General features: G+C 44.4%; 1 protein-coding gene, 1 long non-coding RNA gene and 1 other non-coding gene across 6 annotated transcripts; 2 read left to right on the forward strand and 1 right to left on the reverse strand.

Moving 5' to 3' along the window:
• Positions 1-1034: 1034 nt before the first annotated feature.
• On the reverse strand, positions 1035-32311 carry LOC141423421 (uncharacterized). The gene is made up of 3 exons (XR_012448290.1): positions 32096-32311; positions 3111-3400; positions 1035-1338 (listed from the first exon to the last, which is right to left on the reverse strand). It is a non-coding gene; the product is annotated as an uncharacterized lncRNA (long non-coding RNA).
• Arfgef2 (ARF guanine nucleotide exchange factor 2) lies at positions 31488-114970 on the forward strand. 4 transcript variants are annotated; one of them, XM_020169944.2, is made up of 39 exons: positions 31488-31776; positions 47059-47089; positions 47687-47810; positions 54420-54566; positions 55867-56046; positions 56358-56592; positions 60839-60907; positions 62484-62635; positions 65091-65221; positions 67100-67334; positions 67929-68028; positions 68639-68778; positions 70178-70286; positions 70917-71100; positions 72725-72836; positions 73299-73504; positions 75829-75913; positions 76018-76189; positions 76779-76930; positions 77975-78103; positions 79117-79275; positions 80169-80316; positions 81457-81556; positions 85589-85629; positions 85729-85898; positions 89279-89430; positions 92088-92260; positions 93232-93392; positions 94976-95106; positions 95243-95372; positions 98251-98386; positions 99248-99386; positions 99485-99539; positions 100500-100614; positions 103003-103133; positions 107374-107542; positions 108870-109008; positions 110559-110676; positions 111467-114970. In XM_020169944.2, the coding sequence occupies exons 1-39, from the start codon at positions 31656-31658 to the stop codon at positions 111641-111643; spliced, it is 5358 nt and encodes a 1785-aa protein (XP_020025533.1). In that variant the 5' UTR covers positions 31488-31655; the 3' UTR covers positions 111644-114970. The 4 variants fall into 4 exon arrangements, 3 of the variants coding, with proteins under 3 accessions (XP_020025533.1, XP_073931053.1, XP_073931054.1); XM_074074952.1 differs by having other exon boundaries at positions 62487-62635; XM_074074953.1 differs by having other exon boundaries at positions 62565-62635.
• On the forward strand, positions 86444-86575 carry LOC141423768 (small nucleolar RNA SNORA48). Its single transcript, XR_012448579.1, has one exon. It is a non-coding gene; the product is annotated as a small nucleolar RNA SNORA48 (small nucleolar RNA).
• Positions 114971-115346: the final 376 nt, after the last annotated feature.

Below are 115346 nucleotides of genomic sequence, written 5' to 3' on the forward strand. Positions count from 1 at the left end.
GGGATTTGAGGAAGCACCCGGAAGCTAGCCACTAACAAAAACCGAGTCTCAAAGGACAAAGGGACTTTGGTCCAGGATTGTGTAACAGGCACAGGCACTGGACAAGGCTGTGGCTCAAGTGGCCTCACCCCAGGCTGAGCTCAGTCACACAATTATTAGTGAGGACCCAGATAATTAAGGGACAGAGATCAGAGCAAACATTGACACAGCTCTAACCACGTGACTGCCCTCTCCTGAGCTTTTACAAATAAACTCAGCAAACTGTCCCCACAGCCCCATGAAGTAGCTACTATTGTTATCCTCCCCACTTTACAGATGAGGAAACTGAGGCACAGAGAGACCCAGTCGGCAGCCAAAACATTATTTGGCTAACATGTCAAAGCTGGGCTGTGAACCCAGGCAGGCTGGCTCCAAGACCCATGCTTGTGCCTTCCAAGCGTACAGCACCGTGCAGTTTGCAAAACTCCTTAAGACATCTGTAGCTCATTTAAGCCACACGCAGCCAGCATTTGAGGAACTTAATTCCTACAAGGAATGGCAACGAGGGAATAGCAAGTAAGAAAAATGAAGCCCAGAGAAGGTTTCTGATTTACCCAAAGCAACATGACAAATAGCAAAGAATCTGGAGGCAGATGGTCTGGGTTCAAACTCCAGTTGGGTTATTGATTGACTACATGATCTTGAACGAGTTGACACCTGTGTCTCACTTTTTCCATCTTTCTTAGAGTTCTTATAGAATTAAGAGAGATAATACTTGGGAAGTACCTATTGTTATTGCTATGTCTTATTAGATGCTAACTATGTGCCAGGAATTGTTGTCAAGAGCTTTGTAAACAGGGCTAGAGGTGTGGCTCAGAGATAGAGCACTTGCCTAACATATGTGAGGCCCTGGGTTCCATCCCTAGCACCACCCCCTCTCAAAAAAAGGGCATTTTATATATATATATGTATATATATATATATATATATATATATATATATATATATATATACATATATATATATATGTTGCTAGAACAACAAGAAAAACCACATTCACTACATTGAGAAGCAAAGGACAGGAGGGGAGAAAATATTTGTAAGCTTATACAGGCAAAAGACTAGCACCCCAAATATAGAAAGAACTCCTACAGGCTTGTTCACAAAAAGAGAAACTGCCCAACACAGTAGCCTGTGAAGGAGACAGGCAGCTCGCCGCAGAGGGACACCAGACGGTCGGTGAAGGTCTGTGCAAACTTCAGCCTTGACTCATGAAATCCACACTTTGAAGTTTGATTTTATCACGACTGCAAGGGTGTGAGGAAGCAGGTTTCTAACCCCACTGGAAGCTGATTCCTCCTGTGTGGATGGAAATGTGGCATACCTGTTAAATTCAAAGGCATAGCAGGGCTAGAGGTGTAGGTCAAACAGTAGACCGCCTGCCTAGCCAGCACAAGGCCCTGGGTTCAAATCCCAGTACCATGAGAAGAAAAAACATTGCACAGTGCTGGGGATGCAGCTCAGTGGTAGAGCGTCAGACCTGTACCCACAAGGCCCCGGGGTCCACCCCAGCTCTGGGGACGGGGAGGGGAGGGGAGGGGAGGGGAGGGGAGAGCTATGTCATTTTTCGTCTACCCCAGGGAAACATGTGCACAATTTATAAGATGTTTAGATCAACATTTCTGGTGATGCAGGAAGTTGGAGATACCCTGAACACCACTCAAGAAGGGAACTGATACAGCTATGCTATGAAAGCTCAAGCAGGGTTTTCTGTATTTTCTTTCTTTCTTTTTTTCTTGGTGGTGTGGGGTTTGAACTCAGAGCCTCCCACTTGCTAGGCAGACACTCAACCTCTTGAGCCATGTCTCCAGCTCTTTTGGCCCAGGTTACTTTGGAGATAGGGTCTTGCTTGTTTCCTTGGGCCTGGACCTTGCTTCTCCTATTTATGCTGCCCTGACCCTGACAGGCACTAGGATGACAGGTGTGTGCCACTGTGGCCAGCCACTGGTTGAGATGAGGTCTTGTAAAAGATTTGCCCTGACTGGCCTGGCACTGCAACCCTCCGTCTCCACCTCCCATGTAGCTAGGATTACAGATGTAGACAGCTTGCTTTATTTTTTTTGGACTGCGCTTACATTTTCTTTTTCTTTCTTTTCTTTTCTTTTTTTTTTTTTTTTTTTGGTACTGGGGTTTAAACACAAGACCTCATGCTTGCTAGGCAGGCACTCTACCACTTGAGCCACTCTACTAGCTAGGAGCTGGCTTCGAACCACTATCTTTCTGATCTCTGCTTCCTGAGTAGCTGGGATTACAGGTGTGAGCCGCTGGCTCCCAGTACATTTATTTGGAGGGGGAAGATAAGTTACAGGACAACATGTTCAGTGTATTGCTTCTGGTGCTGGCAAAACAACAAGGAAAAAGAGATAGAATTGGCTGGGCAAGGAGATGCCTGCCTGTAATCCCAGCTACTTGAGAGACTGAAGCAGGAGGATCGGGAGTACCAGATCAGCCTGGGCTACATAGCAGAACCTGTCTCAAAAACAGAATGCAAGCAATAGGACTGGGTGCGTGGTTCAAGTGACAGAGCTGATCAGCACAAGAAGCCCTGGGTCCCATCTTCAGTACGACAAAAGAAAGGGAAAGAAGAAGCACAAGGAAGCCCTACTTCCGAGGCTCGCTGTGACAGCACTGTGCCCAACGCAGGGAAAGGGATGGGTGGGAACCACTTTGAGCCTCAGCCACCATGGCTGGCCCATTTCCACCGCTCTGGACAGCATCTCCCGTTAGCCGTGCCTTACAGAGGCCAGCACCCAGACCTGGAACCACACCCTTGTGTCTTTTATGGGCCTGGGGACTACAGGAGCCTCTGTGACCTTTGGCTGAAACAGACTTTCGGGGGGTGGGGGGGTGGGATTCACTTCCTTCCACCACTGGCCTTCCCCCAGCAGCCCTCCCAGGACACTGTGCCCCTCACTCCCAGGGCCTAGCCAGGTGTGAGATCCTGTGTGTGGGGGTGAGGGGACTCCCTAATAGTAAACTCATGCTCCCCTGCACCCTACCCTCCATCCAGACCAGTTCTCCTGATGCTCTCATACAAAACCCATTCTGCAGTCCCTTCCCCGGGATCCTACCCCTTCAGCATTCTGGGATTTGAGTCTTCTTGTCATTCTGTGGCCAGCTACAGAGCGGGGCTGGTCCCTGTTGGTTGCTTCTGTTAACTTCTGGAAGCTTCCAGCGGTTGGAAGGTTGGGCTTGACTCCAGCCTCCTGGGATCATGTAGCCCTGGGTTCAAGTCCCAGCTCATGTGCTTTTTTTCTCAGCAGGAGATCACTCAGCCTCTCTGAGCCTCATCTATGTCCTTGCAAGGTGGTTGCCAGGATGAAATTAGTGTGCCACAAGGAGGGGCTCCAAACCTGAGAGTCTAAAAATAGAAAGAGACGCTTACCAGAAACCAGTGGGGGATTGAAAGCAGTGTAGGATTGGCGGGGGAGGCAGGGGAAAAGGAACCACGGCCTGCAGCCTGTGTTCAGCTGCAGCTGGGCCGGGGAAGGGTCTGTTTAGGGAGAAGCTGCCCACCTGCTGGGGACCAGGTGCTTCCGGAAAGACCATGGTCTGAACCAGGACAGGCAGAGCTTGGTTGGCCCCTGTTTCTCATGATCCTTGGGGTTGGGGAAAGTGTCCTAAGCAGGGCTTCTCAACCGTGTTATTGTTGCCATTCAGAGCCCATCCTGGGATCTAAGGAGGTGTAGCAGTGTCCCTTCCCGGTCTCCACTCACTGGATGCCAGCAGTATTGCCACTCCCATGTTGTGACAACCAGGAACGTCTGCAGACGTTGTCAAGGGTTGTGGGGGGGAGCACATAAGCACCCCCAGTTGGGAGCCGCAGCTCTAAATCTAATTAAGCCTCCACAGAAACACTGGGATGGATGATGACAGTGACACTACCTTGTTTGGCGGCATGTCCTTCCTTACAGCACTCACTCTGCGCTGATGGCCAGTGCTGTGCTGGTGCCTGTCCACATCAGCGCCTCCTGTCCCCCATCCTAACCTGCCACCTCTGCATCCCTACCCTCGCTGCACAGAGGAGAACCTGGAAAGCCTCTCTCCTCCAAGTTCAAATTCAGCCTGCCCCTTCCAAGGGCCTGCTGTGTGCAGACTTGGAAAGCACTGGTGGCTGTATAGTCTCTCTGGTCTCTTAGTGGACTTGGCCAATGAGGGCTACTGGCAGGAGGCAGGGAGGGAGAAAGGCAGCACTTATTTGGAGCTCCTGAGGCTCCAAATCCCATGTGCAGCCCCTCCCCAGTGGTCCTGGCTTTCTTTGGGGATACTGGCAAGGTCTAGGTTTCCACCAAGTGGTACAGGCTTTGGTAGCTTGGTTAACACCAACTTCTCTCCCTGTTCCTCCTCTACAAGGTGGCAGCATCTTCTTGCTGCGGGTGATTTAATCAGGTTGTCTAATGTGCTCTTTGGCCAGGCACCTGTGGCTCACACCTGTAATCCCAGCTACTCAGGAGACAGAGATCAGAAGGATCGAGGCTCGAAGGCAGCCCAGGTAAACAGTTCATGAGACTCTGTCTTGAAAAAAACCATCACGAAAAAGGGCTGGCAGAGTGGCTCAAGGTGTAGGCGCTGAGTCCAAATCCCAATACTGCAGGAAAAAAAAAAGTGCTCTTTGGCTCCTCACTTCTATCATGCATTCAACAATCCCCTGTATTCCATCCCCACAGTTGTAATATCTGGAGGAGTTTCTGTTTCTCTGCGTGAACTCAACTGGGATTTAGCTTCCTAAAATGTGCTTAGATGTCAGAACAATGACCTCTCTCCAATACATGGGACATAGCTCCTGAATATGAAAATATGTATGGTTGATAGATGTATTAGTCAGGACTCTTTTGATTGCAAGTGACTAAAAACCCACCCCCAAGTTTTTTGAACAACAAAAAGGGATTTGCTGATGCACTGGCTTCAGGTACAGTTTGATCCAGGAACTGCAGTGCTGTTTTTGGGATGGTGGTATCCTTGCTTCTTCTTTGTCTTGTATGATCTTCATTCTTAGGCAAGCTATCCCAGAGTGGTGGCAAAGTGTGATTCCTGCAGCAACAGGCCTCTACCCCTGCAGGTCGCCACACTCAGCATGAAGAGCTCTCTCCCAATATTTCCAGCTGAAGCAGAATTCTTTTTTTTCTAGCTTGGATCACATGCTCATTCCTGAGCCCATGGCTGCTCTCAGCAAGATGGTCTCATTCTCTCCTTTTTTAGAAAACTGCGGGTTTATATATACACATATTTATTTATTTATTATACATAAAATGTATAAATAAAATTATAGCAATATATTTGATGTATAAATATAATTATATTGATCATATTAGTATATTTATTTTGTATATAATAAAATTACCATTTTAACATTTTTAAATGTAGAGTTCAATGACATTAAGCCTGTGCACATGATCTTGTGACCGTCACCACCGTCGGTCTCCGGGACTTTTTCATTTTCCCACAATAAAATTTGCCTCTGTTAGGCAATAATTTCTTCTGCCCTCTCCCAGGCCCCAGTAACCTCTAATCAACTGTAAGCATCAATGAATTTACATATCATAGATAATTCCTTAAGGCAGAATTCCGGTGGCATTTGGCTCCTTTTACTTTTTTTTTTTTTTGGCTCCTTTTACTTAGCAGAATGTTTTCAAGGTTCACCTGTGGTGTAGTGTGGATCAGAACTCATTCCTTTTCATGGCTGAGCAGTATTCCACTGCACAGATGAGTCACATTTGTCTATGTATTCATCCAGTGATGAACATTGACTTCTTTCTACTTTCTGGCTGCTGTGACCATGTGTGCACACACTCTTTACCTGGGCACAAGTTTTCTCTGCTCTGAGTGGAAGTGGTGAGTAGGTGATAAGTTTAGCTCCCTCTTTTCTGAAACAATTTTCTTTCTTAGCATCCAGAATGCACCCCAGGCTGTTGGTTTCCTCCTGTGCCACCTGCCATGTCTCTGCCTCCTTTCCTGACCCTTCCACCTCCTCACCCAGTGACCAGATGTGAAACCCCCTGTGGGTTCCAATCTGTGGCCCCTTCTTCACTCTCCCCACTGGTTCCCTGATGACTTCCTCCAGGCTCTGACTTTGAAAACCTCTACCCTGGTGATCCAAATTCCTGCCTCAGACTCGGCTGAGCTTCAGGCTGGCATCCTCAAGTGACCACCTGACCTTGCCACGTGGCTGTCCAAAGGGCCTTTTGCACACATACCCTGCATGGCACCTGCCAGCTGGCTCAGGAAAGGGCTCTTCCCTCTTCCTTTTGTGTTGGGCACTATGCTGTAGTCATTCTGGATCCTCACTTTTCCTCACTCTCCATCCATCCAGCCCATGTGCAAATCCTACTGGCTCTGCCTTGACAATGTGCCCAGACCTTACTCCACCTCTCTGCCTCTACTGCTACCTGCCACCAGGCCAGGCTGCAGCCGCATGTCACCTGGATGGCTACAGTCCCTGCTTCCCTGGTCCCTCTGCCCTGCAGGCTCTCCTCCATGTGCCACCAGAAAGATCCTGCTAGAATCCGAGGCTAGGTCAGGGCTTCCTCTGCTCAGAACCTCCCATGGCTCCCAACTCACCCAGAGAACAGCCAAGGTCTCCACCAAGCCCTATGGGGCTGCCCCCATTGCCTCTCTGACTCCACCTCCTCTCACTGTCTCCCTTGCTTACTCAGTCCCAGCAAAATGGAGCTCCTGGCTGTTTCTCCAATCTCCAACCATGCTTTCACCCACGGCCTTTAGAGCTTCTGTCTATCTGCCGTAGTGCACATTGCCTTCCCCACACCGGCTTCCTCAGCTTCCTTCAGTGTTCTCAAGGTGAATGGGTGAGACTTTCCTTGCCATCCCCCTAGATTACCATATCCTCCCTGCTTTATTTTCTCCACAGCACCTGTCACCACAGAGCACTCTGGTTTTGTTCGCTGTCTGTCTGTCTGAGCCACAGTGTAAGGAAGAGGTGAGGATTTGTCCCTGAGAGCAGTTCTAGCACCTGAAAGGGTAACTGACACATCTTTTAACTGGATTAGGGATTGAACTCTTAGTCCAAAATGATTAAAAACAAAAAAAGAGCTGAAAATTCTGTAGCTGGAATGGCTTCAGGCATGACTGGATCCAGGAGCCAAATATCCGTAAGACTCATTCTTTTCACTTCTTGGTTCTGCCTTCCTCTGGCTTAACCACACTGACTCCAGGCTAATTCTCCAAGGAGAGCAACAGTAGCTTCTCCTCTTTCCCACTAGAAGCCAGGAGCAGCCCCCACGCCAGGCACAACAACCAGAACCATCTCCAGACACCATCCAATGTTTCCCGTAGGCACAATGGCCCCATTTGAGACCCACAGCAGCACTGGGGTATGATCTCTGCTGTCCTCACACCCAGCATGACTCCTGACACGTGGTTGGTGCTCAGAAAATATGCCCTGCATTGAACGAATGAACACCAGCTTGTGCGCGGGAATGGGAACAGCGCAGAGATGCAATGGTGCACTTCACCACAGAGGCCCAGGGTCCAGCAGAAGCCCTGGGCATTTCCAAGAAGAGAAACATGCTGCTCCCTTGCTCTGAGTCCCAGGAACTCACAAATTAGTAGGTCAGAGGCAGGGTGACAGTCGGAGGGACCAGCACTGCCTGGCCAGTCTGGTGCTGAGGCCACAGGAATTGTCTGGACCTCAGAACCCGCCTGCAGCAACTCGCTGTCTAGTTTTGTTGGGTAGCGGAGATACGATTCACATTACAACTCACCCTTCAAAAGCGTACAAGTTGATGGCTTCTGGGACATTCAGAGTTGTGCAGCCATGACCACAATCAATTCTGGAACATCTTCATTGCCCCCAAAAGAATCTGTACCCAGGAGTAATCACTGTCACTTACTCAGCCCTGTGCCCAGCCCCTGGCAACCACACCTGCTCTGTGTAGCTGAAGGTTTTCCTACTCTGGGAATTTCACAGAAATGGAATCACGGAGTCTATGATTTCTTTCACTTAGCAAGATGGTTTCAAGGTTGATCTGTTAAAGAATGTGTCATATTCCTTTCCTATTTACGGCCAAGTAATATCCCATTGTATGGATATACCACATTGCATTTGTGCATTCATCTTACGCTGGACATTTGGGATCTTTACACTGTTTGGCTACCTAGAAAAAGGCTGCTGTGCACGTTCACGTATGAGATTGGTGCGCCTTGCTCTCAGCTGGTTTGGGTTTACAAAAACACCTAGGAGTGGTATTGCCCTGTATTATGGCAGGTCAGGATTTTTTGTTGGCTGCTCAGCTTGGGGACTGTGCTAGGTGTGCAATGGTCCCAGCCTTTTGCTCTTTTCACAGTCAGAATAAACTCCAAAACTAAACAAATGATTGGGTGACCAACATAGACCAAAATGGGTCTATTTTTTATATGGCCAAGTAAAGAGCTCCAGATAAATTAAAATTAAAGAAATATTTTTTACTATTACTTAAGAAAGAAAGAACAACGAACCAACAGCAAAACAGATATCTCTGAAATAGGAGATTAAAATGTTAGGATAAATAGCAGTTACCAAAACTTAGCTACACTGCTGTGTCCGTGTGTGTCTGTGTATCTGTGTGTGTGTGTGTCTGTGTTTCTACACATGTATGTCTGTGTGTTTATGTGTTTCTCTGCGTGTGTGTGTGTGTGTGTGTGTGTGTGTGTGCACGTGTGCTGGGGAAGGGGTAGGAACCCAATTCTAAGGAATGTGGGTGAAGGCACTAGTGCTCTGCAGGTTGGGAGAAGCTGCTGTCACTGAGGCAGAGCGGGGAGCACCAGTGCAGGATGAGCTCTGTGTGGCAAAAGTGGGCAGGTGGCAGAGACCTGAGCAGGTAGAGGGGATCAGACGTGCCCACAAGGCTGGGAAATAATTTCTCCCAGACCAGGGATGATTTGTCATTCCTACAGTCTTGGTACCCTCAGGAGCAGAGAGACTCCATTGCTAAATAATCTTTTCCAGTTGGGGCAGCCATGAAGACACAGGGAGGCTCAGATTCCCCCCACCCCGCCTGCTCCCTGCCCCTCCCAGGGATCTTGGGAACCATGTCGCCTTCCATGGGCTCCAGCACTGGAGCTCCCTTCTGTGCAGGTGGAGGAGGAAAGAGGCAGTCCCCAGGAATCCTGGAGTCAGGAAAAGAGACAAAAGGGAGACACACATAGAGGAGGAGGGGGACACCCCAAGGAGACACACCTCTCCCAGCCTCCCCTGGGAGGATGAATGGTGGGGCACAGTGAGGCTGATGTTATGATGGAGGAAGTCACCCTCTTTGCTGTCCAGTGGGACCACTGTGGGGACAAATTCCCACAGAGTTGCCAGCTTCTTTGCTGGATACACAGCTGTGAGGAGAGAGATGAACAGAGCAGGTCACAGATGATAGGCGTGTCCTGGGGAAAATAAGGCAGAGTGTAAGTGCACTAGTGTCAAACCTTGCCAGCTTGTCACCCAAGGTGACACCCAAGGTGATGTAAGATCAATAAAGGATAGTCTCCTGCAGCTTGGGATGTGGGCTCAGAGTAGGTACCTACAGAACTACGGCTGAGGGTGAGGGTGGGGGAGTTGAACAAGTCAATGCAAAATCTTTCCTCACTCATGATGAGAAGATCAGGTGCCCTGGTGCCAGGGTAGCTCACAAGAATGTGTTGGAGGCAAGGGGAAGAGGGCAAAACCCTTCCAGCCCTGACTTGGGGTAAATCAGGACCAGGAGGCGTCTGTGGGAACTGTTGGGACCATGGCGCCCTCTGGTGGCCAAGATATAGCAGCGTTGAGGTGGAGGAAATGGGGTGGGTGGGCAGTGGCTTCCTGCTTGGTGTGAGAAAGGGGATGTTCTGAGATGTGCTGGGGAGGCTGGTGTGGCCTGGGGGACCCATTGGGAGGTGTCATCTTGGAGCTGGAGTCCACAGCATCCTTCTAAAGTCAGCTCTTCCCACCTCCCCACCTTGGTAAGGATACCATGTTCTCCCAGTCAGCCTCTACACAATGACAGAGGGAAACTCAGTGAACCAACTCCCCTGTTCCCTTGTCCCTCTGCTGAGCTCACCCTGATGCGGGTCTACACTGGCTCCCGCGGGACCCTCAGGATGAACCCAGGTGCCCTCACAGATAGCTGCTGGGTATCACCGCTGATGGCTACCTTCCTCCCTGCCTCTGTCCCCACCTGAGGGGTGCCTGGGGTGGCTCTTCGCATCCTCCTCTTGTGAGGGCACACACAAGACAGGACAAAAACAAACCACAGACACTAATTCCAGCTGTGATGTCTTAAATATTTACACCAAACACACATGCACACAATACACACACACACACACACGTACACACATGCAAAATACAGTTGAGATGGATGAATGGTTAGATGGATAGATAATATGGATGAATGGATGGATGGATTGGATGGATAGGTGGATGGAAGGATATATAGATAAGTGGATAGATGGATGGATGGAGAGACAGACAGACAGGCATCAGATAGATAGATAGGGATAGACATAGCTTCCCATGGAGAGAATCCAAAAGTTCCCACTGATGTTCCTCCTTAATGGAAGCCCAGTTTTCCTTCTGCCTGCAACCCCTCTCCCAGCCCTGACAGAGGAATGGGGTGCTGTGTTTGAGTGTTGCCTTAAGCACACACAGAAAACACAAATTTGGGGGCAGGGAGAGCAGCTGAGCAGTGACACACAGAGGGGAGGCCAGGGCAGCCAGGAGTGTAGCGTCTGTGTGGTGGGAGAAACCAGCTTGGCAGCTGGAAAGGGAGACACAGGCCCAGCTTCCAGGGCCCTGAGCACCTGGTATACATCCCCATGCAGACATTACTCAGAGGGAAATGGAGTCAGAGAGACCCTGGCAGTGGCCAGCTGTGAGGTAGAAAGCAGAAAACAACAGGTGTTTATCTCTTTCCGGTGAAAGTGGGCAGGTGAGCACACCAAAACTGACATGGCTCTCCTGAATGCCAGGGCCCAGGTGTCTTTGTCCTTGTGTCTGACAACAGTGACTTCTGTTTTAAAGATGGCTTCACGGACCAGGCACTGGTGGCTCACGCCTGTAATCCTAGCTACTTAGAAGGCACAGATCAGGAGGATTGCAGTTCAAAGCCAGCCTAGGCAAATAGTTCGCAAGACCCTATCTCAAAAATACTTATCACAAAAAGGGCTGGTAGAGTGGCTCAGGTGTAGGCCCTGAGTTCAAGCCCCAGTATTGCAAAAAAAAAAAAAAAAAAAGATGGCCTCATGGGTCCAACATGGCTGCTGGACAGGGGGGCCCTGGGGTAGGTGCTGGATAATTGCCACAACACATCCAGCTGTGTGTTTGAATTTCAGGCAAGCAATGAACTCATTTTTAGTATAACTATGTGCCCATTGTTACAAGGGACAAGACTTGCTAAAAAAAAAGTATTTCTTATTGCTCTGAAATTCAGATTTAATCAACATAGGACCACAGGGCAGAGACACACAATGAGAGAGGAGAGAGAGAGAGAGAGAGAGAGAGAGAGAGAGAGAGAGAGAGAGCTGGAGAAACAGAAGAAGGAATGATGGGCAAACAGAGATATGGCCGCAAGACACATGCAGCAGGACTAGAGAAGAGGCAGAAAGTGCAGAAGAGCCAGAGACCATGCCCTGGACTGATACCGAGGCAAGGAAAGTTGGAAGGAGAATGGCCTAGCCAAGGCAGGATGGGGGAGGCATGGGGGATGCCCAGCTAGAGTTCCTCTCCCAGGCCAGGAGAGAACAGGCTACCAAAAGCAAAGACGTCATTGTCTGCACACAATGGCAGCCCCACCCCAGGCTAAAGGAAGGAGAGCACCAAAAGGAAAGCAAAGTTTTAAAACAAAAATAGCTGCTGGAGCTCCCACCATCTGCATTCCAGTCAGTAGACTAGAGGAAGAATAGAGGCACTTCCTATAAATTGCATCCAATCAGCCAGCACTTTGTCTCATGGCCACACCATAACCACCTTCAAGAGAGCCTGAAGAGTGTGGGCCTTATTCCAGGCAGTCACCTACCCAGCTGGAAACTGGTTTCTGTTATTCAGGAAGAAGGGGAAAATGGATACTGTCACTGTCTCTTTCTTGCTGGAATGATGTGCTAGCAGGAGCTGTAGCATCTTTGGGGACCATAGAAACATAGAAGTTGTTCCCCAAATAACTGCTGATTGAATACTAAACCTTCTGGACTTGAATGGAGCCACCTCCATCCATTGACTCACTCATCCCATAGTTATTGGAGTGTCGACTATGTGTTCTGGGCACAGCTGTGAGTTCCACCCTCAGGAACTCACACTCTACCTGGGGAGACAAGATGGCAACTGAACAAAACCTGGTGGAAACATGCCTTTCCTTTTAATCTTGTTTCTGTTTTGTTTTGTGGTACTGGGGTTTGGACTCAGGGCCTCACACTTGCTAGGCAGGTGCTCTACCACTCTACCAGCCACACCTTTCCTTTTAAGGTGGGGGCCAATAATTGTCCCTTGAGTGTGAGCTCAACTAGATACGCTTTTTTTTATTTAGCAGTGCGAGGGTTTGAACTCAGGGCCTCACACTTGCTAGGTGACTCAGATCCGGGTGCAGTCCGACACCGACCTTGCTCTCCCTTCTTCAGGGATTTGAGCTGCTCTATCGGGGTCCCTGGACCCTAGGAGTGCTCTCAGTGCTCACAGGAGATTTCCTCCATCCCGATGCACCTCCAATCTCCATCCAACACCGGCCAACTCACCTCAATGGTCCTCTCTCAGTGAGTCTGCTCTACAGAGCCCCGATCTCCCTATCTCAAAATCCTAGTGCTAGGTCTGGCACTCTCTCTCTCTCTCTCTCTCTCTCTCTCTCTCTCTCTCTCTCTCTCTCACTCTCTCTCTCCTAGGGACCGGGTTCCCTAGGACCGTGGGCCCCTGGTGATGGAGATGTCCCTCCCAGGCATCCCACCCACTACTCTTGCCTGAGGACTTGATATCCCGGGGACTCCCATTATATCTTCTCCTCAGCTTGGGCCTCACCATGGGAGCAGGATCATCCCAAATTCCGCCAGATTATCCTCTGGGATGCCTCCTGGCCAATCTAAAACCTCTCCATTTGACACCTGATCTTAAGCCTCAGAGACTCATTTTCCTCTGTAACCACGCCTGGTCACAATATGATCTAGATAATGCCTCCAAATGGCCACTTAATGGCACTTTAATGTTGATCCCAACATTGTAAGGGATTTATACAAATTTTGTGAGTGCACTGGCAAGTGGAGGGAGATCCCCTACGTCCAATCCTTTTCCTACCTACACACTAAACCCTCCCTCTGTGCCTCCTGCTCTCCAGCCCAGGTTCTTCTGGTGGTCAAGCAAACTCAGTCTCATCCTGATTCCTCTTCTGACCCTGAAGCCTTCCCTGCTTTTGATCCTGCTAACAAATGTCCACACTACCAGTCACAGGCCATTCCTCTGCTGGGCCCCTCTGTGCTCCTGATCGCAGAAGACCCTGTGAGTCCTCCACACACCTGCTCACAGGGCACCCCCCCACAGACTGTCTCCATATACCTGTTATGGGAGGTGGTGGGTACAGAGGGCACCATCCAGGTTCACATCCCCTTCTCTCTCTCTGATCTCTCCCAAATTGAAAAATGTCTTGGCTCCTTTACCATCAACCCTGATTCCTATGTTAAAGAGGTCCAATATTTGGCCCAGTCTTATGACCCTACCTGGCATGACATATATCTCATCCTCTCCTCTCCTCTCCTCCTGGAGGAGAGGCAACGGGTCTGGGATATGACTAGGGCACATGCAGATGATGTCCACCGTACTACACCCACCCATCCCCTTGGGGCTACTGCCATCCAGGCCGAGGAACCCAACTGGGACTATCAAACCAACGGTTGGGCGCTACGGAACCAGATGGTTACCTGTCTGGTGGCAGGACTAAAAAGGGCCACCCAAAAAGCAGTCAATTTTGATAAACTTAGGGAAATCCAACAAGAAAAAGAGGAAAATCCAGCTCATTTTCTGTCTCATCTCACAGAGGCACTACGGTGCTATACTAAAGTAGATCCTGAGACCCTGACGACACCGTCATTCTCATGACTGATTTTATCTCTCCGTCAGCACCCAACATAAGGAAAAAGCTTAAGAGGTTAGAAAACAGCTCACAGACTCTGAGGCCAAAATTTTAAATGTGGCCTTTAAAGTTTACAACTACAGAGAGGAACGAGAAAAATCTGAAAAAGAGAGGAGAGATAAGACCAAATTCCAGATGCTGGCACAAGCCCTACAAAAGGGGCCCCCAACTTCTGGCTCCCATGGCCCAGGAAGATCCCGAGCTCCTCCCAGCCCATGTTTTAGATGTGGCCTCAAGGGACACTGGGCCCACACATGTCCTAAGCCACACCGCCCACCAGGGCCATGCCCCAAATGCAAACAGGAGGCCCACTGGACAATGGATTGTCCCTCCATCCCTCAAGGAGGAGGGTCCAAGCCTCCCCACTGTTCTCCTTCTCTAACCAATCTTCTAGGGCTGGTGGCCAAAGACTGAAGGGGCCCAGGACTCCTCGGTCCAATGATGATAACTCCATGGGAGCCCAGGGTAACTGCCATCATCGAAGGTAGGCCTATCTCCTTTCTCCTAGACATTGATGCCACCTTTTTGGCCTTCCTGGAGTTCTGGGGACCTACCAGACATTCACAGACCTCCATTGTCGGGGTGGAGGGCACCCCCACTCAGCCACTAATGACTTTTCCCTTAAACTGCATGCTGGGTGGCTCACTTTTCACTCATTCCTTTTTGATCCTCCCTAATTGCCCTACTCCACTCTTAGGGCAAGACATTCTCTCAAAGTTCCAAGCCACTCTCACTTTATACCCCTTGCCCTTTCAGCCACAGCCCACCGGCCCCTTGCCTCCCTTCTCTCAGCCTTTCCTTGCTATGCAGAGCACCACCATCCCACAGACTTCCCTGGCCCTACCTGACCCCTTGCCTCTACCCTCCTCACTGGTTGACCCTGTCATTTGGGATCTCCAAAGTCTGCTGTCGCTACACACCATAACCCGGTTATCACCTTAAAGGATCCCTCCATTTTCCCCAATCAGCCCCAATATCACATCTCCCTGACCCACTTAAAGGGACTAAAACCTATTATCTCAGCTCCTAGCCAAAGTCTTACTTTGCCCAACACATTCACCATACAATACTCCCATTTTGCCAGTAAAAAAGCCCAATGGATCCTACCACTTGGTACAAGACCTCCGCCTCATCAATGCTGCTGTGACACCCATACATCTGGTGGTCCCAAACCTCTATACCCTCCTTTCTCTCATTCCCAGAACCACACCCACTTCACGGTCCTAGATCTCAAGGATGCCTTCTTTACTATCCCTGTTCACCCAAAATCCCAAGACCTGTTTGCCTTCACCTGGACCAACCCAGGCACACACACTTCTAGACAACTCACCTGGACCATCCCACCCCAGGGCTTCCAATACAGCCCCCATCTCTTTGGTCAGGCTCTGGCCAAGGATTTCCTCACTCTCCAACTCTCCCCCTCTCCCCAGCACACTTCTCCAGTATGTAGATGACCTCCTGCTAGGCAGCCCCTCCCCTGATATCAGCGGTCAACACACCATTATTCTACTCAATTTTCTGGGACATAGGGATACTGAGTACCAAGGCCCAACTTTCCCTCACTCAGATAATGTACCTTGGCCTGTCTATTTCTCCCACTCAAAGGGCTGTAACTACAGATTGCAAGGCCTTGCTAGCCTCGCTTCCTGTCCCTTCTACTAAGTCTGAGATACTTTCCTTTCTTGGTTTGGCTGGTTATTTCAGGCCTGAGTACCCAACTTCACCTTGATGGCCAAGCCTCTGTATGAGGCATACAGGGGTCCCACCCAAGAATCATCTCTGGACCCCACGCATCCCATCTCAGGACCCTTTAGGATTCCCCAACACACCCTGCCACGTGCCCCAGCTCTCTGCCTGCCAGACCTCAACTGCCCATTCTTTTTATATGGCTCTGAAAAGCAGGCCTTTGCCCTCAGGGTCCTGGGACACAACATAGGACCCTCATTTGCCCCATGGCTTACCTATCCAAACAATAAGACCCCACAATTAGGGGATGGGCTCCATGTCTCAGGGCTCTAGCAGCCGCCTCTCTTTTGATTCAAGAAAGCAAAAACTTACTTTCAGATCCCCCCTCACTGTCCTCTCCTCCCATAGCCTCTCTGCTCCATGCCCCCTCTCGTGTTCTGTCTCTTCAGGTGTCCCTAGTTGAGGACCCTACCCTGACCTTTGTCCCGTTCCCCCCCACCCCCAACCCAGCCACTCTCCTTCCCTTCCCGGCTCCCTCCATGCCTTTGGCCCACTCCTGCTCTGAGGCACTGCAGGAGTTCCTTCCTTGCCCTGACCACCCCAGGAGAGACGCCTACCCCAAGCTCACCACACATGGTTCATATACAGCAGCTCATTCCCCCATGAGGGGCTCTGAAGGGCCAGCTACACGCTATTGTGTCCGACTCTGCTACCACTGAGGCACAGCCACTCCCTGCAGGCACCACCTCACAAAAAGCAGAACTTACCACCTTAGCCAGTGCTCTAACCCTGGCTAGAGATAAGATGGTAAATATCTATACTGATTCCAAGGACGCTTTCCACACCCTGCTATTGCAGTCAGTTATACGGAAAGAAAGGGGATTCCTAAACACTAAAGGCACCCCCATAGTCAATGCCTCCCTAATAACCCAGGTTCTCAAGGCATCCCGCCTCCCTTCTCGACTGGACATTACCCACTGAAGGCCCGCCACACCGACTCCTCCTTTGTCACCTGGGGAAACAACCGAGCTGATGTGGCATCCGAGCCGGCATCCCTCCAACCCTCACCTCAGCTTGTCATACACCCTTCCGTCTCAAACCACCACCCTCTAAACTTTCCCTTCCCCCTGCTGAGATAAAGACACTCCTCTCATACCTACACACGCTCTTTCACCCAAATTTACAAGCCCTCCACACCTTCTTCAGACAATCCCTTTATCTCCCGAGGACCTACAATACTCAAAAACATCAACCAATCATGCTCAATCTGCCAACGCATACACCCCCAACTCCAACATCAGGCCCCCACCTTTCCCACTCACCAAGCAAGGGGATCAATTCCTGCCATGGACTGGCAGATCGACTTCACCCATATGCCCCCTATAAGAAGAACCAAATATCTCCTAGCACTGACAGACACTTTCTCGGAATGGGTCAAGGCCTTTCCCACGACCAAGACGAGGGCCTCCACTGTTGCCTCGATTCTGGGCACTGAAATCATCCCACGTTTTGTCCTCCCCACTTCTTTCCAGTCAGACAGTGGACCCGAGTTCACGTCCTCAATCTCCCATAGGTTGGCAAAAGCCCTACAGATTCACTGGAAGTTCCACATTCCCTACCATCCTCAATCCTCTGGCAAAGTTGAGCACACTAACCACACCTTAAAAAATATTCTCACTCAATTACCCCTTGAGCTGCATCTTGATTGGGTAAAACTCACCTCTAGCCCTTCTCCAACTTTGGGCCCTTCCAAAGAAGCCACTAATGTTTAGCCCCTTTGAACCCCTGTATGGTCGCCCCCTACTCCCCATAACAGTTCAGCCGGAGTTGCCCACCATCCCTCCTCCTGCTATCACACCCTCCACTCTTTGCTCTGGACTTATGCCGCACCCCTCTCCCTCTCCACCCTCCCTTCAGGTGGGGACTTAGTCTACCTAATCTGTCCAAACATGCCTGACCAGCTGCAAAAAAAATGGAAGGGGCCTTTCAGGGTCATCCTCTCCACCCCCATGGCTGCAAAACTGGAGGAGCATCCTGCCTGGGTGCACTTCAGAAATCTAAAATTAGCAGCCCCAGAGACTATCTACCAATCCTTCCTCACAGGTCCAGCAAAGGTAAAGATTTCCCGCCTCCCTGACATTCCCAAAGAAGAGGCCACACTCACAGATAAGAACTGAGGCTCTCCTCTGATGCCTTGTGACCTCCTGCTATGCTTAATTTTTCTATTTAACAACCCCCTGCTATATTTTCCCTTCCTAGCCTGCCCTTCATTTTACTCCTTTCTGTACACCCTGTACACAGAGGCAGCTCTTTTTCCACCACCTTCCTGTACCAGGAGAATGCACCTCAAAGAAACAACTGCCTGTTCCCAGAAGGCACGCCCCAGAGGCCCCCTTGCCCAACTGAGTACTTTCCGCCCCAACGATCTCAGTAATTTTTCACAGCGACCACTTCCTCGTTCTCTTACCCAAGGCAGCCATAAAAACAACCCCCCTGTCCAAGACCGGTGCTGTGCCATTCTCATGGGCAGCCTGTCATTAAACTTTGCCTGCTGGACGTGAGAGTCTCTCATGAGCTTTCTTTTCTTTTCTTTTCTTTTTTTTTTAATTTTTATTTTATTCATATGTGCATACAATGTTTGGGTCATTTCTTCTCCCTTCTCCCATCCCCTCCCTTACCCCTCCCCTACCCCCTCACTACCAGGCAGAAACTATTTTGCCCTTATCTCTAGTTTTGTTGAAGAGAGAGTATAAGCAATAATAGGAAGGAACAAGGGTTTTTGCTGGTTGAGATAAGGATAGCTATACAGGGAGTTGACTTGCATTGATTTCCTGTGCATGTGTGTTACCTTCTAAGTTAATTCTTCTTTTTTTTTTTTATTTACTTATCTATTTTTTTTCCTTTTTCTTTTATTATTCATATGTGCATACAAGGCTTGGGTCATTTCTCCCCCCTGCTCCCACCCCCTCCCTTACCACCCACTCCACCCCCTCCCTCTCCCCCCCACCCCCTCAATACCCAGCAGAAACTATTTTGCCCTTATTTCTAATTTTGTTGTAGAGAGAGTATAAGCAATAACAGGAAGGGACAAGGGTTTTTGCTGGTTGAGATAAGGATAGCTATACAGGGCATTGACTCACATTGATTTCCTGTGCATGTAATCTAACCTTTTCTATAGTTCCTGGTCCCCTTCTCCTATTGGCCTCAGTTGCTTTTAAGGTACCTGCTTTAGTTTCTCTGTGTTGAGGGCAACAAATGCTAGCTAATTTTTTAGGTGTCTTGCCTATCCTCATATCTCCCTTGTGTGCTCTCGCTTTATCATATGATCAAAGTCCAATCCCCTTGTTGTGTTTGCCTTTGATCTAATGTCCACACATGAGGGAGAACATACAATTTTTGGTCTTTTGGGCCAGGCTAACCTCACTCAGAATGATGTTCTCCAATTCCATCCATTTACCAGCGAATGATAACATTTCGTTCTTCTTCATGGCTGCATAAAATTCCATTGTGTATAGATACCACATTTTCTTAATCCATTCGTCAGTGGTGGGGCATCTTGGCTGTTTCCATAACTTGGCTGTTGTGAATAGTGCTGCAATAAACATGGGTGTGCAGGTGCCTCTGGAGTAACCTGTGTCACAGTCTTTTGGGTATATCCCCAAGAGTGGTATTGCTGGATCAAATGGTAGATCAATGTCTAGCTTTTTAAGTAGCCTCCAAATTTTTTTCCAGAGTGGTTGTATTAGTCTACATTCCCACCAGCAGTGAAGAGGGTTCCTTTTTCCCCGCATCCTCGCCAACACCTGTTGGTGGTGGTGTTGCTGATGATGGCTATTCTAACAGGGGTGAGGTGGAATCTTAGTGTGGTTTTAATTTGCATTTCCTTTATTGCTAGAGATGGTGAGCATTTTTTCATGTGTTTTTTGGCCATTTGAATTTCTTCTTTTGAGAAACTTCTGTTTAGTTCACGTGCCCATTTCTTTATTGGTTCATTAATTTTGGGGGAATTTAGTTTTTTAAGTTCCCTATATATTCTGGTTATCAGTCCTTTGTCTGATGTATAGCTGGCAAATATGTTCTCCCACTCTGTGGGTGTTCTCTTCAGTTTAGAGACCATTTCTTTTGTTTTGAGCAGAAGCTTTTTAGTTTTATGAAGTCCCATTTATCTATGCTATCTCTTAGTTGCTGTGCTGCTGGGGTCCCATTGAGAAAGTTCTTGCCTATACCTATTAATTCCAGAGTATTTCCTACTCTTTCCTGTACCAACTTTAGAGTTTGGGGTCTGATATTAAGATCCTTGATCCATTTTGAGTTAATCTTGGTATAGGGTGATATACATGGATCTAGTTTCAGTTTTTTGCAGACTGCTAACCAGTTTTCCCAGCAGTTTTTGTTGAAGAGGCTGCTATTTCTCCATCGTATATTTTTAGCTCCTTTGTCAAAGACAAGTTGGTTATAGTTGTGTGGCTTCATATCTGGATCCTCTATTCTGTTCCACTGGTCTTCATGTCTATTTTTGTGCCAGTACCATGCTGTTTTTATTATTATTGCTTTGTAATATAGTTTGAAGTCAGGTATTGTGATACCTCCTGCATTGTTCTTTTGACTGAGTATTGCATTGGCTATTCGTGGCCTCTTGTATTTCCATATAAATTTAACAGTAGATTTTTCAATGTCTTTGATGAATGTCATTGGGATTTTGATGGGAATTGCATTAAACATGTAGATTGCTTTTGGGAGTATAGACATTTTTACTATGTTGATTCTACCAATCTATGAGCATGGGAGATCTCTCCACTTTCTATAGTCTTCCTCAATCTCTTTCTTCAGAAGGTTATAGTTTTCCTTGTAGAGGTCATTCACATCTTTTGTTAGGCTTACACCTAGGTATTTGATTTTTTTTGAGGCTATTGTAAATGGAATTGTTTTCATATATTCTTTCTCAGTTTGTTCATTATTAGTATATAGAAATGCTAATGATTTTTCTATGTTGATTTTATATCCTACTACCTTCTATAGCTATTGATGGTGTCTAGGAGCTTCTGAGTAGAGTTTTTTGGGTCTTTAAGGTATAGGATCATATCATCTGCAAATAGGGATATTTTGACAGTTTCTTTACCTATTTGTATTCCTTTTATTCCTTCTTCTTGCCTAATTTCTCTGGCTAGGAATTCCAGTACTATGTTGAATAGGAGTGGAGATAGTGGGCATCCTTGTCTAGTTCCTGATTTTAGAGGGAATGGTTTCAGTTTTTCTCCATTAAGTATAATGCTGGCTGTAGTTTGTCATATATAGCTTTTATAATGTTGAGGTACTTTCCTTCTATTCCCAGTTTTCTTGGAGCTTTTATCATGAAATGGTGTTGGATCTTATCAAAGGCTTTTTCTGCATCTATTGAGATGATCAAGTGGTTTTTGTCTTTGCTTCTGTTAATGTGGTTTATTACATTTATTGATTTTCATATATTAAACCACCCCTGCATCCCTGGGATGAAGCCTACTTGGTCATGGTCAATAATCTTTTTGATGTGTTGTTGAATTTGGTTTGCCATTATTTTATTGAGGATTTTTGCATCAATGTTCATTAAGGAGATTGGCCTGTAGTTCTCCTTTTTGGAGGTTCTTTACCTGGTTTTGGGATAAGTGTAATACTGGCTTCATAAAATGTGTTAAGCAGTTTTCCTTCCCTTTCTATTTCATGGAACAGTTTAAGGAGGGTTGGTATCAGTTCTTCTTTAAAGGTCTGATAGAATTCAGCAGAGAATCCATCAGGTCCTGGACTTTTCTTTTTGGGGAGACTCTTGATTGCTGCTTCAATTTCATTTTGTGTTATAGATCTATTCAGGTGATTAAGAACCCCTTGGTTCAGTTTTGGATGATCATATGTATCTAGAAATCTGTCCATTTCTTTAAGATTTTCAAATTTATTTGAATATAGGTTCTCTAAGTAGTTTCTGATGATTTCCTGGACTTCCATGGTGTTTGTTGTTATCTCCCCTTTTGCATTCCTGATTCTACTAATTTGGGTATTTTCTCTCCTCATTTTAGTCAGGTTTGCCAGGGGTCTGTCAATCTTGTTTACTTTTTCAGAGAACCAACTTTTTGTCTCATTAATTCTTTGTATGGTTTTTTTGGTTTCTATTTCGTTGATTTCAGCTCTTATTTTTATTATTTCTCTCCTTCTATTTGTTTTGGGATTTGCTTGTTCTTATTTTTCTAGGAGTTTGAGATGTATCATTAGGTCATTGATTTGGGATCTTTCAGTCCTTTTAATATATGCACTCATGGCTATAAACTTTCCTCTCAGGACTGCCTTTGCTGTGTCCCATAGGTTCCGGTAGGTTGTGTTTTCATTTTTATTGACTTCCAGGAACTTTTTGATTTCTTCTTTTATTTCATCAATGATCCATTGTTCATTAAGCAATGAGTTATTCAGTTTCCAGCTGTTTGCATGGTTTTTGTCTTTATTTTTGTTGTTGAGTTCTAGTTTTATTGCATTGTGACCAGATAGAATGCATGGTATAATTTCTATTTTCTTATATTTGCTGAGGCTTGCTTTGTGTCCTAGGATATGATCTATTTTGGAGAAGGTTCCATGGGCTGCTGAGAAGAATGTATATTGTGTAGAAATTGGATGAAATATTCTGTAGACATCAAGTAGGTCCAATTGATCTATGGTATATTTTAGATCTAGGATTTCTTTATTGATTTTTTGTTTGGATGACCTATCTATTGATGATAATGGGGTGTTAAAGTCTCCCACAACCACTGTGTTGGAGTTAATATATGCTTTTAGGTCCTTCAGGGTATGTTTGATGAAATTGGATGCATTGACATTGGGTGCATATAGGTTGATAATTGTTATTTCCTTTTGGTTTATTGCCACTTTTATTAGTATGGAATGTCCTTCTTTATCCCGTTTGATCAATGTAGGTTTGAAGACTACTTTGTCAGAGATAAGTATTGCTACTCCTGCCTGTTTTCGGGGGCCATTGGCTTGGTAAATCTTCTTCCAGCCTTATTTCTGTCGGTGAGATGGGTCTCCTGTAAGCAACAAATTGTTGGATCTTCCTTTTTAATCCATTTCATCAAATGGTGCCTTTTGATGGGTTAATTAAGTCCATTCACATTAAGTGTTAGTAGTGATAGGTATGTGGTGATTCCTGTCATTTAGTTGTCTTAGTTGTTTGAAGGTTTGATTGTGTGTACCTAAGTTGAGGTTACTTTCTACTTTCTTGCTTTTTCTTTTCCTGTAGTTTGGTGCTGTCTGCTGCCTGCCCTTTCATGGTTATGTTGGGTTTCACTTTCTATGTGCAGAATCCCTTGTAGAATCTTTTGTAGTGGTGGCTTTGTGGTCACATATTGTTTTAGTATCTGCTTATCATGGAAGACTTTTATTGCTCCATCTATTTTGAATGATAGTTTTGCTGGGTAGAGTATCCTAGGGTTGAAGTTATTTTCATTCAGTGCCCGGAAGATCTCACCCCAAGCTCTTCTTGCTTTTAATGTTTCTATTGAGAAGTCTGCTGTGATTTTGATGGGTTTACCTTTGTATGTTATTTGTTTTTTCTCTCTTACAGCCTTCAATATTCTTTCTTGGGTGTCTGTACTTGTTGTTTTAATGATAATATGCTGTGGGGTAGATCTATTTTGGTCTGGTCTGTTTGGTGTTCTGGAGGCCTCTTGCATTTGTATAGGAACAGATTTCTCTAGATTTGGGAAATTTTCTGTTATTATTTTGTTGAATATATTATGCTTTCCCTTTGCTTGTACCTCTTCTCCTTCTTCAATGCCCATGATTCTCAGGCTTGGTCTTTTGATGGAGTCAGTGAGTTCTTGCATTTTCTTTTCACAGGTCTTGAGTTGTTTAACTAATAGTTCTCCAGTTTTTCCTTTAATTACCATTTCATCTTCAAGTTCTGAAATTCTGTCTTCTGTTTGTTCTATTTGGCTAGATTAGCCTTCCATTTTGTTTTGCAATTCTGTTTTGTTCTTTTTTCTGAGGTTTTCCATATCCTGAGTTTCTTCCTCTTTAATGTTGTCTATTTTTGTCCTGAGTTCATTTATCTCTTTATTAATCGTGTTCTTTGTTTCACTTTGGTGTTTATACAGTGCTTCTATGGTTTCTTTTATTTCTTCTTGTGCTTTTTCAAATTCTCTATTTTTGTTGTCTGGGAATTCTTGAGTGTCTCCTGTACATTTTGGTTGACCATATCCAGTATCATCTCTGTAAAATTCTCATTGAGTACCTGTAGTATTTCTTCTTTTAGATTGTTCTTGTGGGCTTCATTGGGTTCTTTGGCATAGTTTATCTTCATTTTGTTGGAGTCTGGATCTGAGTATCAGTTTTCTTCCTTCTCCTCTGGTTCCTGTACTAATTTTTTGCTGTGGGGAAACTGGTTTCCCTGTTTTTTCTGTCTTCCCGTCATTGCCCTTGGTGTTGTTATTGTCCCTGTACTGTGTGCAATTAAGTATTTTCTAGCTTGTAATAATAACAATGGTGATATTTAGAATGGAAGGGTGAGAGGAGAGGGAAATCAAAGTTAAAGAAAGAGGGAAAAACAAATAAACAAATAAGTAAACAAAACAAAAAAGTTTCAAAGATATAAATAGGGAGAGATAGTGTATTAATCAACAGTAAGCTGAACAGGCATTAGAGAGACAGAGAGAGGATTGAGGAAAAAACATAAAATTTAAAAATATAATAAAAATTAAAAAAATCTCCAAGTTCAAATGCAATAAAGTTTCAGCCTTAATAATTTTGGTGTTAGTCTCTCAGCCTCCAATCCTGGAGATTGTGTCTCAGAAGTAGTTCTGTTGTTGTCTCATCAAAGGGGAAAAAAAACAAACCAAACCAAACAAAACAAAAGAAACACCACAAAGTGTCCCAAGTTCAAATGCAATACAGTTTCAGTAAGTTTTTCAGCATGCAGGTGTAGTTCAGTTGTTGTCTCATCAAAGGAAGGGAGAAAAAAAGAATCTGGAGACAGTTCTGTGAATGGCTTTCTGAGGCTGCAGCTCACCTGCTCGCTGCTGTCTGCCTGCTGTTGCTGGAGGCGTTATTTATGCAGATCTCAGGAGTGATCTTAACACTCAGCCCCTCAGGCTTTGTTTACTCAGAGTTCTCCTGTGCACGTGCTGCTGCTACAAGCTTTCCCCTTTCCAAACACACTGGGGGAGGTGACACTGCATCCGCTTTCTCAGGCTGGCGTGTTTATTTACAGTTCACGTGGGAAGTGGGTCTTCCCTCCTCTCCTGTGGAGTTTTCCTCCCACCACCACTTTTACAAGCTTTCCTCTCCTGGTTGCTGTGCGTGTGCCGCTGTTCCTGCCTTCTCTGGCCAGCTTGTTTATTTACAGTTCCGTGAGGGGTTGCCCTCCCCCCCCTTCGGTGCTCAGGGCGCCCTGCCCTCTTTGCTACATGTCTTTTTTGTTGTTGTTGCTTATTATTCAGTTTTTTTTTTTCTCTTTTTTCCCTGGGTGTGGGTCGGTCTGTCCTTGGGGCTGTGCTGATCTGGCCCAGGGTTGTCTGTGGGAGTACCACATGCTGCTTAGCTCACCTTGTGGTCTGCGTCTTCCCAAGCGGTCTGGGTGCTGCCATCAGGCAGCGTGGGAGCCCTCCTGGTTTCTCCATTTAACGTGGAGTGGAGATGCCATGCGCAGGCTGCGGGTGTGGAGGAGTCAAAGTTTTGCCTCTTCTCGGTGGTTTTTCCTGTAAGGTGAACCTCCAGCGTCTCTCCAAGATTTTACTTTAGAAAGCACGCTTTCTGCTTCCTCCCTGTAGCCACCATCTTGGAATCTCTCATGAGCTTTCTTTTGCGAGCAGTGTTTTTCTTAACACTAGGCAGGTGCTGTACCACTTGAGCCACACCGCCAGCCCTTTTTTGCTTTAGTTATTTTTTGGACAGAGTCTCATGCTTTTGTCTGGGCAGCAGCTTCATCCCACACTCTCTCCTATGTCTCCCTCATAGCTGGGATCACAGGTGCCCATCACCATGCCTGGCAAATCACTCACTTCCAGTGCAATTGTAAGTATTGCAAGGGGAAACTCTTCTCTCAAACTTTACCAAATACTGCTCACTGTCGTAAGATCACATCACCAGCATTTCTACCTACCGTGGTCTTTGAGTTGCCAAAGCACGGTGCACCTGGTCCATATCCATGCTGGCCTCCTGAGAAATATTCCCAAAAGTCACTTCTGATCCCAACAATCTCTCAATCTCTCTCTCTCTCTCTCTCTCTCTTTCTCTGGGAAAAGGGAACTGCCACACCTTGAGCACACTCAGCTTTATGGAGAGGGGAGGGACTGAGACCTCACCAAGGCCACATGACCAAATCTCTCTGGAAGTCCACATCCAGCCCCAGTGGAGCCTGCATGTGAGGGCAGCCTCAGCTGAGGTGCTGACCACAATCTCACCAGAGATCCTGGCCCAGAAGCCTGCACGCCACTCCCAAATTCTCAACCCATAGAAACTATAAGATAATAAATGATTTCATTAAATTAATAACTACTTGGACTTGCTAGGTAGCCCAGGTTGGCCTCCAACTCACAGTCCTCCTGCCTCTAATTTCTGAGTGCTGGAATTACAGAAGTGAACCACCATGTTTGGCCCCAATGCTTGATTTTAAACCACTAAGTATTCATTCATTTGATATGGACCAATAGCTATTTACACAAGTAAATAGGCACTAAACTTTCAAATTAAGTTTAGTGCAAGAAATAAGGTGATAAGAAAGCAGACGGGCCTCCCTTGCGGGGACACTGAACTGAGAACAGAAGGACAGAAAGGGGCAAGCATGCTTTGTGGTCCCGATAGACAAGACATAACACACCCTTTTTCATAACCAAAGGCTTCTGGGAACTATTCTGATATGAAGCTAATAACATCTTCCTAATGAAAGATAATGACTCAACAAAATGAAGATGAACCAAAAGGTAGGCAGGGTATAATTTACTAATTTTATTTCAATAGTTAAATGCTCAGACTCAATGATGCTAGCAGACAGAATGAGGCAGTTGAAGGCTAGGACCTAAAGTCAGCACCCCCAGATGGCAGCAACCACAAGTGCAGGGTGACCAGGACTGCTGTTGGGGGAGTCAGACACCATGATCGGCATAAATGATGGTGATGCAGTTTTCTAATGGTAAGACTCCAGACAAAATACACATTCTCTTATGTGATGATAGTTGTGTTTTTGGAGAACGTAGTAATATTAAAACTGCAAAAAATACTGTGTGCCTGTATGCGAAGTGGACTTAGGTCCTAAGCTCTGGTCACTAGCCACAGTTTCCTCACCAATCAGGAAGGTCCAGCCATGTGGCATACATGCAACTCTTGCTATACAAGCTCTGTGCAGGATGTGTCTAGTGTCCCTGTTTCCCCAGGAACCCCCCATTATGACACTAAAAATGTTCTCCCCACAAAATGTCAAAACTTCCAAGAGTGGCTCTGCCTTCATAAAGGCACTGATTGAGAGGCACAGGAGGATGTAAGCCAACCATTGAGGGGACCTGTGAGTTCTAAGGAGGAAGAGATGAGGTGGGAGAGATCAGGTGTCCCAGCCACATTGTGGGCACAGTGCAATACTAAGACTCGGTTCCAAGGGCATGGGATGCCACTGGCAGGGTTTTGCAGGGGCAGGGATAGGAAGGGGAGAAATGAGACCAAGCCACCTATCATGAACTGAGTCAAAGGGTGCTGGCACTGACCAGAGGTGACCAGGTTTCACCCTGTAACAAGGGGGAGCAGCAGGTTTTTATTCATTTTTGGAGGTGGGATGGTGAGGTTTCATAATTGTCCATTAGTTATAGGCATAGTTTACATACAGATATATGTTTTTTTCTAAGACAAGGTCTCATATGTGTCGCAGGCTGGCCTCAAACTCACCATTCTCCTGCCTCAGCCTCCTGAATGCTGGAATTACAGTCATGCAGCACCATTCCTAGCCAAGGAGATTTTAAAGATGTGTTCTTTGAGCTGGGCATGGTAGTTCATGCCTATTATCCCAGCACTCAGAAGGCTGAGGATTGTGAGTTTGTGGCCAAGTTGGACTACATAGCAAGACCCTGTCTCAAAGGAGAGAAAGAAAAAAAGGAAGGAAGGAAGAAGGAAAGAAGGAAGGTAGGGAAGAAAGAAAGAAAGAAAACAGAAAAGAAAAGAAACAGAGGAAAGAAGAAGACCTTGTGTGCAAACATCTTGGACTTGATGTGCTAACAGGAGGTAGACTTCTCTCAGGCACTGCTGAGTTACTCATGTTACTTGCATAACTGTCCTGGCCTCATGGCTCTGTCTGGTCTTTATGACAAGGCTGAGGGACTATAGGCACTTGAGCTGCCCAGAAAGCACGAAGACAGGGTAGAAGAAACACACACCAGGTCCAATGGGCAACAAGCCAAGTTCACCCAGTGTTATAGTCTCAGACAAAACATTTCTCAAGTGACTGACAGGTCTACATGCAGGGCTGAGTAGAATCTGGCTGAGAAACTGAGGCAGCCAAGGGACAGTCATGCTATGAAGACTGAGATGCCAAGCCTTCTATCCCGTTTTAGCCACCATCCGATTAACTATAGGCTCTAGTAAAGTGTCAGTATTTTTAGCAAAAGTAGCCTTGAGTTTCTTCAAAGTAGCCTAGGCAACTGTTATCATAGCCCACACGTCAGCAGTGTTGTCTTATTGGGCTAGTGGGGACCTAGTAATGTACGCTAGGCTGTGTGACCCAAATAGGTGGGTAAGTCAACTGAGCAAATTCTGTGATTTTGCTCTGACAGAGTGGTATCCGAGTTGATTCTGTGGGCTTCCCAGTGGCATTTTATGGGACAGTGTTTTTTCGATTTGGTGACAATTCCCTTTTGTCTTTGTCATTTCTGTAGCCATCTTGAACCCCACTACTTTTATCTCAGTCTGGTCAAGAAAGGCTCCTGGTCTGCAAACATTCTGGCCTTATGGCCTACTCATGTTAAAAGCAAGCATTCCTTTGGAGAACATCATTCTGAGTGAGGTTACCCTGGCCCAAAAGACCAAAAGTCTTATGTTCTCCCTCATATGTGGACATTAGATCAAGTGCAAACACAACAAGGGGATTGGACTATGACCACATGATAAAAGCGAGAGCACACAAGGAAGGGGTGAGGATAGGTAAGACACCTAAAAAACTAGCTAGCATTTATTACCCTTAATGCAGAGAAACTAAAGCAGATACCTTAAAAACAACTGAGGCCAATAGGAAAAGGGGAACAGGTACTAGAGAAAAGGTTAGATCAAAAAGAATTAACCTAGAAGGTAACACCCACGCACAGGAAATCAATGTGAGTCAACTCCCTGTATAGCTATCCTTATCTCAACCAGCAAAAACCCTTGTTCCTTCCTATTATTGCTTATACTCTCTCTACAACAAAATTAGAAATAAGGGCAAAATAGTTTCTGCTGGGTATTGAGGTGGGGGGAGAGGGAGGGGGCGGAGTGGGTGGTAAGAGAGGGGGTGGGGGCAGGGGGGAGAAATGAACCAAGCCTTGTATGCACATATGAATAATAAAAGAAAAAGGAAAAAAAAAAAAAAGCAAGCATTCCTTTAATAGGTAACAGGTGAAGGGCCCAGAGTTTGCTTTTTGTTTCCTTGTGGTGGCCCTTACCTGTGTCATTCTGACCTTGCTGCAGGGTGTGGCTCAAAACTGGTCACTCAGCAGACTGCACTATGCTTTTCTGAGTTTCACACATCCCTTCACTCACTAACTCTCTCACTCAACATGTAAGGGTGGAAGGCTTATCTTAGTGGCCTATTGCTGCCTAGCAAGCTACTCTAAAATGTCCTGACCTACAATCATGGTTTCTTGGTTTCCACTATTCTATGGGTTATCCAGGCAGTCCTACTTTTTTACCAGGGTCTCTTCTGCTGCTAGGTTCAGCAGGCATGTTGGCTGGAGAATGGACCCAGCTGGGAGAGCTGGGACAACTGGGTTCTTTCTTTCTTTCTTTTTTTTTTTTTTGTGAGATTGGGGTTTGAACTCAGGGCTTTGCAGTTGCAAAGCAGGCACTCCAACACCTGAACCACATCTCCAGTACATTTTTACTCTGGTTATTTTTGGAGATGGGGTTCTCAAGAACTATTTGCCTGGGCTGGCCTTGAACTGCAATTCTCCTGATCTCAGTCTCCCAAGTAGCTAGGATTACAGGTGTGAGCCACCAGGGCCCAGCTATGACTGGGTTTTCTTCATGTGCTCCTTCTTCCAGGGCTGCTTCTGAGCTTTGGGCACCAGCCCAAGAGAGCAAAGGAAGGAGTAAGTGGGTCAGGTCTCCTGATGCCCTGGTACACAGGCGGTTTCATTTCTGCCATATTCCATTGGCCTAGGCAAGTCACACAGCTCACCCAGGCTCCAGGGGATGGAGAAATAGACTCTACCTCTTGCTAGAAGGAGCTGCCAAGTTACATTATAAGCAACAAGACTTACGGAATTTATGACCAAGAAACAGTGTTTGTGGCTCTGCACCAGACCCTGGGGATACAGCCTTGCTCTAGTGTGAATGAATACAAAAGGCCAGTGAGTGCTGTGGAAAACAGAAACTAGGGAGCAGCAGGGTGGTGAGGGGGAACACAGCATCCTGGAGATGTCTGAGCCGAGCCCTGGGCATCTCAGCATGCCTGAGTAGAAAGTTCCAAAATTTCCACCAGACAACTTTCCTGTTCTGAGTCATGGTAGTCTGAGGGGAAAGGCCTAGAGAATCACTTCTGACTGCTGTTGTGGTGTGCAGTAGGAGCAGTCTGGGGGCCAGGATCTCTGTCTCCTTACGCTCATTTACTGGCTCGGTCAGTTTCTTCCCCTGTCCAATGCCCCAAAGTCCCCGTCCTGCCCACTGCAAGGTGAGGGACTGCAGGTTTACAAAACAGACCTGAATCTCAGAGGAAGGCCATTCCTTCTCAGTGCACAGAGCTGGCACTCAGCAAGCAGAGGCTCATGAACGTCACTGTGGACAGGACAAGAGGCCATGTCCCTGAATACTCTTCTCCCCCTTCTCTGGCTTCCTAGGGTCACCTCCTCTCCCTCCACCCCTGCTTCCTTCCTCCTCTCCAGGCTCTCTCACCTCATCCCCTTCATCCCCTCCCATACCCTCTATCTGCACACCCTCTTAATCTTCTTCCCTCTCCACAGCTCCTCTTGGGTCCCGCTCTGCTCTGCTCTGCTCCCAGGTGCTCCTCTTTCTCTTTCTTTCTCCCTCACCTCCTACCATCCTCCTCTCTGCTTCTCACTTTCCCCACCTCCTCTTTCCTCTCTTTTTCTCCTCCTTTCAGGCCCCTCCTCTACTCCCTCTCCTGCTACCCACCCCTCCTCTTTAGTCTCCTGCTTCTTTCTTCTAACCTCTTACTCTTTATCACCTCTCTCACTCACTAGTTCTCTTTTCTCCAATCTTCTCTTTCCCCTTCCTGCCTCCTTTCCTCTCTCTCCCCTTCATCCCCTCGCATCCACACCTCCTCTTCCCCAGGCCACCTCTCCTCCTTTTAATCTCCTTTTCTTGACCCCAGGTCCCTTCCCTTGGTCCCTCCACCAGCTTGAGCTCACATCCTTACCTGCTGTTCTTCCTCCGCCCCGCCCCTGCTCGCCCCGCCCCGCCCCGCCCCGCCTCCCCAGGCTAAGCCCCACCCCCAGGGTCACGAGGTCTGCGAACGCACGGTGGACTAGTGCCCCTGTCAGTCACGTGATCACGTGACGCGTTCCAACATGGCGGCGCCGTGGGGCCGCGGCGTCGCTTCCTGACGGGGCAGCACGCACGGACGCGGCCGGTGCCGGCCGGGACGCCTGGCTCATTAGCCTCACTCGCCTACTCGCTCGCGCTGCCGGTCCGCGGGACTGCTGGCTCCCGCCGGCTGGGGCGATGCAGGAGAGCCAGACCAAGAGCATGTTCGTATCCCGAGCCCTGGAGAAGATCCTAGCCGACAAGGAGGTGAAGCGGCCCCAGCACTCCCAGCTGCGCAGGGCCTGCCAGGTGGCGCTCGGTGGGTGAGCCGCCCCAGCCCGGCCCGCGCCGGCCTCCCCAAGCCGGCCGTTACCCAGCCCGGGCTCCGGGCCTCCGTTTACCCTGGCCCCGAATCCCACACTCCTGGCCGCCTCCTCCTTAAACCCCTGGAGAACTGGTGCCCGTGCGGCTCCGGACTGGCCCAAGGTCACCTAGCAAGTTAGTGACAGCCGGAGCTGGTTCTCCAGCTGCCCTGCTCAGGGCCCTTGCCACGAGTCTTTCTACCATTTCCTGGTTCCTCCCCTCACCACCTCCAACTCCTCAGAGGCGGTTGCCCTTGCCTTAAGTTTTTACTTTACCTGGGCTCCGCTGCTTGGGGCTCCCTCACGTGAACAGAGCAGTGGCAAGAACCGCCCAAGGAGGCTTGCTTTGGAAGTGTCCCGTTGAAGAGTGTTTTCGCTTCATTTGGAGTCTTTCCATAGCTCTTTCCCTCAAGGCATGTAGAAGGGGATCTGTATGTTCCAGGCTTTGTAGAGTGCAAGACATCTGTTTATTCTGGGCGGTCTCCTAAAATACAGGGTGTGCCGAGCAAGGCTACGTGGCTAATTTACTACCTGCTGTATCCCTTGCACCTGCAACAGTGCCTGGCACAGAGTAGGTGCTTAGTAAATGTTTGCTGGTTGGATGGATTCACAGATTATGGAAAAAGAAGTCTCGCTCGTAGCTAGTTAAGAGTTTGGTAGCTGTTGTCAGTATCAGTCACCTATATTTTAGTTATTTATCAAATGCCTACTGTATACCAGAAACAGTGGAGAACAAGACAGACAAGGCCTTTGCCCCTGTTTAGTTTATATTCTAATAGAGCAAACAAAGTAAAGAAGAAAACAGGGCTAGAGGTGTGGCTCAAGCAGTAGAGCACCTGATTTGTCAGCACAAAGCCTTGAGTTCAAACCCCAATCCCACCAAAAAAAAAAAAGAAAACAAATGCTGGGTGCTGTTGGTGCATACCTGTAATCCCAGCTACTCAGGATGCAGAGATCACGAGGATCGGGTTTAGAAGCCAGCCAGAGCAAATAGTTTGTGAGACCCTATCTTGAAAATATCTAACACCAAAAAGGGCTGGCTCAAGTGGTGGAATACCTACTTAGCAAGCGTGAGACCTTGAGTTCAAATCCCAGTACCACCAAAAAAGTAAAAAAGAAAAAGAAGAAAACAAATGAGACATTTTTAAAATAATAAACACTGTTGTGGAAAAAAAAAAAGAAGCAAGGGGTACAAAGGGTCTTGAGAACTGCTTTAGAAGGGGTGTCAGGAAAGTAATCCTTTCTGAGAATGTGACATTTTAGCCCAGTACTGAAAGGCAAGAAGTATCCACCATGTGGAGTTTCAAGGAAAAAAAGGGTTCTGGGTTGGAGGATCAATACATTTGACCAGAGCTGTCTTTAAGCTAATTCACCCCTCCAGTGCCTTTAACTTGGGATCTATGAAAAGGCGGGTTTGAGAGGCTAATTTGCTGTCTGAGTCTGAGATTGCCACCACCTTTCTCCCTTCAGTTACTACAAGGTAGAGGGAGTTCTCTTGGGACCTGGGAATCCACTTCACCGTTGCACTGCTCTGGGAAGAAGGCCCACGGCTTTCTTTTTCTTTTTTTTTTTTTTTTTTGGTACTGGGGTTTGAACCAGTACCAAAAGGGCCCTTCACCTTGAGCCACTCAACCAGTCCTGTATTTGTGAAGGCTTTTTCAAGATAGGGTCTCTCGAACTATTTGCCCGGGCTGGCTTCGAACTGTGATCCTTCTGGTCTCTGCCTCCTGAGTAGCTAGGATTACAGGTGTGAGTCACTGGCACCTGGCTTGGCCTACAGCTTTCTTCAGAAGGACCCGAGTCTGCCTCAAGGGTCAAAAACTGTGGGTAGAGAGGAGGTTGTTGCCTAGATAATCTGGAAACAGTTGCTAGTCCTGTGACATTCGGAATCAGTGGAAGGAATTTACTGAGATTTAGATTTTTAAAGTTTTTCTATTTCGATAACCAGCGCTAACTGTTGAGTATTGTTTTATCAGGAATGTAGGCTAAACATTACAAAGCAGTTTGGAAGTTTAAGCAGAAGCCTCGTATGTATAACTCCACACTGAAATCTGCCTGATGCTTCCTCTCAGTATGGCTTTAAGAGTATTAGGGAAGTTTCAAAATAGTTATTTGACAGAAAAGTTTTCAATTCTCCTTCAGAAATTTTAACATAAGAATTTCACCAAATTATTTATTACATTGCTGGAGCTAACTTATAAAATTGTCATGAGGTCCATAAAGGGCCATAACATCAGATGTTCTTGAGTCATATTTTTATTCAGAAGTTCAGATTTCTTCCAGCTTGTAGAATGCACATTCTAGGTATTTTAATAGTGAATTGTAAGAAATAGCCTAGATAGGAAGTACTTTGACTAGAGGTTATGTGACGTTGGAGTGGTGACCCGTCATTATCATTAGTGATGAAGAGCAGTCATTCTAGTGGCACACAGGAACTATTTATTATAGGGAACTAGTAGTGTAGATTTACAGCAGACATCTTGTAAGAGTAGTTGTGAGTCATTGCTATTAAATGGAAAGACTGCTTTTACTTACAAACAGTAGAAAACATTGCAAACAACCTGGAGATATTTTCCTCTGTACCTCAAGAGCCAGTCTTGAGGCCAGTAGTCCCATTTACAAAGAAGTATTTGGAAAAACAGCTAAAATGAGCCCATGTGTAAGAAGTGTTGTAGTGTGGTTTATATTTTGGAGATAACTGTGTGTATTTTGGTAAGAGGAACTGCAAATGACCACTGAAGGTCAGAATGCTTGGATGGCTGCATACTTACAGGAAACAGTTTGGGGATAGGATTCCATGTTGGGGGAGGGGAGCAGGAATGCACCCTATAGATATTAGAAGCTAGGAGTGTGACCTTTGGGACTTGAAGATGTCTTGTTTTCCACTTGCTATCTTTGGGATTGTGGGCAGGTTGCTTAATCTTATACATTCCTCATAGAGTTACTACGAAGATTAAGTCAGTTGAGATTGCCAAAGAATTTGGTATGTAGTAGGTTCTCAGTAGGTGCTTGCTGCTGTGATTATTATTTTAAGCTACAGCAAACCACAAAAACTATAAGCACTCTGATTTGATGTTCTTAACCTTGGTTCTTCACTCAGGAATGATTTACTGCTACGTTGGGTTTGTGCATACAATAAATATGAATGTAATTACGTGATGGCAGACATAGGGCTCATACCTATCCTACTGGGAAGGATGTAGGTTCAAGGCTGGCCTGGCAAAGAGTTTGAGAGTCCTGCATCTCAACCAGTAGAAGCTGGGCGTGGTGGTGTGTGCCTATCATCCCAGCTATGCAGGAAGCATAAATAGGAGGCTCTTGGTCTCGGCCTGCCTGGGCATAAAAGTGAGATTCTACTGGAAAAATAACTAAAGTAAAAAGGGTTGGGGGCGTGGCTCAAATGGCCCTGACTTCAAACCCCAGTACTGCCAAAAATAAAAAAAAATGCAATTATATGACAGAAAGGTTGTTTATTAACAATGTTAACTTGCTAAGGCTGATGAAGACATAATTGTCCTTTGTAAGACAGGTGCTCTTCCACTTGAGCCACTCTGCCAGCCCTATGATTGTCCCTTGTACAAGCAGTGACAGTCAGTATGGAACAAGTTTGGACTAATCTCAGTGATTCATCCGTTGTAAATACCAAATACATGGTACTGTCCTTCTAACCTGCATCTGGAGAAGTCAGGAGCCTGTGAGAGTGGCCATCACCCTAAGGACTTTGGCTCTGTGCTTTGTTAATGAAGCCTTGGTATTTATTAATAGTCTCCAACCTTTCACCCTCTGTTTGGGAATATGATTACGTTCTTACAATCTCCCTTTTATGATTATCTTATTTAAGACCCATCTTTTCCCATGATGTCCCTTTAAACTACATTTTTGCTCTTAAACAGTAGGGAGTTTGGAGGCTTGACAAAAATTCTAAGTGTTTTTAAATTGGATATGGAAAAGTTTATCTATAATTTAACTGAATTGTTCTAACAATCCTTTCTTCAAATAGATATATATGTATGTATGTTTATGTATATACATATACATACACAAAATAAGAGATGTGGTATCTTATTTAATATTTACAAAGTGTTGAATAGGGCAGAGTGTTCTAGAATTGTTGTCATTCTCAGTCATCATGAAAATATGAAAAGTAGTAAACGTATATATTTTTCATATGCACTTGAGTGACTTTGTAATCATATGTTGAGTGATATCTACATGTCATCTACTATATGCTAAACATTTCTGAGTTCCAGGCACAGCATCTCCACATGCTTTAATTGTTACTATTATTATTCTCATTAAAGGCCAGAGAAGTTAAGTAAATTGGCTAAGGTAACTCAGCCAGTAACAGATGGAGCCAGGGTGTGAACACAGGCAGTCTGGTTCCAGAGGCTCAGATCTACGCCCTTACTATCACGCTTTGTTGCATCTCTGAAAGTTCTCAGATGTAGAATACTCAGTGAAGTCTTTGAAAGTGATTATTCCATTGCAGTGAAGTTTCAGGGAAGAAACCATCTTTTCTGTAGCTGAGTTTTGTCATATATTTCAAAGCCTTTAGTCAAAAGTTCACAGCTTTTTTTTCTGGAGCTTTGTACTGCATATGTCCTCAGTTTACTGTAGGGTCTGAGGAGGAGGAAATGAGGTGCTTAGCTTCATTTGAGCCAAGTTTCCTGATTCATGATATCTCAGCAGCAGCAGTGAACACCTTCTTATTAATTCTGGAGTGGTGTGTGTTTTGGGGTACCTCAGGTGATGGGGAACCAAGGCTTAGTGAGCAGTGTGCCCACAATTGCACAGCCAGGCGGGATACCATAGCTACAACACCTTTCTAGACTAAAGTGTAGAAAATAAAGTCCATTCTTGTATTTGCTGCTTTCACTGTTTAATATACAGGATTGAGAGCTATATGGGTCATTGGTGGCTGTTGCTTGAGCTGTATGGGTGGCCAGCTGCAGGTGGAAGCCAGACTAGAGTGGGCTGAGGCAGGGTAGGAGGTGAGGAAATGGTGAGCACAGGCACATCTTTCCCCAGATTTAGCTGTGCTCTGAAGAGCAGGGAGATGGGGGTCATGGGAGGTGTGTTTGTTTGGCTTAAAGGTATAAAAAAGACTTTAGCTTGTTTAAATGTTTTTGGGAGCTAGGTGTGGTAATAAACCCCTGTAATCCTAGCATTCGTGAGACTGAGGCAGGAGGACTATGAGTTTGAGGCCAGCTTGGCCTACATAGCAAGAAATGTCAGACTGGAGGCGTGCCTCAAGTGGTAGAGCATCTGCCTTGCAATTCTGAAAGTCCTAAGTTCAAATGCCAGTATTGACAAAAAAAATCGAAAGCCAGTTGGGAGAGTATATTCATATACCTTAGTTATATTAACGTGCATGAAACAGTCAATATTTAGGACGGGGGAGTGGGGTGAGGTGTAGTGCTTGCCTAGCACATGTGAGACCTTCATTCCATCCTAGCACTGAAAAAAAATTTCAGCATTCACTTGTCCATGTGGTAAGCGGTAGTTTTTTTTTTAATGATACTGTTGTTCTAATTTTGATATATTCCAAAGAAACTATTCTTATCTCCAGCACCAATAAAAGGGACTGGGTTGTATCAGTGATAGAGCTCATGCCTAGTGTGCCTGATTGGGTTCAGTCCTCAGCACCAAAAAATCAAAAAAACTGTTCTCTATTAGGAAGAACCTTAAGTGTAAGATTTGAAAAAAATCAAAAATATTTTTAGTTGCTGGGCATGGTGGCACATAATCCCAGCACTTGGGAGTCTAAGGCAGGAAGATCTTGAGTTTGAGGCTAGCCTGGGCTGGGCTACATAGCAAGACCATGTCTCAAAAATCACACACACACACACCCTCTAAATTGACGTACCAAATAAATACTATGCAGAATAAGGCCTTTCATTTTAGCAAATTCTGGTGTTGTGATTAGATATTTTATATACGAGTACTGTATTTCATAAAAGTTTTGAGGAATAGCAGGACTTGCGACCCTGGCAATGGGCCTTTGTTGAAAAGCTTTATAATGCTCTTCAGGAGTAAGGAAGCCATCTGTCTAGAAGTAGCAGCTCAGCATTGGATTGTCGTTGATTATTGAAAAGGGTTTACTTATTGGATTGGTGGAAACTTATCCAGAGCTGAGTTTGAAACTTTGCTTCTATGGACCTGGACTAATAAATGAGCCTGGGTTTCCTGAGACAATAGTGAAACTACCTATGTCACAGGAGTGCTTTCAAGGTCAAGTGAAGGAATGCAGTGAGTGACTGACACAGACCTGGCACCTGGCAGATCCCCTGCCACAATGCAAAGGCATTAGCAGTATCATCTTTAAGAAGGAACTGAATGTATGCCCTTTCCTGCCTCCTCTGGCAGCTGGCTTATGAACCCTTTTGCATTTTTCCAACACTTTGACCCGCAGGAAGCAGGTGGTGGGCTGAGTGGGCTAGAGCTGGGTGCTGCCCTTGTGAGTCTCAGGGGGAGGCTCTGAGAACAAGGCTGGGGTGAACAGCAGCCTGTTTCTTATGCAGAAGAACAAGCTTGGGAAAGTGTGTACTTCATCAGCAAGAACATGGAGTCCTCTATATAAATAGTGCAGAACTGTGTTTCCTTCTCACCATTTTCTCCAGGCTTAGGGGGCCTGCCAGGAAATTACTTGACTTTGTTTCCTGTGAAGTTATCTTAGAAAATAGTTTTACGTTTGCTGATTCATTCCTTGAATCTTCCTGACAGAGGCTTGTTTTGGTTTACTGTCTTGGTGATAAGTCAGACCTTTAGTGTGCTATTTTGTTAGGTTTTACAGTTTTGTGAGGAGACCAAGCTTCTGGCGCTAACATGAAGAATTCTTAAACTTTCAGTCCTTGGGAATGGTCTGTGCATAACTGTTTTCTATATTTAGTCCTTTGTTGACCAGATCAGGCCCACCCTCATTCAGAAGAGATTTAGTTGAGTGTCATACCTGGTGTCAGGATGCAAGGGGAACAAAACAAACAATCCTTTTCTGATGGAGTATGGTTCAAACAGTCATGCCAACAACTTGAGAAGTTCTGAAGGCTAGAGACCTCACCACAGAAGGGTATTGAACAGAGGGCTGATCTGAATGATGAACCAGAAGTAAGTAGGTTGGGTAAGAGGTGTTTCGGTGGAGGAACAACCTGAGCAAAGGCCCTGTGATAGGAAGGAAATTAGAAGAGACTCCCATGTGGTTAGATCATGGTGTGGGGGGGGGGACGGTATTGGTGATAAGGTGGGTCAGAGCCCCGCCATGCAGAGCTTGGAGGTCATAGGGAGGAGTTTATAGATTTTTAAGTCAAAAGCAGTGGGTGGTACTGAGGAATTTGGAACAGGGAAAAAGGAGCTTACATTTTGAAAAGATCACTTGGACTGTTCTGTTCAGAGCATCTTAGTGAAAGACCAGAGGGATTGCCAGGGACCAGTGAAGAAGTAGTTACCGTCATGCAGGTGAGAGCTGATGGTGGCTTAGGGATAGAGTGGCAGTAGGAATAGAGTACAGTAAACGGATTCCAAGATGAGCAAACCTGGTATCGGACTGAGCAATTCCTGGCTCACATTCCTAGATTCCTGGCTTGTCCACTGGTAGATGATGGTGCTGGGCTGAAAGGTGGGAGAATGGGAAGAGAACCTATGGGGAGGAGGCTGATCTGAGTTGGGACTTGCTTTTGACCACTGTATTAGTCAGTTTTTCCTTGTGACAAATACCTGAGAGAAACAGTTTAAAAGGAAGAAAAGTTTGGCTCACAGTTTCAGAGGTTTTAGTCCATTGTTAGCTGGCTTCATTGTTTTTGGGCTGAGGTGAGCCAGAAGATCATGGAGGAGAGATTGTGATGGAGCAGAGCTGCTGATCTCATGGCAGCCAGGAAGCAGAGAGAGACAGGAAAAGATCTGGGACAAGATGCTCTTCAAATGCCTATCCCCAGTGACCTGCTTCCTCTAATCAGGCCCCACTTCCTAATAGCCCACTCCAAATGAACTCATCAGTGGACTAACCCTTTGATGAAGTTAGTGCCCTCATGAAGCAGTGCCTTCTCAATGGTTGGATTCACCAACTGGGGACACCTTCAACACATGAGCCTTTTGGGGGGAGATTCTTCATACACAAACTGATTAGCATGCAGTTGGGTGCATGGAATAGGAAGTGGCTGGAGAGAGAAATCTAGGAGCACCAGGGTATTGGTGGGAATTAGAGGCCTGTAGAGTACATAGGGGCGGGGAAGCTGGGCCCAAGGACCTGCAGCCTTGCCTTTCCTGGCAGAGGAGGCAGTCTGCAGTGATGGACAAAAGACAGGCAGGGGGCAGAGGACAGATGAGGAAAACATTCAACTAAAATTCTAGAAGCAGAGAATGTTTCTAGGAGCATCAGGTCAGTCAGTAGTCAGGTGCCCAGGGAGGTCCAGTCAGATGGAGACTGGAAACACGCCCTTCAGATTTAGGGATCTGTGGGTCATTGGTGGCCACTGCTTGAGCTGTGTGAGTAGCATGCTGCAGATGGAAGCCAGACTGGAGCTCGCCAAGGTGGGGGTGGGAGATGAGGGAGTAGTGAGCACAGGTACCTCTGGCCCTGCTTGTGCTGTGAAGAGGAGGGAGATGAGCTTATAGCAATTATGTTTTGTTTTTCTTTTTTTAAAGGTACTGGAGACTTGAACTTGCTTAAATGTCATTGGGAATGGAGCCAGTTGAGGGAGGAATTGAAAATACAGGAAAGAAAAAGAACAGTTTATTCTTCCATTCAGCAACTACTGAGTGCCTGTTACTCTGGGTGGAAGAATTCTGGTGAACGTAGCAGACAGTTTTGTTATCACAGGTTTTAGTTTACTGGGGAAGACAGGTGATGAATGAGCTGGATGTATGTCAGGGGTAATGAATACTTCGAAGAAAGATGAGCAAAGTAGTCAGAGAAAAGTGAAAAAGCAGAGGTGTTAAGGAGATACAGAGCCACAAGAGAGAAGGGTAGTAGTTGTCACTGGCCTCTCTGGAGGGGTGACATTTGAGCACTGAACTGAAGGCAGTAAGCATGGGGATATCTGGGAGAGGGAGGGCATCCAGGTTGGTTGAAGGTGAGACCAAAGGGATGGTAGGACCCGATAGCAGAGGCTTGGAGGTCAAGGTCAAGACTCTGAACTGTCTCAGTGTGAGATGGGACACTGTGGAGAGCGCTATCACCTCATGTTCACCTGAGGGAGACCTCTGCAGGGCAGGAGGGAGGGAAGAGCAGAACTGGTGAGACAGGTGATGGGCTGGTGTGGTCCAGGCTGCAGGGCAGCAGCATGAGAGGTGTCACATTCCACATGGTCCCTTGAAGTGCCCAGGAAGGTAGGCAGGGACAGGAGAGCACCGAGGTGGAGGGGTTGGACACCAGCTCTCTGGAGCAAAGGAGAGCAGTGTAGGCACAAAGCAGGTCCTCACACCAGCTTGCTAACAGGAAGTCGAGGGCGTCTCCTTGTGGCAGCTTCTGATTTCTGAACAAGATGAGGCTGTGAGGAGAGCGACAGAGTGGGAATGAAGATGGTTGGGAGGGATATAACGCGGGTAGTCATGGTGGAGCGAGGGAAGAAGGGATAGACTGGCCATATTCAGGCTCCCCTATGAGGCTGGGATGGTGGCCATAGACCTCTCCAACCTTCCCTTCCTGGGACATCTGCTTAGGTAGTGGCAGGTCTCAAGCAGGTGGTAGTGTAATCTTAAGTTTGAGATTTTTACCGAAGTTAAGACCAACAGTCAGGAGTGGTGGCTGTTGATTGCTTGTCGTAATGACAAGTGTCCTGCTAATGAGATCCATCCCAGGAAATGCAGCGAGAGGAAACTAATGTGTTGGCTGTGGCAGGGTCCTTCTGGGAACACTGGAAGGAAAGGAGGTTGTGGGTGGAGATCAGGAAGGAGCTGGAAGTGCCTTGGTTCCAAGTGGGAACATGATTCAGAGTGTGACCAGCTAGCCCAGGCTGACTTGGAGTAGAGGAGGAGGGGGTCAAGGGAGAATTTGCATAGTAAGGAGAGCGTGGCTATCCCTGCTGTGTTTGAAGGGATGCTGTGGGATTTGGGGGCGATAACTGTTGATGGGATTGTTTGGCAGGGTTGCATATGGAGTTGGTGATGGCCATTGATGGGGAGGGAAATTGAAAGGGAAAGGGTGAGCCAGTGTCAGAGCTGCTGATGAACTGAGGTGTGTGGCTCATGATGGCGATGCCCAGAACTAATTTCCTAGGAGGACTGTGGCTTTCCAGCAGCAGCTGCCCCGCCCCAGGAGTTCCCTCCTTCCTAGCCTACTTATTTATTGCTGCTGATAGTCCTGTTGGCAGCTGGAAAGGCAGGGCTGTTAGGAGGTGCAGCAGCAAAGTGTCCACCAGACATCCTGTGTGGGCTGTCCTCCCTCTTCTTCTCTTCCTCCAGTGGGTGGGGAGTGCTGGCCCCAGAATGGAGCAGGCAATCTGCCACTGGGTTCTCACTGAGGAGTGCTCGCTGGCTGGGGCCAAACTCCTCCCTGTGTTAGGTAGTGACTGATAGGGGTGATGACCGTGTTCTTGCACTCCAGGCTGCAGTGAGGTCACAGTGAGCACTTGCCATCAGTGTATCACCTAAGGTGAGGCAGAATATCATGGAAGAGATGTCCTGCTCATTTTCTTTTTCCTTGGCTTGGCTTGGCTCCAGCAGTGGTACTAGAGATTTTGCACTCTTGCCAACTTCTGTTTTAAGATAAGAGCAAGAGAACTGACATTTATTGATCACCTACTGTGTGCCAGCCACTGCCCTAGTCACTAATCTGACAAGTCTTCTCTCATAGGCTTGTCAAGAAAATTATCCTGGAGATGTGTGTGGCCCATTGGTAGAGTGCCTACTTTGCAAGTTCAAACCCCAATTCCACAAAAAAAGAAGAAGAAAAGGGCTAGTAGAGTGGTTTTAGTGGTAGAGTACCTGCCTAACAAGCATTTGAGGCCCTGAGTTCAAACCCCAGGGCTGGGGAAAGAAAGAGAGTGAGAGACAGAGAATGACAATGAGAGAGAAAATTATCCTTACCCACGTGCTTCCTGCTGGTGTCTGGAGCATGGTCTGTTTTTTGTCATCTAAAGTTTTGGGGTTTTTTGTTTGTAGTTCTGGGGTTTGAACTTAGAATCTTGTGCTTGCTAAGCAAGCACTCTGCCACTTGAGTGATAACCCCAGACCTTTTTTGCTTTAGTTATTATTTGAATAGGGTCTCATGTTTATGCCTGGGCTGGCCTGCACTGTGATCCTCCTATTTATGTTTCCCATGTAGCTGGAATGACAGGCTTACATCACCAGTTTATTGGTTGAAATGGGGGTCTTGAGAACTTTTTGCCCATGCTGGCCTCAAACCATGATCCACCTAATCTCCACTTCCAGAGTAGCTAGGATTATGGGTTTGAGCCACTGCACCTGGCTTGTCAATGAAAGTTTTTAGAGTAGGAAGTCAAGATTCAGGGAGGTATAACTCCCTCTGGCATCCACCATTTAGCTAATAGGTGTCCATGCCAGGCCTTAAACTCAGCTCTGTCTGAGTCTCGTCCCTCAGTGAGGCCCCCACCATGTACTTTTCCCTGGTTTCTCCCCCTCCCTTGTTTTAGTGAGAAAAACAATTGTGTTATCCAAATATATCCATAACCCAACTATCAGATGGGACCATATGACAGTAGTGCTCCTTGAAACAGTTTCAGCCTGTAAAATGGCTCTGCCATTAGCTTCAAAGGATACATCTCTCTGCCTATATTGCTTCCACCTGGACCAAGTCCTGTTATGATTGGTCTGGAGGTGCCTCCTGACTGGTTTACTTGCTTCTGTCCTGGCTTCTCTTTACACTCACAGCAGGAGACATAGGTGGGTTCTGGCCACCCTCTCTGGGCCCTTCTGCAGCTTCCTCCCATGCATACCCTACAAAGGTGCTGTGTTGTCTGGACTCCTGTTGTGCCTAGTGGAGAGGATTTTCAAGATTTTAGAAAGTATAGCAATTCTTAATTCTTGTGGGAATGCTTAAGGGTAAATTAAAAAAAAAAAAAAAAACTACAGAAAATCTGAATGCAGGATTTGCAACTGTGACTTCCTGGACTCAGCCCTCAGATTGAGGGCTGCTCTCTGCCCTCCTGCTGCTGCATCAGCCACAAACCCTTGCTCACTCCCATTCAATATGCAGGATATGGGCTGGGGGCATAGCCAAGTGGTAGAGCACTTGCCTAGCTTCCCTGGCCCTGGGTTTGACCCTCAGCACCACAAACAAACCAGGATGCACCTTCACTATGGTCCTGCCACAACAGGCAAGGAAAGAGGACTGGCAGGTTTCAGAGCTAAATTTGTGAACCAGCCTTCGCTCAGAGTAGAAAACCACCAATGTTTAAACTGTGCCTGGTTGCAGCACTCATGGTATATTAGTGATAACAAAACCATGTATTCATGTTTTGCCTTTATAGTTTGCAGATGAATTCCATGTGCTTATTTGAGTCAAGGACCCAAGAGCTTATGAACACAGGCTCTAGAGCCTGATTTTCTGGGTTTAAGCCCCAGCTCCACCTGGAAACCTCTCAGGGTCTTGTTTCTTTATCTGTAAAATGTATAGTGGAGCTACTATACATTTGGCCTGAAAGGTGATTCTCTGGCTCCCAGTTGCTCTTAGCTCTTTGGCTGAGCAACATTTACCTTGTACAATACATATACATACGTTTTATCCTCAGATGCTGGCTAGTGTCTTTAAAAGCTATCTCTTCCCTGCTGTTACTTTTCTGCAGCCAGTCATTGAGGCACTTTCTTCTGGGCTTTATCCTGTCCCTTGAAACAAAGTTTGAAAACTAATCTTATGTGAGCCATGATATTTTTAAAAATAGTTGAAGTTGCTTTGAATTGCAATCTGAGCTTTCATGTAAAATCTAGATATTGACCACTGGGAAATAGAGCAACTGATGATTCTTGGCTCAGGGTCTCTAGAGATGCCAGTTCCTGCCACCTGGGCTGAGGAGTGGATGCACCTCCTGCCCTGTTGGGTGGGAGGGAGGCCTCTCTTCTCCTAATGTCTTACCCCTGAGATGGTTCACCTTGATGCTCTGTGCCTGGCCTGCATAGGCCTTTGAGTGTGGAACCCTGCATTTGGTCTTACTACTTTTGATGCCTTACATGGATTATAAATAGCCATCCTGGTGAATGATTCATGGATCACTGTGTTTGCCCCTGTGGCACTCCAAAACATTGTTTGAAGCTCAGAGGTCACACGTACTCTAGTGAAGCCTGGTTGCTTTAGATATATTTCACATTTAAACTGAGCTCTACAAGGTCACCATGATTGGAAGGAAACCTTACATTCGAATTTGGGCAACAGAGCCCCTCTGGTGTGTCACAGGGTAACAAATGAGCTCGTCACCTAAGCAGAGCCTTGATATTGTGTGGGTTGCTGACAGCATGGCCACCGTCCTCTTGGGCTTGGTCTCCTGTCTACTCAATAGCCTTTTGGACCTCTGTGGAGGGAAGGGAGCTCCTTCTTTAGGAGATTTCTGTCCCCAGAGGGCAGGGCCTATGCCACACAGCTCCCTTTGACAGAGCCTGTGTGGCCCAGGCCTTATGGCTTGATATTAGTCACTTGGGCATTTCTCTCCAGTTTTCCTAGGTGTGCAGAAAGAAAACATTGAAGACCCAGCCAGGTTAGATATGACTTCCTCTAGCAAGTTCAGTTCCTTGGTTTTCACATCCTGGAGTCCCAGTTAGGATAGAATTGTTCAAGAAAAAGAATCTTGGCACCTCCAGAACCTGGGGCTGTTAACGATAGCTAGTGCTGCACCTGGAGCTGCAGCTCTGAGGACACCATACAGAGAGTGTTGACTGGCAGAGTTCAGCTGAACACCAGCGTTCAGGCCTCCTTCCTTCTCTTCCCTCCCCACCAGGAGCCTGGGGGCCTGACGTAGGGATGCATGTAGGGCTGTGTATTTAGACAGGGATTCTGTTGCGCCATTGGCATAACATCTTGTTCTTCTGGACATGAGACCATCTCTGAGATTATGATTTCTGAATTTTTACTTTCTTTTTTTTGGTGGTACTGGAGTTTGAATTCAGGGCCTTATGTTTGCTTGCCAGGTGCTCCACCACTTGAGCCACTCCATTGCCCTGAGATTCTAAGTTCTGAATAATGATGCTTTACTTCTACAGCGTTGTGTAGAAGATTAATCTTAACTCACCAATTACTAGTAGGACCATGTGAAGCTACTTAATTCTCCTATACTGTATGCCTTAAAATGGTTAAAATAATACATTTTCAGTTATGCATATATTACCACAATTGTTTTAAAAGGTGTTTGGGAAAAAGTGTATTAAATGTGTATCATAAGAAATGTGAAAACATCTCCACACTTGGGAGGCAGAAGCAGGAGGATCACGAGTTTGAGGTCACCATGGGCTAAATATTGAGACCGTATCTCGAGAGAGACAGACAGACAGACAATGTGGAAAAAAGTGAAAAAAAAAATCACTGAAACAAATATAACAAAGTGTTTTGGCATTTTCTATATTTATTTCTAATCTTCTATGCACATTTTTGCAGTTGAAATATATTGTGTTAACTATTACTAACATACATTATGCTGTGTGGGGATGTAGTGGGGTAGAGTGCCGACTGCAGAGCCAAAATGCCTAAGGCCAAGTTCTGGTTCCCCAACTCTTGATGTGTTACAGTGGGCAAATTACCCACTCTTTCTGTCTTGGTTTCCTCGTTGAATTATGGCTCTCATCAGAGGGAGTTTTGTTCAGGGGACCCGTGGCACTGTCTGGAAACATTTTTACTATTCATACTGCAAGGGCCTACATACCTGAAATCTAAGCACTTGAGAAGCTGAGGCAAGAGGATTATGAGTTCAAGACCAGCCTGGGCTGCATAGTGAGACCAAAGACTGTAGGGTGTTACTGGCATCCAGTGTGTAGAGGCCAGGGATGCTGCTGTGTATCCTGCCATTCACAGAATGGCCCCATTCATCCCCAAATGTTGAAGTGCCCAGGGTAAGAAATTACCCTGCTTTCTAAATAAGATGGAGGTAGTAATAATATGTATAGGATTGCTGTGAGCCTTAAGTGAGTGAAAACATGTACTTACATGTGATTACTGCTGTTATGATTTATTTTACTTCATACCAAAATTTCGTTTCAAAATCTCATAACCATTCTTTTTAATGGTTTCCAAATACTTCATAGTAAAGTTTTCTTTTCTATAGGTGTTGCATGCTCCTAACATGCTTTTTCTTCTTCCCCACCAGATGAAATTAAAGCAGAAATAGAAAAGCAGAGGTAAGCGCTAGCACTTTCTTCTTGCTGAAATACAGCATGAAGGGTTAGGTAGCCAGAATAATCCCTGCTATGCACGCTTTTTCATACTTGTCATCCTCTGGGGCAGCACACACTCTCCTCACTCAGTGCTAGGTTCCTGGCTTAATATTTGCATATTTGGAGGAGGGTTAAAGAAGGCCAAGTCAATACCACTGTATCTCTTCATGAGAGAAGAGTCAGAGCCCATGTCTCTTGCTTTGCCATGCATACTCAGGCTTAAGGATGGTTTGCTCCGTGATAGGCTGCTCCTGAAGATGATAATGAAGCCAGTTTGTCATATTTTAGAAATCCAGTTCTGGCATGGCTGCTGTCAGGATTTGGTCTGGGGTACTATTGATTCAGCTCGCAAATCAGAGAGCTTGCTGTTTGCTCATGGCACTGATGGTTTCTTTCTAAAGTTGCATGTGTTCAGCTTTTAATTAGCTAGCCCCAAGAATAAGTTTGCAGGCACTTTTAATGAAATGATTGCAAACAGGATGGGAAATCAGCATAAAGTATGGAGAAAGGAGGTTTTTTTTTTTCATTTCTGCTCTTGGCCCTCTCCTGCTTTTCCCCTAGGCTCGGTGCTGTGGCCCCACCAAAGGCAAACTTCATTGAAGCGGACAAATATTTCCTTCCATTCGAGCTCGCTTGCCAGTCCAAGTCCCCCCGAGTGGTCAGCACATCGCTCGACTGCTTGCAGGTACCACGTTTAAACTTGATGGTCTCATGGGGTTCCCTCCAAGCCACAGGCAATCCTTACTTACCCAGCTAGGGGTAGCTCTGGTATTCAGAATGTCCTTGGAAGTGGTAGGGAAAGGAGCCAGAAAGCTTTCTCTGCAGAGGTCTCATAAGGGCAGGAAGGGAGAGGGCTCTGAACTGCTCAGCTAAAGTGTGCATTTGTTTCCCAGAAGTACTTTGTGGCTCTCTCAAAGTATATTTGTATATTATGTATATTTTTCTAAATGAAACATTTAGCATTAATTAGAATATTTGATATACATGGGTACACAAAGCATTTTTATAGCCACTTTCTTGATGGCATTAATCTATATCAAGAGTAGAAATAGTTACTCCAGAGGCACCTGCACATCCATGTTTATTGCAGCACTATTCACAATAGCCAAGTTATGGAAACAGCCAAGATGCCCCAGCACTGACGAATGGATTAAGAAAATATGGTATCTATACACAATGGAATTTTATGCAGCCATGAAGAAGAACGAAATGTTATCATTCACTGGTAAATGGATGGAATTGGAGAACATCATTCTGAGTGAGGTTAGCCTGGCCCAAAAGACCAAAAATCGTATGTTCTCCCTCATATATGGACATTAGATCAAGGGCAAACAGAACAAGGGGATTGGACTATGAGCACATGATAAAAGCGAGAGCACATAAGGGAGGGGTGAGGATAGGTAAGACACCTAAAAAACTAGCTAGCATTTGTTGCCCTTAATGCAGAGAAACTAAAGCAGATACCTTAAAGCAACTGAGGCCAATAGGAAAAGGGGACCAGGAACTAGAGAAAAGGTTAGATCAAAAAGAATTAACCTAGAAGGTAACACCCACGCACAGGAAATCAATGTGAGTCAATGCCCTGTATAGCTATCCTTATCTCAACCAGCAAAACCCCTTGTTCCTTCCTATTATTGCTTATACTCTCTCTACAACAAAATTAGAGATAAGGGCAAAATAGTTTCTGCTGGGTATTGGGGGGGGGAGTGGGAGGGGGTGGAGTGGGTGGTAAGGGAGGGGGTGGGGGCAGGGGGGAGAAATGAACCAAGCCTTGTATGCACATCTGAATAATAAAAGAAAAATGAAAAAAAAAAAAGAGTAGAAATAGACTCAGTCAGAGGTTTTTTGTGGTAGTTACATCCTATAAAGGTCCTAGGAGCATGATTTAGCAAGCTCTGAGCAACCACTTCTAGAAGAAATACAAGATTAGGTTCCTGCAATTCTCCAGTTACAGCATTTTTGTCAGTTGGTCAGTGTATAGCTTTTGTTCTTTGTTTCTATTTAAAGACACCCAATTTAATATGTATTGTTGGTCCATTAACATTGAACTCATGGCCAGCAGCAGTATTACACACACACTCTGTAAGGTATGTCATTCATTGCCTTTTTGCTCTTAAACACTACAAAGCACTTCAGCACACACTCGGGCCATTTTAAAGAGCAAAGGAACAAAAATGTGAACTACATGGCACTAATTACACTGCAAAAAAAATGGCACCCGTTTGCAGAGGGAAGGCTGAAGGAAGGCAGAGTGTCACCTTGCCTCAGCTGCGGGTATGCATGTCAGATGGTTCAGGTTTTTACCACTCTGTGTGTGTCCAGAAATGACTGTAAAAGTTCCACAAGTTTGGACTTGGGCTTTCAAATAAATTTTTATGAGTAGGTGCATTTGAAATACAGACTCTACAGGTAATGAGGATTGACTGGATTTAGAGCTGCAGTCACCTCATTATAAATAATCTTTTGTAGATGAAGAAGCAAGTAGAAAAGTTAGGGTGACTTGTCCAATAATGGATAAGTAGTCAGAGCCAGAAACAGGACTACAACTTGGGTGTCTTAATCCTGGTCCAGCATTTTTTCATTTTTTTCCCCAACACCTATTTTTGAAGTTTCTGATTACCTCAAAGAACATTGCTCTTGACCTCTATGAGCAACCCACATCAGTGAAAAAGTTAATAAATTTTTAAACTATATTGAAGAGATATACTGTTTACCGGTACTTTGTAGAGCAGAAAAGGTAACAACTATATTCTGTACTATGATTGACTAAAGAGCTCTGTGGAAAGGCTTGTGAATTCTCCTGTGTGTGTCTTGAGAGAGTGCTGTCACTGATTATCGTGTCTTCTGAGGTGCAGAACTGCACAGTGGCAGTGGGTGTGCTATGCTCTTGGCACCCCGGTCTAATATTTACTCAGTCTCTCTTCTTTAATGTACATACTTGAGAATTGATGACAGTTTTTTCACAGAAGCAGCTTTTCCAAACAAAAAACCTTTTTTCTCATTCAAGATAATTCTGTACAGATTGTCCTGTGTGAAACATCTAATGGGCCAAGAAGTCTTAAAAGACAGACCAAGTCCTACTTGTAACCTAAAATATTTGGCTCTGTGATTATGTTCTGAGGAAATTTGGCCCAAGTTTAATGTTAGTTGTTTCCTCCCATGAGGAGGTTCCGTTTGGGAGCCAATGGTTAACATCACTGATGTCCTAAGAGTGATGACGTGAGCTAAGCGCTCAACCTGTGCCCTGTGCAGGGCCCTGTCTTAAGTGTGTCATCATTTAGGGGTTCAGTCTTCTCAACTCTCTGAGTTACCAACTTTCACCCTCATTTTAGAATTGGGGAAACTGAGGCTTAGAGAATAAAGTAGCCAACCCAGCCCAAGGTTCCCTGGCCAAGGAATGATGAAATTGGGTGGGTATCTAGTACTTCCTGACCCCATGTTTATGCTTTTAACCAGGGGTTGCTAGCTGTGGTCCATGAGCCAAATCTGGCCTACTGCCTGCTTTTGTAAATAAAGTTCTAGTGGAATGTAGTTGTCTTAGTCAGCATGGGCTGCTATAACCATAGACTGGGTGGCTTCAACATCATAGCTTTATTTCTGAAAGTTCTGGAGGCTGGGTAGTCCTAGATCTAGCTCCTCTATGGTTCTTGGTGAGGACCCTCCCTCTCTCTGGCTTGCAGACTGCCACATTCCCAGGGTGTCCTTATGTGTTGGAGAAAGAGTGAGCTCTCTGGGTTCTTCTTCTGGAGCCCAAGATCCATCATGAGGATGCCATCTTCATGACCTTATGTAAGCCTAATCATCTTCCACGGGCTCAGCCTCCTAATACCATTACATTGGGGGTTAATAAAGCTGTGAACAGGGGGAGACCCTGTTTCAGTCCATCTCTTAGGTGTTATTGTGGCTGCTTTCTGCCACTGTAGCCAAGATGAGTGGTTACAGTGGACACCACTGATCCATACATCCTAAATATTTAATATGTGGTCCTTTTTTGGAAAAAGATTGCCGACCCTTGCTCTTAACTATTGCTCTGTGATTCAGGCCTCTTTGGTAACAGAAATAGTCTGTTTCTGGGACACCATGTAAATGTGTGTAGGATTTCAATATGTTCACCATCCTGCTTTACTTCAGCCCACTGTGAGTCTTGAGACTCATGGTGTGTGGGTCATTTCTCTTTTTAGAATGGGTCGCTGGAATTCTCCTCCCACTGAGGGAAGCCTAGAGATTCCATCAAGCAATGTGGACCCCATGTCCTGTCCTTCAGATGCGATCTCCACACACTCCTTGAAGTTCGGGGTTCTGCTAAGGAGGGTTGCCCGCCAGTCTTGCCTAACCTAAAGTTTTCCTGATCATATATATATATATATATTTTTTTTTTTTCTGATGGGACTGGGGTTTGAACTCAGGGCTTTACACTGGCAAAGCAGGTGCTCTACCACTCAAGCCACACCTCCAGTTCATTTTTCTTTGGTTATTTTAGAGAAGCAGTCTCATGAACTATTTGCTGGGCTGGCCTCAAACCTCAGCCTCCCAAGTAGCTAGGATTACGGGTGTGAGCCACTAGTGCCTAGCAATAAAAAAAATTTTTTTGAAGGTATCCTAATATATTTCTTCAACTTAGAATGATATACATATTTTTTTCACTATTTAGAGAATAGCTTGTTATTTTATGTAATCAGACCCATGTAGGTAACGACCTTACATATTTAACACACTGTGTTACCTTTACACAAATGGCAAAAATTAAGCTTAATGTTTCCAGACTAATATGACTATGATAAAATTATATACATATATAATTGTTACTAAAACTTACATATTATAAAACATACAAAAATAAAACTTTTAAAAGAATAAGATAAAAATTAGGTACAAATAGAAGGCTAATGTTTTTTGTGGTCTGAGCTGTCTTGTTCATACCACAAGTATTACCTTTTAGCTCTTGTTTCTAGAAAACTTTAAATTTTTAAATGCATACTTAAAAATGAATTTGTAATTATGTGGGTTGCTTGTGATTTTGTTCTCTGTTAAAAAAAAAAAAAGTATGAAGAATTTTATAGATAAGTCCGAAGTGCCTTGGATCATTAACCCTAAAACCAGTCGACTATTCAGGTTCCTCTTTTTTCTTTTTCCTTTTTCTATAAATAGTGTCACCTGTACAGATTTTTCTACTGCTGTCTTTTTTTACATGAAACAGTATACCCATGGGCAGTGGTTCCAGTGATCCAGGGCCCTGGGGCCTCCATCCTCTATACCATGGGAGAGGAGGAGGCAGAGGTAGATGCAGGATGGAGCATCTATGAATCTCACAGAGCCCCACAGGTCCCAGTTGGTGTGGGCTTTGATTCCCTGTCCCCAAGAATATAAACCATGAGAAACAGTATCAAGGCTGTCTTCCTTGCCTTTGTATCCCCAGTGCTAGGGACAGTGTCTAACACAGAGAAGGACAGGAAAGCAAAGCCAGAAAGACTCCAGGAATCTTTCAAGGGAGAATCCTTCTAATCCCTTTTTGTACTTTAATTAAATATCCATTAATTCATCTTCACCTTTGCTTTGTGGCATCAGAATTGGCTTGTATGGAACATACTTTTTTGTGTACATGCTAATCACATGCTCTACAACTGAGCCACATCCCCAGCTCCTGGAAGCCTTCTTTTAAGCATTTACATTGGGGAGTTCATAGGTCATCCCCCTGCCATTGGAGTGTTCAGGATAGACCTGAGTCCTAATGTGGGGAGCAAGGGTGAGCAGTATCAGGACCCCAGCATCCTGCCAGCAGCCAGCCCCACCTTCAGGAGCCTGAGCATCCTTCACACTTGTACTCCTTATTTGGGGTGCAGGGCTGGGCTTGAGCAACAGAGAGAGAACAGGTAGAGGCTGTCACTCTATCAGGATCATGTTTCTGCCCTCAGTTGCTCTCTTGTTTTGTTTTTGCTTATTGAATAGTGGCACGTTGTAGCTAATGATGGGGATGAGCCATTGAGAATGGTGTTAGGCCTATTTAGGGTAGCCCGTCTTCCTACCGCAGTGGCAGCAGCTCTGTAGATAACCTCAGGAGCTCATGCTTGCTCTGTGTAGGCAGAGGCAGGAGTGTTATAGCAGAAACCTAACAGGATAAAGAGCAGAAGGGCATCAGTGAGAGTCTTTTCCACTTCACAGGGAGTAGTGAGTGCCTTACAGGTCTCATGGTCATTTCCTGGTTGGCATTGGATCACCCTGGCTAGTCTGGAGAAGACACTGATCCCGCTCTGCTCCCTCAGTCTCTGGCTCAGCAGGTCTGGGCTGGGTTTTTACTGAGCACCCTCAGATGATGCTGCCTCTCAGCCTCCTTGAACTCATTCTGACCTCTGTGGCCCCTCAGCTCTCAGATTCTCTGTTCTGAGGGCCAGTGATACGAGAAGTGGCACAGGCTTGCAACCTCTGAAAGGTGGCCCCTGTCAAACCAATATTTTACCAGGCAGTGAGGGTACAGTCAGGCTGCCACTCTCCAGCTACCTGAGTGACACACAGTGTTTGGTGATATAGATGAGGAACACTGTTACTGTTTTTATTTTAGTTTTTAGAGTAGAAAATATACTGACATTCAACATTCCAAAAGAATGAAAAGATGGGGCTGGGAGCAAAGCTCAGCATTGGAACACTTGCCTAGGATGTGCCAAGTGCTGGCTTCCATCTCAGCACTGCCCCCCACCCCAAAAAAAGGGAAGATGTATGTACTATCAGGTGTCTTAGTCTCACTCCTGCATGGCTACTTAGTTTCCCTCCCCTCAAGCAAAACATGTCATCATTAGTTTCTTAGGTTTCTTAGCATTTAAAGAAAAAACAACATTTTCAGCAGTTTTATTGAAATAGAATTAACATAGGTACAAGTCACCTATTAAAAGTGTGCAATTTAGTGATATTTAGTACGTGGGCAGAGTTAGCAACCTGACTTCATTCACAGTCACTCCCATGTCACCCCAGCCATCCTCTTGCCTGAGATGCAGATAACCACTAATCTACTTTCTGTCATTAGGAAGTATGGTATTAATCTTCCAATGTTTTGCACAAAGAATTGTGTGCTAGGGAGGGTTCTGTGCTTTGCTGTTGGCATCAGATATTGCATCACCTTCACTGGGGTTACTGACCACAAACAGGAGATGGGAGGAAGGCTGCACTCACAGAGTGGCTGTGCTTGCTGGGCTCCTGGGAGCAAAGACATCTGTAGGAACCAGAAGTTAAAGACCATGTTGTCACCAGCAGCCTTGGTCCTGGCCAGACAGAAACTTCTATTCTCTCTTCTTTCTGTATTTAGAAACTCATCGCATATGGGCATATCACTGGCAACGCCCCTGACAGCGGAGCTCCAGGGAAGCGGCTGATCGACAGGATTGTTGAAACCATTTGCAATTGTTTTCAGGGCCCCCAGACGGATGAAGGGGTTCAGTTACAAATAATTAAGGTATTTCTATTTGTTCGCTGGGTCTGGATTTTAGATGAGAAAGCTAGTCTCCTTTGGGAATCTGGGTGCCTGATTTACCCTGTGTTGGTTGTCTCTGGTGGTGCTGAGCTGGAGCGGAAGAGTTAAACATCACTTAGATCTTTTGTTAATTGTCAGAATTTATTAGCATGGACTGAGACAAGGAGAGTAGACCACGTGTGTTTCAAGTAACTAGTTCTGCTAATAACACTGTAAATTGCATGTGAATTAAATTGGCTTGAAATCTTCTGCTCTTTGTCTTGAAATTCTGGGTTCCCAGTCTGCTGTATCTCAGCAGATCTTCATTGACGCTCTTATCACAAACTTGCCCTGTTGTCTTGTCCTCCATACTGCTTCCTCATTCCATGTCTACTGCCAGGAATGGTTTGGCCTGGGCTGGTACCATCTTGTCAGGGAGCAGGGGCAGGATGGGTGTAGCCACCCTTCCAGAGGTTAGGTTCCCAGTATCTCAGGTCCAAGTCAGTCTCACCTTTCTTAAACCCTTTTGAACCTCCCAGGGAACTGGAAAACTGGCTGCCCGTGGAAACATATGTTTCGGGACTCGTGGGTGAGATCAAGTGGGAGAATCTTTCCTCTGGAAGAAGTGTCTGTAATTTTCATTCCAAGTTTTTCAATCAGTGTTAACAGTCAGAAGTTTGATTTCTTTTTAAATAAGACGATAGAAAGCCTATTTCAACACAACTTATTACTTCAAGTTGGGTTTTAGGAAGTTAGTAATTGTTTTTCTTTTTTCTTTTGGTTTGAGGTCCTGGGTTTAAACTCAGGACCTCAGACTTGCTAGACCGGTGCTTTGCCACGTGCGCTACGTTCCCAGGCCTTTTTACTTTAACGTTTTTCAAATAGGGTCTTGTGTTTTTGCCTGGGTTAGCCCTTACCAAGACCCTCCTATTTATGCCTCCCTCGCAGCTGAGATGACATGCCATATCACCACACCTGGCTTATTGATTGAGGTAGAAGAGGTCTCACTAACTTTTTGCCTAGGCTTGGCCTTGAACTATAATCCTTCCAGACTCCACCCTCCCATGTAGCTGGGATTCTATTATAGATATAAGCCACTGTGCCCAGCCTTGTGATTGCTTTTTTAAAACTCAGAACAGTAGGAAGTTGACTCTTGGTACTGATCATCTGGTTCGTTGGCAGGGCCATCTTGGGGTTTATAAAAAAATGAGAGCTAATCCAACTCCTCTGGGAGAGCTTGGTCGAAGGAAGGCATGAGGGAAGTGGATGTGCGTGAGGGTGACAGTTTCAATGTGTGTTTTAGGCTCTGCTGACTGCAGTGACTTCCCCGCACATTGAGATTCATGAGGGTACTATCCTGCAGACAGTGAGGACATGTTACAATATCTATTTGGCCAGCAAGAACCTCATCAATCAAACCACTGCCAAGGCCACACTCACCCAGATGCTGAATGTCATTTTCACCCGCATGGAAAACCAGGTGGTGAGTGGCAGCAATGCTGACTGGGGGCAGGATGTCATGTGGCTGAACTCTGTCATTCAGGGTCACTGGCACTTTGCAGTTCATCCCTTCTTCCTAAGAATCTGCTGTACTATGTTTTTGTCCTCAATTCTGAAGTTTACATTCAGAATTTGCTTAGAGTTTGTCACATTCAAAGTTTGTTTTGAATTTATTTCCTTTAAAAATTTATCCTGCTTGTTGGAAATTTTTTTAAGCAATAGACTAGCTTAAGTTTTGTTCTTCCCAAAATGCTTCATCCATTTAGATTGAATCCCTTCTCTGTTGCCTTTTAGTTGCAGGAGACCAGAGAATTGGAAAAGCCAATCCAATCAAAACCCCAGTCCCCTGTGATCCAGGCAACAGCAGGATCCCCAAAGTTCAGCCGCTTGAAGCAGAGCCAGGCACAAAGTAAACCAACAACTCCTGACAAAACAGATTTACCCAACGGTGAACATGCCAGGAGTGGCCCTGGAAAAGCCAGCTCAGAAAATGGAGACATGCCCAGAGAAAGAGACCCATCACTCTCAGGTATGGCTGAGCCCCCCAAGGGTAAGAGGAACACACAGGAGCTATCTATTAATGTCCAAAGGAAACCTCTGAGGGCAACTTGTCTATTTCTGGGCCTTCCTCTTGTTTCCCCTTTGCTTTTCTTTGAGGGCACACAGCCAGGGAGGCCCAGCGTGTCATCAGGGCAGTCTTCTCTGAATAGTTCCTGGGATGGATGTGGCTGGTTGTGTGTCATGTCATTGTCAGTGCAGTTCATTGTCAGTGCAGTGGACTCAGCTTGGGCACTTAGGTCCTTGGGAAGGTGATGAATCAGTGTCTGTCTTAGCCATCCTGAGGTGGGCAAGGGCCTCATTCATCCTGTACACACTGGGTTTCCATGCTTTGCTCAGGGCCTGGCAGTTGGGAGCCATTCATAGACCTCTGTGAGGGGCTAGAATGCCTGTGGTGGGAACATGGATAGAGATAGGTCAATGGCATATCAACAGCTGACTTTTGCCTTTTCTTACCACAAGAAACAAGTGTATCACTTGTTTTGTTTTCTGTTTTAAACAAAAGAATATCCCAGATCTGGTTACAGTAAGCAAAATATTAATCATGAAATTTTGGATTAGATTGCCCTGAGTTTACTTGCAAATGTTTGCCTTTCCTGGCACTGTATGAACTAGGCCCAAAAGTCTTAGGTATTCAGGAATTTACCTTTTGTAGGTGATTCTCAAATAATTTTTCACTCAAGATGGTTGTTCAAAAATACCTGGCCAGGCTCTATAATTGGTCTGATGTGTTCTTTGGTCACATGACTGAAGATTTCTGCTGGTAGTACCTTCCCAGCTAGAGCTAAAGCGCGTATTGGAGCTGCTTTTATTCCTTTGTAAATTTACTGGAGTGATTAGCATGCACTGGAACAGAACAAGTTGCTGGAATGTTCTGTATCTATTTACTCAAGGAAAAGACCAAAAAGAAAAGTCGTCACCAATAATTACATGTGTCGTGGAGATGAGCACAGAGTGGCCAGTCTGCTCAGCCCTGCTGCCTGTGTCTGAAGGAAGGCACTGGGAGAATCCAGCTGGCCCTTTATGCCTATTGTCATCGTTGCCTTTGTAACTCTCAGGACAAGGACTAGGTTTTTACTGAAACTCTTACCAAGCTGTGGTTAATCAGTAAATGTTAATATTTAAACATACTGTAGTCAGTGCAGATAGAAAAGCATTCTCTCTGAACTGCACAGAAGTGCTTCTTCTAAGGCCTACTTCCTATACAACAGCCAAAGTGGCCTCTTAAAAACATAAATTAGATAATGACCCTCCCTTGCTCAAACCCCTTTAGTAATTCCCCACCTGCCCTGTTTAGAGCAAAATCCATGCCCGCCTGCCCCTGTGGCTTGAAAAGTCCTGTGTGCCTGTGTCTCTACCCTCTTATACCTCTTACTTGCCACATGATGCACAAGCATTGTTTCTAGTTCTGGAAGTAGAACTGCCTGCCTCAGTGCCTTTGCACTTTCTGTCCCCTCTCTATTTCCCACCCCCTTTACCTTCAGGTTGTTCAGTTCTAACTGAGAGAAGCTTCCCTGATCACCCTTTGTAGCTCCCTATCACATCTGTTTCATCATCCTCTCTTGCTTTCTCCATAACACCTGTGAATACCTGAAATTACTGAAGTATTTGTGGCCTCTTGTTCCTGGGTGGAGACCTAGGCTGCTGTGTTTACCACTGTATTCTAACACCTGGAACAGTGCCTGGTACACACAGCAGACACTTGGTAAATGCATTTTCTGAATGAGTGGGACACATTATTTCTAGAACTTAGTTATAACACAGTAACTGGAAGTTCTGCTCTAACAGAGAGTGGTTTGCAGCTGATCTATCATTGTGGATTTTGTTGCTTGTACTTGGTGCACCCTGTGAGGGTTCCCCCAGGAACACGGGAATCAGACCACCAACTTGGAAAGAGTGGATCAGAACAGAAGGTGTGCCGTCTCTTTTAAAAGGATCATCTGGCTCCTAGTTCTTAAAGTCTGGTCCTTGAGAAGAAGGGCTTGAGCTCCCAGCGCCAGAGAGGAAGGAAGCCCAAGAGGGAGGGGTGCTGCCTGGGGGGCGGGGGGGTCCCTGAGATCAAAATAGACACCTCCAGCTCTCCTACAGACCATCCTAGAGCATCACCATCATATGACTAGCCCTCACAGATACTCAACAGTGCCCGGCACCATGCTCCCCACCTGGGACTTGACGTAGGTTTCCCTGTTAACTAGGAATCCCCACGATCTTCCTGGGATCATTTGCCTCCCACATAATTTACACTGTCAGAGAGAATTCACCTACAAGAAAAAAAAAAAAAAAAAAAGAATTCACCTACAGGCCTGAGCATCTCTGTCCCCATAGCAGTTTTTCATCCCAAATTAATAAACTAACAGCTGATTCCTCAGTCTTAACTAGCCTGTCCAAGTGGGTCAGACTGCTCTTTACAAACCTCACAAAATGAGATCTTTGAGCTCAAGACATGCTAGGGTATATGAACTTTTGGGCATGGCCCACCAGGCTTCCCCAATGGCCCACCCCATTTACTTGTTCACAAGCCTCTTATTTTTGTTTGCCTTTTACAAAACAGCTTTCTTGAGATGTAATTTACATGCCATAAACTCACCCATCTAAAGTGTACAAGTCAGAATTTTTTTTTCCCTTAATAATGAGTAGTCTCTCAGTTTATAATGTTGGCAGCTAATTCAAAAGTTTTGGGCTGAGGATGTAGCTCTGTGGTAGAGCTCTTGCCTAGCATAATCAAGGTCCTGGGTTCTATCCCCAGCACTGCAAAAAAACAAAAGTTTAGGTTAATGACACATACCTGCAAGCCAGACACACTCACCAGCCACCAGTTTGTAGCCCCTGGCCTCACTGAGCGTCTAGCACCTCTGATGAAATGAGTCCATGTTTCTTGGGTGTTAATTTGAACAAGGTACTGTGTATTTGGGACTTGGAATGGACATACAGACTAGAAACTACCACCATAACTGTGTTAAGTAATAACATCAGAGAACGTTGAAACTGGAAAAGAACTTAGAAATATCTAGTTGTATGGTTATCAATTCATGGTGTAAGTGAGATGATTGTAAGTGCTTCATAGATGAATAATTTTAATAGCTAGACATTTACTTTAACGTGCATCTAGACAATATCATTAGCATATCAAAGCAGTTATTTTATAGATTTTTATTGCTTAAAGTGAATTAATTTAAAGAGTTCTGTTTGATCTGTGTAATAACAGAAGTGGTACATGAATGTGGCAAAAATTATGAAGGTAGTAAGAGAATGACTGGTTGGGGTAACTCTAATCCAGCCTAAATCATGCTTTTTAGATGAAGAAATGAGTTAGGGAATTGTGACCGTGGCTGGGCAGCTTTTTAACTTCTATTCAAGTTCTTTTTGCTCTCTAAGAAAAGCATATGACCTCAGTATTCCCACACGAGTGTTCTTGGCCATTGAGATAGTTTACAGCATGGCAAATGCTCAATGAAAATGAAAATACTTAATCCTGATCTCAGGACCTTATTGACCAAGCATAGAACTCAGAAGAACTGTGGCTGGTTGAAAATCCTCATCAAGCAGTCTCAGAAGGGTATTTTGGTTTTATTTATTTAATGTGTTGGCCTTTTTGGTCAGTATGATGCTCTATAAGTCAGTAATGTTTATTTCTGAACGTCTAGCCAAAAGCTGCCCAGTTCATAAATTCTTTTACAGGATTAGGTTTCTAAAAAACAAATGGTGCTGACACCATGTGACAGTAATTCTGTGAAATCTCATGCTAGGTGGTGGTGTGGCTAAGCGATCTGAGGTGCTGCATTAAAAAAAAAACCTCATGCTGAATTCTGGGTTTGCAGGGTGGGGCGAGCCAAGCAGCAGAGTCGGGACGTCACTGACCAGCATGGTCAGAACCCAGGAGAAGGCATAAGAGAAAGCCCCATATTTTGTTCTGCAGGATAAAAATACAGCTCCTACTTCCGGGTTTGGGGTGGCAGGGAAGCCCTGGGCTGAGCACCTGGGGAAGGGAAAGCAGTCTGGGCTGTCAGTGCTGTGGGCAGAGTGGCTACTCCCGAGTGTTCATCCTCCTCCAGAGTCCGAGGATGGTCTAGCACAGTGAGACGGGCCTTGGGGAGGACTGATTGGCACCCTTTGCTACTGTAACGTGACTAGAGGGACATTGCCGTAACCTTCTCCCCTTCCTTTCTTCTTCCTGGAAATGCCTCTGTGTGTTTATGTGTGTTTGTGTATGTGTGTAGGGAATGAGGACGGAGCCCAGGAGGTGGTAAAGGACATCCTAGAAGATGTGGTCACATCTGCCATGAGAGGTGAGAACTAAGGTCTCATTACTTCAAGAAGTCTTCAGGCCAGTATTTCATAGCAGTCCTGCTGCCTTGTGCAAAGAGCTCACCAAAACCCAAGTATGTCATTGCCTCCCATCTTGCACATGGTGACCTGGTCTTAGTGATTGCTTTTCTCATCTGGCTTGGGTTCGAGGACCACAGTCTGGTCATGATAGGGCAGGATGCCACCTGGGGACACCGAGTGTCATTCCATGAGCTTCCCAAATCATTGGGTTCTTCTGGCAGTGGGTATGAGCCCTGAGGCGTGTGTCCTTTGTTGCTGAGGTTTCATGGCCAGCCACTGACGTGCACAGGGGACATTCCCATATCAGTGATGTTGGTTTCACAGAGAAGCTTTATTCATGTTGCCCCTTCTGTGTCCTAGGGTGGCTTCGGTGCTTTTAAACTCACAGAGCTCAGAGGAAATATGAGGACTTTTTTTTTCTTCATTTTTGCTCCACAAATCAAGTCACTAGCTATGTGTTGAACACTTGATTCCAGTGCCAATAACCCATTAATTGGAAAAGAAATAAATCTAGTGCATTGCAGTTACCATTTTTTTTAAATGAAAAAGAACAAAATCAAATAGAGTGCAAATGATCTGACTATATTACATATAGCAAAGTTAGTCTCGACTCATGAAATGTTTCAGTTATTTGTGTGTACATCTCTACAAAAGAACATGATTGTAAAAATTAATTTCTTAATGTAATAATTTCTTTTTAAAGTGCTGGGAATTAAATTCAGGGCCTCACACATGCTGGGCAAGTGCTCTACCACTGAGGTAGATAATTGAAAGTTACTTCTCTGAGCCTCTCCTTTTGTTAAATTAGCATGCCACACAAAGCTTCTTACAGATTGTGTAGCATTTCGTTAACCCTTTCTAAAAAGGTCTTTAAGACAGAATTATTTTATTTCACACCTTTACATTTGTTTCTGGGGCCTCTACAGGAAGTCGTCAAATAATCATTGCTGTCTCCCCAGTCTACACCACAGCCTGTGACATTGTAGGCATTTGAAAATGATCTGTTGAATGAATGTATGCTTTGTAAAACTATTGTTGGAGATTGTGCCCATTAAACTATCTAGAGTCTTAGGTCCCTTGTTATTATTATGTATACTTTCCTTCGTTAAATGGTGAAATCTATTTAAATATTTCTTTTTGTCACATGGCTGCCAGGAAGCTCAGGCCTATGTTTTTCTTTGTGACTAAGGTTTTCTGTCATAACTGGCTCTTCACTAATTCCTATATAAACAGCCCTTTAAAAAATCCGTGCTTTTTATGTTTAGCTGCTTCTAATCTTTTTCAGAAGTGGACGGGGTGGGCAGGGCAGCTGCATTGCACAATTTTGGAGGCACCACTGACATGGATTGAACCCTCTGGAGTGCTGTAGGCCCTGGCAATGAAGCTGTGCATAATACAACACTACCTTGGCCAAGTACTGTGTCATGGGTTAGTGGGAGGGGAAGAAGGGAGAGCAGTAGCTGAGAGTTGATGTGACCAGTGCTTTTTTTGGGGATGTGCACTAATTTGGCAATGACTTTTGCATTATGTTTTAAGAAGCAGCAGAAAAGCACAGTCTGACGGAACCTGGCAGGGTCCTAGGTGAGCTGGAGTACCAAGAATGTGCTGTTCCCCCAGGAGTTGATGAAAACTCTCAGACAAATGGCATAGCAGAAGACAGGCAATCCTTGTCATCAGCAGATAACCTGGTATGTGATCATCCTGTAGACACATTTCCATGTTTAGAAGATGAAAAATTAGATCTGTATCAAGAGTAAAATAAGCAAGCTTTGTGCAGTCCTTGTCTGATGGTGTCTGTAGTAGCATGTCAGAAAAGCTTTTTACTCGGACTTGTAAAAGCTTAAAATTTTTCTGTATTGAAAATTCAGTATTAGAAGTAACTCATCATTTTACTTACATTCTTCTAGACTTTTCTCCTTGCATATTTTTCCTGCCTAAATGGAATGTCACAATCTACATGTTGTGTTGTAACCTTTTCTGTGTTTTGTTTTCTTGAGGCACTGCGGATTGAATGTAGGGCCTTGTACATACTAAGCAAGTGCTCTACCTTTTGAGCTACATCCCCACTGTTTCTTTCTCTCTCTCTCTCTCTTTCTCCCCTCCGCCCCGCCTTGGTGCTGGGGATTGAATGCAGAGCCTCATCAATACTAAGCATGCATCCCCAGCTTGTAACCTGCTATAAACTTTATGAACATCCTTTCCAGTCCATAATGTTATGCTTTTAAGTAGTTTTATTCCCTTGAAAACTGTGTATTTATTCAAAACGGGAAGCAATGTGCACATCCCTCTAAGACCCCATTATGTGAGTCTTTTTAAGTTTCTCAACCTTTTTCTTTGCCCTCTTCACCCTCCAGAAACCTTTATATACTTTTTCTCCAGATGCAACTCATAAATTAGATACCTATATACTGTATGTATATGTGTGTGTAAGATTTTTTTCACACCTTCCAAGAACCACGTTTTGTTCTTTTTGGGTTATGTTATCCCCCTAAACCTAAATGCACTTACCAGGTTACACTTAAATCCTTACAAGGGGCTTGCTTCTAGTGTACTAGGCTGTGACTTGCTTTGTTCACTCACCACAGTTAATCATGGATAGCCTTCCATATCAGTACATAGAGCTCTAACTGAATTTTTTTTCTCCCAAAAGGCCGAGGAACAATGAATCTAACAAAAAAAGTTCATGTAAAATTCTATGCAGATAGCTAGGTGCTGAAACTTGGGAGGCTAAGATTGGGAAATAGAGGTCAAAGGCCAGGCCAGGCAAATAGTTCTGGAGACCCCATGTCCAAAATAACCACAGCAAAATGGGCTGGAGGTGTGGTCCAAGCAGTAGAGTGCCTGCTTTGCAAAAGCTAAGCCCTGAGTTCAAATCCCAGTCCTGCCCCTCCCCCCCCAAAATTTGTGGATTACCATAATCTATTTAACCAATTCTCTATTATATTTTTAGATTCTTTCAGTTGTACCATAGGACAGTTCATAAAATACCCTTGTAGATGATGTAGATGAATCTTAGTTACATCTCTGATTCTTTAAGGACAGATTCCTGCAAGTGGTATCACTAGGTCAGGAGTTGGAAGCTTTGGGAAGCTCAGAGGTAGAATACTTGCTTAACATGCACCAGGTACTGTGTTCTATCTCCAGTACTGAGGGAAAAAAGAGTAGTAAGCTTTAAGGTTTTAATTCTTACCAGCAAATTAATCTTCTGGGCAGGCACTGCTCAAATCCCTGCCCACCCTTAGCTGCCAACACCCTTCCTTGTCCATTCGTTCATTAAATAGGGCAGTAGCATTCATTTGCACTTTGCTGGCTTGACAGGAGGAAGATCCTGCCTTAATGATTAGAACTAGGGTTATTTAGGTTCACTTGTCCTCTGCACTTCTCAGTGAATTGCTTATTCTTTTTTTTTTTTTTTTTTGCCTGTTTTCCTTAAGAGCTTGTTTGGAGGTTCTAGCAGGGACATGTAGCTACTGATAAGCCCTTGACCGAAGAACGGTCCTCCTCTATCAGGGATGGTTGTCCTTTTCAACTGGGTGTGCAGCTTCGGGAGGGAGGAAGGGGACATCCACCTAGCCAGCCAGACCAGTAGAATCACCTCTGGCAATCATTGGGGTGACAGGTGTTGCAGCCAGATCGCCCTCACATCCCTTTGCATGTTTTCCTTAATGAATTCTAAGAACTTTTGTGTGTAAAAGATATTTATCCTTATTACATGCTAAGAATATTTACTTTTTCGTTTTGAATTTAGTTTACTTTTTTAGACAAAGAAGTTTATTTTGAAATTTGTACCATTGTTTCTCATTTATGCTGCAAATGGCATTCTTAGAAATACATTGTTTAAGCTGGGCATGGTGATACAGGCCTTGTAGCCCTGGCACTTGGGAGGCTGAGGCAGGAGGATCATGAGTTTGGGGCCAGCCTAGGCTATGGAGTGAGAGTCTGTCTCAAAACAAAAACAAAATGTTCTAATGACTTCCCCCAAAGCACCTATTTTATCATATTTTCCCCCCTCCCCATCTCTCACCTCCCTATTGAATAAATATAAGAATTTAAATTCCCATGAGATAGTCACATTTATTATTGTTGAAATCAGTTATCCTTTTTTGTCCCACTGGTTTTTCTTTTATTTGTTTCTGACCTCAGGAATCAGATGTGCAAGGACATCAAGTAGCCACTAGGTTCTCTCACATTCTGCAGAAGGATGCTTTCCTGGTGTTTCGCTCTCTGTGCAAGCTGTCCATGAAGCCCCTTGGGGAAGGACCCCCAGATCCAAAGTAAGTGCATGGCAGCTACTAGCATCTGCACCCAGTGATCCAGAAGCATGTTGTTCCCACAGGTCTAGTGCTGGTCCTTGTATTGGTGTGGGATGGTGTTGCAACTTTCCAGGCTTTTGCAGTCCCTCAGGTCCATTCCTATTGAGTGATCTACTAACCAGAATCTCACCCAATTTTTTTTCTCAGTTTATATGTTAAAAAACAATATTTAGAACATACGCCCTCTTTCTTACTGACTAATGGATGTAGTCTCCTGGTGGGAGCTGAGGAAGGGCTAGAGAGTGACTGCAAAGTCTGTTCCCTGACCCACTTGGAAGCCTCTGCTTCATGGCTAAAGGGTTGAGCCCTAAATTCAGTGTCAAGGTCAGACATTTCTCTGAAGTGAATAAGCTAGCCCAAGGTGTCAGTGCTGAGGAGGAAAGAAAACGGGCTTCAGAGCCAGAGAGAGCTGCATTCAGATCTCCACTCCTGGAATGAGAGTATGGCTCAAGTGGTAGAGCACTTGCTTAACAAGCACAAGTCCCTGAGTTCAAAACCCCAGTACTGCAAGCAAAAAAAAAAAAAAAAATCAGGCAGCAGGTCTTGGCTCCTACATTCAAGAGCATCTCCAAAGCTGTGTGAGTGATTGGACCTCATCCAGAAATGGAAAGATAGCAAATCCCCCTACAGGGTTGATGAAATGAATGAGATGGGTGTGCTCTGAGCACAGGGTTGTGCACTTCATTAAGAGTCACTGTAGTCACTGCTATTATTCATCATTAATAATTCCCAGCTCTTCTGTTGAGAATCCTGCCTGCATTGTGACATCATTAGGGAATAAATGATTCAAGAAAAATTTCTGTTTTACATTTCTTTTTTTTCCTTTTCGTGGCACTGGGGTTTGAACTCAGGGCCTCATACATGCTAGGCAGGCACTCTTACTGCTTGAGCCACTCCTCCAGCCCTTTGTTGTGATGAGTTTTTTTGAGATAGGGACTCGAGAACTATTTGCTTGGGCTTGCTTCAAACTGGATTCTTTCTGATAATTGCCTCTTGAGCAGCTAGTATTATAGGCCTGAGCTACTAGTGCCTGTATGCATTTCTTTATTTTTGCTTTTGTTTGGGAACGACAGGGTCTTGCTATGTAGCTCAGGCAGTCTTTTAATTCTGGATCCTCCTACCTCAGCTTCTCAATTTATGGGATTACAAGTGTGTTCCACCATGCCCAGCTAAAATTTTCCATTTCTTACCATCCCTGAACTAGGGTAGGTCGGGGAGGAGGGTTGTGAGGCTGCTGGCTAGAGTAGAGAGAGGGGCTGAGTTCTCCTCGTGACACGAATGATGTGAGGTAACTGACTCCATCAGTTTACCTGTGGAGCCAGCTCTCCAGACTCATTTGACCTTCACTTTGCTCCTGCAAAATGAGAAGAATAGGAGTTGGTCACTCTTGTTCTCAAAGGACCTGGGGTTTCAGGAGGGCCCATCTCAGGCTCACTGCCATCATTCTGCTGACATTTAGCTGCAGTTCTTAATTCTTAACTCTCTGGCCTTGGAAAAATCTGTTCATGATGGAGCAGGAAGGCCTTCTCCAGAACCATACTGTTTGGGTTTTTTTAAATTTGTTTTTTGTTGTTGGTTTATTTTGTGGACCTGGGGTTTGAACTCAGGGCCTTACACTTGCTAGGCAGACACTCTACCACTTGAACCATGCCCTCAGCCCAAGAAGCAGCATGTTGTTTTAGCTAGTCGTCTTGGTGCTCACCTGTAATTCTAGTACTCATCAGGCAGAGGCAGGAGGATGTCAAGTTTCAGGCCAGTGAGACCCTGTCTCTAAAAACAACAAAAAAAGTACTGTTTTTCATTTCATCTTCTAGCATCATTGGATTTTTTTTTCCACAGGTCCCACGAGCTGCGTTCCAAGGTGGTTTCCCTGCAGCTGCTCCTCTCCGTGTTGCAGAATGCTGGCCCAGTCTTCAGGACCCACGAGATGTTCATCAATGCAATCAAGCAATATCTCTGTGTGGCCTTATCCAAAAACGGTGTCTCCTCAGTGCCTGATGTCTTTGAGCTGTCTCTCGCCATTTTTCTTACTCTTCTTTCAAACTTTAAGATGCACTTGAAAATGCAGATAGAGGTACGGGTTCAAGTTAATTGTTTTACTTGGTGACATTCATACCAGATGAGAAAACTGCTGGTGGCACAGTCTCCAAAGCTATTGTTAACTCATCCTATTTGCAGGCATCCGGAGAGGGATTTTTGAATGAGTGAGGTGGTATCTCTGCATAAAAGTTCTGCCCCTAAATCTCGCACACCTTTCATTTTGGCTAAAGGCTTATGGTGTGTGTGTGTCTGTGTGTGTAGCCCCCCAAACACGTCTGAAAATTGTTTGAAATAATTTGAGTTAGCTGCCAGATTGAGAAACCATATTTTACATAACAATCTAATGTTCTGGTTTTTCTCAGCAATCACAGCACACATGGCTCCTGTACTGCATGTGGCAGCTCTGGATGCAAGCCCAGCAAAAGCTGCTCCCTGATAGGCCCCACCCTGCCCACTGACCTGACCAGGCCAGGGTCTAAAGCTCTTCAGCACCAAGTGTGCACCCCTGTTTTCCTGTTAACCAGGCTGCCTCATTTGTAGGACCTGCCTGGCCTGTAAAGACTTCAGAGTTTTTGAGTCCTAACTGAAACTTTTCATTGTTGTCCTTTTTTGTCTTCATATCATACAGGTCTTTTTTAAAGAGATTTTTCTGAACATTTTAGAAACATCCACGAGTTCTTTTGAGCACAGGTGGATGGTCATTCAGACCCTGACGAGGATCTGTGCAGGTATGTCAGCCTGGCGGTACTTGTCCATGGGACACACTTCTGACACTTTCATCTGCCAAGGCCATCTTAAGACCTTTAGCTCTTTACATGGAGTTTTAGTGAATGGTTGGAAAAATCCATTTCCTAAAAGGTTCATCCTCAGTAATGAGAAGCCACCTCACCTCCTTTTTCAGATGGCGACCAATACAGGCTAATTTGCTGGGGACTTGAGGTGTTAGCAGTGAAAATCCCATGTCCCAGAAACCCCCTAATCCTGGCAAAATCGGACACCTGGCTGCCATACGTGGAAACTGAGCACTGTTGATTAATCATGGGGCCCTTGACTTGGTGCTGTGATAAATTTGGATTGACCTTTCACCATGCCAGCCTGTTAGCCCCTTTGGATGAGGAGATTGAATTTGGAGAGATGGGATGAACTGCCTGAGGTTTCAGTCAGTGCAGAGTAGTGCCCCTCCTGCCCCAGCAGTACTCCTGACTTCCATTTTCTGCCTGAGGTGTGGCCACCTGAGTTGGGAGTTCACTGGAAAAATATTCTGGCAGAGAAATCTTGTTTAATAAAAGTTATATTTATCTTTGGCCTGAATTTCTAATACTTGTGTGTTTTTCCAAGATGCCCAGTGTGTTGTGGATATTTATGTCAACTATGACTGTGACTTAAATGCTGCTAACATCTTTGAACGCCTAGTGAATGATTTATCCAAAATTGCTCAGGGAAGAAGTGGACATGAGCTTGGAATGACCCCTCTGCAGGTGAGGACACTGAGGACATTCAGTCATATTAAACTCATGTCTCCCAGTAAGCATTTATAGAGTGCTGCCACATGCCAGCCTCCGTCCTCCTTTGGGGGCTGGGGGTGCTGATGTGAGCAGACACACACACACAGAGTTCTGCCATCCTCAAACCACAGTGAAACAGTAGCTTGTCAGCTGGTCAAAGTCCTGCTGGGGGGTGCTGTGACTCATAACGGAGTCATCAGTGTAGTCCCCTCATTCCTCCCCGAAGGTGACATTTGAGCAGAGACCCATGGAAAGCCAGTTCACTCTCGGTCACCTTCCAGGCTCCAGCACAGCCAAGGAGATTGCCTGCTATTGGGAGGCCAGAGGTCTGTGAGCCTCCTGGAATTGTGTAGAACATAGGTGTGTGGCATTCTCCCTGGAAGAAGGTCAAGTCCAAGTTTTCATTGGCATCCCAGAGGGATCTGTGCTGTCTGTGGTGTTGAGAGTCTAAAATGGTTTTGTTTTTTAAAGACAATTTCCAGTTTGTGTTCAATTTTTAATTTAAGAAATTCTACTTGTAGGGCTGGCAGAGTGGTCAAGTGGAAGAGCGCCTGCCTTGCAAGCTTCAGGCCCTGAGTTCAAACCCCAGAACTGCCAAAAAAAAAAAAAAAAAAAAACCCACAAACTGAACAAATTAAGAAATGCTATTTATAGGCCAGGCATTGATGGCACCAGCCTGTAATCCCAGCATTCAAGGAGGCCAAGTCTGAAGGATTCAGAGTTCAAGTCTGGGTTGCATAGTGAGGCCCTGTCTCAAAAACAAAAAGAAAGAAAAAGAATAAATTCTATTTAAAAAGTCTTTAAAAGGAATGCATTTTCCAGTACTTAGGAGATAAGTTCTATCCAGAAATGAAAGAGAAGTTTTTCTTTTAATGTGGATAATAAACATCTTTCAGATGTCCCAGGTGTTGTTCATTGTTTTTATTTTGGCAGCACTGGCATTTAAACTGTGGCCTTGAACTTGCTAGGCAGGCACTCCACCACTTGAAGCATGCCCTCAGCCCTTTTTGTTTTGTCTTTGCCCAGGCCAGCCTGAATGACCGCCATCTACCTATTTAGGCCTCCGCTGAACTGGGATGGCAAGTGTGTGCTGACATATGCAGCTTATTGATTGACATGGGGTCTCACTAATTTTTTTGCCCAGGCTGACCTCGAATTGTAAGTCTCCTGGTCTCTGCCTCTTGAGTAGCTGGGATTACAGTTGTGAGCCAGTAATGCATATGTCAGCTGTCACCTTTACCTTAGGTTTCATCCTTAATAGTAGCAAATGTCAGTGATTATTCGATATCCTCACAGGTTTCCCTCAGAGCCCCAAATGTGCCTGCTATTAATTTGTTTGTGAAATCTCTGCTGTGTCACTTTTGGCTTTTAGGAACTCAGTCTGAGGAAGAAAGGCCTGGAGTGCCTCGTGTCCATTCTCAAGTGCATGGTGGAATGGAGCAAGGACTTGTATGTGAATCCCAACCACCAGACCAGCCTTGGTGAGCGAGCTCTGCCCCTCTGCATTCAGAGTGGGCTGCTTAGGGCAGCTGCAAAGTGTTGTCTTAGAATTGAGCCAAGCATTTTAGTTTGCTAATATACCTACCATATTTTAAATGTCCTGCTTTTTAGTAGTCCATCTGGAATGTTGGGAAAATAGTGTGAAGTTATTATTCCAACTTTTTAATATCTCTCCTTCCCTCACTGGGTTGAAGCCTTACCTCTGATATACCATGTCTTCCTGTTCCTGTACATGGAAGCCTGTTCCCAAATTTTTCTATTCTTTTCTAGTGATTTGTCTGTTCTTGCACTTTTCACATTGTTTGAGTTGTATAATAAGCCTGGATACCTGGTAGGGCAAGTCCCTCTGTTCATTGTCCTTTAAGTGTCTTAACTGTTTTTGTGTTTTTACTCTTTCATGTGACTCTTAGAACTAACTTACCGGGTTCCATGCAAACTAAGTTTCTGGGTGATGCTAATTTGGGTATCTGAGTGATACTGGGGCAGGCTCACGAACCTCAGAGTACAGACTTGCTACCGTCAGAGATCTGGAACTGTGAAGCTAGAGCTTACTTGGCCACGTTTGTGTCCCATCTGCTTGTTTGGTCTCCTTTGCTTTTATATCACTGTAGGTCAGGAGAGGCTTACTGATCATGAAATGGGGGATGGAAAAGTCCTCGACATGGCGAGGCGGTGCAGCGTGACATCCATGGAGTCCACAGTGTCCTCAGGGACCCAGACGGCCATTCAGGATGACCCAGAGCAGTTTGAGGTCATCAAGCAGCAAAAGGAAATCATTGAACACGGCATCGAGCTGTGAGTGTGGCTGCCACTCATGTGGCATTTTAGGAGACTGACTCCTGTTGGGGAAGTGCCTGTGACAGAGGCCGGTACTGGTGCTCTGTTGAGGGAGGGAGCTTGGGAGCATGAAGAGGAGAGAGAACCTTAATGCCATTGGGTGGCTTTTAGGGCAGTTTTCCTTTTCTGGTGATAGAAATTAAGCCAGTTTAGAAAACACAGAAAAGTATAAACCTAGATGAAATCACCATTGGAAAATCTCAACACACAGAAAAATGGTTACCATGTTTGTTTTATCTATATATTTTTTTCTGAACCATTCATGATTTGTAGCCTTCATGATCCCTCAGCCACGTATCTTTAGAACACAGGACATTGTACATGTAACTATGACATCATTACAGTAACTGGTAGATCCTATTTGTTTCCTTCCAGTGTCTGATACACACCAGCGTGCACAGTCTTGTGTTCTATCTGGCCTAGCTTTAGAATGGTCAGCAAAGCCAACTCACTTTAAAGGTTGTAGTTTAACACTCGCTAATGAATGGAAATGGAAGCAGAGGACTCATTTACCTCTCTCCAGTGTATCCTGTTTCCCTGTAGAAGCTGAGTAATCCTCTTACAGGAGAGGATTCCTGCCTAAAGCATGCCAGCTTTCCTGATCTCTACCAGGACCTGGCTCAGTCCCTGGCCTCCCTCACTGACCACATTTCCTGCAAGACCCTTAAGTCACACCACATGTTTTTATTCCCTTAAACACCTCCAGTTCTTGAGGTGAGGGTGTCTCTCCTCCCCTTGGAATGCTCTTGGCTCCTTTTTGTCCCTCAAACTTGGGAAAATGTCTCTTCCTCAAAGCCCACTGGCTGAACAAGCCCAAGTCAGTCTCTGTCCCAGTCTGTATCTACATCTTTCGTGTCCCTGGCCAGTTTGTGCTCATGCATGAGTGCCACTGTAGTGCAGGGCTAGTAAAAAGTTGATTTTATACATAGTAGCTTGCTTTCCTTTAGCAGGAAATATAAAATAGCAGTATTTTTTCTCAAAGGAAATCCAAAAGTGGACAGTCTGAGGCTGTTATGGTGGATCTTGTGGACATAAGGAACTCAGTCTCCTTTTAGCTGTCTGCTTCACCACCTTAACATAATTTTCATCCTCAGAGTTGCCTCATGGTTTAGGATGACTACTGGAGCACTAGCCATCACATGTGCATTCTAGAGAAGAAGCAGGAGCAAAGACAAAAAGAGTACCTGCTACCTGAGTCAGCTTTGGTCAAGGATTCTTCCTAGCAGCCCCCACTTGACTCCTGCTTGTGTTCACTGGTTTGAACTTTGTTGTGTGGCTGTACTTCACTTAAGATTGGAGAAATGTAGCGTTTATTCCACGTGCTTGTGTACCCAACTAAACATAAAAGGTTCTGTAGTGTTGAAGCAGGGGAGAATGGAAATGGGTGGCACCCAGCAGACTGTGCTATCACTGGGTCAGAAACTGAAGGTGGAACTTGGAAAAGCTGCCAGGATAAAAGGGTCCTTGGCTTATGGATGATGGCTTGTTTTTTGTGTTCACTGTAATTGATCTCAAATATCAGGCTTTTTTCTGCTCCAGATTTTGAAGTGAGCCACCTTTGTTCCATCTCTTCTTGAAACAGCTTTAATAAGAAACCCAAGCGGGGGATCCAGTTTCTTCAGGAGCAGGGCATGCTAGGAGAGTCAGTGGAGGACATTGCACAGTTCCTGCACCAGGAGGAACGTCTTGATTCTGTAAGACCCAGGATCTGTTGGGTCCTTCTGAGCCCTCACCGGTCAGCACCTTGAGATTGGCTGACCCTGACTTCAGCCCATTGTCTGCCCCTTTATGGCAGCCTAGTTCATCCTGCTCTCCAGTGTTGCAAACGTTCTCCCATGAGATCAAAGCGGCCTCCTGGCTGGCATTTGTACGTCTGGTGAGCAGTATCAGCTAGAAGCACACCCCACTGCTAGAGACTGTTTTGTGACTGCAGCTCACCTCCCTCCTGAGCGTGTCCCATCATCTGCATTTTTAAGCCTCCTTAAAAATAACTCCTTGTCCTCCTCCCTGGAATGGATGGGGGTGGTTGCTTCCTTCCTGGTCTAGCCCTCTATGGGCATTCAGGGTCAGCGTGTTCTGACCCCATCCCTCCTTGGCTGGTGTCTTTGGTTGTGGGTTCCTCTTTGACAGCTTCTAGATGTGAGTACATGTTTCAGACCCAAGTAGGTGATTTTCTGGGAGACAGCGCAAGGTTTAATAAGGAGGTGATGTACGCCTATGTGGACCAACTGGACTTCTGTGAGAAGGAATTCGTCTCAGCCCTGAGGACGTTCCTGGAAGGTTTTCGCCTTCCTGGGGAAGCCCAGAAAATTGACCGGTTAATGGAGAAGTTTGCTGCAAGATACATAGAGTGTAACCAAGGGTGAGTGCTGGATTTAAGTCCCTCCCGCCTCATTTTTTCTGCCTACCTCAGAATCTGAAGCTTGATTTGGATGGGGTTTGGGTTTAATGTCTCTGAATCTAAAGTTTCTATTCACTGTGTGTCAGGTTCTATGCTAAGGAACTAACTCAAATAAGATGTTGCAGCAACCATGTTTGTGTTCCCACCATACAGACAAGGAGATTGAGGACCAGAGAGGTTAAGTAACTTGCTAAAGATCACAGAGCTAAAGTCCATGCTATTGACACTATAAGATAGCAGTTTTGTGGGTTGAGATGAGGCAGTTGAGCACCTCTTCCCTAATCAAGAGCAGTTCCCTGCCGGACATGGTAGTATAACCCAGCACTTGGGAGGCTGAGGCAGGAAGATCAAGAGTTCAAGTCCAGCTTCAGCTACATAGCAAGATCCTGTCTCAAAAAAACGAGGGCTTGGAGACATAGCTCAGTGGTAGAGAGCCTATTTAGCATGCACAAAGCCCTACATTCAATCCCCAGAATTAAAAAAAAAACAACTCCCTAATTTAATTAATGCATGGCATAGAACTCAAGGATTTTGGTTTCTCTTTGGTTATGGACTTATAAACAGATTGTAGAAATGGCTAAGTAACTTAAGAAGTCACTAAAGCACATGACTTTTATCTTGGGATTTTTTTGTTTTGTTTTGTCTTTGAGACAAGATTTCATTATGTAGCCCAGTCAGGCCTCGAACTCATGATCCTCTTGTCTCAGCCACCTCAGTGCTGAGATTACAGTACTGGCTTGGATTATTTTTTGATGGGTGGTTTCTGTTTTTGTAGTAGAAAATAGAAAAAGAACTAACTTATTAAGTACCTCCTGGGTGTCAAGCATGCAATAAGTTTTACATGCATTTCATTTAATCAGAGGTAAGTCTGGGATTAGTGTACCCATTTTATAGATGGGAAACTGAGCCTCTGAAAGATTGAGCAATCTGTCCAAAATTAGTCAGCTAGTAAGTAGTAGAGCCAGGATTGAACATGAATTTGTCTAATTCAAAAGTCATGTGTCTGTGATAACCATGTTCATTCCTTAGTAGCACCAAAATAAATAAAGTCATACTCTTCCACTGCACATGGAATTGTGGATGTCTGATTACACTGTGAACATGATGTTGAAGTTGTTCAGGGGAAACACTTTGATAACAATTTTGCCTCTCAGGTCAATTCCATTTTCGTATTAATTGATTTCAATCCTCCAGTGTATGGCCAGCTGTCCTCAGGAGATGGCCTGGTCCACAGGGTCAGCACCTGGTCATTTTAACCTAAGGAACATTACAATTTGCTGAGAAGATGTACTTAGATATTGCTAGCCTTTAGTGTTGTCTATGTGGACCTAGAGGCTTTGTTCTGTTTTCCATGGTCAGCGAATACTTAGCCCATTAACTCCCTTATTAGAATGCAGACCTTTCACTGTATTCCCAGAGATTTCTCCCTTTCCTGTTGGGCAGTTTGGATAGACTAGTATTCCACCTTCAGCTCACACTGAGACTGGGGTCTACAGGTTTTTGTCTTTCTCTTGCTGAAGGCAAAAATGTCAGACTGCACCAGCATATAGTTCAGAACAACATAAATATTTCCTTTGGCTGGGCGCCAGAGGCTCACATCTGTAATCCTAGCTACTTAGGAGTCAGAGATCAGGAGGATTGAGGGTTAAAGGCAGATTGGGCAAATAGTTCTCAAGACCCTATGTCGAAAGAACACATCACACAAAAAAAGGGCTGGTGAAGTGGCTCAAAGTGTAGGCCCTGAGTTCAAACCCCAGCTTGTCCCACCTGCCCCCAGCCCCCCACCCTCTGCCCAAAGTATTTTCTTTGTGTTTCTATGAACCATAAGTAACCAGTAACTCTACACAGCTGTTTCTGTCATCTCTGTCTGGTGCCACCACAATGCATGCACACAGCTAATGGATGCTCTTAGGTTGGGGCACAGGAGCACAGCATGCAAAGTTGGCCAGAGCAGGAGCATCACCAGGAGTGATGTCTTCTGCCATCTGTGCTCACTTGCCTCACCTAATCTTGGTCCAGGGTGTTCCTCAAGGGTCTTTTTAAGAAATGACCTTGAAACTGCTTTACTCAAAGAAGCCTAGGATCTGACCCACAAGCTTGGCCAGCCTGTTTGTACCCTGGGTCATTAATTCTCCTTCAGTGATGGTGGAAGTGTAAAAACTGTCCTGGCTGGGCATCACGTGAAAGGAACGGTGAGCCTGCTCTCAGTGATGCACGTCCTGTGGCATTGTTCTTCCACCCTCATGGCTGGGAATGTTCTTTACATCTGGAATCTTTTCTTGCAGGCAAACTCTGTTTGCTAGTGCTGATACTGCCTATGTCCTCGCATATTCCATCATTATGCTGACCACGGACTTGCACAGCCCTCAGGTAAAGTACACTTATGATTCATACAGTGTCCTAGCTACAAAAGTAGCCTTATTTGGACACTTCGATAGTTTTTAAATGACTTTATCATTTTTTTAAAATTTCAGGTAAAAAATAAAATGACAAAAGAACAGTATATTAAAATGAATCGGGGAATCAATGATAGCAAAGACCTACCAGAAGAATATCTCTCCAGCATCTACGAAGAGATAGAAGGCAAGAAAATTTCAATGAAAGAAACAAAGGAGCATTCGATTGCAACAAAATCCACTAAGCAGAGTAAGATCCAGTGCAAATTACTCCCATTAATTCTGACTTCTGAGTGGATCCACATGATGAAGTAGGCTGATGATAAATTTAAGTTGCATATCTAGAGATCTGTAGGGAACATGATTAATTACTTATGATTATGATAATTCTTTCAGAATATGTCTGTCTTTGTAGAGTTGTGGTTAGGAACAGAGAGAATTTAAAATAGGTAATCTAAGAGCTAAATCACCCCTAAAAATACTCCTTAAAACTTTGCTTTGATTTCAGTAGTGATTCTGCCAGTCTCTATTAGAATTCTGTTAACCCCCTATGAAGCTGTCAGTTTCTTTGCTTGAGAGGCAGAGGAGTGCAGTGGTTCGGAGCACCCGCTCTAGAGCCCCACAGCCTTGGATCAAGTCCCAGCGCTGCTTACTAGCTGTGGGACACTGGGAGAGTCACTTAACCTCTCTGCCTCATTTTCCCTGTGTGAAAAATGGTGATCCTATTTAACAGGCTCATTAGATAGTTGGGAGGATTTGTAAGTTGATGCTTGTGAACCTCTGAGGCAGTTCTGGGCATGTGGCAAACGCTGTGCTAGCTGCTGTTTCATTCTGTACAGGTGTGGCCAGTGAAAAGCAACGGCGGCTGCTGTACAACTTGGAGATGGAGCAAATGGCCAAAACAGCCAAAGCTCTGATGGAGGCCGTAAGCCATGCCAAAGCCCCGTTTACCAGTGCCACTCACTTGGACCACGTCCGGCCAATGTTCAAAGTGAGTCTTCTGAGAAGGTACTGCTAGTAGCTGAGCCTGACTCTGCACTTGGCCAGCAAGTTCCCAGTGGTAAAGAGATTGAGGAGAGAGGAAGGCCGGGTGCTTCTAAGGGAATCCTGCCTGCCTAGCTCTTGGTGATACTGAGGGCCTGCCAGCACCAGTCATGGACTTTGCTTGTCAGACTGTCTGGGTATGAATCTTGACTTTGCCACTTGGTAGCTGTGTGACCTTGGTCAGGTTACTCACCCTCTCTGTTCTTCATCTGTAAAATGTGGACAAATGTGGAATTGCTGTAAGAGCTTTCCCCAGAGCGAATGAATTATTCAAGCAAAAGATAAAAAGATAGGAGCCCAGACATGGTGGCACACTCCCATAATTCCAGCACTGGGAAGGCTGAGGCAAGAGGATCACAAGATTCAGGCCACCTGTCACATAGGGAGACACCTTCTCAAAACAACAATAACAAAATAGATAAAGGTACTGTCTTAGTGGGACATCTCACTGCAGTGGTCTCATGGTAGTTTATCAGATGAAATTGTGTAGAAGAAAAAGATAGTAACTGAAGCCTTTGCTTTAAAGATGTGTAGACAAGATACATGTTCTGTATACATAGCACATTTTGTTTCTCTAGGATGTTTTTATGGTAACTATCTGTATCCATTAGGTGATTATTTCTAGACCTCTGTGACCTTTTATTTCCAAGGAAAAGTAGTTTATATAATTTCAATAAACTTAAGTTCACAGAACCTAAATCACTTACAGGTTTTATTTTACATACTCACTTCTGATTGGTAGTGACTGATTGGTGTGCTGTGTAAGGAGGGAACAATTAGGGATGTCTGCCGTGGGCACAGGTAGATGTAAAGGTGACATACCAGACCATACTGCCTGTGAACATTTAGTAAATAGCACATTTAGTAATAGCTTTGACCATAGTTTGTGTGTAGAAGAGATTAAAGTCAAAATAGCAGTAAACTTTGTCCTGGCTCTTCTTATAACTGTGTGTCTTAAGTGAATGTTACTGAAACCTGCCTTCTTTGGTAGCTGGTGTGGACGCCATTGCTAGCAGCCTATAGCATTGGATTACAGAACTGTGATGACACTGAAGTGGCCTCCCTATGTTTGGAAGGCATCCGATGTGCAATCCGAATCGCCTGCATCTTTGGAATGCAGGTGAGTGTAAGTGAACAAGGCTCCAGAGACACCACTGGGTTGTGTTCTTTGAGATTTGCCAAAACTTAGAATCAGCTAGAGACTTCTAGTTAACCAAGAGCCTCAGCATACTCCTTCCTCATTCCCACTGAGAAGAAACCGATGGCTTGTGCATGCAACAGCCTCAATAGGGATGATGAGAGGTTGGGAGTAAAAAAACCTTTAATGGTGAGTAAGGTCCAAGCCATTTGACTAGATATGACGAAACTGCCTTTCTGTCCATTTGCCTGACTAGCTGTGTTAGTGCTGAGAATATCGTTTCCTGGCTAGTGGTGTACCTCAGGGATGAAAGGCATGATTAGCATGTCCAAGGCCTTGGCCCAGTCCTTCTAAAACTCATTTTTACTATAATTTCCCTTATTTCCCACCCTTCTCTGGGAAAACAAATAGTTGAATGCAAAATTAATATGTCTATAAAACTTTTTTGAATATTGAAAAATACAAGTAAATGAAGTACAGTTCTCATGTTATGAAATCAGGTCATTGTCCATCCCATCCGTTACTTTCTGAGTCTGTGAGAATTCACACACATTCATCTCAAAACCTCAGTCTCTGTCCCCATTCATCTTACAGTTAGGCATTTTCTCTTATACCAAGACCTCAGGCTCTGAAGTTATACAGCCATCCATGGTTTCACATTGGTCAGATGACATTGGCCCAGCTAACTTCCCTCCAAGACATTACTGTTTATTTCCTGATAGGTAAACTTGAGAGGATAGACCTCCCTTTAGGACTATTGTGAATGTTAGGATTTACTCTTTGATCTTGGCATTTAGCAGAGGGACTGGAGCACAGGATAAGGAAGTGTGTTGAATTGTTGGAAGGAGAGAGCTAGTTCTCAAGCATGTGGTGCCCAGGAAGCCCTGTGTGCACAGAAAGCCTGCCACATCCCTGTGGAGATGGCAGCTGCCCCACCGTGCACACAGAGAATTGACCTTGGTGTGGGTAGAAGCACAGTGTTCTCATGGTTTCAGCTGGAGCGAGATGCCTACGTTCAAGCCCTGGCACGCTTCTCCCTGCTCACAGCCAGCTCCAGCATCACAGAAATGAAGCAGAAGAACATCGACACGATAAAAACACTCATCACTGTGGCTCACACCGATGGCAACTACCTGGGGAACTCCTGGCACGAGGTGAGTTTTCTCAAGGACTCTAGACCTCTTTGTCAGTTCAGGTCTTTCTTGGTCTGTTCATTTCTCTTGAAGTTAAGCCTAGCTTTACTTCATGAATCCTAAAGTCAGTTATGAAGACAGAGTTAATGCCCTCTTTACCCTTAAGACAGAAAATCAATAAGTAAGTGGTAAAATGCCAAAAAGTACTTAAGTCTAAGGGAAAAAAGTTACTAGTTAATAGTTTAGAGGGATGTGATGAGGAGAGTCAGGTTATTCTCTGGGGAAGAGTAACCCAGATGTGTGTTCTGGAAACTGAAGGCGTGAGCCAGGGGAGAGAAGCATTCCAGCATAAGGAACAGTAAGTGCAAAGGCCCCGGGGTGGAGCCAGACATGGCAAGTTAGAGTAACAGAATGCAGGCCAGTGAGGCTGGTGTGTTGTGTGGGGGGAGGGTGGCTGGTTTAGATCACATGGATTAAGTGACATGGTGAGTAGAATCCCCTGCTCTGGTCAAGTACTTTTTCTCTTTATTGAGCACTCATTAAGTTTACACAGCATCTATATGGCATTACCCCATTGTGCCAACCTTTTTCTTGCTTATTGCTCTTTACTTTTTAAATAGAAAAAAAAATGTAGCGTACATTGTGCCTTCGAACCCACATTCAAAGGGCCACGTAGCCCCGACCCTTGCTCTCTTGGTGAGTTGTCCTCTAGAGAAGCCAGCACTCCAACTTCACTCCACTGTGAAAAGCCGCGTGGCCCTTGCTGGTGGAGTGGCTTAAGTGGTAGCATGCTTACCTAGCAAGTGCAAGGCTGAATTCAAATCTCAGTACCGGGGAAAAAAAAAAAAAATTACTTCAGGGCCCTTTTTCAATCGAAAGTGGGAATTCGTTTCTTCACGCCTTCTTTTCCTTAGATCTTGAAATGCATCAGCCAGCTGGAGCTCGCTCAGCTGATAGGAACTGGAGTGAAGACCCGCTACCTGTCTGGCTCTGGGCGTGAAAGAGAAGGGAGCCTGAAGAGCCACACATTGGCAGGAGAAGAGTTCATGGGCCTTGGCCTTGGTAAGATCCCAGACCCCACCATGACCAGCAGAGATTCTCAAGTTAAGAGGGATAAACCTTCTTGTCTTTTGTGCCAGATGACAAGGCAGTTATGATTCCAAGAGGACATGCCCTTTTGGCTCTTAATTGTGGTTAAACTGTGAAGTTGGGCTTTTGTTAAACAGTATTTTATTTATTTATTTATTTATTTTGGTGGGACTGGGGTTTGAACTCAGTGCCTCATGTTTGTAGAGCAGGCACTCTACCACTTGAGCCACGCCGCCAGTCTATTTTGCTCTGGTTATTTTGGAGATGGAGTCTTGGGAACTTCTTGCCTGGGCTGGCCTTCAAACCTCGATCCTCCAATTCTTGTCATCCCAAGTAGCTAGGGTTACAGGCTTGACTTAAGCAATATTCTTATGCACTTAAAGATACTTGTGGCTCTGCAGTAGGTCGGGAACCCTCTTCTGTTAGTGGTGGAGCAGGATGACAACAGTCAACAGGGTAAGCAAATGTGCCAGGCTACCCTCTGAGGACTTGGTTTGTACACTTTAACTCAATTCAATTCTTGAAACAATTCAACGATGGGGTGACAAGTACCCTCCCCATTCAATATTTGGGAAAACTAAGTGACTTGAGCAGGTTGACATGGCAAGGACGTAGCAGAGGCGGGATTCAAGCCTGGCCCCTCTGAATGCAGGGAGGAGGCTCCCAGGACCCACCTAGTGCTGGAATAGCAGAGTGTAGTGGAGGAGAGCCCAGGCTCTGGAAACTGGAGGCTGTGACAGTACCCACTGTTTAGGTGCTTGTGAGGGTGACTGGGTTGAAGCTCTGTAACACTCACCAAGCATCCAGCAAGTGGGAGCCATAGCAAGTGAAGGTGCTTCTAATTTGTTTTCCTGACTCTAGGCCTTCAACACTATAAAACACATAGGTCTGCAGAGCTGGGAGATGGTTGTACATATAGGACAGCTTATAATATGTATTTTTAAATGCCAAAACAAGTTTAATTTTATGCTATTAATAATGGGATTTTTTGTTTTGTTTTGCCCAAGGAACCATATGTTTAAGTTCCTTGTCTTGGCATGATGAGGCAAAGGATACTTTGTTCTAAACACTGAACCTTTTTTGACCCCCTGCCGACTGTGCATGGTGTTTCAGGTAATTTGGTGAGCGGGGGTGTGGATAAAAGACAGATGGCCAGCTTCCAGGAGTCAGTTGGTGAGACCAGCTCACAGAGTGTGGTTGTCGCTGTGGACAGGTAAGGATTTTACTCTCTAGTGAGGCTGGCCTGCCCCTTGGTTTGGAGTCCTCTGAGTAGTTATATGGCATGGTGATTCCTGATCTGTTTGAACTGTGGGTTGTGGACTCCGCATAGTTTAAATTGAGAAAAATTAAAGATGGCACGCATGATCCAACTTGTAATAGTTTCCACAGTCCTCTGAGTTTTCACCTTGATTTTCATTGTAAACACTTTTAGAATTATGACCTTAACATTGTGACAAGTTATGTCAAAACCAAGAATTTTGTTCCTGCTAATGTTTGTTTCCTTAGTGAAAATTACTTTTTAAAAAAACATTAAGAAGAACTTAGGAGTGAAAGTAAAGACTGGCCAAGTCTCCATTACTTTTTCTTCAAAACCTTTGAAGGGGGAGGTAGGAGGATATCCAGTTCTATGCCAGCCTGAGCTACGTAGTGTGACCCTATCTTAAATAAATAAATAAGCTTCATACTTCTTAGCATTTCCTTTTCTTCCCTTTTCCCACCCTCCTGCAACCAATAATCTACCTTATTTAGATTTCCCTGTTCTAGATTTTGTTGAATTATCTGTTTTCCCTTTTAATTCTTTTTCTTTTTTTGCTTCATCTATTTTAGGGCTTTGTTTTAGATGCATATATACTTATAATTGCTATACTTTTTTGTTGGACTCAACCTTTTATAACTATGAAGTCTTCTTGAGACATCTCACTATGTAGGCCAAGGCTAGCCTTGAACTCTGATCTTCCTTCCTCAGCCTCCTGAGTACTGAGATTACAGATGTGTAGTACAATGCCTGTCATAGTTGTCTGATGTCTTTAGTATCTTCAGCTCTTCCTCCATTATTACTGCTTTCTTTGAGTTAAATGTTTTCTAGTGCATCCATTTACTTCTTGTCATTTTAGGTTTGTTTTAGTAATAATTAGGGTTTATCTTCAGTATCTTTTAACATTCTTGTTAAAGTGAAGTAAAACCTTTTGGGAGGTATTTCTCTTTTTTTTGTGATACTACCTTAATTTTAGAGGTATAAAAATCTTGGCTCTAAGTTCTGTTTCCTCCCCTCATCTGTATTATCATGCACACTCTATCTGTATAAGCACATCCCCATCAAAAGACTTACAGTTGGGGCATTGCAGATTACGATTGTGCATTTTAATCAGATTAAAAATGATTTACAAACAAAAAATACTATTTTTTTTAAACCTCTTTTGCAGTACTGGGGATTGAACTTAGGGCCTCAGTAAGCAAACACTTTACCCTTTAGCTACATCCCCTTTCTCTTATTTTGTGTCTGAGTAGGGTCTTGCTACCTTCCCTTGAGCTAGCCTTGAACTTGGGATCTTCCTGCCTTCACCTCTCAAGTAGCTGGGATTCTAGGCCTGAGCTACCACATCCGGTTATCCTTTTTCATGTGATCTCTTGTGTTTTCCTGTGGATTAACTTTACCAGTGTCCTTTATTTCTTCATTAGTTTTGAGTTGCTCTCTAGATTCCTTTCATCTCACCCTGAAGGACTTCCTTTGTGTTTCTTAACAGGGCAAATGTGCTACTGACAAGTTATCTCAAGGGTCTTTTTGTTTTCGGGGGGTTTTGGAGGCAAGATCTCACTGTGTAGCCCAGGCTGGCATCAAACTCATGACTCTCCTGCCTCAGCCCCCCAAGTTCCTGGCATTGCAGGTATGCACAGATATACCTGGCTTCTCCTTCATCTTCGAAGTGTAGTTTGCTGTGGATAGACTTCTTGGTTGACGGTCTTTTTCTTTTGGCACCTTGATGGCTTCCCACTGCCTTTGGCTGTGGTTTCTGGTGAGGATCTGGTTCATCTTACTGAGGGACTTACTCTGCCTCACTACCATCGGCGTTCTCTCATTGGCTTCAGCAGCTCGAGTGGCAATATGTTGGCGTGGCTGTCTTTGAGTTTGTCCTAGTTGAAATTTAGCTTCTTGGATATAGAGATTGTTTTTCATCAGTTTGGGGAGTTTTCAGCCATCATTTCTTCAAACTTTTCTCAACCCCTTCCTTTCCTCTTCTGGGACTGCTGTTATGTGCTATATGTTGGTATGTTTGAAGGGGTCCCTACAGACCTCTGAGGCTCTACTCGGTTTTCAAAAATTCTTTTTATCTTTCCCTTTGTTTTGTTTTTCTGAGACAAGGACTCACTATGTAGCCAGGCTGGCCTTGAACTTAACAATTGTTCTGCCACAGCCTCATTAGTACTGGGATTACAGGCCTGCACCACCATACCTAGCTCTTTTTTATTTTTGTTTATTTTATTTCATCACATTTGACAATTTCTTTTGACTTATCCTCAAGCTTGCTGATTCTTTTTCCTTCTTGCCAGTTCAAAACTACTATTTATCCTAATGAATTTTTTATCTTAGCTTTGTAATTTATACTCCATAATGTCATTATTTTTGTCTATTTATTCTATTTGGTAAGACTGTCCTAATTTTTTTTCTTTAGTTAGTTAGATCTAATTTCATTTAGTTCCTTAAACATACTGAAAACTAGCTTAAAAACTTTGTCTAGAAAATTCAGCATCTGGGGGCATGGCTCAAGGAACATAACTTCTGCCTAGCAAGCACAAGCCTTCAGTTCAAATCCCAGTACTGCCAAAAATAAAAGAAAGAGGGAAAGGGAGGAGTGGGGAGGAGGGGGGAGGGAGGGAGGGATGGAAGGAAAAGAGAAGAGAAGAAAAAGGAAAATCCAACATCCCTCTTCAGGGTGTCTTTGTTGACTGTTTCTCCTCTTGTAGATTGTCATCTCTTTTCTTTTTTTGCATGCCTTATATTTTGTGCTATTGTTGAAAACTGGGCATTTAAAATAATATGTCATGGCAGTTTTGAATATCAGATTCCGTGTCCCCACCCAGGTTTGTTGTCATCACTGCTGTTCATTTGGTGGCTTTCCTGAACTGATACGTTAAATCCTCATCCTCTTTGATATGGCCCCTGAAGTTTCTGCTGGGTGGGCTTCCAGGGGTCCGACTTCCTTCATTGCTGTGGCCCTTTGTTAGGCCTCTCAGCCTTTGCTTGCTGAGGGGTCTGTGCACATGTGGGAGACCTCCTTCAACACTCAGGCAGGCAGTTTCCAGTGCTGCCTCTGCCTTTGCCTCTTGTGTGTGTCAGCCGGAGATGAGAGCTCATCCTCTGCTGCCGGTCTTTGCTGTGTGCAAAGCCTACACATGTGCTAGTCCACTCGGCTCCCAGTCTCCCATGGACACCTCATCCCAGGCTCTCCTTTCAACTTTTTGGTCAGCTGCTTGTTTTTCCCAACTGTGATTGCTGCCTCCTGCAGCTGTAGTGTCAAACAGCCACTTGCTACTTCTGGTTTTGATAAAAGCTCCTGGGAGAAAGGCTGGTTGCCCTGAGTGAGAACTCAGAACAGATAGGTCAGTTCTCTGAGAATGGTGCTTTTTGGGAACTTCAGGACTGTTCTATCCCTCTTCTGGCCACTAGGTTGCTGATTTCACAGTTACCACATTGTTTGTTTATTTGTGACAGGGTCTTTATGCAGCCCATGCTGGCCTTGAATTCTCAATCCTACTGCCTCCCCCCCAGAGTGCTGGGATTATGGATGTGTACCACCATGCTAGGCTTCACAGTTAGGGTTATTGTAATGCTGTTGATTTCAGGCATCTTGTGGAGCTGGGGAGGTAGTAATGGAAATAGCCAAATTAAAGCAGCACTCTGCTCACTATTTATTTATTTTGGTGGTACCAGGGTTTGACCTCAGGACCTTGTGCTTGCTAGGCACATGTACCACTTGAGCCATACCTTCCACACTTTTTGCTTCATTTTGTTTTTAGATACAGCCTTGAGTTTTTGCCCAGGGCTGGCTTCGGACTGGGATCCTCCTACTTATGCCTCTCAGTAGCTGGGGTCATAGACTTGTACTAGCACGCCCAGCTTTCATTGTTTATTTTGACAAAGATGCCAGACCTAAAGCATTGCCTTCTCTGCCTTTTCTGAGTATTTGAGAAACTTTAGCTTCCAGATCTAACTTTTATTTTATTATGTCTGCAATTGTCTCCCTAGAATCTTTACTGGCTCCACCAGACTGGACGGAAATGCAATAGGTATGTATTTCACACACCTGTGACGACCACAGGAGCCTCACGTTGTGACTGCCTGATGACTAACGAGGCTTTGCATGTGCTGTTGGCTCTGGCCTGTAGTTGACTTTGTCCGCTGGCTGTGTGCTGTGTCCATGGATGAGCTGGCTTCTGCCCACCACCCTCGCATGTTCAGCCTGCAGAAGATCGTGGAGATCTCATACTACAATATGAACCGGATCCGACTGCAGTGGTCCCGCGTGTGGCACGTGGTTGGAGATCACTTCAACAAGGTAACTTTTGAAAGGACAGACAGACAAATTCAAAAACAAGTTTTAGAAAGAGTTGTTCCTAAGCCAGGTGTGGTGGCACATGCCTTTAATACCAGCTACTTGGGAGGCCGAGACAGAAGGCCCACCCTTCCAGGCCACCACACGTGAAAATTAGCGAAACACTATCTCAGAAAAAAAAAACCCAAATTGAAAGGAATAGGGGTGTGGCTCAAGTGATAGAGCACTCACATAGCATGTGCGAGGCCCTGATTCAATCCCCAGTACTGAAAAAAAAAAGTTGGAGCTGGGTGCTGGTGGCTCATACCTGTCATCCTAGCTATGTGGGAGGCTGAGATTGGGAGGACCGTGGTTGGAAGCCAGCTCAGGCAGATAGTTTGTGAGATGCCCTCTCCAAAATACACCAGGGCAAAAATGGGCTGGAGGTGTGGCTCAAAGCCCTTGAGTTCAAATCCAAGGCCCACCAAAAAAACTTAAATATTTTTAAAAATCTTTAAAAGAAAAAAAAAAAGTAAGTTGGAAAATTTACATTAAAAAAAAAATTGGCAACCCCCTGGTAGTGGGCAAAGAAGCACCTCATTGGTGGTGGTGATCTTATATCAGTTAGGGGCAGAGTAGATGACAGACCTTTCTTCATCCTAGCTGGGTGGCCAAAGCTGTTTCATGCCTAGAGTACATTAAAATAAATAAATGTAAAGTTGGCCCTGTTTTTTTGATGCCATAAATTTATTTTTCCTATAAAATGAAGGATAGCTTGATAGGAGTTTTTTTCTTAGGTTTTGATAGAGTTCAATAGATTGAGTTAAAAAATCTGGTGGTATTGAAAATACTTGAGTGTCCCATACCAGGATTTCAGCTCCACCACAAAGATTGGCAGAGTGGTTGTACAAATACACTGCTGCTTGGAGGCCTTGTGAAATCCTATGATCTGCGATTCATTTATGCTTCATAAAGTTACACTGTAAAATGTCACAACTTTGTGTATTCTGGTTCCCATTGCCACTCTCTTCTGAAGACTTTGTTGAAAATTTAACTGTTATATTTAAGTCAGAAATAAGCCAAAGACAATAAAAAGTGACACCTGCTGAGAATGTGAGCCTCAACTTCTTTCTCCCCACCAGAGGTTTCATTCTGCATATACAGAAGTGAACAGTCAGGTATCTGTTGAGCCACAACAAAAGAAAGTGCTGTAAAAGCAGTCAGAGTGTGTATGGATGGATGCCATTTGCTTCCAAGAGGAAGGAGATAACTTAAGAATACTGTTTTCCTACTAAAACACATTTAATGATCTCAGAAAGAGTTCTCAAGCCTAGGGATAAAGTTCTAACACAGATACTTGGAAATACTGTTAGGAGGAAAAAACCAGGAGCTACGGGCTTCCGGGCTCCTCTACTCTTCCCTAGCCTCTAATCTATGAACAGATTCATAGTAGTCTAGCTCCAGTGACTGGTGTGAATTTGCTTGAGACAGAAGATGAGTCACCGCCATGACAGTGTCCTGTATTCTAGTCCCCATGCTGGGACAGCTAAAGCTGAACGCACCATTTCTCATTTATTTCACCACATATTTTGGCTGACAGCTGTGGAATCCTTTTTCTCTCAGAAATGACTTTCCAAAAGTGTTTTGATAAACATTTTCCCAGCTCTCCAAAGTCTAGATTTTGTGATTAGTTTCAGCTTGTTTGGGAAAGAACGTCATTTTGTACAAGTTACTTTTCTTACCTGTGATTGTGTCATCAAGATTGTGTGTGTACTGCTTAGTTATCTCTAGGTCACTTACAGGCAAACTTGGGGCATAGGCTGGCGGGTGGGAACTGGACGTTTCACGGTTGGCAGCCTCCTTACACAGGGTCTGCTCCATTTTACCAGTACCGTTAAACGCCAAGTTGTGGGAGGGTCACTCACTCTCTGTGGGACTCTGTTCTTTCCACCACTTGGAAGAATATCCCCTTCCACCTTGTGAGCCGAGGCACCTGAGAATCTGGTGGCTTTGGCTGCTCCAGCTGTGGTTTAGCAAGGCATGTGAACAGTCACATGATGTGCTTCTGAACTAGGAAATGGGAATTGTGGCCTGGGGTGAGCAAAGCAGCACAGTAAGCATGGTATGTGTGCCTGGGTTTCAGGAGGGAAAGTTCTTTTCACTAGTCTGTAACTACAAATACAGGGGCGTAGCTTAAGTGGTGAGCACATGAGTTCACATGGCTGGCCCTTCCCAGAGTTAAGCATTCTTATCCATTAAACATATATTTTCTAGAAATCATTTCTTTTGCTTTCAAGTGTACAGGTCAGCAGAGTTATATATGTCCACATGTGCAGCAGGTCCCCAGAATGTCTTCATCTTGCAAAACAGAAACTCGGTCCCCAATGAACACTAACACCCCATTCTCCCCACACCCACAGCCTGTAGCAACCTCCATCTACTGTCTGTCTTGATGAACTTGACTTCTCTAGGCACCTCATCTAGAGTCGTAGGATATTTGTCTTTGTGTGTGTGTGTATGTGTGTATGTTACTGGAATTACTCATGGCTTCCCTCTTGCTCGGCAGGCTCTCTACCTCTTGAGCCACACCCCAGCTTGGATAGTTGTCTTTTTATGACTGACTATTGTTTTTCAACATAATGTCCTCCAGGTCCATCCACATTGCAGCATGTGTCAGTTTCCTTCCCTGTAAGGCGGAGTTTATTCTCTTTTTAAACTGCCAAGCCGTGTTCTATGTATCTGGGTCTACCATAATGTAGCCATTTCCCATTGTTTCTGATTTTTTTATTGGGACAGTGGAAGCATTCTCTTGCTCTGCTTTTAGAGATCTTCTAAGGCCATATTCTGGAAAACACCAACTGAAAAGATACCTGTTTAACACCAGTTCCTAAAACTAGGGAAACCATAGACAGGTAGAACAAGTAAGGAAATTGAAAAGCCTAAATATTTCTGCAGAATTTCTCAGGGTATTTGCTTGTAATCATTTGCTTTAGGTGACAGATGTTGTGATTTTCTATAAAGTCTCTTGACCCCTCATAAATATTTAGTTAAAATGAAACAATACCTGGGAAGTTGTTTAAGGGGCACAGAGTTTCAGGTTTGCAAAGTGCTAAGAGTTCTAGAGACTGGTTGCATAATAATATGAATGACAGTACTGAACTGTGCACTTCAGAATGGTTAAGATGGGGCTCACAGTATTAATTAAACGTGAAATACCCATCTTTCATCATTGCACTTAGATAAAATTGGATAGCTCATAGCCAAGAAATAGCTATTTTCCCTCCTTAGGTTCATTTTTCCAGAATGTGTATTTTGTAGGTGGATCATCCATCTTGATGTTCAGAGCCTTGCATCCACAGTTGCAAGGTTCCGTCTGTTTGACCGCACTTCCTGTCCCTGCTCAGGTTGGCTGTAATCCCAATGAAGATGTGGCTATCTTTGCCGTTGACTCATTAAGGCAGCTCTCCATGAAGTTTCTGGAGAAAGGTGAATTAGCCAACTTCCGATTCCAGAAGGATTTTCTGAGGCCCTTTGAGCATATTATGAAGAAAAACAGGTAATGTGGAAAGCTCTTGGTCAAATTCTCCATTAGGGTCTAAAAATTCTCACCTAATCACACAGTTAATTTTTTTCTCTCTTGTTAGTGAAAGCAAATAGGATGAACAGATTGTGATTTCCACCACTTGTCCTTGGGTAAATCACATCAGGAGTCCACATGGAGCCTTTCCTAGGATAGATGCCCACCATTGCAATTGTCACATGTCCCTATTGGCACTGGTGCTGAAGGAGTTTGGAGAAGGAGCTCAAAGTCTGGTGACTCAGTCTGGTGGCCAGGTGGTAGAGAAAGAGTCACTGTGGGACCATTCTCAGACAGGGACAGTAATTAGAATTTTGGCCCCAGGGAGGTGATAAAAAGGTTAGGAAACCAACCCTTGGCCAGTGTTCATAGAGGCCTGCCATCTGCTAGGCAGTGTTAAGTGCAGAGAATACAGCAGTAAAGAAAACATTTAATCCCGACTCCGCTGGGCCATGAATTGATCATCATTGCAGCGAGGTGATGGTTAGACACGGGTCCCTTAAACTATTCCCTTTACTTTTCTATTTTCTTTTTCCTGCCATTTGCTGGGTGAGTGCTCTGCCAGCCCTTTTTCTGTGATGGGTTTTTCGAGATAGGGTCTTGCAAACCATCTGTCCGGGCTGGCTTCGAACCTCGATCCTCCAGATGTCTGCCTCCCGAGTAGCTAAGATTACACATGTGAGCCATTGGCTCTTGGGCTTCTCTCCACTTTTCTGTGTTTGAAATTTTCCATATAAAATTAAAAACCAAGGCTCGGGTGTGGCTCATGTTGTAGAGTACCTGCCTAACAAGGGCAGGGCCCTGAGTTCAAACCCCGATATTACCCCACCCCCAAAAAAATTCCTGTTTACATTCCAGTGGAGTTAATAAACAAATGTGTTGCAAATCAGAGGGAGATGAGTGCTGAGAAGAACATGAAATAGAGGTAGGGATAGGGTAGAACCCTCCTTTATAGAGGCCATCGGCTAAAACAGACTTGGTAATATGACCCTTCCACAATACACTTGCAGAAGTGAGGAGCAAGCCAAGAGAGGCTGTGCCCAGAGTGTTAGGAATGGGAGGGAGGGGGCGAGAGACACGAGCAAAAGCCCTGTGACAAGAAGGGCTTAGCATAATTAAGGAGCCTAGGGACACCAGGGTGGTGGGGGAAGCAAACAGTCGTAATAGTTGCAGAAGATGAAGTCCCTGCCAAGGGTGGCACTTAGACCACGCAGGAACTGTCAGCCATCAAAAGCACTTTGGCTTGCTCTGCATTACAGGCGGGAGCAGTGGGAAGATTTAAGTAGAGACGTAAAATTCTGCATTTGGAATTCAATTTCAGCATCTGTTAAAGTCACCTTGGTAGGTAGTCAGTCCTCCATTATCTGTAGGTGGCCTCTTTACTGCGGTTCATTGTCTCCTTGCCTTCTCTGAATGGCCTTTCCTTTGATCACTTAGCATGTGTCTTGACACACAGGTGTGAGTATCATTTCCAAAAGTAAGATTTACATCCTAGGTCTGCCTTAGTGACTTTGACAGCTTGTGCATAGAAGCAGTAGGTTTGTGTAATTTTGCTTCTTGCCATTTGTGAGATGATAGAACTCCCCCATAACTGTGTATATCTTAAGAGGTTTCAAGACATATATGCTAATCTATTTCCAATATTCAGACAATGAAAAATTTAACATACTGTTTTAGAAAGTGGTCCATTTTTTCTCTGTATTCTTTGGTAAAAATTAAATTTAAAATATTGCATCTAAATTATATATGTATACTCCAATCCATATGTGTTTATCATACACATATATCTCTGCCCCCAAGCCTCAGAGAATAGAGAGTAAAAACTGTGCAATAGATTATCTCTGGTGGCAGAATTAAGAGTGCATTCACTGAACTGGGTGACAGTGACTTGTGCCTGGGCAAACAGTTCACGAGACCCCATCTCAAAAATAACCAGAGTAGAATGGACTTGACCTATTGCTCAAGTGGGTAGAACTACTGTTTTGCAAGCATGAAGCACTGAGTTCAACCCCTAGTCTCACCAAAAAAAAAAAAGCATTAATTGAAATGCTTTGGACCAGAAAAGCTGACAACAATGTGTTCAGCCATGGCTGTGCATTGTTTCCCTAACAATAAGTCAGAGACGAGCTGGTCACCGGTGGCTCATGCCTGTAATCCTAGCTACTTGGGTGGCAGAGATCAGGGGAATTATGGTTCAAAGCCAGCTCAGGCAAATAGTTCTTGAGACTCTAGCTCGAAAAACCCCTCACAAAAAAGGGCTAGTGGAGTGGCTTAAGGTGTGGGCCCTGAGTTCAAACCCTAGTACCACAAAAAAAAAAATAAAGATAACAGGAAGTCCCAGCTTTGTTTCCATAGCCCAAATTATTGCAGACCTAGGCTGTTTCCATCCTTTGGTTCTGTTATCCACATAGTCACTTTTTGTCCTTGACTTTGTTTTGTGATTTCAGGATGGCAATTTAGCTCTGGACATTGTGCTAGACTCAGAATGGGAATAGGAGAAAGGGGCAGAGGGTAAATGAACAGACCACTGTGTGCTTTAGAAAACGGTTTTCTAGCTGCCACTCCGAGGGGTGAGCTGTGCTTGTTCTCCCACTCTGCTGTGCAGAGGACATGGGCTGTCTCCCTCCCTCCCCCAGGTCTCCCACCATCCGGGACATGGTGATCCGCTGTGTCGCTCAGATGGTGAGCTCCCAGGCTGCCAGCATCCGCTCGGGCTGGAAGAACATCTTTGCTGTGTTCCACCAGGCAGCCTCTGACCACGATGGGAGCATCGTGGAGCTGGCCTTCCAGACCACGGGCCACATCGTCTGTAAGAGTCTCTGTTCTGTCCTGTCTAGTATCTGCTTGAAAGCTAGCAAGTGGGCACTTCTTCGCTATCTGTTCCTTGTTTCTTTGCTTAGGTAGTTATGTGCTGAGTGGTGTTCTAAGCTCTTGGCACATGCTTAGAATGTTTACAGGAGCCCTGTGAAGGAGATACAGTCAGTCAGTCTTCCTTACTGGCAAGTTCCCTATGAATCTGCCAACTCACTAAAGTGTATACATAACCCCAAAACCAATATCCTGGTCTTTTGTGGTTGCTTACCCACACGTGCACAAACAAAATTAAAGAGCAACAAAAAAGTCACCCAGGGGACACAGTCACAGCTCAGGTGAACAAGGTGACTCTGACCACTCGTTTCAGCTCTCATGCCATAAACAAAGATCTTGTGTGCGGTCTATTGAGCGGCACACTTTTGTGCTTTTGTTGGTGACCTCTCTCTGTGGAGTGCTGAGTGCTGGCCAGTGCCCCTCAGGCAGAAAGGCTGTGGTGTGTCTTGCAAAGAGAGTATGTTAGATGTGCCTCCTGCAGGCAGGCGTTGTACCATTTTCCATGAGTTCACGTCAACCCATCAACAATATATCCTGAACAGAGACACACCTACAACAAGGTTACATGTTGATCACTTGATGAAAATGTGGCCAGAGACCTGCAGTAGCCCTATATTTCCCATAGGTGCAGGGCTTAGTGTTCCCTAATTCATTGTTCACAGCAACGATTAAGAGCATGACAGTGGAATAACAAGACCGTTGCATGCCATTGTTTCTCCATTTTACCAAAGAGGAAACTGAGGCACAGAAGAGTAATGTGGACCAAGTAAGAAAAGCGGTCTTCCATAGATACTGACATGCCGTTCTTAGGTTCCTACGAAGGCAGTGGTCCCCTTCAGTCTGTGTGTCATGGGTGCTTTAATGCCCGTGTGTAAACCCTGTTCTTGTGAAAATGTGCCTTTGTTTCCCCAGCGACGGTTTTCCAGCATCATTTCCCTGCAGCCATCGATTCCTTCCAGGACGCTGTGAAGTGCTTGTCAGAGTTTGCCTGCAATGCTGCTTTCCCTGACACCAGCATGGAGGCCATCCGGCTCATCCGCTTCTGTGGGAGATACGTGTCTGAGAGGCCGAGGGTGTGTGTGTTGGGGTGGGGTGGGGTGTTGGGGTGGGGGGTGTCACAGGCAGAGCCCTGCTTCTGTCTGAGAACTTGTTAGAAATGTGTGTCCACTTCAAATACTGCCTATCCTTACCTTGTACGTATGAAATTATTTCTTATCCATATTGAGCTTTATACAGCATTCCATAAATTGTTCTGGTAGAAGATACAGTATTTTAGTTTTCATATTTTAGCAGTTTTCCTATGAAAGAAAATAAATTTTCCTTCTAGTAAATGACATGCTATTGTAATGAGCCTGAGAATTCACAATTAAAAGTCACCCTTTGGGGCTTGGGCTGTAGCTGGGCGGCAGAGTACGTGCTTTCTCCTGGGATTTTCCTGTTGTGTCTCCTTTCTGGGGTTTTCCTGTTGTGTCACCTTCCTGAACAGCTTTGGCTTTAGGGAGTGTGCCTAGACACCCAAATTGGAGGAAAACCAGCACACCAGAGCCAGGTATGGTGGGACACACCTGTAATCCCAGCACTTGGGAAGCTGAGGCAGGAGGCTTGCTGCTGAGGCAGCCTAGGCTACCTACTGAGACCCTGTCTCAAAAAACAAAAACAAAACAAGGACAACAACAAAGATGTAATGACAACGGTAGCCAACATGGATTGGACACTTGGTACATGTCAGCAGGCACCATGTAGGTATTGTCTGTGTGCCAATTCATTTAGTCCCCACATCAAACCTGTGAGTAATCATGCCCCATTCACAGAGGAGTTTACTGAAGCACAGGAAACTGCCTGATGTTTGATAACCAGAATTGATAAAGAAATTGCAAGAATTGTATGAGCAATTATAGAGGAGTCGAAATCTTAAGAGAGCAGAATAGGGCTTCCCACCCAGGCTGAAAAGTTGCCCTGGGCAATTTACGTAGTGTCTTGGTGCCCGTCAACTTCTCTCTAAAATGGAACCATCATTTCCTTCTACCTCTTGGGGTTGTTGAGGAATTATTAATCCACGTAAAGCACTCGAACATTCCTGTACTCAATAAATCATAGCTGCTACTACCACTAGTTTTGTTTGTTTCATTTTTTTTCTAGTACCGGGGCTTGAACTCAGGGCCTACACCTTGAGCCACTCCGCCAGCCCTTTTTGTGTTAAGTATTTTCAAGGTAGGGTCTCGTGACCTATTTGCCTGGGGCTGGCTTTTAAACATGATCCTCCTGATCTCTGCCTCCTGAGTAGCTAGGATTACAGGTGTGAGCCACCAGCGCCCAGCCTACCACTAGTTTTAAGTACTATCTGTTACAATAACTTTCCAGAACAGGCCACAGTCAAATCATTGCAGATATTTGACATTTATTGCTCTTAATGTAGCCCACCTGTCCCAGGACTCTTGCGATCTGCCCCACTCACCTTACTCTATAAAAAGGTCATAGACTTACATGGAGAAACTCCTCCAGTGCTGTTTGAACAGGTGAATTTGTCTGTGTGGGATTTCCCACTGAGCCCTGCTGGAAGACTTCAGGAGAGGAGAATGTGTGGCATCTCAGTCTTTTGTGTTATTCCCTCCTCTTGCTCACTTGCTCTGCATCTAAGATAAGACTTTCATTGTAGGTGCTACAAGAATACACAAGTGATGACATGAATGTAGCTCCTGGCGACAGAGTCTGGGTCCGAGGCTGGTTCCCCATCTTATTTGAGCTTTCCTGCATCATTAATAGATGCAAGTTAGATGTACGGACAAGGTAACCGGGTCCTCAGTGTGGTGGTGCCTTGATGTCCCCAAAACGAGCCTCAGTCTCTTGCTCTCCCACCACTTTTCTTCCCTATCTTTTCTGTCATTCCCTTTCCAGCCCACTCTCTCTTCTGTGTTTCCTCCAGAGGACTCACAGTCATGTTTGAGATCATGAAGAGCTATGGCCACACCTTTGAAAGGCACTGGTGGCAGGATCTGTTCAGAATCGTGTTTCGGATATTTGACAATATGAAACTCCCTGAGCTGCAGTCGGAGGTAGGTGGTACTGCCAGCATTGCTGCGTTGGATGTAATGGGGCGGAAGGCCTGTTTGGCCTGCCTGCTGTTGAGCTGTCATCTACCTGATCTGAAGCACTGAGCTACTTAGGGGGTTTTAGAACTGGACTCAGCCCTCTGGCCCTGTGCCATTCACTATCCTCAGAGGTTCCCTTCTGCCCACTTGGCCCAGGGACACTGTCCCTGCCAGTTCAGCTGTGCCACTCACTATCCTCAGAGGTTCCCCTCTGCCCACTTGGCCCAGGGACACCGTCCCTGTCAGTCAGCAGGCTTCTGGCCACTCATGTCAGTTGTTTTTCTGTCATAGATTTCTGCACCGCATGAGAGTAGAATGTGCCTGGGGTGCTCAAGGGTTTACGGTAACACTATAGATGAAGATGACACTGACAAACACAAGGCCCTTTTTTGCCATTTTTGCCTTTTCTCCCTCACACCAGCGTAGACGTAGCATATATTTAATATGGGATATTAGAAATACACAAAAAATTCAGACTTATACCATCCAGAAAACTGGAGTTACTGCTTTTTGGCACATTGCCCTTTCTCAATGTGATTTAAATATGGTTGAGGTCATAGTGTAGTTTTTTAATTTAATTTTAAAATGCTGGAGGCCTGGCTCAAGCTATAGAATCTGCCTTACAGACACAAAGCCCTGAGTTCAAATCTCAGTACCACCCCCGAAAAAGTTCATTACAAAAAAAAGTTAGAAAACACACAAAGAAAAACTTGAAACACCCACAGTCCCAATCTTCTATAGGCAGCCACTGTTAACCATGTCAGGTGATGTGTGTGTGTGAGACCTTTATTTTACAAAACAGGATCCAAGCACATCTATATATACTCCTTTCTTAATCCACCAATGTAACTTCTTGTGCCATATTTTTATTGGCTTCAAAGAATTCCTATTGTGAATGCTTCCTCTTCCCTGGCCATTTAGTTTGTTTCCAGTTCTTCTTTCTTTGAATGGCGCTGACAGGAACTTTTTTTTGCAGTCACACTTGTACTTGTGTTCTTTGTTTCTTTTCTCTTTAGGACAAGGCAGCCTGACAACCAGATTTGGGCTGGTACATCACTGTGGGGTTTTTTGCTTTATTTTTTTTTAGATAGATATGTTTTGGATCAGTATGCATTAACAGTATGAGGGGGTTTCATTTGTAATAAGTCCATCATTCTTGCTGTGAACTTTAACCAAGTTCACTCCTTGCATAATATTCCCATTTCCTCTTCCCACCTTCCTCTTTCACTGAGCCTTTTGATACTTCTAAATTGACCTCCAAATGTAGCCAGTTGAATTCTCCCAGCAAGCACGAGGGTTCCTGTTTATCCATACCCATTCTAACTCTTCATATTTCTTTTTAAATTTTAGCAAGGATTTATTTCAGTATAACAGGATAAAGTATAGACAAGGGGTGGGGGTGGGTGGAAAAAGAGAGAAACATTTCCTGCCCTCATGCAGGAAATGGGAGCAAAGACTCCTATATTTTAATTTCTTTAATCACTATTAACTTGATAGGCCAAAAACATCCTAAAAGTGTTTTAGGACTGGAAGCATGGCTCAAGTAATAGAACGCTTGCTTTATGAGTGTAAAGCCCTGAGTTCAAACCCTAATCCCACCGAAAAAAATTTTTTTTAATTGTTAGTGTGGTGGCCTATTTTCCCTAATGTCATTGATGGTTTGTATTATTGACTTTCATACCTTTAGGCCATCTATCACCCCTTTCCTGTGGATTTTAGATGTGTGAACAATGTAGCGTATCCTTGTGTAAGTTGCTGTTGACTTTATCCCACTGGTTTTCCTTTTGTTTATTTGTTTTTTCCAATGCTTTGCCCATGGCAGGCAAGCACTCTACCACTGAGCTACATCCCTAGCCCCTGCCCACTGTTACTTTTATTTCCTTTCTTTTTTGTCAGTACTGGGGTTTGAAATTGTGCTTGCTAGGCAGGTGCTTTACAGTTTAAGCAGCACCTCCAGACCTTATTTCCTTTTACTTTGGAAAATTTTTAGCAAATCTACCACCTTTCTCCTTTGTGGTTTCCACTTTGGGAACCATGCATGGCAGCCCTTCCCTCCCCTGTGACTTGGTAAATATCCTTACGTAGTTCTCCCATGTGTTCAGGTTACTATTTTTTAATATTTAAACTCTTGGCATAAAGTGTGTTTAGCATAATCTCATCTTTATTTTTCCAGATCATTAAAATTTTTTGTAAGTACATTTTGAGTGACTTTAATATTCTGTTATATGCACCTACTTAATTTAATACCCAAATTATGGAATATTAGATTGTATTGTGTCTTCAGCACATGAATACTGTTGTGGTAAACATCTTCCTTCATAACCTCTGCCCACAAGTTTGATTATTTCTTTAAGATCTGTTCCTGGAGCCAGGCTGGTGGCTCACACCTATAATCCTAGAAACTCAGTAGGCAGAGATCAGGATGATTGTGGTTCAAAGTCAGCCCAGACAAACAGTTTGCGAGACCCCATCTCAAAACTAAACCACACACACACACACACACACACACCACACACACACAGAGCCTGGTGGAGTGGCTCAAGGTGTAGGCCCTGAATTCAAACCCCATCTCAAAACTAACACACACACACAGAGCCTGGTGGAGTGGCTCAAGGTGTAGGCCCTGAATTCAAACCTCCCCCCGCCCAGCACCACAAAAAAACAAAAACAAACCAACAAAAAACCGTATTCCTGGAAGTAGTGTTACGGTATAGACATTTAAAACTCTTGATATGTATTGCCAAATCACTTTGCAGAGCAGCTTTGCCACCGACATATAAGAATACCCATTTCATCATAGAAAGAGTGGCTTTTAAGAACTGTCTTTCTGTTGTTTTTCTAGAAATCTGAGTGGATGACGACGACCTGTAATCACGCACTCTACGCCATCTGTGACGTGTTTACCCAGTTCTACGAGTCTTTGCATGAAGTGCTTCTCTCTGATGTGTTTGCTCAGTTGCAGTGGTGTGTCAAACAAGGTATTCTTTGTTTTTAGGCTTAATTTTTCTTACGTGGTCTTAATGAGACATTCACTTTTTCTATATATGAAATCATGGGTGTAGTGCCAAGGAATATAGAGTACAACTTGTGGCCACGCCCCTGCCCAGTCAGTTTATAAAGCACTTCTTTAAGGGGAAGGTGTGCAGTCTTTCTGTTTTCTAAGATGTGCCTTTGTGCATTTTGCTATTCTTTCTAGATCTGTAGGTCTGAAATTTTCAGTGGTAAAATCTTTTTTGAAAGTAGTCTGCATCAAGATCATCAGCTTCATCAGTAGACGGTGTTAGTCTGCATAATTGTGGATTTATTTTAGGGTGTATCATGAGAAGACTCATCTAACATCAGATCTGGATTCCACTTTGGCTTAGAGCAAGGTTAAATTCAGTTAAATTTTTCAAAAGGTGACTCTAAAAATAAATGACAAAGGGCTGGAGGAGTGGCTCAAGTAGTCGAGCACCTGCCAGCAAGCATGAGGCCCTGAGTTCAAATCCCAGTAGTGCCAAAAAATTAAAATGAAATAAAATAAATGACAAAACATCTGGTACATGTAGATGACAAAAGTTGGAAATGTGTATGAGTACATTTTTAGAAACACTGGTCTTAATGTTTTCCATCTTCTTTCACTATTTCTCATGTAAGGCATTTAAAGTATCAAAACATTGATCTTCTTCCATCCCTATCAATACAACTATAAAATTATAATTCTCTGAAGCCTGGCTTCGTTAATTAAAAGACTACAAACCTCTAGCTGCCATCTTTACCTCACAGTGAAAGGCATCTGGGACCAGTTGGCATCACAACTACAGTTGAAGTTTAGTGACAGATGCTGTTTTGTCTTGCAGATAATGAACAGTTGGCTCGATCAGGTACAAATTGCTTAGAAAACTTAGTGATATCCAGTGGAGAGAAATTCAGTCCCAAAGTCTGGAATGAAACATGCAACTGTATGCTAGATATATTCAAAACCACCATCCCACATGTGTAAGTGCGATGCCCTTGCTGCGCTTAGTCCTATGTTGGACATCTCAGCTCCTGGTTGCCTTTATGTTGATCATTTCCTTCTCTCCCACTCCTTTAAGTTTGCTGACATGGAGGCCTGTGGGGACAGAGGAGGAGTCATCAGAAAAGCACTTGGTAGGATTTTATTATTTCTTCCTCTCTTCTTATATCTTAATAAAAGATCAGTTTTTAGTCTGTGTAGTTTGCATTTTTGATGGAAGTCTGTAAGAAAAGGTTATAACATCCGAAATCTATACAGGTTTATGACCATTTTTTACAAAGTACAGGAGAGAGAGAGAGAGAGAGAGAGAGAGTGTGTGTGTGTATACACGTTTTTTTTTTTTTACAAAGTACAGGGAAGTTTTTTTAAATCTTCTCACCTAGTAAAAAGCATAGTTCACCTTTCTAGCTTTCTCCTTTTATATCTCTGCATGCCTGACAGACCCCCCACACAATCACAATGAGTTACTTGACACATTTTAATAACATTGTGGTCGTTCTTCTGTGTTCCTAATATTCTTTGACAATAGTCTTTTCAGTAACCTTTCTAGCTAACTCTCTCTAGAGTAGACTGTTAGGTCAGTTCTGGTATTTCTGTTATAAATAGCACCTGGGAGGGATTATCTGTGTTTACTACCCTAAGTAAGCTGTGCTCTCCTTGCCACCAAAGAAACTGTAGTTCTTATTTTTTGTGTGAGGACACATAAAGAAGCTCTAATTAAAATCTCACTTTATAATACTTTGGTTTACTGGGTACTAGTGGGGGAAGGTTAAGTTATTAACATATACCCAAATAACTATAAAACCATTAGTTTTTAAAAGGCATTTAGGATATAACAACCTAAATGTGAAGCACATTATTTGGATATTTTGTTTTTTAATTCTGTCTCTTACTATCAGCTGTATAAATAACCACTGCATTACCATTTTTGAACTTGATCTAATTAAATTATCACAGTCATCTTAAGATCATAATGTATAGAGAAATGTCAGAAATAGCTTAAATTTAAGCTGGGCCATTGGTATTGAACAGTGACACCTCTACTCAGGCACTGAAGACAAGTGAGCTCTGTGGTGTTCTCTGGTTTCATTCAGGAAGTGGATCTGGACCGCCAGTCTCTAAGCAGCATAGATAGAAATGCATCCGAGCGAGGCCAGAGCCAGCTCTCCAACCCAACCGATGACAGCTGGAAGGGCAGACCCTATGCGAGTAAGATCCTTTTTTGTTTTGGTTTGTTTTGGGTTTTTTTTCTTGAATTTATTTTAAATACATGACACAGTTATGTGATTAAAATATTGAGAAGGGCAAATGGGATATTCCTCCTTACCCGTGTCAGCTGTGCTGCCAGTGACTTTCTGGAGTCATTTTGTTCATGTGCCAGCAAGCACATGTGTGTCCATTGACATACATGCACACAGACATAAGTTCTCCTCCTCTCCTTTTTATATGAATTACAGACTAGTATGCATCATTCTTTGCTTGTTTAGTTTATCTTAGAGCTCATTCAAAATCAGTATATGAGTGGTTCAAGGAGTAGAGCGCCTGCCTAGCAAGTTATGAGGCCCTGAGTTCAAAGTGCTACCAAAAAAAAAAAACCCACAAAATCAGTACATAACATGTTTTCATATTCACTGTTGCCTTGTTATCTCAATATATAAACGTATCTTTAGCCGACTGCTGAATTTCTGTTATTTCATTAAATTAGTAACCATTTACTGCTACAAACAGTACTGTTCTGCATAACACAATTCATATGACGTTAGTTTACGTAGTAAATTTCAGAAGTAGGGCCTGTGGGTCAGTGGAGCAGCGCAATGTCTCTGGACTGCTGTGCATCAGGGCTGCGCTGATTTTCATGATCTTGGGAGCCTAGAAGACATTTGGCCTCTACGGTGGCTTTAGTTTGCAGTTTCACTCTCCTCATTCTGGCTGGGACTGACCAGCTTCCTGTGTTTAGGAAGCACTTATATTTTCTGTGGACTCTGCTCATGTCTCTATTCTGTGGTGACTGCTGATCCTTTTTTATTGGTGTGGAGGAACACCTTATGTATTAGAAATCCTATTTCTGGATACAAGTTTCAGACAGTAAAGTAATCTTTACTTTTACCAGTTTGTCTCAGTATTGCTTACAGTGTGTGTTACTGTTTCCCATTTTGAAAAATAAGTGTATCAATGGTAATATGCTAGACACTGTACCGTGTTTCACTTGTGTGATCTCACTTAAAACTCTTGCTAGTCTTTAGGGAGAACCTGTTGTACATTTGAGTGATCTGGGGCCTAGTCAGATATGACTTGCCAGTATGTAGTAGAATTGGGATTCAGACAGCTTTTGGTAGAATGAAGACTCAGAACTTTAAAATGTCCTTGTGGTCTTTTTAAATTTGTGCACCCCATTGTCTGCATAGCAGTCCTACTGTATCCTAGGTGTGAGCACTGAAGTTAATTTCTGAAGCAGCTCAGTAGACCAAAGCAATGTGGGGTCACCATTATCTTTTGAAGGAATAAAAGTAGTCACCCTTGAAATGGTACAAAGGTCCCCTGCTGGGCTGATGCATTTAATAACTGCTGCACAACCAGTTCCCTCCAGTGACCAGAGGTAGAAGGAGCTGTTTCTTCCTCAGCTCCAGATAAGATGGTTATTTGTAGGGGTGCGGGGACAAATGCACATTCCTTTCAATAAGAGAATCCATGTCACTGCAACTGAGCTGACAGTGGGGCAACCAAATGCCCTCTTCCCCAGGGGAGCAACAGGGTCTGGATCCCGGGCCCTCTGTGAGTATAGACATCTGGCTACACTGGTGATATGAACAGGGAGGTTTGAGTATAAGAACTGTTCACCAGACAAAGGTTGCTAACCACTAGAAGGGGATAAAGGAGCCCTCTTAAGACACAAAACGGGTAATGCAGAAAGCAGCGAGGTTAGACAAAGTGACCCGGAAACTAAGAACTTGGAAGAGCTGTTCCTGCATGTGACTCAAATGGGAGATGCTCCTCAGAGAGGCTTGCTGCTGCAGGACCATGACTCCAGTGCAGAGCTCTTCTGGAATAGTAGCCCATGGGTGACAGAAGCTTGCTTGGGTACACAGCCTGCAGTCAATTCCCTCGCCTTCTTCCTGACCAGCTTATTTAATTGAACTTGCAGTCCAACCCTGTGTCCCATCCTTGCATCTTTTGACATACTGTATTGTCTGCTTAAATCTTACCCATCATCTGTCAATGCATGGGAGCAGTGGTTTTGCTCATTGTAGGCATTGCTATGTTGCTGCATCAAGAATTGTGCCAGGAGCCGAGCTTGGTCACATATGCCTATAATCCTAGCACTTGGGAGGCTGAGCCAGAAGGATTATGATTTGGAAGCCAGCCTGGACTATTAAGTGAAACCCTATCTCAAAAAGAAAAAGAAAAAAGAAAAGAAATGTATCAAGGCTCGGGGCATGGCTCAAGTGTAAAGTGCCTGCTTAGCAAGCCAAGAGGCTGAGTTCAAACCCTGATACCACCCAAAAAAAAATCATGTCAGGCCCATGGTAGGAGCTCAGTGAACATTTACTCAAAATTGACTGATTCATTATTAGGGTTAATCTTTATCATCTAATATAGATCAGAAACTGTTTGCCAGCCTCCTCATCAAGTGTGTGGTCCAGCTGGAATTGATACAGACCATTGACAACATCGTGTTCTACCCTGCGACCAGCAAAAAGGAGGATGCAGAGCACATGGTTGCTGCCCAGGTAATGACAGCAGGCTGGGAGGAGAGGGGGAGATTCTCCGCAGGAAGCTTACTCAGCTCAGCTGGGCTTGGCTGTCCAGAGCCCATCCTGCTCATCTTTATCCAGCCCTGCATTCAGGGACATTACGTTGGTCACTTGAAATTGGCCACATGGAACTTACACCACAGAAAGCAGGAAACACTAGAAGCCAGGGCTTCCTTCCTTCTTCCTTCCCACACACTTGGTGTACCAGTGCACTGCTCAACTGTTACCCCGCTATCTTGGTGCTTGAGAGAGTACTGTTTATCACCAAAACTATTCCATGTCACTGGTGTACAGTTTAACCATAACTGAGAGGGGCAATAGGTATGCAACAATCCCAGTTTTATCTGGACACCATGCTGCACAGATCTAGCACTCAGAAGGCTGATTGAGTGTTCAAGGCCAGCCTTGTCTCAAAAAGCCATTAACAACAAAAAAGATCCCAGCTTTTCCTTCACAAAGTGCTTTTTTTTTGTCTGTGCAGATTTCTATATATAAGGGATTCTTGAATTGCATGCTCAGAGTTTTGAAGTATCCTTTCACCATGGGTGGGAACCTAATTGCCTTGGGGGCTGCTGCCCTGAGTGAGTGAGGTGGGCTGGGTTGGGGCTGCATCCATCAGAAACCTCTAGCCAGGCAGCACTGGGTTGCTATTGTGGGTAACTACTGTGAACAAAACACATCCCTATGCCCAGGACCACCCTTTCTTGTGTTTATTTTTTATGTGCAATTCGGTGGTTTTTGTATATTGACAAAATTGTGCCCACATTGCCACTGTCAAGTTTGCAAATATCTTGATGACTGTAAAAATCTCAGAACTGCTATGAGATCAGCAGTTACTCCCTTCCCCCTCCTTCTATACCCTGGGAACCACTAATGTATTTCTGTCTCCCAGGATTTGTCTGCTGTGAGCCTTTTATGTAAATGCAATCATACAATATGTGAGCTTTCATGTGTGGCTCCTTTAACTTAGGATAGTGTTTTCTGGTTTCATTCATGTGTAACAATACTTTTTTTTTTTTTTCTTGCAGTACTGAGGTTTGATTTTGGGGTCTCCTGCTTGCTTGGCAGGTGCTCTGCCACTTGAGCCTTGCTCCCAGCCCTTTTCTGCTTTAGCTATTTTTCAGATAGTCTCAGACCATGATCCTCCTATTTATACTTCCCTGTGTAGCTGGGATGACAGACATGCACCACCACACCCAGCTTCTTGGTTAAGATGGGGGTTTTGCTAAATTTTTTGATCTCTGCCTCCTGAGTAGCTGGTATTACAAGCATGCGCCAACACATGTCACCCTCATTCTTTTTATGTATGGCTGAATAACATTCCACTGTGTGGATATACCACATGTCATTTATCTACTCATCAGTTGATGAACATTTGAATTATTTCCACTGTCTGGCTGCTCTGAACAATCCTCTCCATAGTGACACATGGCTGTAATCCCAGCTACTTGGGAGGCTGAGGCAGGAGGATCGTGCATTCAAGGCCAGCCTGGGCCATATGTAGCAAGACTGTCTTTAAAACGAAACAAAATAGTACTACTATGAACATTTGTGTGCAAGTTCTTGTGTGCACATAGATCTCTTGGTTATATTCCAGGAGTGGATGGAATTGGTTATCACATGTAACTCCGTGTTTATCTTTTTATAAACTTGCCAAAGTTTGCAGTTTTGTCTGCAGTAGCAGTGTAAGGAGGTTCTGTTTCTCCACACCCTCCCCACCAGTGGGTGCTGCCTTGCCTTGTGACGATACCCGCCCTATGGATGGGAAATGGTGTTTGACTGTGGTTTTGACTAGAGTTTCTGTAATGAATGACATTGAGCATCTTGTGTGCTTGTTATTTCTTTGAAAATGTCTATTCAAATAAATCCTTTGCTTATTTTTAAATTGTTATCTTTGTTGAATTTTAAGAGGCTTTATATATGCAACATATATAATATGTATTTGATAGTCACCTATCAAATATATGATTTGCAACTATTTTCTCCCATCCTGTGCTGTCTTTTCAGTTTCTTTGTTTCTTTTTTTCTTTTTTCCTTGGCAGACCTGGGGTTTGAATTCAGGCTTTACTAGGCAGGCGCTCTACCACTTGAACCACTCCGCCAGCCCCTTTTCAGTTTCTTGGTTTTGTATCCTTTAGAGCACAAAAGTTTTTCATTTTGTTGAAATTCCCAAGGCTCCTGTTTTTCTTTAGCCCCTTGTGCTTTTGATGTCAAATCCAAGAAAATATGGCCTAATTCAAGGTCTCTGAGAGTTACACCTGTGTAATAAGACTTTTATAATTTTAGCTCTTCTAGGTCTGCATTGCATTTTTAAAAAAATGTTAGTGCTTAATGAACTTCCTTCTTCTGTGCGACTTTAGCCCACACAGTGTCTCCCCGCCCTCCTCACCACCAGCATGCACCTCCTTAATCTTCCCCTCACCTCTTCTGCTGAAGAATTTGCCCTTCATGATGATGGTCTGCTTAGGGAGCTTTCCCTTCCCCAGAATTCTACAGTAGTTCTAGGACGACAAAAAAGGATTTACAGTATACCACATACACCACAGCAGGAAGCAACTCGCCAAAGGGCATGAGGAAAGAGGCTGCCAGCCCATACTTTCTGAGATGCAGATGGGCATGTTTCTGATCAGGGCACTGACTGCCTCACTAGGGAGTCAAGGCCATCAGACTCTGAGAACTCTAGTATACTGGACAAGTTTTTTAGTTCTGTGTTTCTGATGGGAGTAGGGGTCCAACTTCCTTTTTTGGCATGTAATATAGGGTTGTCCCAGCACCATTTACTCCAAAGTGTCTTTCTTTCCTCAGTGAATTTTACTGGCACTAGTGTTAGAAATCACTTCACCGTAAACATAAAGGTTTATTTCTGGACTTTACCTTTCATCCTGTTGATATGTCTTATCTTTAGGCCAGCAGCACACTATCCTGCTTATTGCAGCTTTGTAGGAAGTTTTGGAAGCTGGGAAGTTGCTTTTCCAAGATTGTTATGCCACTTCTGTATCACTTCTATTTCCATGTGAATTTTAGGATCAGCTGTTAATACCTGCAGTGAAGTTCAGTTTGAGAAGGATCCCATTGAATTTAGAGATCAGTTTAGGACATAGTGCACAGTCTTCCTCCTGTGATCTCTAGATGAGACATCTCAAGAAGTATAAAATCCCCGATCACAGCTCAGATTTTAGGCAACATGTTCAATAAAATTTTCAATCATTTCATACGTTTTAAAGGTTTTTCTTTAGCATTTGAAAATATGATCATTGAGTTTATCAGTTATCACATCACCATTTGGGCTTTGCCTACCAATTTCCTTTACTTCTTATGCTTGGGATGTGCATAAGAAATATGCACTTTGTTGCCCTTGAATTTTTGTGTGTGTGTGTGTGTGTGTAGTACTGGGGTTTGAACTCAAGGCCCACACCTTGAGCCACTCTACCAGCCTTTTGTGATGGGTTTTTTCAAGATAGTGTCTCACAGACTATTTGCCCAGGCTGGCTTCAAACCACGATCCTCCTCATCTCTGCCTCCTGAGTAGCTAGGATTACAGGTGTGGGCCACTGGCTCCCAGTTTCCTTTTTTCTTTTGGTAGCAGTACTGGTGTTTGAACTCAGTGCTTTGCTTTTGCTAGGCAGACACTCCACCTCTTGAGCCATACCTCCAGACCTTTTTTGCTTTATTTATTTTTCAGATAGGGTCATTTTTGCCTGGGGCTGGTCTCCAACTGTGATCCTACCACCTATGCTTCCTACATGGCTAGGTTACAGGTGTGTGCCACTACTGCCCAACTTGTTTGTTGAGATGGGGGATTCTCACTTTTTGCCCGAGGTGCCCTTGAATTACAATGCTCCCCATCTCTGCCTCCTGAGTAGCTATGATTCTAGGTATGCACTGCCACACCCAGCAACTGATATTTTTTCTCATTTTTCAATTTATTTTTAAATGAAAAGAGAAAATGCAATCCTATAGTGAAATACTTGGGACTCACACATTTCTGGTTATGCAGTGAAGGCACACTGACATTGACCACCAAGCCCACTGCCATGCAGCATCTCAGGACATGCCTTCATCAGCCAGGGCTGTCTTCAGTGGAAACAGCTTAGGGCATTGGTAATCAAAGTGCATTTTATAGAGATCTGACCTCTGGAGAAGCGGACTGCCTTTGCCATTACAGTGCCCAAACCATCCATCGTCTTTACTTAGCTGTCTTGTCCTCTCCCTCCAGCAAGACACACTGGATGCAGAGATCCACATCAAGACAGAGGACCAGGGCATGTACAAGTACATGTCTTCCCAGCACCTCTTCAAGCTGCTGGACTGCTTGCAGGAGTCCCATTCGTTCTCAAAGGCTTTCAACTCCAACTACGAACAGCGGACTGTCCTGTGGAGAGCAGGTAAGGCCACAGCAGATAGGCTTGGTGGCCACACTTGTCACCATCCTAGATCACAGAGTCTTTGGGAGGCTTCTTTAATTCTCTAAACATAGCCAACTATGTTTATGCACTGATATGAGAAGAATGCACTCCTGTAGTGAACTACCTGGACAGACACATGTTATGCACCAAAGGGAGCGCTAGCAACTCTGACACATTGGCCGAGCCAAATATCTAGAAATAACTTCCAGGGTATTTCTGTGCTACATGCTGGATAGATTTCATCCCAGGGCCAGGAAACTGCCTGGCATGCAGTAGGTTCTCAGAAGTATTTGACGAAAAGGCAGATTGAAAACTGGAGAACTGAATTCATCTTTCAAGTCATGAAGTTGAACACTAACTTAGAGTTAAACATGGTGGTGAAGTGTGGTCAGCCTGAGACAGAAAGCATTCTGTGTTTCCTACGTCTGTGGGGTGCTTGTTCGTTTCTACCGCCAAATAGTTACATACTGGAGTATATGTATATATACATATGTATATTTATATATGTATATATTTTCCCCCCAAGGGCAGTGGTAAGATTCTCATTATTTTGAACTTTGCACGTAGCAATCATCTTTAACCATTACTTTAATCTTCTCCCCAAATGGCTGTTTTAATCCACAATTAAAGAGTATTATTTTTTTAGCTGGGCACTGGTAGCTTAATCAGCATAATTATAAGCGTAAACCAAGGTACCCAGTAGGCAGAGATCAGGAGGATCGCAGTTCAAAGCCAGCCTGGGCAAATGGCTTTCAAGACCCACAAAACAGGGCCGGCAGAGTGGTTCAAGTGGTAGAGCACCTGTTTAGCAAGCATGAAGCCCTGAGTTCAAACCCCAGAACACCAAAAAAAAAAAAAAAGTATAATTTTTTTTTTCCCTGTGGCTTTAAAATATCCATAGGCTTATGTCTTTGCCTGTAATAAGGTCTCACTTGTAAGGGTGGGCTCTACCTTCCTTTGGCTGGTTGGTACTATTGTGTATTAAAAACTGCATCATCCTGTGTGCTTTGTGGAGGGAAAATCCTGCAATTTAGAAAAGAATAGAATTCTTAAGAGCTGTTACCTTGAGACAGAGATAAAACTATTGACTTTCCTAGCCAATATGTAAGTCTAACTGGAGGAATCAGGTCATCTGTACAGTACATACCTCTGCAGTCATGACCTCCTTCATCTGAAACCACAATGAGCTGTGTGAAAGCTGTGAGATGTTGCAGTATTCCTAAAGTAACTAGATGACCGGTTCCCACCCAATGTCTGCACCTTATCCTGGCAGAGTGCCGTACTTATGTGACTGTCTCATCTCTAGGCTTTAAAGGCAAGTCTAAACCCAATCTTCTCAAACAAGAAACCAGCAGCCTGGCCTGTTGTTTGAGGATCCTGTTTCGAATGTATATCGATGAGAACCGCAAGGATTCCTGGGGTGAAATACAGCAGCGACTTTTAACGTAAGAACATTGGTTTCCCTTTCAACTTCATGTCTTTCATTCACAAAATACATCAGAATTGGAAAGAATAGAAGAAAAATTTGTACACACTGAAACTCCACAAAATCTATGCCTTCTGCTTGGTGACTCCTCCCTGAAGAAAGAGGGCATAGCCTCCTATCCCACTCTTGAGTCCTCCCTCAAGCACAAGATACCAGCAGTGAGAAGTACTCTGACTGCTGAGTCCACAGGTTACAGAGAAGTCCTAACTGTGGCTGGCACCTGGGACATTGGGCAGGTCATTGTCCCTTCTGGGAGGAGGTCCTTTTTAGAGCTGCTGCATTCATTCCTTCATTCCAAGAAGGAATTAGAATCACATGGATGAAGGAATTAGAATCACATGGATACCGGGATGTGCCTGCCTCAGTTATGCAGAAATGTACTACTGGGGGAGATAGAATACCAGGCAGAAAGCCCATCGTGCCACCTGCTTCCTAGGCATCACTAAAGTGCTAATTTTTTAAATTATTATTTTAATGCTGGGAATGGAACCCAGGGCCTCTAGTATGCTAACCACACAGTGGACCACTGAAGTACACCCTTACCCCTGAGCCTCCTTTTACTACTCCTTGAAGATTTAAAAACAGTAGCATACTGTACTGGCAACCATGTTAGTAAGTCAGAAGTCTCCTGGACAGCTGATGGGCATGTACAGTGAAATCATTTTTCCTCAAAACAGGCAGTTATATACCAGGAACCTGAAAAGGTTCATTCTCTTTGGCTTAGTAATTCTATTATGAAATACACTTAAGAAAATACATTGGAAATATGAACCAGGATTCCCACAGGGAATATTCGTTGCAGATTAAACTTTTTTATTTTTTTGGTGGCACTGGAGTTGAACTTAGGGCCTCTACCTTGAGCCACTCCACTAGTCCTTTTTTTATGATGTGGTTTTTTCGAGATAGGGTCTCAAGAACCATTTGCCCGGACTGGCTTCAAACTGCGATCCTCCTGATCTCTGCCACCTGAGTAGGTAGTGTTACAGGCGTGAACCACCAGCGTCAAACTCATGATCCTCCTGCCCCAGCCTCCTGAATGTTGGGATTACACTTGTGCTCCACCGTATCTTGTTCATTTCTTAAACCAAACCGACACGAGAAGTACTTACGTAGTCTCTATTCATAAAGTCTCTCTAAAGGAATGTACTTAACTGTCAAGATTGTAGCATAACAGATTTCAAAGTAATAGCAATTCCATGTGATCATGAGAAAAGAAAGACAGCTGTATAATTAGCTAGAAATCATAAGCCTTCTGGGCGTGTGCTACATTGATGAAGCCCAGCCTTAGCCATGAGCCAGGTGAGTCAAGCTGTCATGTGGCACTTATCTCATCTGATGCTCACAGTAGCCCCCATTTTACAGCTGAAGCAATGAGGGCTCAGTGATGTGCCCATGATGGCACAGCCATGGTGGGTGCTCAGTGAGTGCTCATTTTGAGAAACAGTACGTCTCCCCCAGGGTGCGTCTGTGATGCATTGTCTGATGTGCCTCCACCTCTCTTCATTCTAGCGTGTGCAGAGAAGCGCTTGCCTATTTCATCACAGTGAATTCTGAAAGCCACCGGGAGGCCTGGACGAGTCTCCTGTTGTTACTTCTAACCAAAACCCTCAAAATCAACGATGAGAAGGTATGGACAAGTAGAGTCTTACCTCTCTTCTAGGGTGTTAAGTCTGGGGCTTTTCACTGGGTTCTCTCTGGATGATTACATAATTAGCACCATTCTAGGTGCACTGCAGACAGGTTAATTCATTACAAACACTAGGTGCTTTCAGGTGTAGGACTTTATCTCTGGAAGAACCCCAGAGAATGGTTGCAGTGTCAGCCACAGGTGTGGCTGTTGGGGACAGTTTGGTGATTTTTAGCGCAGGAAGGGAAGGTTGAGATTGTGAAACCTTGGTTTAGGTTAGGAACTTGCTTTATAAAATAAAAGGCTATTGACTTCTGATAGTAAGACTATCCTAGTATTCAAAGAAGTAATTAAAATAGGTTTTAATGTGGAAACTTTTTTTCTAACAAGTTTCTAATGGTAAGAAAAAGCATCAATATTATAAGAAGTTTCAGGGTGAGATGAATATTTACTAAAAATTGATGTAAAAAGCCGGGCACTGGTGACTCATGCCTGTAATCCTAGCTACTTGGACGGCCGAGATTGGGAGGATCACAGTTCAAGGCCACCCTGGTCAAATATTTCACAAGAACCCATCTCCAAAATACCAGAGCAAAATGGTCTAGGGAGTGGCTCAAATGGAAGAGCTCCTGCTTCAGAAGTGGGAAGCCTTGAGTTCAAACCCCAGTCCCATGAAATTTTTTTTTTAAAAATATATTGTGTTCCATTTAAAAAAATGCAAAAAAAAAAAAAAAAAAACCCCAAAAAACTAGTTCCATTTGTAACTTTACGTCTCTGCTTTCTCCTCAAGTTCAAAGCACATGCTTCAATGTACTACCCCTACTTGTGTGAAATTATGCAGTTTGACCTGATCCCTGAGCTTCGAGCAGTTCTGCGGAAGTTCTTTCTACGGATAGGTGTCGTATACAAGATATGGATTCCAGAAGACCCATCGCAGGTACCAGCAACACTGTCATCCGTGTGGTAGCCTTGGCCCCATGGGCCACTGCTGGAGCTCTGTAGAACATCCGTCATGCCATTTCTGCCTGGCATGTCTTGTGGGACACACAGAAACTAGGAGCCACCCTCTTGGATCTCAGAGTAGCCAAGACAATATGACCTCTACACTGGCCGCAGGAGCTGTGGTGTTTCATAAACTTTTGGACCTAGTAACACAATGGGTGGGGCATCTTCTTCAGCTGTCACTCATCTTACTGATTAAACGGTCAGACATCACTGCAGATGCCACCTCTTCCTAGCAGAGTCTCATGACTGGCTGTAAACGTGTTGTCAGAGGAAGTCACTCTCCTTGAAAATACTGAACATAGCTGTATAGGTTCATGTCTGTTAGAGAGTACATTAATAAAATTTCTTGTAACGGCTACCTGCCACCTAAAATATGCTGGTTTTTTTTGTTTGAGTGTTTAGAGACGTTTGAGTGTTTTTGTCAGTTACAAGTCAGCATAGTTAGTTTGGGGAAAGGTAGGGAAAAGAAGGGTCATTAAATTTTATGTTTTGTTAATGTCTGAGTTATTTTTAAAGTATTTTACAAAAAGGTATTAAGATTTGATTGAAGGCAGAATTTAGTAATTTAGAATTAAGAACTTGCAACATTAAAAGAGTAGTGCCTCATTGCTTTCCCTATTTTAGAAACTTGGGAAGAAAAAGTCTATAGAAAAAAAGTACACAGTTTAATGAAGATGACTAGTCTTCCTGAAGTATTTGTGGATGGGTGTTCAATGAAAATTTCCAGAATACACTGTCCATCTCACACACTGAAATTTAATATATGAAGTAGTCATGAATATGAAGTATTAACTTACCCAGAGTTCATTTATCTTTGAGTAAAGCTTTTTATTTTTACCTCAGAGAGTGAGTATACTGGTGGTTAGTATTGCTGTTTTGCACAGTCCCCATTAAAGGGACCTCGAGAGAAGGTAGTAACTATGTGTGAGACACATCACTCCTGTGACCTCAGCCACGAGTGGAGCCAGCATAGCTGAGCTGTGACGATGGTAGGCAGTGGCAGGCAGTGGCACTGCTGCTTATTTGAGCCGAGGGGCTGAATTCGTTGGCAAGATGAGATTCTGGGCCCTTTGCTGACTGGTACAGTGCCCTGAACTGCAGTAGAGCAGAATGCTGGCATTGCTTGTATGAAAGCGAGCCCTGGAAGTGTGCCCAAAGCCCACAAGCAGCGTACTTGGAAGCTTCATTGATTCTGAGTCCATGAGAAAGAAAACATGCATTTCATTCTCTGCCCTCATCCGTGGCTCACCTTGAGCAGCACTGAGCATCAAAGTGCCCCACAGAGAGTGCTGGAGACATTCAGACTTCCACCTGCATCCTTGTCTTGTAACTTGGGTTGTATTGATGTCAACTCTGGTGCCTTAGAAGCTAGTAGTTTGGGAATTTGTAAAATTAGATGTTTTTTCTTTCTAGAGAAGGATTTCTGGTGCTTTGCTTACCAAGAGACCAATTTCTTACCTTGTTTTTTTAAAACAGCCTTGAGAAATGCTGGTTTTGGCTGGTGGTACCCTCATTTATGTTTTTCTTTCCCCAAAAGTGTTTTAATTTCTCTACCAAGGAAGAAAAGCAGGTTTAGGTTTTTATTGTATTTGTATACATAAGATGAGAGTGGCTATATAATTTTAACAGGAAGGGACTATGGGAGAACATTTTACTGTGAATGGAAAATGTGAGTACATTTGACTGACTTGTCCTGGAATTCATTCCATCTTTATGCTACACCATGAATCCAACATTCTAAGACCTGCTGCCTTGTACTGCTGTCTATCACACCTCATCACGTCCATCAGCACTGATATTTGTACATGCTCATTGATGAAGTGTGTCTTTTTTACTGCTGCATCCCCTCTGGTGACTTATTTTGTTCATGAGAGCACTGCCAGTGTCCTCCTACCTTCTCTTTCATTTTAGCCTCTTGCAAATAGGAAATGTGTCAGTCCATTGTATTACTTGGTGAAACATTTGGGCTTGAATTTTTTAATTTTGTCTTGTAAAAGATTTAATTTTCTGAATGAGGTGTTTGAATTATATCCACAGTGGACCTTTTAAAAACTGGATGTAAAACCAGGGTAATTTTTCTTGTCAGTGGACAGCAACAAATAGGAAATCCTTTTTCTCCACTAATAAGCCATTCAGCCTAAATTCTTCTGTGAACAAATGTATTCTTTCTTATGGCAAATGTGGCATGAGCCACTGAACACTAGTGAAGAGCATGTGTGTAGCTCTCCAACATTGAGCCGGGATGCTGTTTAGGGTTAACTAAGTCACCGAGGGAATGGAGCATTTCCAAGGCCTTATTTTTTTTCTCAGAATGCTTTATGTGTTGCTTTATATGTACTGGGTCTCTAGAGAAGTTTTTGTTACAGAACTGCTGCTTTGAGCAATTTTTTTTCTCTTCGTTTTCTGTTAGGGAGATCACCAGCTTGGCATCTTAACAACAAACAGTAGATGGAAATTTTATTTCCAGTGTGCACCTTTAGCATCAAATGCGCCTTTTCCTTGTACTCCTCACGTACAACCAAAGAACATGCATTTTGAAAATTGTATAATAATATCTGAGACACAACATTTTCCTCTGACAGGAGACAATTGTACAAAATGAAAAAACCCTAACCATTTTTGTTGTTTTGTGATTATGGCTATATATTTAGTTGTCTTTGTAGTGACTAAAAGACCTGCTGACAAATACAAGTGTCACCGTCTCATCCGAATGTTTGTTGTCACGATGCAAATGGAAGGATATTGGTTTCAGTGGAAGCTGGATCCTTCTGAATTCTGTTTCACTCTCTGCATTAAGGTAGACATAGCCTGAACCGCCTGAGTGACATGAAACCCTGGAGTTTGCTACCAGCAGCTTTGCAAGTTTGGGAAATAAAGAAACCAAAGCTGAGCATTTTGAAGAATGAATATATCTGGAGATCCTTGCTCTCAAAAAATGACACTCACCAAAAGTGTAGTTTTTCTCAGTGTTCTAATTTTTTAAAAATTTTACCTGCATATTCGCATCAAATATTTCTTTATGTGCACAATGTATGTTTTACCTCCTTAAAATGCCTAAAGGTTAGTTAATAGTTACTTTGGTTTAATCTATACACAATGATTAAGTGCATTTAATATTGGTAATTTAATAAAAAGCATTCCTTGCCCAGTGGATGTATACATTTTTTGAAAGAATAAAGCAGAATTAGAAATGCTATGTAAAGTTTTCTATGTAAAATTATTATGTATAATACTGTTAAAATATCCCATGCTTTGATCAGGTGGTAAATCAATAAAGTTTTAAAAAGTACGAATGATTTAATGTAGTGATTACAATATTACCAAGCCCTAATTTCAGGTTAGTTTGAGTTTTTTCTCATGGCAGATTTAAGATTATAGTTCCCAATTAGTGGTAAAATAAGTGCCCTTCCCCAAAATGAAAGGTGGGGAAAACCCAGACATGACCAGATTCTTATGTATCTCTCAAATCCACTTTACCTTAATGAATATGACCAGTGGTCAGTTCACAAAAAGACAGAAATCCACTCTCACTGGCACTGAGCAGACTGGCTGGGAGCCAGCTGGGGACTGAGAGTTCTCAGCGTGCTGCTCACGTAGGAGGATGGTAAACATGAGGCTTGGATTGTCTACCTCAGAACTCAGAATTCTTTCTGAAATACTCTAAA

The sequence above is a fragment of the Castor canadensis genome, chromosome 5 (genome assembly GCF_047511655.1).
Source record: "Castor canadensis chromosome 5, mCasCan1.hap1v2, whole genome shotgun sequence".
In the NCBI taxonomy this organism is placed as follows: Eukaryota; Metazoa; Chordata; class Mammalia; order Rodentia; family Castoridae; genus Castor; species Castor canadensis.

Coding starts and splice junctions, on each gene's coding strand:
- Arfgef2 (XM_020169944.2), top strand. CDS start 31,656: ATGCAGGAGAGCCAGACCAAGAGCATGTTCGTATCCCGAGCCCTGGAG. Junction 72,837..73,298: donor AGGAGGAACGTCTTGATTCT/GTAAGACCCAGG, acceptor TACATGTTTCAG/ACCCAAGTAGGTGATTTTCT. Junction 79,276..80,168: donor TGGGGAACTCCTGGCACGAG/GTGAGTTTTCTC, acceptor TCTTTTCCTTAG/ATCTTGAAATGCATCAGCCA.